Here is a 143,659-nt window from a genome sequence, read left to right on the forward strand (position 1 = left end):
CGCTTGAACTCTGAAGCCCCGCCGTACGCAGGCTGAGGGACGCAGGGAGAAGCTGTGGTGTGGAAGGGTGTCATGACAGGCTGTGCTCTCTTCGGACGCACACAGCTGGCCCTCAGCAGGCCTTGATATTATGGCATGGAAATCCCAAACTTAGCTTGGGGACAGGCAGCCATTGTGCTCAGCGATGCTTGTTGAATGGGCATTAGACTGAACATGGTGGCGGTCTGTAATCTGTTGTGTGTTGGTACACTTGTCTCTGTATAATCTGCTGGTATTGCAAAGAGTATTCTCTGAGACATAGAGGGGGGATGAACCTCACATCAGACCCAGGTATGGTCGCGATCAATGCCCATTATCTAGGAGTCCCGTGAAACACTGCAGGTAATGGTTTATTCCGTGACATTATGAATGTCCTGGGATAAGTACTGCACAACTACCACGGATCACTTTGACTTAAGAGTGCAGTTGTGTCGGTGATCCTGAGGAGGGGAAAGGTGCACGGGGGAGGGTTTATCTTCTTGTGGGGAGCCCAAAGAGGATTACAACAGCAGCGTTTGGTAAGCCATCCATTGATTGATGTGATTGACAACTGATTGAAGTGGCGAATGGCTTCCCTCCCCAGCCGGCTGGAGGGTGACCAGATGCCAGCAGCAAACTCAGAGCCCTGCCCAATCCTGAGCAGGCATGGCTGCTCCACACACTAAGAGGTGCCACATACTGAGCACAGGGAGGAACACACACATACCCTGACACTAAAACACACACACACACACACAACCAAACACACCCACACACACACCCACACCCACACACTTTCTCTCCCAGAGTCTCCCTCTCCCTCTCTCCAACACACACACACTAACTCAATCATTTTAGTGTCGCCCGTGGCTGAAATACAGAACATCAAAACAACCTGGGAGATGATTTGCTGAACTAGCTGACTGGTCAACCTGTTCGCTGACCCTGCAAACAGTGTAAGGTCTCCCTCCTCTCCCACGACACCATCTCTCTCTCTCTCTCCCTCTCTCTCTCTCTCTCTCTCTCTCTCTCTCTCTCTCTCTCTCTCTCGCTCTCTCTGTGAGGTGTCAAGAAGCGATGATGATATCACACTCATTAACATGATTCATGACCTCTCTATGACTATCGCTGCTCCAGATGTATGGTCACACTTTTGATTGTCGTTACACAATGCATGAAGATTCACTAAAGTTCAGTCATTAAGCGACATCGTAGTATTGACTCCTCCTCCCATGCCTCTGAATGTTCTCTCTGTATGAACACAGAACCAACACTAAACCTGAACGAGGGTGGCGGCTGGGAGGGCCTGGTCCTGGCTGCTGTGGTTCCGCTGTGCTACGCTAGCTATGCTACGTTAGCAGAGCGCAGCGTCCATCTGGCCGGGCGGAGGGGTTTAGCCCTAATCCCGGAGCCCCTCGGTAGGGGGGCCCTGGATGCTGATCACAGCCCCCCCGCTGGCCTCCTCAGACCTCCCTCCTCCTCCTCAACACACATGGACATAGAAGCCACAAGTATAAACATGGTCCGGTGGAGGACTGTGGTCCCTGACCACGGAGGCCCTGAACAGGGGTCTGATTTGGTCCAGGACCAGCCAGACTAGTGCAGGTGGATCCTACTAGGTGTATATGTGTCAATATTAGGGGAATCTTTTTTTGCTCATATGCCCAGTAGAGATGTATATTGGGACTCAAGACCATGAATACCAAGCAGACCAAACTACGAGCGACGTGAGGAAATATGACCCAAACAAACAGGGGGAGACGGGGGCTGGGAGGGGCGTCCACACATGCAAAGGGCAGAGGCTTGTGTTCTGTTGTGAGGCAATATGCAGTGACACATCTATCACACACACACAAGTGGAGGCCGAGCAAATATACACACACATAATTACAAAAACATAGACAGATAGGCAAACACACAAAGACAACCCAGAAGCAGTCACCCAGCCCCACTCACACGCACACACATACACCTAACCACTGATAATCCCCCAGACACGGGAACACACACAAACACACACACTCGACAACACACACACCATCATTATGTTTATCACTGCAAACCAGCCCAGCGACACCCATCACTCTAATTCCATTTGTCTGTTTAGATTTGTTTTGCTTTAATCCTTCCTTGTTTGTGCACATCTGCAAGCGCTGCAATAGAACAGAGAGAGACAGGGGGAGCGCCATTAAGGAGAGAGAGAGAGAGAGAGAGAGAGAGAGAGAGAGAGAGAGAGAGAGAGAGAGAGAGAGAGAGAGCGTGAAGGAGAGGGGGAAAGTGAAAGAGCATGAGAGAGAGAAAATTAGTGAAAAAGAGAAAGTGAAGGAGAGCGAGAGAGCGTGAGAGAGGGGGAGAGCGAGTGCGAGAGAGCAAGAGACCGAAAGCCAGCAACAGAGAGAGAAACCCACAGGCTGCACCGTCTCCCCGAGTGCTTGGTCCTTGGCTCCCCGGGCCCCAGCAGACCCGGGAAGACAGACGTACCCCCCAGCCCAGGGAGAAGTCCCTGTCCCAGCCACGTAAGCTCACCGCCAGGCCTGGAGCCCTCCCCCTCCACCACCCCCGTAATCACCACAGACAAGTCAAACGCACACAGTCACACAGAATCAGACGGCAACACACAACATTACAGGCTTTTTACACAGTATTACACCACATCGGCATTATCCCATTCAACTCCCTCTATTAGCTCAATTGGATGGTGGGATTTTCATTTGTAAATTGTTGGGGGGGGGGGGGGGGGGGATTAGCTAGTCTGTGAGTGATGCAATGCCCCCCCCAGACTCGATGTCGTTACCATGTAGGACTCAACGCTACGACAGGGTCACTGCTTATAGCTCTGATGGTGATGGGACAGTGTGGAGGTCAAGCACGGGCTTTAACATGTGCTCAAATTATTAGGACCCAGGGCTGCCTTCATTTCAGCTGTTTTCCATCCCAGGGATCCAACAAATTATTCTTGTCTTTCTTTTTTTTGGTGATAGCGGACACACCTAATGGGAGTCATGTCTAATGGCTGGCGATCATTTCAAAGAGACTTCTTTACTACACCTGAAGAAGCATGTCTGCCTTTTATGTAACCAAGACCGTTCAGGGCGGCTGGGAAATTATGGCGGAGATAAATGTTTGCTGCAACACACACACACACAGACACACACACACACCCCTAACAGCCATATTATGCAGAATCGAATGCTGGTCGACTTAAAGCAGGAAAATGAATTACCCTTCTTCGTTTTCCCCCAGGCCTTCCATTCAGACACGGAGTAGGGGAGAGGGAGAGAGTGAGAGAAAGAGACACCTCGAGCAAGTCGAGAGAGACGCGGCAAATTATGAAAATGTCTCTCTGTGTCCTAAATGGAGGGCGAGCTCTTTAATGTGGCACAAAATTAGAACCTGGGGGGAGGAAGTGTGGCCCGCTTGATTGGTGAAACCCCTCCTGGCCACTACCCTCTCTCCCCCCCCTCTATCTCCCCCTTCTCAAAGCAGAGATATGATCCAGGGCCGGTGGCGCTCTCTTGTGTTGGGAGAAAACAGAGAGAGAGAGAGAGACAGAGAGAGAGCGGGAGAGCGATACAGCGAGAGGGAGCCCAGGGGCGTCCATAAAGGTACCTAATTTGCCAGTTTACTCCTCCATTATTTAAATAGATCTGAGAAGAGTGCACAGAACGGGCCTCATTTCTTCCCCGCTGCCTCTCTGCAATCAAAGCGGAGAGGGACCTTTCCTCCACAGCAGCCCTTTTCAATTGCCGGCCGGGAAACGGCGTCTTTGATAAACACAAGTGGCGAAGCGGAGGGGGCCGCCATCAAATAAACAAATGTGTGTACACAAGATAACGACGGGCACTCAGGGATAATATTCAGCGTGCTGCCAGCAGCTCTGAAAGTTATTTTCATATTGGCCAGCGCATAGATCGGAGAACACATTCTCGATGGACATATTCGGATACGGGGCGGGGAGGGTTTTCTGGAAGCGTGTGCAGGCGATGTGTGAACGTGCAGACCTGCACGCCTCAGAGTGAGCAAGACACGGCCATGTTTGAGTGTGTATTTGAAGAAAAGGTGGTTCATTGACTAATACTCTTTATTCACTTATACATCAACCTATCCCTCAATATACACATAAGATCCATTCAACCAACCACAAGACGCGGGTAAACACCCACTCTCTTCCCCTCTCTCTCTCCATCTCAACCAGCCTCCCAGACGCTGTCCCGTCTCTCCAGCCAACAGCAGCCAGAGCACCAGTATAACCAGCGCTGGCCGTGCCAGCTTCTGGCCAAACATCTCACTGGAGGTATGCACGGCTCGGGGCCAAAGCTTAGCCAACCCTGCTGATTGTTTCCAGGAAATGGAGACGGTTGGATCCCCCCCACTTACCCCCTGACCTCTAATCCTCCCCACCGCCGTATCTGCCGCCATTGTTGGGTTTGGGTTTTAACCAGAGGGGCCGTGTCGTGGAGGATGAGGATGCGGTTGAAGAAGAAAGGGAGCGAGAGCAAAGATGGGGGTCCTCCGAGGGTCCGGAGGTGACTTTATCTTGGCCCAGCGTCTGCCAGGGTTCCTGTGTATGTTTGAATGCTTTGCTCCAAAAGCCGCACGGAGAGGGGACTCTGATCCGAGCGACAACAATTGCCATCTGTAAGCCTCATATCAGCAGCAGCTATACCCACACTAGGTCCATCCGCAGGACAATAGACCCAAGTACGCCCACACAATGGCAAGAGTGCCAAGACAATGGCCCCGCTCCATTAAATAAAAACGTTAAAAACACTTGCAAGCAAAGCCTGGCGCAGCGCGGAGACATTGTGTGTTTCGGCACAATGGGTGCAAACCGAACCGCACCGAGGCAAACATACGCTACAACGCCGAGGGCTGTAAACACCTGGACAAATACGTTCAGTAAACCCGTCAATACGCCCTGCCAACACAGCAGGTACACAAACATGGGCTGCCACACACTTGGATACACTTAGTAAAACTAATAGAGAAGCCTTTTTTGAGTCCAGCCGACCGACACTGAGAGGAGCTTCACACACGGCAGCACGATGCACTGCGGTAAAAGGACGATTTTTTGACAATGGTCGCCTTCACTGACTACGGTAACAATATTGTAACGTTCTGGATTCAGAAAAGTATTTGGACATTTGTGAACGTTGAAAAAGTTAAAAGTCCACAGCTGTCGAAGAGGCGTCGAGATACCGCTGCCAGGGTTTGGGAAACATTTCCAAAGATGGACGCCACCTGGTGAACGTCCTTCAAACAGTTTCCTGCTGCTTAGGAGGAGGATCTGCAGACAAAGTTTTGCAAGAGTGCAAGATTCCGCGAAATCTGTGGCCAGCTCAGTATATCATGCCTCTCACACCCTCTATTCTCGTCCCAAACACACACCCCTCCCTCCCTCCCTCCCACACTCCAAGTCTCCATCCAGCCAGGGAGAGGAGAGGAGATAGGCCCCAGCTAGTAAAGCTGTCTTTTCAGCTCCCTGCTCCGGCTCGCTCTATCTGAGATACACAGCAAGCGGAGGTGTCGCTTTTCCGCTGGCATTTCGGACAGTATCTACTTATAGACGAGGAGGGAAGAGAAAAGGAAAACAGAAGGGGTATTATCAGAGAGGGATGAGAGCAGCAAAGGCATTTTGTCTTTTTATTCCCCTCCTAAGCCGCGGGCTTTGCTCCCAATCCGATTGGTCGATACGGCCAGGGATGTAAATGAAATGCAAAGAGGAATGAGGCTGGCTTCCCATCGCCTGTCCCCCCCCCCCCTTCACACACTTCCATCCGCCCCCCAAGTCTCCCCCCCCCCCCCCCTCTTCCCAGCCCTTTCTCTTGCTGTTTATGGCGTTGTGTTCCTGGTGTCTTCCATTCATAGATTTGCTGCTCTGCCTCGTATCCGTCTCGCCCTCTCCCACCTCGCCCTCTTCCTCCTGGTACCCCCCCCCCCCCCCCCCCCTAACCCAACCCCACCCCCTCCCTCCCTCTCCATGGCTGGGCCTGACTCTCCCTTATCTCCCCACACGCCCCCACATTCCAGCGTTGCCGTGGCTCCCTGCCTGCATCCCTGGTCACGGCGATTCCACGCGTTCCCCCAATCCTCGGCAGCACTGTCGGTTTAGGGGTGGGCAACTGACTCTCTCTCGGAGACACACACGGGGGGAGAGAAGAATGGAGGGGCTGAGAGGGAGGGAAAATGGGGTGAGAGAAAGAGAGAGAGAGATGGGGGCGACGGGAGGGGGGGCGACCAAGAAGAGGGCAAAAAGTAAAGTTAAATATAGGGCAGACGATGATGGACAGGGAAAAGGACAATGTGAAGGGGAGAGAAAGAAGACAAACACCAGAGATCTGAATTTCTGATTTAATTGACTAATACAGTAAGCCACCACCTTCATGTGTTGTGATTCCTCACAGTATTCTGTGCAAGGTAAGCAATCAGACTCAGACCATGAGAGCATTCAGATAAAAACGGCACCCCATTCCCGCCCCCATTAGCTCCCGCTAAAGATGCTTAAGGAGGTAAACAGACTTAAAACAATTGATTAAAACGGCGAGTTTAACACTTTAGTAAAATAGCAAGACAGCAGGTCAGAATGTGCGGTACTTGACCTTCTCAGCCCCCTTCTCGTCGAGGCTAAAGACCTACTTCACCTCAAAGACGCAGAGATCCTCCCAAGGTTATAATCCTATCCTAGAGATCCTATAGGCTTAAACAGCAGGAGGATGCGGTCCTCAGTAAGGACAGCCACACTCCCAGACAGTGTGCGACTGAAGCCTCCCTGTGCTGGGCGGCTCTCTGCGGTACATCACCTGGGTCTCTGGGCCCGTCTCTGCCTCCCTGGGGATGCTTGGCGTCCGGTCTGGTTCAGTCTGCCCCTCCACGTGTGAGGCCACTACCCTAGAACGAGGTTCTGTTTGTTGAGCTGTGTGCATGTGCGTACGTGAACGTGTGTGTGAGGACGCTCGCACGAAAAAAACGCACATCCACGTCATTGTAGCTTCCGCTGTTCTGTTTAAATCCGCAAAGGATTATCGCTGTGCTGTTAGTGGAGAAGAGGGGAGGGAATCCATTCGGTTTCGAAACGTATAAAAGGACCATCTAAGATAGAGTGATGGATGGACGGAGGGAAGAGGGAGGGCTGGGCAGGCAGGGGAAGAAAGGGGACACAGTAGAAAACGCCAGTGAGCAACGGCACCAGTCTGTCCCAGATTAAACAGCAGCACTAATCCCCGTTTTGGCGCTTGGAATTGGGTTTTCCCCTCAATCCCAGCCCAGCTCTTTTTTTTCTCACATTAGCAGCAGGCAAAGGCTGAATAATCATCACATAAACGCTGGTCAGAGTGGAGGGAAAAACACAGGCTGTGAAGATGCAGCCGAGTGAGGCGGGAGTGATTTGATTGGGGTCAACTGGGTTTTCCCAAAGTCCAGGCCTGTCCCGGGAGGACCCGGCGGGTCAGACGGGAAACATCCAGTCCACCAAAGTCCAATCACGTCCACCGTGTCTGCTCGGCTTCTAAACCACGTTGTGGCCGTAGCCTCACTGTGTCGTCTCGTCCCACGGTCCCAGGCGGCCCCCGTAAGGTGCCAGTCCCAAACTCACAAGTCCCATTCAACCCAGTGCAAAGAATCTCACGTAATCAAGAAATCAATCATTGTTTTTTTCAACAAAGTAGTCAGATCAGACCTCCAGCTGGCTCCCAGGAGCCCCCTCTCTCCGCTTCCACCCCGGGGGCGGGCTACGTTAGAGGGGCCCGACGGGGGGCCGGTTCAGGGGCCCTGCACCAGGTTCTGCCGGAGCCGCTCCCGCTCCTGGAGCAGCTGAGCGATGGCCGAGCGTATGGCCGGGGCCTGGGGCTCCTGCCGCTCCTTGGTCAGGTACAGGGAGAAGTGCTTGATGCCGCAGGACAGCAGGCGCTCGGCCACACCGGGCCCCTGGGGGCCCGAGCGGAGCAGCCTCTCGCAGGCCAGGGCCATGTTCCTGTCCCAGTTGGGGGGGTACACTGGGTAGGCCTCCACAATCTCCTTGTAGAGCTACTCCCCGTGACACACACACACACACACACACACACACACACACACACACACACACACACACACACACACACACACACACACACACACACACACACACACACACACACACACACACACACACACACACACGTTTGTTTTGAAGAAATATGCGCGGCGGGAACACAGCCAAATGGTTTCTGAATGTTTCAATATTTATATCAACCTCAGCAACACATCCCCGGTGTAGACACCGATGTACACTTCAACCGGACAACACCCCCCCCCCCCCCCCAACCTGACTAACTCTGACCCTGTGTGGTTGGCCGGGGTGACCCCCCGTGTCCGGCGGTGTAGACTCACGGTGTAGGACAGCTGATAGAGGCGTGCCTTCCCGTCGCCCTCCATGCCCTCTGCGAGGTCGTAGAGGAAGAAAGCCGTCTTCATCCTGAAACAAAGCCAAGGCGCGCGAGGGGGCTAAGTGCGGCATGGACGAGCCGCGGCGCTCTCCGGGACACTGACTTATGTAGATGCCCCCCCGCTCGGCGGGGACGCACATGCAGATGCTCTCGCACACACGGCTGATTTATGGAGATGTCCTGGCACGCCGTGCGGCTCTGGCAGCCTCCTGAGGCTGAGCACGGCGCAGAGAGGATAGGCCAGCCTGTATGAGTCTATATAGGAGATCTACTGGAGACTGTACCTCCACTGGTATCTGTTAGTCTATATAGGAGATCTACTGGGCTCTACTAGGTACTGTACCTCCACTGGTATCTGTTAGTCTACATAGGAGATCTACTGGAGACTGTACCTCCCCTGGTATCTGTTAGTCTACATAGGAGATCTAGTGGTCTCTATTTATCTATATAGGAGATCTAGTGGTCTCTATTTATCTATATAGGAGATCTACTAGTATATATTTAAGCAATAGATCACGCCAGGCTGTGGTATGTGCTCATTATACCACTGTTAAGGGGCGTTGTCCGGCCCCGACGCGCAGCGGAGGGCCGGCGACCCCCTTCACAGTGGTATAATGAGCACATGCCACTGACTGAAGTGATCTATTGCTTTTATACAACGGTTACTGTTATGGCGAAACGAAAGTCATAGACACACTACATTTAAAAAGAAACCAAGAAAGTCAAAGTAGCCGTTTTATTAAAGACTACCAAAAAGTAGTCCCTCCTGGCTGCCGCTATGCATCGACGGTCGCTATGCAACACACTTTAGCGTCCCTCCGATAGAGCGGTTCGCCGGCAATTTATCCTATGGAGCAGTTCACTCGCCGATTTTAGACTTCAGTGAACTGTGCTATTGCTTTTATACAACTGTTAAAATTATGGCAAAATGACTTCACACACACACACACACTAGTAAAAATACGGTTGTATTCTTTGACACTTTCCACTTCAAGGCGCGGAGTGATACTTTCACAAAATGATGGGGCGTCATAGCAGTTATGTATACGCTCATTATACAACAGTTAGGAACCAATCAGATCGCTGGAATCAGGCCCCCCGTTGTATAATAGTCTATATAGGAGATCTACTGGTCTCTATTATATATTGTTCATTTACAGGTATCTATTCGATGTTGTCTACTAGATACTGTACATCTACTTTTATATATTAGTCTATATTGGAGATCTACTGGTATCTATTAGATCTCTACATTTACGGGTATCTATAAGAACATCTTGCATATCTAGTATCTATAGTCTATATTTCATATCTAGTATCTATAGTCTATATTGTATATCTTGGCTCTAAAGTCTTTAGTGTATATCTAGTATCTATAGTCTTTATTGTACATCATAGGAGGATTAGAAGGTATTCCTCACCTGGCCTGCCACATCTCTTCGTTAGCAACATGCTCCCAGGAACCGGGATGGAAACTGTCAAGGAAAACACAAGAAATTCAAATAAGATATATAAAATACTTTGAAGAAAAAGTACCACCGATTTTCTTTTTGTTACTTTGGCAACCATTTAGTTGTTCAACAGGTACATTACTACAAATATGCAAAACCGTAATAAAATATCAGAAAATAAACTTGCACTGGCAATTGTAAATACATAGATACAAGAAAAGGTAAGCTGCATAAACCTTTATTGCTTTTCTATTGGGTACTTTCTTTCATCTCCACTTTGAAGCGAACGCAGGATGCTTTGCTTGGTTCTGCAGTTGTTAACGAAATAATGTGTAATTTGCCAATACGGTAAGAAAGTGTTCTAACTCGAGCTACCAACGTCGATTCAAATCACAAACACAGTCAGTAGTCTATCTGTAAGCTTTAACCTCCTAAGAGGTTAATTATCGACTTGAACCTGACTGATTACTGAACGGCATGTGTCTCAAGAGGTATAGCTGGTAACAGGAAGGTTGCTAGTTCGATCCCAGGCTCCTCCTCGCTGAGTGTCGAGGTGTCCATAAGCAAGAGCCCTAACCCTAACAAAACTGTCTGTCGCCTCGAATAGTTCACACCGCTGTTGGTGTATGAATATGAATGGGTGGATTGTAGGAAATATTGTAAAGCGCTTTGATTGACTACTGGTTAGAAAAGCACTAGATAAATGCTGTCTATTTACTATCTCTATCCCACCCCTCACCTTATTCTGTTGCATCACCAATCAATCATTGACCTCTTCTTCAGAAATACTGTTTTGGCTGTGTACGGCCTAGCGAGAGGGCGGAGTAACATCACAGTGCTCAGAACAGCCGCCCCTATACGAGCGGCGGGCTGCGGGCAGAACGCGCAGCTTTGACTAATTCCACTTTTGACACACTTATTGACAAAAACGCAATGAGGAACTCATTATCTTCCTCACTCGCTCTCACTTGAAATGGCTGAGGGCCTAATGTCTCGCTTTGGTTAAATTAAAAATAAATAAATATCTTAAATATATATATATATATTAAATCAAGAAAGGGGAGCACAGCTGTATTGAGGACCGAGGGACGATCTGGAGCCACTGGTGGAGCCACTGTGAGACCACTGGTGGATGTGTGTGGGTGTTAGGGCTGTCACTTTTTATTCGAAGTTCGAATATTCGTTCGAAGGTGGGGTGAAAAGTTCGAATTCGAAGTGTAATTCTCCATTCGAACTGTAAAAATGCGCTATAAAGAAGAGAGCGGCGAGTGGCTTCTCCTCAATAAAGCGGCCCTCCTGGATCCCCGCTTCTCCCGGTTAGTCCACCTTTCCCCTGCACAGAAACATCTCGTGACTGAAAGCCTCTCACACGAGCTCACTGAAACGGAGACCGACACTGATCGCACACGACAGGGAGAAAAGTCCGCTGCTGCGCTGGGCGCGATGGGCAGCCTGTTTGGGGACTTATACAGCACGGCTGACACAAGCAGCTGCAACGGTAACGGAGAGCTGCGAGACTACTTGTAATTTTCTTTCCGTAAGGAATAAAAAGAGCAGCATGCCGTGTTGGAGGTCGGCCTCACAGATTGTTCGTTTATATAGGCTGTGTGTGCCATGGACGACATGCGCTCCGCATATCGCGCTCCGAGCAGTTATTGTTAATGTGTAAAAGACAGCCGCACTTGTGTGTCAGAGCTTCCTCTTGTTGTGTTTACAAATGTGTTATCAAAGATGTGTTTTTATCCTGTGCTGTTATGAATTCAGTAGGTATACGTGAGGTATACGAGAGCAACATAAAAAATCCAGACTGTTGTCGTGTTCTATGGGGGGGGGGGGTCGTCGAATGTATTCGAATGTATTCGAATTAATTATGGACATTCGAAATTCGTTCGAATTTCATTTTTGGAAAAAGTGACAGCCCTAGTGGGTGTCTCTGTCTGCTGGACACTGTGTGTGTGTGAGTGTGTGTGTGTGTATGTGTGTATACGACGTATGTGGTTATGTGTGTGGGTTGTGTGTGTCTCTCTCTCTGCTGATCACTGTGTGATGGACACTGGACGTTGGATGTCCAGTGTCCATCACACAGTAAGTCTGTGTGTGCGTGTGCGTGCGCGTTTGTGTCTCTCTGATGTGGGTACCTGTTGTGGGGCTGGCTCCACTGGTAGAGGTTGCGGGTGCGGTGAGCCCAGTCCTCAGGGTGGAAGTGTGTGTGGGCTGGGACAAGGTGGTCGCACACGCCCAGGGGCCAACGGGTGAAGCTCCGCTCCCAGCTGGGGTCCCCATCAGTCAGGCCGATGCATGCAAGCACAGGCCTACTGCGCATGCGCATGGGCGCACACACACACACACACACACACACACACACACACACACACACACACACACACACACACACACACACACACACACACACACACACACACACACACACACACACACACACAGGGGTCTAAACCACAGGAGGTACCATACCCATGCCCATTTTTATCTCTGTCTGTCTGTCTGTCTGTCTGTCTGTCTGTCTGTCTGTCTGTCTGTCTGTCTGTCTGTCTGTCTGTCTGTCTGTCTGTCTGTCTGTCTGTCTGTCTGTCTGTCTGTCTGTCTGTCTGTCTGTCTGTCTGTCTGTCTGTCTGTCTGTCTGTCTGTCTGTCTGTCTGTCTGTCCGTCCCTCCCTCCCTCCCTCCCTCCCTCTCCCTAGCTGACCCCAAAGAGGTCAGCATTGCCTCTTCTGAGAACTGGGGGGCACTTGGCCAGGTTAATACTGCCCCCTGGTGGGGCTTGGCCCCAACATGCTCCCCAGCTCAGCTTTCTGTAGTCAGTGGTTCCTCACGATAAGGTGGCAGTGAGCAGTAGTTATTTCTTCTTAAACTGAAACCAGTTCATCGTTACAGAGGCACTTGACTGGAGTTAATATTTTCCTCCTAACCCGGTCAGTTGTTTAAACTAGGGCCCGACCGATTTATCGGCCTGCCGATTTAATCGGCCGATTATAGCCTTTTTGAAAATAATCGGCATCGGCCAAAAAGACGCCGATTACAACCGATTATTATTATTATTATTATTTATAATTTTTTTTTTATCAATGTTATTGCGATTAGTATCCTGCAGATTGCGTTCATACTCGCCTTGCTAACTAACAACTTTAGCTGGAGTAAAAAAGAGGAGATTGAATTTTACCGTACAACATGAAAGCACGCTCGCTCAGGCAGCTGCGCGCTCACCTCACCAATGTACACAAGACGCGTTGTTTGAGCATGTTGTGCCTGTTTTTCTTTAGGTCCCAGGCCATGTTAATTTGTTATACTGTAGACTCTAACGGTGAGACCATACTGCTCAGCACGCACGTGTTAGTCACTGCTCACGAGCGCAGCACATTGGGAGTTAGTTATTTATTTTACATTACACTCATTTTTGACTGTAAATGTATTCTAAAACACTCAAAGGTTCTGCATTCAATTCACATATTCGTCAAAAGTGTTTAAAGTATATTTAAGGTATCAAAAACTACGTTTTATATGTTGTTGTTTTTTTTTGTTTTTTTGTTTTTTTGTTTTTATCGGCCGATTAAATCGTAATCGTAATTTTTCTCTGAAAATAATCGGCATCGGCACTCAAAAATCAATATCGGTCGGGCCCTAGTTTAAACATCATCATCATGAGCCATGGATCATTTCCCTGCCGCCCTCCATCCCTCTAACGTCTCTGTGTCTCACTGTGTGTTGTTGGAGAGGAAGTGCTCCAGGCTGAAGGTTCCTTTCTCCTCCGAGCGCACCGGGTCCCACCAGCGACCAGGGAAGTGGACCCCAGGGTGGTGGCTCCTCAGCTTGGCCACGTACCAGGGGTACGTCATCATCTGTGTGGAGACCCACAGGGTAGAAGGAATATCCAGGCAGAATATGAGATCAGAGTAACAAACAGGCTGCAAATATATAGGGATTTCATACAGGACCTGCACACTTTGATACAGCGTTCACCTAGACTCTGCATAGCCTCCACCCTTACCCTCCCAGCCCCCGCTTGGCACTCGGTTCTATGCACATCCTTACTATACCGACAGCGATATTTTGTTTCTCTTTCTTCTGACAAATGTACTTGTTGTTAGTCGCTTTGGATAAAAGCGTCTGCTAAATGCACTAAATGCACTAAATTATACATACAGAAGCAAAAGAGTGAACCCATCTTCCACAATCATCTCAAAGACATTAAAAGACGTAATTAAGTGCCAACAGTTCCTCTGAAATTATTATTTTTCCCCTTTGTGCTACACTGTCCTGATCAGACGGATACTAACGATGAGTTTGTGTTTCCAACATGCAGTCTTTTTGGCACTTCCAGGTCTGGAGTAGAGATGTTCCGATACCATATTTTTTATCCCGATATCGATTTCTGAACTTGAGCATCGGCCGATACCGAGTATATAACGATACAGCATCTAGCATTGTAACTACTATTATCACAGTTCTTAGTCGGTCGGAGACGACGTGATTCCTATTCCGACTTCCCCCCCCCCCCCCCCAGCACAACACAGCACGTGCTTGTGCCTGTGTAGTAAATGAGCTGCTCATGTGGTGGTATCGGACCGGCTCATAGACTTGTGTACCTGCCGGTACCTGACTGAATTTAAGGATTATCTGAGGATAATCTCTAGTCAGGAGAGTAGAAAGGATCACCGTAGCTGACCTCCTGGTCCACCAGGGTGACGTCGGCCCGCACGCCCTGGCAGTAGTGCAGGTACCGCAGGGTGTTCCCCGGCAGGTCTCCCCGGGTCAGGACGATGGCCTTCCGGGGCATGGAGGCCAGGATCTGCCTCCCGAAGTTCTCCACCACATCGTTGCGGCTCTGATCGCAAGTCCTGGGAGGAGTCGGAAAACGCACGGCATGAGTCAACCGATCACCTGGGTGGTTTATTGACGGGGGTGGGGCTACGTGTGGCTGACTGTGAAGGGCTCGTCTGTGTCTGTGTCTGTGGAGCCTGGGTGTGTGCGTGGGTGTGCGTCGTGTTCCAGGGTTAAGTTGTCAGCGCCCGCCCGCCCTGTTGTCGGGAGGTGGAGGTGGAGAACGGGGAAGACGGGCACTGACAACCCGGGCCCATGCTCGCTCTCCCCTTGATCAAAGCTGCCAGGTGATGGGTGTCAGGCCCTGGCACTCCCTCCCTTCCTGCCTCCCTCCCTTCCTGCCTCCCTCCCTGCCTCCCTCCCTGCCCCCCTCCCTCCCCTGTCGTCACCCTCCTGTAATCTGCCGCTTCCCGGGTGGCTCGCTCTCCTGACGGAGCTCTGCGGATGGAGCTCCGCAGGGGGAGTCTATGTGCTCACCGCGCCGATCTACGGCGCACCCAGACAGCACGGCGGGCACTGTAGGGGGTGTTGGGGGGGGGCGGGGAGAAGGGGGAGAGGGGGGAGAGGGGGTGGCTGACAGGTGGAGTTCAGGCCTCCGGTGTGGAGCTCAGGTGGGAAACAAATCAGGTTGACTCAGGGAAAAAGTGTTGCAAAGGGGATTTTGGGGATGAGAAAAAAAAAAAGGCAGGTTCTGGTTGTTTTTTCAGACCCTCTCTTATTTTCTATTTCTCTGTGTTATTTAAGTGAACTGCAAAGATGTGCCTGACAAAAGGTAAGGGCACGAATTGAATACAGTGGCATCGCTGACATTGAAGAGAAGGGTACGTGTTCGATTTAATTAGACGATTTGGAATGCAATGAAAAGTTAGAAGCAGGACAGGACTAACTGGAGACTTAAGATGCAATTGGTAAGTAGGGCAGGGAGAGAAAGGAACGCGTGTGAGCGCTTGACAGGTTGGCCTGAGCGACATATGCTAGTCGAGTTCAAGTCACTGATGTGTTTCAGCATGAGCCTGCACATCAGCGGCCATAAGGGAAGGGATCCCTCCTCCTCTGGTCACGACGCGTTTCTAACCAGTGGCCACTCACAGTGCTTTACAATACTGCCTAACATTCAACCATTCATGCACACATTCAAACACAGACGACGGTGTCAACCATGCAAGGCGACAGCCAGCTCGTTGAGAGCAGTTAGGGTGAGGTGTGTGGCTCAGGGACCCGTCGACACTCGAGCCGGGGACCCAACTATCCACCTTCCGGTTACCAGCCGACCCGCTCTCCCTCCTGAGCGCCATGCCGTGGTTCTTACCTGTAGTTAGAGTGGGCCATGTGTGCCAGCACCCCCACGGTGACCACCCATCCTGAGGTCCTCCACAGCCCCCGGTAGCCTAGTCTCTTCATCAACCCACCCTTGGGGCCACCCAGAACCAGGCCCGCCAGCACAACGGCGATAGCGTCACTCTGTAGCCAGAAACGCTCCACCTGCAAGGGACCAAACACACACACCTCATGTTTTTTGTTAAAATAATGCTACTGCTTTGATCATTGTCCGGTCTGCCAACCCCCTCCCTGCTCCTTGAGGACATGCACCTGAATGCACCCGTACACTGCTTTAGATAGAGCGCATTGCCAAGCCCCAGTCTACCCCAGCTGCCCCTTTGTCCCAATGGAAAAACACGGGGAGCTGAATGTGAACTAAACTCTAGATGAGAAACATTCATACATTATAAGAGAGACACCCATGCTTACCACACCCAGCAGCAGGGGTTTGCTGATGTCCAGATTGGCCCTCCAAGCGAAGAACAGCATGTAGACGCATAGCATAGTGGTAAACAGCCCGGACACCTTGCCATACCTGCACGGACAACACACACAGTCAACAGACCAGCCACCTGGGCACAGCTGCACGGACACACAGAGCAGGACGACAATAGCTTCCTATGATCATGATCAATGAAATAATGGCGACAACACAACTATATAAACCTGTTTTGTACATGCATGGAATCTAGTTGAAGCATTTCCATTTTGAAGACTTCTAGATTGCAAAGGACTCTGATTGACTGCCTGAGATCAAATGGGAACCCCAGCCAGCTTAGAGGAGTGTGACTGATTTCTGAATGCAGCGTGAGCCATAATAAACCCCTTTGCTGACTCTGACATCGATTGCATCCCAAATGGCTACAATTTCAAAATAAAAGCCAGCTAACAAACAGTACTCATTTTTTGCTGTGGCAGACTCAGGTGCTTTGAGGTGCTGACTGTGATTGAGGGCCACATCAATTAAGTTGATGTAACAGAATAAATAAATTAAATGGCTGTCTTCTCTATTATTCATACTTATGATCGAGACAATTCATTCTCATTCATACTTTTATATACTCATTTAGATATAGTACTCAAATTATACACCGCCCCATATCAAATAACTACAAAACAACGCTTTGTACTTTGTCCCTTTTGATATCCATGATTTGCCCCTCCTCATCATGTGTGTTTGTGAGGTTTCACCAAAGTGATCCCTTGTGGCGGGAGGAGGGGGGGGGGGAGGGGGGGGGGAGAGTGAGGGTGGGCCGTAGCCCTGAGGGGAGACTTCTCTCCTGGATCTCCCTGACCCATCCAGACCCCAGCAGAACGCCAGCAGTAAGCACTCGGTGGATCCCACAGTGCTGCCACACGGGGACACACAGAGCCACTCATTCGCTTGTACACCACGACAAGTATTCTGTTTAAAACAAACGCTCTCTTCGCTTAAATACGGAGAGTTGTGATGGCGTGCCAGCCGGAAAGACACCGGCTCTTTTTTTTCTATTCTCTTCCCGAGATCAGCGTCTGACACTGGTTTTGTTCCGTGTGTTTGACTGCAGGGGATTAGATTTTTTCTTGTGTGGAGGGAAGGACTGGAGTAGTGACAGTGTGAGGCAAGCTCCCGCCGAGAGACTTACCCATTGTAAAAAGCAGGGTAGAAGACCAGGCAGAAGAGAAAGGGATAGTCAGCATACCAGTGGTCCACCTGGGCCCTGGATAAAATGACACACACATGAATACAAAACACAGATACAGACAATAACAAAGATTGAAACCTGTGGACGTTAGTGAGTGAATTCCTCTACCAAAACAAACCCTGGGATTGAACACTGCATTTTAACCGGATTGACACCAGTGGCGCATGCACACATGGCACACACAGACACACACACACACACACGCACACACACACACACACACGCACACACACACACACGGAACTCGCATAGTGCTCGGAGATAGCTCCCTGTCTCTTCCTTAATACCCCATCTCATTTGACAGCTTATTGAGTCTCTGTATCGCTCAGTGTGTGTATGTCAGCACGATGTGTGTGAGCACGGTGTGTGTGTATGTATGCGAGCACGGTGTGTGGGAGTAGTGTGAGTATGTGAGCTCGGTGTGCGTGCACCCAGTGCGAGTACGTTGTGTGTGGTGATGTCAGCTTCTTGAGTGGGTTTACGTCTTCGGTTTGTCGACATGTTGACAGTGTTGCCCCCCACCTCCCCCCACCCTCCTTGAAGGTGTGCCTGTCCGTCAAACAGCAGGAGTGGACGGGTGATCGGGCAGAGGGGGAGGGGGTGCTGATAGTGGGGGGTCTTATGATGTGCACACATTCCACCCCCCCCCCCCCCCCCCCCCCCTCCCCCATCCAACCCCCCAATTCCATCAGTGGGATAGGGATACAAGAAGGCTGGCTGAAGTGTGTGTGTCGATGTGTGTGTCCTTGTTTGCGTGTGTCGATGTGTGTGTCCTTGGGCATGTGTGTGTATGTTCAGATGTGGGTGGCTGGGTGGATGTTGGGGCAACTGACTAGAATATGCGGGGAGGGGGGGGGGGGGGGGGAGGGGGGGGGGGGGGGGGGAGGGGCAGTTATAGAATAGTGTAATAAAAAAAAGAAATAGATAAATAAATATTTGCAACAATTGCAGTGTCTGTCACACTTTAGCCGCCCCCCCGAGCGATGGCCTTGGACCGCCGGAGAGACAGGACGGACCAAACACAGGGACTTCTGGGATGCTGTGATGGAGAGGGATCTTAAACAAGCAGGGGAAAAAAAAAAAAAAAAAACGCGAGAGGAGGGGAGACTAGCGCTCCAGAAGATGATTATGGTGTTCTCCAAAAACCAAGTGGTTTGTCTCTCGCCTAAAGCTGTCGTGTCAGAGGCACAACCCCTGCTTCTGAGGTAGATACCGCAGTCTCCATGCCCTTCCCGTAGCTCCGACCGCTCCTCATTGGGATCAAACCGCCTCATTTTTACTCCTGTGATGAAAAGAAGTAGCCTACTACACTACCGAAGCTGTGTGTCTTCGAAAATGTTTAGGCTGCATTGAAACTCGGCCGCAGCCGAGTCGGATTCAGACCGACGAGTGGATCGACCGATTGAGGGGATTCAGGGGTAAAAAATAAAATGATAAGTTGATAAAAAAGCGGTTCTGCAGCAGCGGTCTCCGGTGGCTCAGATTTGTTCGGGGGGTAACATACGCACTATGAATCGACTGAAATTATACCAGCTTTAAAACAGTACACATGAATATAGATGGAAAGTTATGACATGGCTTCTTAAAAAAAGTGTATGCTTGTTGAGGAAAATACTCACTTCAGCATCGTAGCCACGGTTACAGAGCTCTCCGTCTTAGCCTGAGACGCAGAGGGACCAGGGAACAGTAATCAGACACCATGGATACCGCTGTCAGAGTACTACATTGTGTATCACCAGGTGGCTGTGTGTGTACCAGGCTGAAGGTGCCGTATTCTCTCCTCAGCAGGTGGGTGAGGAAGCCTGAGAGGTCGGTCTGGTCTCCCCAGCTCCAGCGGGCCGTGTTGAGGCTCGAGGAGATGGGCAGGTAGACGTAGGGCACGAGCCCGGTGATGAAACACACTCCCAGGGTCACCAGGAGGCGGAGAGACAGCCCCTGACAGAGTCGATACACATCGAGCAGGGAGGCACATTGATTGATTCTAGTCGATGCAGTCCTAACATACTCTTTGTGAACGGAGCGTTTATTAGTGAAAATGTGTGCAACAATCGTTGTAGTTCATTGTTTGGATCAGAACATACATATGGTACAGGAATACCTTTCACACTTTTTCAATATGATGCTGAAATAATAAAAATAACTTCAATACTGGAAACTTGACCCCTAGTTGGAATTAATAACCTAAGAGTAGATTAAAACCCAAACATGTTTTGTCAATTTACATTTAGCAGACGCTTTATCCAAAGCGACTTGAAAAGGTTCAAACCCATTTATACACCGAAGGCGGGGTCAACCACGCACCGCGACCGCCAGCTCGTCGGGAACACTTAGGGTGTTGCTCAGGGACACCTAGACACTCAGCTAGGAGCCGGCGATCGAGGAACTAGCAACCTTCCGGTTACAAGTCAACCCGCACTACCTCCTAAGCTAAGCCGACTCCCAAATCAGTATAGCATCACTCTTCCCTGCATTTGGTACATGATGGGGCTTCAGTTGGAGGACAGACAAGCTAGACCTACCCCGTCGGAGTGCAGCTGCACTAGGACCCAGAGGGCGGTGGGCACCACAAACAGCACCATGGTGTGCTGGTTACAGAGCCCCAGGCCACAGCACAGCGCCCCCAGGTGGGCAATCTGAATAAACGTACAGACAGACCAAAACAATGATACGTTAACCGAGAGTTAGCTATTGTTTAACAAATGTTGTAACAATACGATCCATTAATTATTCTTACTAAATGGTTGGAGCCCACCTACACCTTTTCCTCACAAGCCATTAATAACGTAACCTCTGTGCCATGTTGGGTACTTCTCCATATTGTCTTTCTAGTTACCTTCCTACGTTTCGAGGCATCTAAGGACCGATTCCTAACGCCCGGATTGTAGAAGCAGGCAATCAGGGAGAAGAGCAGGCCTACAAACAGGTTGTTGAGGCTGAAGACCTCCGCCACGGTGGACCACTGCCAGGTGAGCCTCGTCACGGCGAACGCCCCACCGGCCAGCAGTGCCCCGGGACCCGGACCGGACAGCCTGGAGAGAGGGACCCAAAGGGACACTTAAGTTACATTTAGGGCGCTTTTATCCAAAGCAACTTACAATAAGTTCATTTGTCAGAAGAAAGTTAAACAATATACCGCTGTCGGTACAGTAAGGATGTTCATAAAACCAAGTGCCAAGCACTCACCATCGCTAGAGTAACCCATTCCCCGTACACAAAAAATATAGCCAGGACGTACAACATACAATAAGTGCCTACATTAAATGCCAGGACGTTCAAGGTTCAACTTTATTGTCCCAGTGGGGAAATTTGTCTTGGGCACAGTGCATCATTGCTTTCTTAACATACACAGAGTACAACAGAACAAAAAAACACAACCACAGACACAAACACAACCAGACAAACCAACATTTTAACATCGAGAACATGGACTTAAATTGCCCCTTGCTGTATAACATAGAAATCTACAGTATGGGGATAAAGTGCAAGTGTTTATTGCACTAGAACTTATTGATAGAGTGCCAAGTGCTAAATTGCTTAGTTCTAAAGTGCTATGTGCTAAAGTGCTATGTGCTAAAGTGCTAACCTATTTATTGCACATTATTCTATTGCACATTGTTCCTCAGCTTAATGGAGGCTGGGACAAATTATAATTTAAGGTGGTGAGATTTGCATAGCAGCACACAGAGTCTTCTCCCTGATGACGTAAAACATACACTAAGTGCGTAAGAGGGGTCGGGGGGGGGGGGGGTAAGGGGGCTATGCATAGCTTAGGTGAACTCTGAACAAGCCAGTCTTTAGTGTTCGGCGGAAGCTGGAGAGCGACCCTGCGGTCCTGACCCCGGCAGGGAGCTCGTTCCACCACTGCGGTGCCACAACAGAGAAGAGTTGTGACCTTGATGATCGACCTTTGCTTACTCTTAGCGATGGCGGTACCAGGTGTCCAGCTGAGGTAGCGCTCGAGCTGGGGTGTGTGGTCTGACCAACGCTTCGAGATAGGCAGGGGCAGTCCCATTGACCGCCTTGTAGGCCAGTACAAACATCTTGAATCTGATGCGAGCTACTACAGGGAGCCAATGGAAGTTACGGAAAAGGGGCTGATGGAAAAATACCCCACATGGCACAGAAGCTACGTTATTAATGGCTTACGAATAAAGGGTTTAGATGGGCTACAACCATTTATTAAGAATAATTAATCAATGTATCAATGTTTATTAGACATTTATGTTGTTGTTTAATACCTCCTATTACAAATGGTTACTAAGACGTGTAATATAATATCCTGCCTTATTTATATTGACATATTTTCATATTTTCATATATGATAGTATGGTTTTTCATATACTATTGCACAAATGTTTACGAAACCTTGCTTCAAACATTTAAGACATGTCTTAAAAAAAATATAAAAAAAAAACATCATAAGAACAATTTTAGAAGCAATTTTAATCTTCCTGTGACCCAAGTTTGGTCATTGGACAAGACCTTGAAAAACACCCGCACTGAATTAGGGCAATTCAGCCATAATGAGAATTTCCCTCCCTGGCAGCCCATTGATCTCCAGTAGACCGGCACCCAACCCACCGTGCGGCTGATAGCACTTTATCCTCCGCCTCTTAAATATAATGTGCACAAAAGTTTCCCCCATCCTCTTCTCCTGTACCGTCTCCGTCTCTTTAGCGGGTAATTGAAGCAAACTTGGGATAATCTGTCATACGCTAAGACCCACCACTTACCAAAAAACCAGAGACAGAGGGGGGGAGGAGGAGGGGCAGGCGGGTGAGGCCACAAATGAGGCGGAGGTGGAGGAGGAGGGAGGGGAGAGGAATGATAGGGAGGGAGGGAGAGGGTGTGCAGAGGGGTGAGGATGAGGCGGGGTGGAGGATGAGCAAGAAAAGGGATGGGGGAGGGAGTTGAAAAAGGCCAGAGAAGTAGAAAAGGACTGTAGGAAGAGGAAGAGGAAGAAGAGGAAGAAGAAGAAGAAGAAGAAAAGCTAGCCCGGTGCCTGGCACGCCGGCTCCGAAATACGAACAGGCTCCACAATTAGGGAAGTCAGGCAGTACGGCCCTTTTCCGCCATTGTGTGGAGTGGCTTAGAGTCCTCCTCATCAGCCTATCAGCTAACTGACAGGCAGAGAGCTGCTCTATTCAGCACCGCAGATACAAGCTGCAGGCCAAGCGGCTGCCAGGTCCCTTATGACCCCACAATCCCTTGCCGGTGACAGCTTCAAGCTCCATAGCAAATTAGGCGCGCTCACATTACAATCGCAGAAGACAGATTCCATTAACGGTATCTGAAATTGAGTAGAGAGCAGGCCCGTTATCAGACCTGACTCATAAGCACCGCCATTAATCACGAGGCATGATACCATTTATACATTTCCAGCTCTCTGCCTGCCGCTGTGATAGTCAGCCACAAAGGCCTGATGAGACTTGGGCGAGGGGAACAATGGCGCTTTCTGAGGAAAGAGCGGTAAATCAGAAAAAAATGGGGAGTGAGAGCAAGAAGGGGAGAGAGAGAAAAAAAAAATGCACACACTCGCACGCCGACGACTTTCCCTTTTTTTCCCCTCTTTCTTTTCATGCTCATTTTTCCCACTGTTCGTTTGGTCTCGTGGTAAGGGTACGCATAAGCGCAAGTGTGCGGCAGTGTGTGCGTCTGTGTGTGTGTGTGCGAGTATGAATGGGAGGGGGAGAGAGCGGGAGAGGAAGCAGCGCGGAGGAGACGGTCTTAATAAGAGATAAGGGATGTCTCTCTCGCTGCACGGTTCCAGGAATTAGTTGCAACTTGAAGAGGAGAGATGGAGAAAGGTGGGACAGGGGAGGGTGGGGGGGTTGGGGGTGTGATGACTTTTGTTGAGGTGCTGGGTGGGACTCCCTGCACTCCCACCCCCCTAATTCTACCCCCCTGCTTGACAATTAACTCTCCCCAGCTCATGTGCTCAGCAGGGGGCAGGTTCTGGGTGATGAGCACTAGTGGGGGTCTACGGACCGGGACATTATGCAAACTCTGCCCAGGCTCACCCAGAGACTTTCCAATGCAAGGTGTGTCCGTCTCTGTCACTCTCTTTCAACACACACACACACACACACACACACACACACACACACACACACACACACACACACACACACACACACACACACACACACACACACACACACACACACACACACAGAGCAATTAATCACATTTTAATTGTGAATTCGATTTTTGGGTCGAACGATTTCCAAAATAGTTGAGTTGAAATGTTTTTTTTTTTCCATGTTTTTTTTTTACCTATTTATACATTATTTTCCATTTGAACATTGTGCATTTTTTTTCGAAGCTCAGTTAAAAAGTGTCATGTTTTCGAACTCAAAAATAATCATTTGAATAATCCTGATTTCAATATTGACCAAAATAATCCTGATTATGATTTTTCCATAATCTAGCAGCCCTAACACACACACACACACACACACACACACACACACACACACACACACACACACACACACACACACACACACACACACACACACACACACACACACACACACACACACACACACACACACACACACACACACACAAAACCATGCCCACCTCGGTTGGGGCGTGTCAAATTTTTTAAGTGATCTGTCTACAAGCAGCAGTGTGAATGACCCGTCTATGTCCCTGGAACTACCTGGGTCTAAGCCAGGCCTGTCAGTCTCCCAGGCTCGTTGGCTCTCCAGGGGCCCATAGATAAAGCAGCAGAGACTCTGACACGAGCGCGGACCGTGTTTGCATCTTATCAGGGCTCGTTGCGGGGCAGTGAATGCTATAGTGGTGTACGGTGGACAATGGCTGCCTGAAACGACACACTGCGCCGTCCAGACAATTCAATAGTACACAGTGCCACCCCTCCAGCGGTAATAAATCAGTTAATCAGGTTATACTACCCGATTAAGAGACCAACGTTGAGTAAATAATACCATCAGTGTTTGCCTGTCTTTATATTTGGAAAGTAAAATATCTTGCTGAGGAATAAAAAAAATTGAATTTCTATTTTTAGTGACGTACATATAGGATACTGCTGTGTTTCCTGGGCTGGGAACTCTGCTGAAATGCTCATAACATAAAAAGGCTCAGAACGGAGAAAAAAACAGGAAGAGAAGGAAAAAGAAAGGAAAAGCATCTAACAGAGGAGCTGAAAGGAAAAGGGGGACCAATAAAAGAGAATGATACAGCGGGCTACATTTCCTCTTCAGGGGCGCCCCCGCTTTGAAGTGTCTGCACGGGTCCCGTCTCATTTACCCCTGCCCATCTACCAGCGTCCTGCCAGCGCGACGAGCGCGTGCCCTCTGCACTAAATATCCCACCCGACACCCCCCTGTATGAGCACTATGCGGTGAAGAATGAGGCTTTACGACGAGGCCGACCGGGACGCCCCCGGCCACACGCCCCCCCCCCCCCCCCCCCAAAGGGAAGCGGGCGGAGCCAAGGGCGGAGCCACGTCCTCGCCGCCACCGCGGATCAGCCCGCCGTTGTTCCACGGCCGAGCGGACGTTTTTTTATGGGCAGGCGGGAAACCGGGCCTGGAAAGGAATCACACATTCCTGAAGAGGTTGGGGGCCCTCGGAGGAGGCGGTGGCGCCGGGCTGGGGGCCGGGCTGGGGGCCGGGCTGGGGGCCGGGCTGGGGGCCGGGCTGGGGGCCGGGCCGGGAGGCTTAGGGTTCCAGCTGGCCCGGGCGTACGCCCCAGGGTGTTGGTTTGGCCGGGGCCACGGACGACGAGGATTCAAACACTACAATCACATGACGGGGGTAAGTGCTCTGTGGCAGAGCATCCAGCATCCAGAGCCAGGCGCGGGGGGGGCGGGGGCGGCAGCACGCAGACATAAAGCCCGTTCTGACATAACGCTGATACTGTATCTGACACCAGAAAACAACTCCCAAGATACCCTCCATCCTTATGCGACATTCAAAAGGGCACACATTTCATCTTGGATGTGCCGGGCGCCAAGTCTCGGCTGGGGACGACATGAACTACTGCGCTTCCCTGGCCTTGACTCTGCCTCCAAGCAGAGCGGGAAGCTGACATGTATAGATGCAGAGGGTTCAGAAGGGCCCAAACTCTGCTGCGGCTGCTGCTCAGACCCCCCCCCCCCCCCCCCCCACCATCACCCCTCTCCACCCAGAAGAGTGAACGCAAAATTAATCACCACAATCCTTCTCAAACAATAAGGCCCCTGACACAACAATTTCTCCCAGAATGCCATCTTAATCTCTGCCCCAACAAACATGCAAAAAATAAAAATCACAGGAGCAAAAAAATATAAAAAAATGCAAAACGATTGCTAAAGCAAATTGCTTGAACGATTCACAGAATGCCCATTTTCATTGCCGCCTTTTCAACAAAGTCATTAGGCACACGCCATAAATGTTGCTTGTATAGATTCCATTAACTAATTCCGGGTGAATTGTAATTGCCGAGTCTGATCTGTCTCCATGCTCGCTGCCTTATTAGGACTGCCTGTGGTGGCGGAGGAATGGGATATTGACGTCCGACGACGGCACAATCTCAGGCCCACGGGCGGAAGGGAATATTAAACTGTGGTTGAATTCTGCAGACTATCCAGCCCTCCCTCTCCTTCCCCATCCCACAGCCCAGTAATGAGGACAGAACATCTTCATTAGACATCTGTTTAACTGCGTTTCAGCAGCAGTCCTGAGGGGACATTTGGTCATGCTGGGGTTGGATCGGGGTAAGGGAAGGAGGGGGGGACTGCAGTGAAAGCACTATTAGGAGGTCCGCAAACCTCGGGCTAAACCATTTGATACATATGAACGAATGTGCGATTTGGGTTCAACCAATACAGTCCATCAAACCTTAATTAAGGTTCGAATCAGGATGGTCCATTTCAACAACCATCCCTATTAACAGGGTTTCACATGCGTCATGCTTTTTAAAAAAGAATCGAAAAAAACAAGTCCCTTTACATGCTTTTCATAACGGGATCTTTGTACTGGGAGTTTCCTCCGATACCAACACCCTGTTGGCCCGGGACCAGTACCGCGCGCCTCTTATAGAGTCTTATAAATAACCGTGTTCTAAAGACGACCCGACGGCCCACAGGTAACTTTCCAGAAACCTCCAGGACCATATGGTGGAGGCCCATATAAGGAGCTGGGGCCGCGGTACAGGCCGCCCCCCAGTCCACTGAGGCATCATCTGTGCCCCTCGGGCTGGCCCTTGGCAGGTGAGCCCTGCGCAGGTGTGCGTCCACGGAGGCTGAGCGGGGCGGGGTGGAAGCGGAGCGTTTGTGTGTGTCTAAGCTACACAGTTATGTAATCGTGCAATCGCGCAAAAAAGTGTGGAAAGTGCTGACGACGGAGATGCGGCGGGCCTGCGTTGTGCGTGGCTCGACGGCTGTCAACTAGCTGCCGTGTCTGTTGGTGGTTTCTTTGGATAAGCCTGGGAACGGGGGAGAGAGATTCCTCTCAGGTAGCACAGATTCGGAGCAGCTTTAGCAGATAAACGGTGAGACGAGAGAGCACGGAATAGTCGGCTGTCTGGATAATCCCTCTGTGATAGGAGCACGCGTTCATATTCCTCTATAGACTGCAGGCGTTCAGGTCCCTGGGATTCTAGGGGGCAAACGCTCCTCCTGCAAAGCTTCCAGCGCAATCGATAGAAATTATAATCATGTCGGTCACCATCCTCAAAGGCTTGTCAGGCACCGGTGTGAAAACATAACGAGACATCCAATTTGGCCATCAAACCATGTGATCAAGCCAAGAGGACTGTAACTGACAAATCAAAGGGAGGCTAAGTGCTACATATAAACTTATGCAAGAGTGAAGTGGCTTCCAAGCCTATCAACTTACATTCCCCCACATTAAACACGGCAATCTGGCCGACTAATTTAAATTGATACATCAAAGGCTTGCAATGTTGGGTATATTCCAGATGAATTTTCAAGGTCTGACAATTTACCATTTGAGAAGAACTGCCAACAAGTACCCATTTTAACTTCAATGTAATTCATCATCTGAAAAAAATGTTTCACTCAGAAAAAAATAATCAAGTTTAGTTTTCAGAAGAGGCACTCTGCCAATTAGGAGGTCTGGTTTGGCCTGAACTGGGCAAAAAAGGAAACAAGGGAGGGCATTTTATTCCGTACAAAATAATTAAAAACATAAAAAAAAAACATCTAAAAAAGGACAAAGGAAGTACGAAGGGTCATCTAGTCTTGGCATTTCGTCAGAGGAGCGGCCTGGCCCGGGTTAACCTTCATCAGGCTGTGGCTGTGTCCATTTTCTACTCGCCCACTAATAGCTTGTGGAGCCCTCAATTACCTCCATGGCTGTGGCAGGAAGCAGGTCCTCATTGGTTCAGGACCTGTCCCCTCACCAGCCATCATCACCCCCCCCCCCCCCCCAGACCACACTGGACTGCTGATCTTTGGTGACAGACCTTAACTCTTACCAGAACCAGTGCAGATAACGAATAAAGCCGGTTATGGTGATTTTTACAAATTGAAAACCATAGATTACACGTTCATACTTAAGAGCTTAGAGTGTGTGTGTTTTTTCTGTCTGAGTCCTCCATGTCCGTCAGCCCCATTGGGTCAGAAGGGGTCCTCATAATGACTTTTCACTTAACTCAAATCCAAAATTGGAACAAAATCCTTGGGGATTACCAAACAGGGCTGCATTAAAAACGCACTGGGACTGGCCAAACCAGATGGATGCTCTCTGGCCACATTGAAACGTCTGGCCATCGAGTTTTACACCAAAGGCAACGGGTGGCTGAGTGTGTTGGGCTGCGCAGTGTGTCCCTCTTCCGGACGTCTACGGCCACGTACGCCCCCTCCCCCCCCCCCGTCGCTAACTTCACTGTAGAGGACGCTACTCTGACGCAGGTCTCAGGAGTCATGCGTGTGCTGCCAGTTCCCTTGCAGGAGCAGTGATGCAGGGTGCGGCTCTAGGGCTGCTGCAGTCCGGGCGGAGGGCCAGGCCCCAGGGAAGCACCTCCTCTCCAGTCTATCACGGGCTCCAGACCCGGCACCCTGAAGCACCTCCTCTCCAGCCCTCCCCGGGCTGCAGACCCTGAACGACTCCAGCCCACCTGCCCACCACCCATCAGCTGACACACAAGGAACAGCCACCGGGCCGGCCAACGTGCGCCATTACATCAAAACAAACAAAGCCCTTCTTCTCCCGAGTGCATAACCCGAACCGCAAGGCTTGTATTCACCCGTTGGTAAACAACGTTACACTTCCGACCTGATGGGAGTGTAAATTAAAATAAATAACTGATGTCATGACTGAGGAGTGCACACTGGGCATTAACAGATATACTTATTACAAAATGTAAATTCCCCGCGCTAAGCCGTATGAGATAAAAGGCACAAAAGGAGCGACTCTGCCCACATGCCTCTTACGTGATGCGGTCGGCAGCAGGCAAAAATGGAGGGGAAAACAGGGGGGGGGGGGGAGGGAGAGAGAGAGCGAGAACTCTTCGACCCAGGAGGGAAGGAGAGGGAGGTTTGGTTGGGTGGGGAATTAGAAAAATCGTGCCATGTCAGGATTGAGTGCATGCTGTGCGGCTGGGGGGAGGGCGGGCGATGACGGAGAAAGGAGATAATTGCCGCACACACGCACACACACACACACACACACACACACACACACACACACACACACACACACACACACACACACACACACACACACACACACACACACACACACACACACACACACACACGCTGAAGGGTAAACAGTCCGGGCACACTGGTACAGAGAAGGGGGGCTTGACGGAGCTCGGTCCCTGAATACTGAACAGAGGATCAGGGCTGTGACTGGCCTTCACTCAGCACCACCCAAACCCCATCTTCTCTTCCAGACAATGGCACACCTCCGTCAAAACCACTCGTGTGGTATTTTCTTAAGGAAGACTGCCCGTTTACAGATTCAATAGTTCCAATAACCTCTCAGGCATACTAAATCTAAAAATTCCTCGAATCCAAGTCTGTGTCAACAAGTCGCGACATCCTACGTAAGGAATACACCACAACGCTGCAAAGCAACCTATGCGTCGCCCCCCCTCCCGTTAGGATACACTATGTTCCGAACAGAGGGACCCCCGCAGAGTGTTATATTCTGCATATACGCCACAGTTGAGAACGGTCATTTGTAGCACAGTGTGTTTGCGTTGTCCAAATGTGGTGGATGGTTTGAGCGTTGTTGTTAGTATTGGTGTCTGAACACGCACATGCACTGATAGTCGCACACGCACCCACTGAGACACAAGAAGCGCCACAAAATGTATCATTGACTATTGTTTTAATAGTTTGATGTTGGGTCACTTTTCTTGTGGGTGAGATTTCGGGCACAGCTTCCAACTTTTATGCCTTTTCAATAAATGTACACTATTTATGTTCTGCCAGGCTTGCCATCATTTTTGTTTTTAGTTTGCCTTCCGGTGACCTCCCCACTCTCAAGGCAGAGTGAGACTGTTGGATTGGTTGTGCATCGACCCGGAACTGTCCGAGGTAAAGGTGTCCGGTGATTGATACAGAATGCACAACCCTGGAACGGAATTGACCAATCAGAACCAAGCTGTGGTATAAACAAACAAAAAGAGCCCGCCTTACCTGCAGACGGTGAAACAGAGTGCCCCGCTGGCCAGGGCCCCCAGGAGCCCGCACATCAGGCTGACACTGTGGGCCGGGGAGAGGGAGGGCAACAGCCCCATGGCCAGGCGGGCCAGTAGGGTGAAGGTGGGGTAGCCCGGAGGGTGGGCCACCTGCAGACACAAACGGCCAGACCAACGTTAGCCCTAGAGATTTAATCATTATTTTCCCGATACAATTCAGATTTCTGAACTTGATTATCGGCCGATGCCGAGTATATACCGATACAGCATCTAGTATTATAACTATACTAATAGCCCTTGTTCTGATTGAAGGGTTCTCTTACGATGACAGCAATGTATAGATGTTTCACTTACTGTCGAAAACTTTTCTTTTCTGAACTAGATCATTTATATATATATAATATATAATGATGACACTGTGCTCTTTCTGTCCGACTCTAACCCTGATACCATAAATTCCAAACTGTCATCTGATCTTCAATCTTTGCATAAGTGGTTAAATGACAATCACTTAACCATTAATGTTACAAAAACTAAATGCATGTATTTCCACTCATCCAGAAAGCATCTGTCCTTTACCAGTCCCATCATCTTTTCAAATCAAAATCTTGTCATCGCCAAAGTATCTGGTGTGTTACTTGACTCACGCCTCACTTACCGTGAACACACCTCCAAGTTAACTAAAAAGTTAAATCAGAAACTATATGTATATATCAAGATTAGACGATACTTGTCCTCTAATGTTTCCAAAACCTACATGCATGCGATTGTATTCTCAACCATTTCCTACTGTTTACCAATATGGTCTCTCACCACCAAGGAAGTTACTGAACCCATCGCACGGCTATACAACCGAGCTTTAAAGATCCACAGCAATCTTCCAAAATGGACACACCACTGCACTGCACTTACTAAATCACACGCTCTGTCCTTTCAAAATTGTATTTACAGTCATGCTATCACATTTTATTTTCTACTCCAACACAGCACCTCACAAACACTCATCTCCTTCTTACCAACACATAACATGCCCCAAGTGCGAGTCACTAGATCTGTCTCCATGGCCCTCCACCCAGGGCCCGCATACAATAACGGCTATGGGCAGAGGTCCTTCATCCATACTTTCACCAAAGTCTGGAATGGCATTCCCCATCACATTAGAGTATTACAATCCATCACACAGTTCAAAAAAGCTTATAAACTGTTACTCCTCACCACATACACTTGCGAACACTGACTTATATAGATCATTGTCTGAGCTCAGTCTGCTGTCTATATGATTGTCCTACTGATGTCTGACGTGCTATGTCCGTTATGTGTTGCATGTAAATGTGACGTGTGATGTGCCTTGTCCCTGTTACATGTAATATGTGCTGCAGAACAGGAACCTGCTGGAAATCAGCTATTTTACTGAGACAGGCCCGTTTTAAATTGTAACTTTGTTCCTTTTAATACTTTCCTGTATAATAAATAAAAGAAAAAAGAGAGAATAATCTATAATTATATATTTGCATTCTTGTATTTCAGCGTATTTATTGGTAGCTTGAACGAACGTAGGTCGGAGATAACGCGTTTCCCATTCCGACTTTCGACCTCCGACCATTAACTAACACAGGATAATGTTCTTTGCCCGTGTAGTAAATGAGATACTCATGTGATGGTATCGGATCGGCGCATAGACTTGTGTACTCGCCGATACCCGATACTTCCCGATGCTGGTATCGGTATCAGAACAACTCTAGTTAGCCCTGAAGCTAAACCAGGAGAGCGGTCCATTACAGCCTAGATGCTAACATGGCACGACGGCCTTTCACTGAACTGCAGCTGAACTATGGGAGAATACAAAACCATGGACCGTGAATGGATGATGGGCAAGGACACGGAGGCGAGACAAAAGAGACCATAAATAAAAGGACCGCCCATTTGCATTCGACCCGCTCTGTCCTCGCTGCTGGGTCTGAGAAAATATTGACATTGTTGGTTATAGTGATATCGAAACAACATTAAACTAAATCAATAAAGGTTCCATCTCATCAGATTATCCTAGATGAACTAATGTTATTAAATATTATCAATTCATTATAGATTCAGTGTCTACAACTATTTGATCAGTGGACCGGTGGGTTGTACTGAGGCAGTGATGGAGTGCCAGGCACGGCCGGCAGGAACAGAGTTCTGATTAGCTCCGCTGCTGCCCGGGAAGCCTCCCTCTGCACCACCACCTCTCCACCACTTCTTCCTGCAGCTACTCCTCCTCCTCTACCTACACTTCCCCCTATTCCTCTTCAACCACCTCCACTACTACCTCCTCCACCTCTATCAAACCCTCCTCCTCCTCCTCCTCTGCCGTCACCACCTGCTCCTCCTCCTCCTCCTCCACCTCCACCTCCTCCACCTCCTGCTTCTCCTCCTCCTCACCCTCCACCTCCTCCTCCTCCTCCTCCTCCTCCTCCTCCTCCACCATCTCCTACTTCTCCTTCACCACCTCCTCCAACTCCTACTTCTGCACAACCACCACTACCACAACCATCGCCTCCTTTTCTTCCCAAGGACAGAAGCTGTCCCGGGAGTGGCGTCACGGCGTAGCGTGGCTCGCGGAACGCTGCAGCTCGGTGCGCCTGGGGGAACCCGGCAATCACAGCAATTAGCGGCTAAGTCTCCTCCAGCCTGATAAGGGCTCAGTCATTAAACACAGACTCATTCCCTGGCACTGATAACATGAGCCAGCCAGAGAGGGGCCAGCTCTTCAAACTGAGACTGCCGTGCTGAGATGTGTGCAAGAGGGAAGGAGTGAGAGAAGAAGGGAGAGCCAGCGAGAGAGAGAGCGTGACTGTGCCACCAGTCACCATGGACACCACCAACACACCCTCGCTGTTATTACCCGTGAAACTCCCAGACGAAACCAATCCCAACACCGTCGGGCAGAAAAGAATGGGCAGGTGTAGGAGAGAACAGGAGCCACAGGAGACCCCCCTCAGTGAACCAGATGGTCAGATTAGGTGAGGTTGGGTTGGTAGCACCTCATGGCGGAAAAAATAAAAAAATCTAGGGGACCACTGAGGCCTGGCGCCACTCCGCTAAGGACAACTGAGGGCACAACGGCAGCGGGGGGGGGGGGGGGGGGGGGGGGGGATGAGTACCGGGGAGCTCAGGGGAGCAGAGCGGAGGGCCGCGGCCCGGCGACCGAGGGAGGGCCCCGGAGCCCTGGGGGGGCTGACAGGCAGACAGGCCACACGGACTGCGGCACTAACGCAGGATTACTGGCATAGTGACACCGACACAGCCTCCCTAAAAGGATCACAGCGCCGTAATAAACTTTATTAAATAATAAAACTTATTATAACTGTTAACCCGATTTAGTTCATTCTTCGCAGCTTACACACACACACACAAAAAGAGGGGTGGATATAATAAGCCTTATACCGTACATAAGGCAAATCCTACAAAAGCCATCGCCTTACCATTGACTTTAATTGGATTTGAAAAACGGGTTGCAAATTATAGCATTCTCTACTTGTAACTTAGTAAAATAAGTGTATAGAAAGGGAGGAAAAACCTGTGGACTAAAAGTACAATTAATCTGCTTTCTGCCCATGCTTAATTAAACTTCCTTAATGCGTATGGAGTTAATGAGTGATTTGATTAAACAATACAGCTAATGCTTACCCCCAGTTCACAGGCAGCGGTGATCAGCTCTCCTGTGGAAGGGAAAAGGGGAGGAAATTAATGTAAACCTTATAATTATTATTAAGAGGCAAGTCTGTTGCTGAAGTTTTCCCAAATCAAATACTTGCACTGGGGTTTTGCATTAATTTGCCGGGATCAAAACCTGCAAATCTTCCCAGTGTGATATTTCCTAAGCGCCACGCTCATTTCCCTTCATCTCCCGTCTCTCCTCTGATAGCTCGCTCCCGTCATCACACACACACACGCACACACACACGCACACGCACACGCACACACACACACACACAGAGAAAGAGGTAAACAATAGCTACCGATGGCTACAGGCTAATTTGGGAAAATAATTACATGACCAACTGATTGCATGCGTAAAAGGAAGAGGCCATTTTGAGGTGGTGTGAATATGGCTGGGCGAGGGACCAATTGTTCCAAATTACACTCAGACAGTTTAAATGTAACTGATTTCTCACTCTATGTTTGCACATCCCACTCATGAAATTCAGTTAGTGAGACTCATTATTGTTGTTGTTTATTCAAGCCAGCGACCTCTACTGGTATCTGGAAGATTGGCTGAACACGTTTTTCAAAACATTCAACATTTAAAGCCATTCAAATGGTGGCCATGCCCCAATAAACAGCGACACATTAATGGAAGAGAAAAAATAAATGAAGACATTGTCATTCTTTAGTCAGTATTGATACGTTTATGTTCCAGGGAGTACATAAACAATAAAACCCTCATGAATCAGAAGACGATTATTTATATATTACACGGACAAAGATTTGACTTTTAACGCATTGCTGCTAATGATGCAAAACTGAAGTCGCAAAATACACAGAACACAGCATCCTAGGATGCCCCACTTATTTCCTGCAGCCTTGCCGATACAGGGAATTACGCTGCCTGCATGAGGAGCCCCAGCCTTATCACTCAAATGGACCATGAAGCCAGAATTCCTCCACCTGCACAGCATCAATGTTTTCAAAGCTTCATTTCACTTGGCACAGGCCGGCAGCTACCTGCCATCGCTCTACCCCTCCATCCCGTCTCCTCATTCTCCTCTTCTCCCCCGTTCTGCATTTCGTTCATTTTTAACAGTAGCAGAACACTTTTTTCGTTTTTGCAGCAAAACCAGCAAACTAATACTGGCCAAAACCTCCGCCTCAGTGCCACAGAGATGCAGCTTTGCATCCCTCCCCCATTTTACTAAAAAGGGAGAATATCGAGTCGACGGGGTAGCGGTGCTGGCGCCAACAGCCTTTGTGATAGTGGAGCACGGGCACCCACACCAGTTCTCCCATAATCCCCCCCCCAACCATTTCCACACTCCACATTCCTAGACAACAGCGTTCCCGCGGGGGCTGCGCTATAGCCCTCCGGGGCACATCGCACCTAAAGAGATTAGGACTCAGAGACGGAGACCTGGAGGAAAGGGAAGGGTGTTCAGCTGGCACCATCAGAGCGGGCATCCTGCACCGTCCCTAAACACTGTGGCGAAGGGGCTGGCCGGGGCCTGTGCCTCGCTAGGCTGCCACACAACCAGCAGGGCTACTCAGCTTTCTATCCCGCGACGCTCTCCTCTGCCTGCACCATATCGGCTCGAGCTTTTCACATGCATTCATTCTGCTAAATGTGCATTTACCCAGTGTGCAGCTTTTTAAGCCGAGGCAGGACATCAGAGCGCCGCCGCCGTACACCCAGGCCCGTGTTTACAAGTTAAAAGTGACTTCCGGAGCTATCATTTCTTAACAGCGTTTGTGTTACATTACACAGTGTTACAATATACACCAGTGGCTGTATAGGTGAAAAAATGATTTATTCATGTCATTAGTGTGTAATACATACATAGTAACCGTAGTGAATGGCGAATTGGACATGAGCTACAATCCCAAATGTTCCAATTTGAATTTAAACTCATACCCCTCAATGACTTCATGCTCTCATTAGTTATGGATGCATAGAACAAGCTGTTCAGTATGGTATTAATGCAGATTGATGAAAGTAGCAAAGCATTTAATATCCATTGATGCTACTGGAGTGCAATAGCATAGACATGGTGGAGAAAAGTGCATTATTTTTTTTAAATGATGCAGGAAAATAGACAATGCAAAACACATCAGTGCATCACCTTTATGGACCCGATTCTCTACTATTGCAAGTCTGATATTATGGATACAAACTTAATTTTCTACCTTCTTCTGAACGCTTCTAAATTCAACTTTTTGGAATGATGAACGATGCAGGTAAAATATAATTCGCTGCAGTCATTACAGAATAAAGTCACAAATGTATTATCAACTTCCAATTTACATAGAATGCATAGACAATAAGGTTGTTTGGAAATTGTAGGTTCCCATTAGGTAGCTAAATTATTCTCTAATCTGAAGGCACAAATCTATGAATGTTTAACAATCATGTTCTTCCTATACACACACACACACACACACACACACACACACACACACACACACACACACACACACATAGAAGTAAGAGACACCAATAAGAGACAACAATTAGAGACACCTATAAGAGACAACAATAAGAGACACCTTTAAGAGACACCAATAAGTGACACTATTAAGTGACCCCAATAAGAGACACCAGGAACACCGAAAGCACCTGTATAATTAAGCCATGTGATTGGCTGAGCGGCAGCAACAACAAAGGTACAGGGAGACAGACAGTGGTCTGCCCCATCGGTGTACATCAAGTCCGCTCCAGTCCCGGTACCAACCTGAGTCCCCTCCAGGTACTGTTCTCTGCACAGTAGGAACATAGAGTGCGGCGACACAAGCGACGGTTACGGCCGTCAGCGTCCAGGTCCCTCGGTCCTCCACAACCACTGACATTTTAGCTCAAAATGGCTAGCTAATTCCCGTCACCTCCGATGAAAGGCAAGCGGGTGGCAGTGAATGGGAATCTTTAAAATAGCCGTTTTCTGGTGACTAACTCGAATCTATTCCCATAACGTATGGTCAAACTCTAGTTAGTTTATATTTTTCGCGGTTTTGTGTTTAAGTGAAACGCATTGGCTTCCAGGAAGTGTATGACATAATAGAGAACCCGGATTGGTTAAACACGAAGTCTCGCGATACATTGTGTAGCGGCGCTCAGGTCAATGCAGAGACATTTACAGAGCGCTCTAATTTTAGCATCCTGATATTGTCTTGACAATTTTCTTTAATCCTTTACGCTTTATTCGTTTCTAATATATATAATTTTAGAAAGTTGACGTATATTTAAATGGATATTACTGAAGAAATAAAATGTAAGGCGATAGGATGTACCGAAACCACAATAAAGTCAACGAAAGAAGTAACATGCACGTCTGTTTCGATTGCGAATACAGAACGGATTAACCGGGAATGTCATCATAACGCACATATTTTATTATATTTACCTCTTGCATGCATCATTTGTATTGCCTTAATGTCTTAATAGGAGAATACTGGAAAAACAAGAGGAAAGGGAATTAATCTATAACGCATTCTAATAACCATAAACAACACAAACTGGATTGGTTCGCCTAGCCTAGACCAATCTGAAACTGAAACTGAAACTATCAGTGAGATTTCTTATTCCAATGTTTATGTTTTGAGGTTTTTTTGCTGCTGTTGTTGTTGTTCATTCCAAATAAATAAGCTAAAAGAGACCAAAACCATCTCCGGATAATGTGTTATCTAGAGTGAGAAGTGGTGGAATACATGCATATGCCTGTGCGTCGGCTCTTCTCCGCCTAGTGTCCATCCCTGGTATTTCACTTAACTTCACTCCATTGTACTTGGTTATGTGGGTTACGGGTAGTTGGTCCTTAATGCGTTTGACTTGCTTCACAGCTCAAGCAAAGCCATATCACAGTGAGTGGATGAAGTCTAACGTGTATTTTCACTGGATTCACTCGACTATGTAAGAATTATAGCCGAGGGATGCACAATGCATTTAACCAGTGTTTGCGGTGCAGAGGGGGTAGTGTTGACAAACCAGGTAAACCAAAATTCAAACATAGATGCCCGCCTTATTCCATTACAGCCAAACAGAAACATGCTGCAGTCACCTTAGCTTATTTTTTAAATAAACAAAGGTAAATAATTCTTTATGAATTAGATTTCTTCCGAAAAATTGATTGACGTCTTTGAATCATTATTGATGGAGGACTTATAAGTCAATATCACTTCAGTAATGTATACAAATTGTACTAATCTCTAATAAATCACTGAAACAGATGAAATGCAATTGAACCGCTGTCATTGTAATATTGTGAGCCTAATTGTGAATATACCTGCTCATACAGGCATGCTCTAGAGGGGCAACCCAGGGGTCCAAGGGACACGAGATACAGGCTCCACTTAATGTCTCACAGGTGTCCGTAGTCAGGGGTTGAAGGGTGGCAGTAATGAAGAAAGTGCCCCCATTGAACTGATAATAATCCCGGCCTAGCATAAAGGAGTGTGATCCCTCAGTAAATTGAGCCCTTGGAGAGGTAGAGTGGTGTCAGCACCTTGCCTCCTCCCAGAAGGCTGCTCTCTAATCCCCCCCACCATCCACCCACTCTCACCGCCACCACCACCACCGCCACCATCACCACCATCACCACCACCACCTACTTTGACTCTCTCTCAACGTTGAGAAACGCACACACACACACACACACACACACCCACACACATATACACACAGGCACATGCACATGCACACACACACACACACACACACACACACACACACACACACACACACACACACACACACACACACACACACACACACACACACACAACTCAGTTGTACTCCATACGGCTCAGCCATGCTGTGATGTCACTGTGACGTCACCGTGATGTCACCTGTAATCCAAGTTTGGTTAATCTGCCGTGATTCAGTGGCAGGCAGGGGGGGGGGGGGGATTCATACGGTGGAAGATGGGGCTGGATTTCTTTTTAACCCACCACAAACCCAATGTTCATTAATATACAATCCCAGAAAGTCTTGTGCCTAAGTGCTGCACGGATGCATGCATTTACTGTTAAAAAAACAGACACTGAAATGTACTGCATTGGGTTGCATGTTGTAGCCTCAGGGCACGGGCAGATGGATCATTAGAGAGCAGAGTGGATCAACAAACAAACTATATCCTCCTCTCCTCAATATTCCCCAAGCAAATGCAGTCGTGGTTTCCTTTAATTATTGACAGGTTATCCAAACAGAGTAACCTACACGGGCAAGGCCCTGGTTCCATATGGCGTCGAGCTAACAGTAGTAATAGCAGTGGTGTTAAACACATTACAGTACAGCACGGCTGTGTGCCACGCTTCAGTGCAGCGGCGCTACTCGTCCATGCAGTCATGTGTGCCAGTGTGTGTGATTAGAGAGTTCTTATGTTTCGGCTCTGGGGATTTAGCATGTCTTATTAGGAAAATACGTTAATGGTGATCCGCGGGGGTCCGACGTAGCCGGATCCTCTTAATCATGCTTATTTCTCATTGTAGCTCACAAAACAAAGATTTGTATTCTTTGGCGGTGGGAAGGTGCAACATGGGGACAAAAGACGCACTGTTTCCCCTGATGTGCTCAGCCACTTGACGGAATGCGATCTATTCGATTTGGTATTTTGCTCACTTATCGTATCATATCTGTTTTTAATCTTACCTTAAGCATCCTTGAAATGAGGTGTAATCCAGTTAAGCCCCTTTGAATATGCTTCACAGCCACATTACAGCACTTTATCCCTTCCTAAACAGCCTCCATACCAACCCGCTGCCTACAGGCCAACACTGGCCCCCAGCAGGCAGACAGCACCTCACAAACCTAATATTCCTCTTGGTGTGTATCTAGAAGAAACATACGGGAGTTTGGATTATTCAACAGACGCGGTTCAGTTGAACTCCACTTGAGTGTGTCACTATGTGCTGACTTTAAAGTTTATTATTATGATATTAGTATAAAGCCATCAGTTGTATTTAGGGGCATTGCCAAATAATACAGGTTTCTACTTTGTGCCACCCAGTTCCTGGTCTCATCGGGCTCCAACCGGTTACATCAGGTCTCATTTGGTTCCATCTCGTTTCACCTGGTTCCACCTGATCTCATGCGGTTCCGTCCAATTTCACCTGGTTTCCACTTGGTTCCGCCCGGTTCCTGGTCTCATGTGGTTCCGTCCAGTTCCGCCCTGTTCCATCCGACTCCACCCGGTTCCGTCTGGTTTCTCCTGTCTGAGGACCGTCCATGTTGTTTAGAAGCAGCGGGCTGCTGGCAGTAGTCACTGTTAAACAGCCTATTTCCTAATGTGACATTAATCCAAAACATTTCTAGGAGATGTGAGCGGTGGTGGTGGGGTGGGGTTGGGGGGAGACTGTGATGGCGTCGGCGACTTTGTTGTTGTGCGGTGGTTGAATCTAGAATGGGGAGCGTGGCGCTAGCCATGCGGGAACGAATCCACTTAACTGAACTGATGAAGATTTAATTAGCAAGACTCTAGCAATTACTGCGTAATTAAAGTCATTTGTCCCCCTTGTTTGGATCAGTGGGCTGTGCGGCATCACATACGGGCTTGCTGGGAGCAGCAAGGAGAAGGGCAGGTTCCGGGGAAGGTTCACCTGCTTCTGGGGCCCTATTCTGTTGTTTTGGTTTGAATGTTTCCGAAGGAAAATAAATATATGTTCAAGAGACACAATTTCGTCTGTTTATTTGCATGTTATTTGACAAGTCATTTGTTATTCATTGAGAAAGTAATAAGATGAGTAGGCTGAGCAGAAACTGTCATCGAGAGCCACACAAAATAGTAAATAGGCACTGATACAATCATAATCCTTTTCAAACTGCACGCCATACTGCCTGGCTTGTGTAATTGTGCTGGTGCAAAGCTGCTGTCAGCAGACGCGAAACAAGCAAAAAGTGTTTTTTTTGTTTGACATTTTGAAATAGTTTGCATTAAATTGGCCGGTTGGATTTCTCTTATCTCTCCTGCTGCATTTCCAAGGGCTTGACAAGCGAGGCGCCGTGAAACCAGGTGGACACCGCTTAGACCTGGTGCTGTGGTTGTTGTTGTTTATGTGAATACTTTGTAAGGGCTTTTTCTTCCATCGTGTCCCTAGCATTTGTCTCTATTTTGTAAGACGCTGACCCTCCTCACAGAGGACCTGAAAGGAGATGTGCCCTGCTCAGATTTCTGTTTCAATGCAAAGTTAAGGAGGGGTTTTACGAAAACAAACTTATAGTAAAGGCAGAGACTTCTGAGGGACTGTTTTTTCCCTCTTGAGATTTGTCTTCCATATGTCGAGTGTCAACACACATTAACTGCTGACTGGCTTTTGATGAAACCAAAAAACGGAGTGGTTTCTCTGGCCATCAAAACTAAAAGGACAGTTTAGTATATCTTTCCGTTTCCTTTTCCCATTATTCTTTCCATTTGCATGTAGCTTTGATCTCCCTGGATGGGTCTTGTGTTGGCATCCAGTCTGCGGCTGTCATGAGCCTGAAAATCGCACACTCGTCTGTTTTTTTTCCCTCCCCTTCCTCTCTCTCCTGCTCGTTTGCAGCACGGCCTTGATGAATGTCAGACAGAGAAGCTTCAACAATGTGGCAGTAAACCCCTCACAGAAACCAAAGCGGCGCTGGAACTGACAGAAAGCTTGTTTTGTAAGTTAACGGTTGCGAATGAGAACTTGCCCAGCATCCAATGGTTGGCATATAAAGTGAACATGTGTGCTATTAGAACTCAAGTTACCATCATTACAGCTGATTATTCGCTGATTGATGGCCCCATCATTGGGTCATCATTGGTTGTCGGTTGTTCCAACATATCGCGTCGGTCACTTCTTCGTTCTTCCTCATTTCAGCGGGCTGGCTCCGGGGGGCCAGGAAAACGTGTGTGTTTTAGAATTTGACATTTTGCATCCCCATGCCCTGCTTAGGAACGCAGAGCCAACCAGCAATCACCAAATTAGCATGCTGTCACCTTCAGTGTCTCCTCTGTCATTCAGAAACACGGACTAATGTGCAGGCACATGAACCCATCTCCACGCACCGTAGAAATGTTAATTGGGAAGCGTAGCCCCCCGCTGCTCCTCCCCCCCCCCCCTCCGATGCCCGACTGTCATGTTAGTATTTAAATCCTTTTTATATGTCCTCAGTTTAGAGAAGCCTCATGAATGATAGAAACATCGCCGCCATAGATATTAAAACAAAGACTAAATGCATTGCACACATATGTGCCCATTTTGTGTTCATGTCTTTCATAGGGTAATTACTTTTTATAGATTAAATGTGGTTACAACCTTGTAATAGGATATCATGAAAAGAACGAGCGGGTTTTTAAAAAAAAACAGCGGCTTCAGATAGGCTACACAAGAAGGATCATGTTTAAGAAACAATGTTTTAGGTTATGGTTATTCAACAAAACCAGCGCCAATATATAAAGGCATATGCAGCAAAAAGAACTACACCAATAGGCTGCTCGAAAGCGAAAAGAGCAATTAAGCAAATTACATCTCCAAACTTTTGCAAAACTCTGCACTGACACTTAATTTGGCTCACTACAATAGTGTATTATTGTGAGTTCTTGCAACAAGGCTGATTGTGAGACATTTATGAGCATGTTAATTCAGTTAGGCTTAATTCAATTTGTGACAATGTGTCATTGAAGTCTTCCCAATTATGTCTGTTTTAGATTTTTTAACAACCGTGTTCGGTTTTATATATCGGCAGCTGGTGGTTGATAGCCCAAAGACCCTAACGAAGCGGGCCAATGTCTCCATTGATGATTAAATACTGCCCTCCTGTGGCCGAAGATCAAAACTACATCAACACACCATATAAAAGATAAATGTTGCTGATGCGGTACTGAATGAAAATGAGGTTGATAAGGCATACCATGTAGCCATCACTAAAATAGACATCAAGAGACTCCCTCCCTTATCTCAAACAAATGCTGTTCTAAAGAGTTATCAATATTTTAAAATAAAAATAGATTGGAAGTAACAATGATGAAATGTGTGTGCAACATGAGTGATTTAACAGCTGATTACTGTTCAACTACTAGACCCTAAATTCTCTTACAGAGTTGCCGTACAGAAAGCAGCCCTCTCATTGGACACTGGGAAATGTACTGCAAATCGCCCCTAACCTCGTTCCCACAGCTTCATCAATGGCAATTGCATTTCACCAACGGATCCGTGAAGGCGCCTTTAACTGATCATTCACACGTCAACAGACGTGATAATAACACAATCCACACGATACGCTTATTTTTTTTTTTCAAAAACAAAAACTTTATTCTTTGCAAGGTATGCATCGGGCTGTTCCATGACCCGTGTGCAGAGTCCCTGCACAGGAACCTTGCAGGTACACAGAACGAGCCCTGCGGTCTACTGAGGGCCCCACCCGTGTTTACCAAGGAGGAATGTTATTACTGCAGCTACGGCGCAGCTGTTAACGCTGGGTCGACAGCAACGGGCAGTGCTGTTTAGCTCAAGTGTTAGAAGGAGGAATGCTATACTTTCCCTCCTTGACCTGCATGCCTCGTGTTGAGACATAAAAAGGACATCTGGTGAACGCTCTGCAGGTATCAATCTGGGCAGAGGTCGCAACACACTGCGAGCCACGTTTCATGGGAAAGACAAAGGATGTATCTTTTCGTATTCTCAGCAGCCCACCTTTAAGATCATATCTTTTTTTATTGGTCTACATTTATAAGACCCATATGTGGAGGTTTTCTTCTTCAAAACATAGCTCTGCTAGTCCCGCGTTCGTTTCATCTCAGAATACCGTATTACGGTATTCTAGTCTATAAACTACTGGATCTCTGCATACGGGCACCGTACGACCGCTCTCCAGCTCCAATACATTTGCACTTTGGCCAACTTTGATTGCACACAGCAGGAGGTTAACATATTTGGTATTGGGTGAGCTGCTGCCAACGTCATCTTTAATCGGCTGAGCCGGCGAGTTCAACCATGCAGCCCTTTAACGTCAACGTGTCATCGTAGCAGCGTCTGGATGAAGGATCACGTTTACGCCCAATGCTCTGTATCCAACAAAGAGGTCGGAGCTTCTTAGCTTGGGGAGAACACACCGTTTCTAGGTTTTGGTATAATCTTTTGGTGCTGCTGAGATTTTGCTCCTTGAAATCGATCGCATAAAAAAAACCAATAAGGTAATTGGATGCCCCCCCTGGAGACTAAAGCTAGAGCAGGCGAGTGTTAGTGTTAGTGAGTCATGCCAAGAGAGGATGCATGTGCATTATCCATTCAAGATGGAGTCTTCATTCTGGGCGACATCAACAATGTGCATCTGTACAGTTGGGAGAGGGGTTTCATGACATACGGTAATAAAGCACTGTTGGTAAGATCGTTAATGTAATTGAATTACATTCATTGTCCAAACCACCAAAAGATAGATTTGGATTTTGTGATCGCTTTGTTTGGTGTTGGTTGGAGAAGTAAGGTCTGGAAAGTTTGGGTGGGTTTGGTGTTTGGATGTGTTGGTTTGGGTGGTGGTGGTAATGTGAGGTGGATGAATTTCGCTGGTTTTTTACTTTTTGGGGGCACTTGGATCCTAGAAACAGCCACAGGGGTTATAAGGTCAAAGGGCAGGGTTAGCAAGCTCCCACAGCAATAGACATACGTACATATATACACGCAAAACTTAGGCGAGAGAAAAATATATTAACATTTTCATTACAAAACAGTACAACGGCCTCAGTGTAGTAAAATATCTCTTCTGACTGACAAAAAAAAAAAAAAAAACATATGGAAGGAAACTCATTTGATTTACATGTCTGTAATCTATCAAAATCTAGCACTCCCTTTGCCAAAAGCAAGAGAGCTTTCCTCACCTTGAAAAAAAGCAAAATCGATTTCCGTAGTTGAACCGAATGTGAGGCACTGGAATATATCTCTGCCCTCCCAACAGAAGCGGCCTCATCTTTATTAAAAGCAGTCCGTTGCCTTCGCTGGATCAGGATCACCTCTCTAGGGGCCAGGGTCTGGATGTCATTAGGACCGCGGGAAAGTGCGGTCTCGACTGGCCCCCTTCCCAGCCAACAGTCCAGCTGTCTGGCTCCGTGTCTCCGGCCGCCACGGGGGTCCCCCCCTCCCGGACCCTCGTCCACACCTGCCTCTGTGTCATGTGCATGAGTCAGTTCTGTTAGAGCACAGGGTAAAACAGGGTTCACCTCCCATGACCCGACCGGAGCTCAGTCCACCATGGGCTCGGAGTAGAGGCGTGTCCACTTAACGCATTCAGGAGGTGAGGGGGTGTCTCTGATCTGCTGGGCCGAACCTCTCTGTAGGCCGGGGGGGAGCAAAGGAACCCAAAGGAGGCTCCGAAACCCCCCGTAGGGTCCGACCCACGGTCCATGAAGACCTTCAAAAACATCTCACTCCTTTCTAAAGTCTGGGTTTAAAATCTGTCGAATCAAAAAAATAACGGAACAAAATAAAGTAAATCCTAATGCAGTATAATAAGAACAGCTTCACAGCATGGTGCCACTCTGGGAGCATCTCGGTACCGACGGCCGGGGCCCTCGCGCTCAGTCGATGGGGCCCTGGAAGATGAGCTTGGCGCACCCCTGGGAGAGGCCCAGCTGGGTGGCGCAGAAGGGGCAGGCCGCGTGGAAGGCGTGCGTCCCGTGGGGCAGGGGGATCTCTGACCAGTACTTGACGGACTTCTCTGAGCACACGTGTCCACACGGCACGAAGGCGTGCGTGGGCGCGCCCGTGTCCACGTAGAAGGCGGGCTCGCAGCCCAGCCACAGCGGCACGTAGGGGCCCACCGCGCGGCACATGGGGCACTCACGCTGGGCGTTGGGCTCCTGCTCCGAGCGGTGGCCCCAGTTGTGGTAGCCGTGCACGTGGCCGCACGCCAGGTAGACCCAGGGCTGCTTCTCCTCCAGGGAGGAGAGGGCGCGGCTCCTCTGCATGCTGGGGAAGGCCAGCGTGTTGAGGCCCACGGGGCACTGGGGCCGCGCCGCATTGATCTCCTGCCGCAGGGCCTCCAGGTGCTTCTGCGTGGGCGTGTGGAAGAGGCCGTCGGCCGTGCGCCACAGCAGGGTGGCCCCGCACAGGTCCACCAGCGAGCCGTCCTGCAGCACGTTGCTCTCGTGCTCCACCTGTGGGGAGAGGCACCGCCGTCAGGCTCCACGAGAAGCACAGAACCAGCAAGAGCCTATGAAGGGTTGAACCAAGAACCATCTACACAAGAGCCTATGAAGGGTTGAACCAAGAACCATCTACACAAGAGCCTATGAAGGGTTGAACCACAGAACCATCTACACAAGAGTCTATGAAGGGTGGAACCACAGAACCATCTACACAAGAGCCTTTGAAGGGTTGAACCAAGAACCATCTACACTAGCACTGTTGTGCGGTTCAACCAAGAACCACAGAGCCGTCTACACCAGAGCTGATGATGAGCGGTTCAACCAAGAACCACAGAGCCGTCTACACTAGAGCTGAGGAACTGTTCAACCAAGAACCACAGAGCCGTCTACACCAGAGCTGAGGAACTGTTCAACCAAGAACCATCTACACTAGCACTGATGAGCGGTTCAACCAGGAACCACAGATCTTCAGAGGGATCAGTGATGACATGGTGCCGGCGTGCTTTCTGTAGAGATACTAAGGGGAAGCTTGGTGCGAGGGTTGCATCAGATATAAACTCATAACACAGAACGCCGCGTCATGATGCCGCCTGCGAGCTGAACCATCGATTCAACCGGATTGCTTATAATTAGGTTGATCCGCTAGCGGATAATGGCTTTATTCTGAAATATTGGGGTGCTTTAATTGGTTTCAGATTATAACATGAACAAGTTTCTCTTGGCTGCTCGTCATACACACTTTAATAGCCCAGATAAAATCACAGATTGATGAAGGCCACGATGAAAACACGTCCTTGCTGCAACCCCTTATTTGAAGAGTCTGTGTGTGGGTGTCTATGTGTTTGTGTGTAGGTGTCTGTGTGTCTGTATGTGTTTGTGTGCGCACGCGCGTGTGTGTTTGTGCACGCGTGTGTGTGTGTTGGGTCTCTGTGTGTGTGTACACGTCTGTGTGTGTTTGTGCGCTAACCAGTTTGCCCCGGGTCTGGGCCGAGCGGGTCTCTCTCAGCGTGTACACGTCGCCGCACACCGAGATCTCCCTCCAGACGCCGGGCTTTGACTCCTCCGTGAACCCGCCCCTGGGGTGCATCACCAGCACGCCATTGGTCGTCAGCCCGTCCATGTGACCGTCCGGGTTCTTCCACTTGGCGGCTTTCTCCTGTGGAGGAGGGGGGGGGGCTTTAATGCAGGATGACCAGCCATGAGTAACGCAGGCTGACCAGCCAGGAGAAACACAGGCTGACCGGCGTGAACCTGTTCCCCCTTAAAGGGGCTGTAGGTTAAGATTGAAGAGCTTTCATTCAAGTGTAATTTGTTACCAACACCACAGCCGCCAATCAGCCATCAGCGAGCAAAAGGCGCTGTGAGCATATTCGTTTTGAGTCGACTGTCGTATTTTAGACCGCTCCAGGGCCATTCCTAGCCAATCAGGGCATCTCTTCCCTGATTGGTTTGGAGAGTTCCTCTTGCATGCCACAACAGGTGCGTGGAATGCAGCCCTTCTCAACGTAAGGAGAGAGGGAGGGGCTGTTCTTAGTTCTCTATCTTTAAAGCTCTCAAATCATACCTACAGCCCCTTTAACAACGGCGCCCTGACAGGCTGCGTGCGTTAGTGTAGCGTAGCGAAAAGGGGGCGAGGCAGCAGGCGTTGTGCGTGGCTGTGGGGGTAAGCGTAGAGGCCAGACTCACGCTCACCCCCAGGAAGATGTTCTTGGAGGAGTCGAAGCCGGCGGCGTAGATGCGGGCGGTGAAGGGCGGGCCGCGCTGGCAGACCACGCGGCAGGCGAAGCGGGAGATGGTGCTCTGGGTGATGGGCGTGTCCTCGCCCTCCTGGGCCCCCGACACCGTGTCCGTCACCACGAAGTCGATGGGGCTCTCCGTGGAGCGGCCGATCTGCAGGGCAGGGGGGAGAGATGAGGGAGAGGGGTAAGAGAGAGGAGAGGGGAAGGGAAAGAGAGAGGAGAGAGAGAGTGCGATGGTGAGGGGAAAATATAGGGGGGGGGGGGGGGGGAGAGGGGGTAGGTAGACAGTCGAGCTTGGATGAGCGTCTTGGATGGAATTCAAGTGGCTAATTATAGTGATTATTAAATTATTAGTCTCTGGAGGAAGCAGTGAAACAAATACAGGACGCCCCTCCCCTACCATGTTACTTTTATTTAAAATGCTTCAGTCGATCCCAAGAGATAGCGCTTCAGTTCCAGAACAAATATATAACTCTTAACAATCCATCCCTAAAATGGTCTTGCTCCGCAAACCAACGCAAAAAAAAAACCCTCTCCACCATCCACTTCCTCATGTGTATTGTCCTCCGCTCTGACGTCTCTGCGAGTGTTTTTCCCTCATTTGTTTTCCGTGCCGCCCGTCCTGTCCACTTGTGTCTACATGCATGTTGACTCAGCGCGGCTCAGAGACCCACGGACGCCATACGGAGAGAGGCTTCGGTGCACGCGCGTGTGCGCTGAGCAAACCTCACCCTGGCGTCTTTGTTTTACGTCTAGATTAATGCCGCGGGGCGAAGCTGTTGACATGTTCCACTGGGAACATGAACGCTTCGCGCCAGGAGCTAAGGGCCACAACGTTGAGATAGAAAGCTTACCAGACCGGCTTGTGAGACTAGACGAACGCGTACATATAGGAAGATCTATATACATCGATATGCGTCACACATGTACAAACACATTCAAGACTAAATTGTTCAGAGTTCACCTACACTCGAGACACTATCTCCCTTACACACCTCAAACCCCTCCCACATGCATATTGTATGTACTTTATCTTTATCTAAAAATTGTATTCAGCATTGTGTAGTATCTCAACATAGCTATCATTGTTGTATACCGTGAATGGGTTAACCTAGCGATTGTTAGTGACTGCACTTGGTTCTATGAACATCCTCACTGTGCTGGCAGCGATATATTGTTGTTTCTCCTTTTTCTGACAAAACAATTTATTGTAAGTCGCTTTGGATAAAAGCGTCAATGTAAATGTTAACGCACGTATACATTTGTGTGCGCTTATCAAAAAAACGTTCAAATAATCCAGAGATCCTCTGAACATGGCGGTTTACCTGGAACATGTCTGTGTCTTTGTCATGGCAGTACTCCACCACCACGGTCTGGTTCCGAGACAGCGTGTAAGAGATACTGTGCTGGCCTTTGCAGTTCACAGCCTGATTAAAAAAAAAAAAAAGGGGAGAGAGAGAGAACAAATTAGTCATAGTGCATCTTCATCACGGGCCACACGGAGGCAGCCATTAATTCCCAGAGAGGCGCCGGAGCACTTCATCAGCAGCTACAGCAACGGTAACGACAACAACGCAGTGCTCTGTTCATTGTTGTGTGCGGTGGTGAAATCAGGAGGAAATCCTGTGACTGCTAGGGTTGTTTCTTCGGCCCCTTGATACCAGAGCAACCAGGGTTCAGAGGGGTGATCAACGGGAACTCGTTCAACTGCTCTCGAATGCAATCTAGGGCAGAGATGCAGAACGTAGAGAGAGCGAGACAATACTTCCATCTCCATACCTCCTCATCGCCAATTGGGCGGAGATCCACGCACATCGTGGCCAGCCCTGTAGTTTGCTTGGTACCTTAATTTAGGTTACGATCAGAACAGGAACCCGGTAATGTTACTGTCACAGATGAGCTCGAGACGAAAGCTATCAAGCGGTGGTGTCACTCCTATGTACAGCTCATAGTGTATTAAGAGTTGCTCGGCACTCCTACACACTCAGAAGGCCTCTTTGGCGCACTTAAAAAGCCCTGGCTGCAGCACAAAAGCTCCCAGGCAGGAATTCCTGGAATGGGTGGCGAGGAGAGCATTATGTTCCTGTGAAGTAGCACTCCTACGACAGTGACCATAAACGGGCCGGGGCTCTCCGTCAACACACGCTGCGCTATCGTCACAACTCAAACGCAACAGTTGTGTGCGTACGAGTGTGTGTAGGCCAAACCAGCTATTTTCCACACGCCCCCCCCCCCCCCCAGCTGTAATAATCCAGCCTCTCTCTCTCTCTCTCTCTCTCTCTCTCTCTCTCTCTCTCTCTCTCTCTCTCTCTCTCTCTCTCTCTCTCTCTCTCTCTCTCTCTCTCTCTCTCTCTCTCTCTCTCTCTCTCTCTCTCTCTCTCTCTCTCTCTCTCTCTCTCTCTCTCTCTCTCTCTCTCTCTCTCTCTCTCTCTCTCATGTGGCGAGGGGAGGCCGACGGAGACAAAGTGGGTCATCATCACCGTCGCTGCCAGTGACAAACACACACGTTGCTGCTTCTTGCGATCTACTGCTGGTGCAGCAGTGGTGCCGGTTGTGGGGTTGCCTTGTCAGCGTTAGGCCACAGCGCCGCTCTGGTTTTCTCGCTTCGTCGGAGCTGGGGAGGGAGAACCTGTTCAGTCGGGGTCGCTGGCTGCTCGGCCTTTGACTTACTTTTCTAATATAAGCGCTGTGTAGACAGTGTAGGGCTTTTTGTTGGCCACAAACGACTCAAGAGAGTCCTACTACTGTGAAACCCTAAAGCAATGTAAATATACCGAAAACACGTTGTTTACAAAGTCTCATACGAGAAAGGCTGTGGCCGTTCTTCCGATCATGAACATTTTATTTCACGATAAGTGACTAAGAAAAGCCCAAAACAATGTTACTACCGACACAAAAACAGACAAAATGGAGGCCGTCATTGCGTGGTGAACATTGTGATGCAACAGCCCTACAGAGAGGTTATGTGTTCACTCTAAACAAGTCGCAACACTTAAGGTGACGTAGACGTCAACGTTGATGGCTCAAGAGGAGCCAGAGGCTGGGTGTAAAACCTGAAGGACAGCAGCTCACACCGCTCCAGTGTGAAACACAGGCCTCTAAAGAGGGCTGCACCAGTGAGCCTGCAGGCTCTGTTTGGAGCTTTCTGATAGGAAACCAGAGGATGGAATGCAAGGAGACAGACGTGTTGTTCAGGACAGCCTTCTTTCTGCTGAACACCCAGTAAAACAAACAGGGGCGGGCTCCCTCCACAGAGCCGACTGAGCCGGGATCACGAGCACCACCCTGCAAGCACTCACAGCCATGCGTACAAACCTTTATGCGTTTGTTAATGCCCTTTGTCCTGCTTCATAAACCATTGTGCTTTTGGACTTTACCCATTGCTAAAGCCATTCCAAATTAATGGCCGGGCTTAGGTGTGTGCCGGCCATATTTCTACCTGGTAGAAATTGACATAGTACCTAGTTATTGGTAAAGGGAGGTTTAATTTAATCTGAATTGGCGTCTGCAACTATGTTTCATATGGGAAAGACAAATGAGTCTCATATGCTCATACTTAGTCATGTTAATAAGTAATCAACCAGCACTAAAACAGTGCACGACTGCCACGTGTTGAGGACGTGCACAGTGCTTTACCTTGCTAGCCTGTGGCGTGTTGAGGATGTGCACGGTGCTGGGCTTAACCCCGTTGGCCTTGGTCCTCCGGTAGAGAGCAAATCTGCTTTTCCTCCGACCTCGATCTCCGTTTGGCAGAGACCCATTGTACCTGACACACACACAGACACACACACAGACACAGACACACACACACACGGAGACAGAGGGACAGAGAGAGAGAGAGAGAGAATTATGGCAGGGTCATTATGCTTTTCTTTCTCTTGTAACACTGATTTGACTCCAGGCTAAAGAACTAAAACACAAGAAAACAGAAATGATGGCCCGCATTTGGGAGAAGATTTGCCACCCGTTGCCTCTCGACAGATCCACCCCATTTACAATCTTATGCCGCTTTTCCACCGCACATGTTGCTCGACTCGACACGACACGACTCGACACGGTAGCAGCGCGGGTCCTTTTCCACCGCAAATAGTACCTCCGGGACGTGGGCGGGGTCGGCTGCGCGAAAGGGCCGTGACGTATTTTTGTACGCGACGCAAACAACACCTACGTAACCCACACATGGACAGAACCCACATAACAACAATGGAGGACATCGATGCGATGGTATTCGTGTTCGTATTATTAGCTGGCATGTTGAAGAAGTGGAATATGTTGGCTGCGGCGCTGCTATGGCTGTTACCAGCATGGTTGCCATGTCGCTCTCGTGACTTCGTCACACTCTGGCCAATCAGTGGCCGGCCGTCTGCCGACGTCACCTTTTAGCATCGGCTCAGCCGCTTGGAACCTAGAGCGAGGCGGTACTAGAAAAAGCAGCCACTTCAGGTACCAGATACCATGTTTTCGCGGTGGAAACGCAAAAAAGGCGAGCTGAGTCGAGCTGAGTCGTGTCGAGCTGGTACCATGCAGTGGAAAAGCGGCATAAGCATCACATTGCATAACACACGCTGCAGCTTAATGTGATAAGCCCTTTCTGAATAAAACGACATGTCCCTTGGGCTCCGGGAGGCCATTCTAGGAGGAACTACAGGTTCTGCCAACCACTGCTGAGCTACCCAGTCTGGGTGGAGCACCCACTCAAAAACACAGCGCCTGGTTGCTTTTACAGGGGATCGTGGGAAACTTCAATGACTCATTTCCAAGAGAACCAAGCCCTGATCCGGGAGCACTTTAACACAGGCTTTCATTTGATTCCTGCCCCAACCTATCCCACCGCTCCCGTCTGCCTCTCGCTCTGCCCCGAAGGAGAGGCACCTTCCGGCGGGGCTGGGTCCCTCTCCCCCCCAACCACCAGCTGCCTACTACAGCTGAGACACCCCAGGCACCGCTCCCCGTCCAACACACAGTCCTTCTGTCAAACACACACACACACACGCAGGACCACAGGAGCATAGAAGCAGAGACAAAGTTTGTATCCAGAGTAAAAACTGAGACGGCCGGTAAACATGGGCCTTAAGAGCTTCTGCTCCTTCACTGGGAACATAAACAAACGGGAGAGCGCTGCTTGATCCAAATTGGCTCCTAGTATTCTCAGCAGAACCTCAACAGTGGAGGAGACCCACAACCTCCTCCCTCTCCCTCCCCCCCTCTCCTTCTCTCTTGGCCACCTGTCCCCTGTCTCCACACGACCGGGCAGGCGGGGAAACACATGGTCCCAGTCAGCATAGAGCACAGATCTGGCCTGTATGACAAGCCCCCCACCGAGAGGCTGATCAGACAGGGCCCGAAGCAGGACCACAGAGAAGACATCATGATACACAGTGCAACCAAATATAGGGCAGTCCAAAGGCTAGTCATAGCTTCTCCAAACAAGCTGAACATGAATGAGACATTATTCGTTGGAAAACCCTTGTCCTTAAAAAAAAAGAAAAAGGCTCAATACAGAAATATTTTCCTGCTGACTCTACTTAACTATGTTGGACATATTTGACCATTTTCTCACAAGTCTTAACAATTCAGTACAGTATTTGCATTACGGCCTACACATATTTTCCCATTTCAATCTTCAAACCACATTGAGTTGGCCTACATTGGAGGGCATTTCTTCTCATTACAACTATTACTGTAGAAACATTAATATCTTACCCTAATGGCTATCAAGACAAGTTGATGACCTCACTTTATTAAAATGCATTATCAAGGTGAAACTGAATTGTCCCCGTTTAAACTATAGCCAATCCAACATGAGTGCACTCACTGTGGACGCATGAGATTCTGCCCATGACAGTAAACCTGGCTGGGAGTACGCAGACACAACACTAATGCCTTCTATTATAATTCTCTCCAGACAGGTAACCCCTGACTGCCACCATGCTAGTGTAGCCCGGCGAGTGATCAGTGCTGCGCTCCCATTAATTGTAATACCATTACCGGGTGACCCCATCCAGACAGTTGGCGGGGTTTATCTTCTGATACTCTGCAGAGGGGATTAAGGACTACAGAGGAGCACCATATCCCCTCCCTGTCTGTCTACACAGACAACAGCCCCACCGCTTCAAATCATACATTAGGCAAGCAGAAGGTAGGCATTCATTATATCTGCGTAACAACCTGAATAATATAACTCAATAGGTGAGGTCATCAAACAAACACACAACATAAAAACAAGACCGTTGTGACACTAGGACCGGCCAGAGGTTTTGAGTGTAGCTAACCATATGCTCCAACCTATTTCTAAAACAAAAAAAGTCTGGGAGTAAGACAACTTCCTACTAAGATGTCCATCTGCATTCTCATTTTAAAGGCAGACAACACATAGCAGTTACAACGCATGTTGGAAGTCGACAAACTTGACTAGCAAGTTACTCCAACCATCGCCTGATATGCGATGCAGCTTTATGGCTTTCATTATGTCACCCTACTGAATGTGTCGGAGCCCAAACTGTCAAAGTACCTAAAACAGGATAAATTTTGAAATTAAATGTCTTCCAACACTAAACATGGTCTATTGTCGCTAATAGCAACCACTGGTTAACAGTACAAAATAAAAACTATACTGTGCCCTGACATGAATTGATGCTGGCAACATCTTCACATTGAATCTATGAAGTATTCTCTTGTAGTCTCCACTGATTTGTAAGACATCACATGATCCAGACACCAGTGCTTTACATCAAAGTGCTTCTGGAGCTCAATTTAAGTGGGGCCAGCTACTCACTTCAATTACCGCAAAGATTGTCAGTGGAGCTCATCCCCAATAAAGGTGAAGATGATTCATTCACATCATATTTAACAACAGACAACATTGGTCTGTGTCTGTGATGGACGCAGGACCCATTAAGTGACCATTAGAGTGCAGCCTAGAACATAAAAGCTACGGCTAACTGCACGCCATCTGTCTGGAACAACTTGTACCAGAGATGTGCCCTCATCGAGCCTATACACCTCCCCTAGCCAACGCTTCTTCTGAAAGGAGGAGTGTACAGAGTTCAATCAATGGGATCAGTCTCTCCGGCACAAAGCACAGAGGGAGCTAAGGAGAGGGTAGCCTTTCATTCCCCAGTGTACCCACACTACCGGCCCGCGCAGTGGGCAGCGCCGGAGCCGAGGCTGCCAGGCAGAGCCAGGGAGTCAGCCGTGTGAGCACAAAAGCTACCTTCAGCCATGGAAACGAGTGGCAGAGAGGGGGGCTACTCAAACAGGCTTTGTTTCCGTGATGCTGTGGGCTATCTCGTCTAGCATCGGTGTTGTCCAGAGGATGTGAGGTCACGAAAACGATTTACACCCGTCGCTCTGGATCAAAGCACACACGCTTTGTCTTGTCCCTGCGACAAAGACAGGGTGAAACGATCAACTTTCAACACGCCACACTGCCAGTCTTTTAAAATGAGCACTCAGCACTTTTGGCCTCTTCAATGAGCAGTGAGTGTGACTGTGGCCCTTTGTGTTTTGGGTGGGTGTGGTTGGTTGGATAATGAGGAGGTAATTGTAATTCAAATGTATGCTTAGACCCAAAACAAACATTATAGATCTAGCCGTATGTTTGCATTGGAAGCTGATCTCAGATATGTTGGCTGATACCGTCAATGACATTAGAAGATAAGCTAAACTTGTATTAGAGGGAATCCAGAGAGTACCTAGCTAAAACAAAGATTGTGATTGTTGCAAGGTAATGAATGACACACATTCACAAATACATGTGCAAGAAAGCAACTATCATGTCATGTCATTGTTTAGGATCCTTTATTGTGATCAAGCCTCTTATAAACAATATTCAACCCCATAGGAGGTAATGATATTCAACTGAAAAATTGTATAAATAACAGAATACCTGCTAGGTTTGTAATTCAGCCACATCTGAAAATGGACCCAAACATTGACACATATATCAGTGCTGTGCAATTTAGACATAGTGCACAATACAATCTGAACCGTTCCCCTGAGTCTCATATGCCTCTACAGACAGCCTGAAAAGCAACAAGGGGGTTTGTGTTGAGGTGCAGGGCGATGTGTTGAGGATGAGGTACAGTGAGATGTGTTGAGGTTGAGGTGGTGAGATGTGTTCAGGTTGAGGTACGGTGAGATGTGTTGAGGTACAGGGCGATGTGTTGAGGTTGAGGTAAGGTGAGATGTGTTGAGGTGCGGGGCAATGTGTCGAGTTTGAGGTACGGGGCGACGTCTAGAGGTTGAGGTACGGGGAGACGTGTAGAGGTTGAGGTACGGGGAGACGTGTAGAGGTACGGGGAGACGTGCTGAGGTTGAGTTACGGGGCGACGTGTTGCACGGAGACGCTTCTGGGCTCCAGAAGCCCCTGAGAAAACTCCAGGTCTGGGGGAGGGGGTTCATCGCCACTTCCGAATTCCTCAACTTCACGGACCCAGTATGGTGGGGAGGTACGCCATGTCGTGAGAGGTTGGTGGACACTATTTCCACATACAACGGTTATAAACGTGTTGCAACCGCCCGACAACTAGTGGCTCGTGGACGTTGTCTTCCCTCCAGAGTAATGAAATAACCAAAACCCTCATAGTCAAGTTGAGATCCAAACATACACGTGTTACCTTTTTTGATTAACATGAGCGTTAATCTATTCTATTAATCAGAAGGACTTTTTTATTGGTGGGTTTTCCCAGTATAACCATATCTTTGTAAACGACGACCGGTATAGGACCAGTAAGGCGGCGTACATCATAAAACTTGCGTTTAATTTGAAAGAAACCCTCCATGTGGCCTACCGTAAAACTTCCTGATCTCCGACCAGCCTTTGTTTACCAGCGCTGTGATCGCCGGAAAGTACCGAAGTAACGTGTGAATCTCGATATGACGATTACTTAAACTTCACTTACCCCAGGACCACCAGCTCCCCGTACTTGACAGGGTCTTTGGACGGGGCGCAGGTCTCCTCTTGGCCGGTGGAAAACATGAGGCTCCTGGTTTACGGTGTGATTCCTCTCCGCTCAAACACTGCGTGCTGGCTTTCAGAAAGAGCTAAATGATTCATAAATCAGATAATCACTCATTTCTGTTTTACACCGAGCTACGTCGAGGTCAATTTTAATTTTTCACGTTTTCTTTTAGTTTTAAAGAGGACAGAATTACAGCGTAGGTCACCACATCGGCGACTTGCTAAAACGCAACTTGGCGGATCTCTCCGCCTCGGAAGAGAACACAAAAACAGCGAGGAGCGGGTGGGCCGTACCATTTAGTTGTTCTGGACTTTAGAAGGGGGTGGCGTTTGGCGCAATACGACTAAAACTCTTATATAGACTAAATTCAACGAAAGTATGATTACATTTAATGTCATTAAAAAAATATTCATTACAATCACTATTCAATGATTTTGGTCGCCTCTTATGAGTCTATTTGTATTATTTTAAAAGTATGTTCATTTCCTCAACCACCTCACTTGGTAAATACATCGCGCCTTGTATTATGTAAACAAAGAGTACAATCTGTGAATTCTTAGAGGATCCTTGATTCCTTGCACCACACACCAAGCCCACTAAAACATTTGTATCGTTACTATGTCGAACGAATTTTTTTAAAATGTATAAATATACTTACAACTGTGCGCTTTATTTTTTTTTTATACTAGGCTACTTTATTTATAATTGCATAAATAACATTCAGGCTACCTTAGACTTTAGAAAAACAGACAACTCGCATCGTCTGTCATATTATGCATTAGTTAAGTCAATGTATTGCATTCCTGACGAATACACGGCAAATATCTGTTAAGATAAGACGAATCGATTAGAGTAAGCGTTACAGACTACTTAAAGTTACCCAAATGTCGACACCTCCGGGGAGAATGTAAGGTTTGACCTTTACCAGCCCCCTCCCCATGCCATTCTCCCTATGTATCACATGTCCTGTTGTTCTCACGCCTTCCTGATGAATGTGCCACTTCCACACTCCTGTCTGGCAACCCCATCAACATTTCACCTTTTCGGGTTTGTTTTCACAACGAGCCGCCTAGCTGGAAGCGGCCATGGAGCGCCCAGCCTCTTCAGTTCTCCTCGGCCTTTACGGCCTTCTGTTTGAACTGGTGTTCAGTTTCAGAGTGCAATAACACTTAACACAAAAACAAAAGCCGAGCGCGGAGGCACTTGGCTAATGGCGGTACACCTCTCTCTTTACCGACGTGGGGGATACTCCATTATTAAAACGCTAGATTACATTACACAAGTAAAAGATAAAAAAAAAAAGTTGTTGACCTCTCGTCCTTCTGTCGTGTCAGGCTCCTGAGCTATCTTGAAACGTGTGAGTAACAGAACTCAGATCAAGCCTGGGTATTTGTGCTGTTATGTTCACACCTCTACAAGGGCTCCATTAATAGTACAAACGGGCAGACCTCAGCGACGTCAGCAGTTGCTGGTCGGGGATCGCTCTACGTTTCACCTTTAGCTCAATGGACTGCAGGCTGGCCTCCAAGCCACAGCCAGAACGAGTATTTACTGCATGCTTCTCGGCACTGGCTATTGCACTAAGCATACGACCTTCCCTCTCCCTTTCGGACTAGTTCACTTGTAAGCCCCAGACACAGACTGGAGTTTTGGGGGATCAAAGGCTGTCTTACGCATACCACACTGATGGGGAGCAGATGAAGGGAGTAGGCGATTTGGCTGGGGTTGATCTGCTGCAGGGTGTATGTGTGTAAACCCTGGTCCAGTGTTAGGAGAAGTCAGGGTAACTAACAGAAGCCTGCTGTAAGAAAATAAATAGACCAAGTGGGGGTGTGCGTGTGCGCATACACACACACGTAATTTGGCTTCAGTGAATTCTGACATGTCGTTAAGGAGCAGGTAGGAGTTAGGCTACGGACATTGGAGACGGAACCCTGTAACTTTCCGCTGGGAACCCCAACCATTACACCAACCTGACCCCACGGACAAATGACCCAAGCAGAAGTTAGGTGGAAGGTAACACGTGAAGTTCCGTACACTGGTAACATATTTTGATGGCCACAATAAAGGGAACATGGGGGCAGCTGTGTAAACACACTGACTGTGTCAAAGGAGAAAAGTTGTTTAGCTGTAAAAAAATACCAATGACAACTATGAAATAACACATTTCCCCTTTAAACATAACATTTAGCCTAGTCGTTACTGTCTAATTTAAATGTCAGTGTCTTTTTTCCACTTTAGCTCCCTAGAAAAAAGGTCATGTCCCAAGTCACAGAACATGAAGAGGAAGGAATTGCGTCTGTAAACGTGCGTTGTTCTGCAGCAACAACACTCTCACGTGTTCCATCACAAGCAGGACTTCAGGCAGTGGAATCTATTGCGCAACTAATGGTGCCGTTGACTTTAATAGCAGGGATCTGGTTGTGTTTGTCCGTGACTCGGCGCTAAGCAACAGGCTGGGCCCATACGGCTGTGGAGGGGAGGTTATGATACATACGTCTCTGGCTGAGGCGCGAGTAAGGCCCAAACAGGCCGCCGGTGATCCAGGGAGAAAAAAAAGAGAAGCAGAACTGTGGCGTCGCTGGTGGTTGGGGCCAGAGGTTTCCATGCAGGCGCCCGCCCGGCCAACCAGCTGACTGCTGCGTGACGTTGGGGAGGGAATGCCAGGAATGTGCTGCCTGAACTGGGGTCACCAGCACCCCTCATCTGACCCTCCGCGAGAAACACACACACACACACACAATGTTGCCGTGGAAACCTGACGTTGCCATGATGGGCGGAGCCATCAGCAGGAACAGACTACAAAACAGTTGGATGCGACCATGAGGGTGGGCTGGAGCTCTGCTGCTATGGGGATGTTTTATGCCTCCTTATGGACGGGTGACCTTCGTAGATTCTCCCAGTCCTGAAGGAGCCCGGCAGCCACTTCAAAACAGACCCTCAACAAAGGAATCGTTTTGTCTTCAGCCGAATCTCCGTAAAGGGCAGTTTTGGGGAAAAGTAAATATAACTCCCTTCACATGGAATTCTTTTGACTTTTTATTCCCTTGGTCTGTAACTCAAAGGCTCAACAAGCATGCACCCAACTGCCATTGATGTCATGCCAGAGAAAAGGGATGAATTGGTGAAGGTCCAACATGATAGCAGAGAGAGTACTTTGTCCTTGGTAATCACTCTTCTGTTGTTCAACTTCCCCGATGCAGTCACTTCCCTGCAATGTTCCAGACCTCATATCAGTTTACACAACATCACCATGAGCAAAGAACTACGCAGAGAATCACTTCCAGTTATTAAGGGGAAATTATGTCTTGTACATGATGAGAAACTAGTCATATCCTAAAAACTGAATAATTAATAATAATAATAAACCAAATTGATTTGCTTCATCCGTCAAAGAGTTATACACGGGTATACCCGAGACACCATAAGATGAGCAGCTTCTTTGTTTGGAACAGGACTGCTATTAGGGCCCAGCAGCGGATAGGAGGTAAGGAGACTCGCAAAGGGAACTGGAATTAGTAAATACACTGGCTCAGTAATGCCCCCTCGTGGTGCAATGAAGGAAACACAGGAAGGGCAGCACGTCAGAAACACAGGAGGCCGGGGCAGATTTACCAAGCATCCCTTTTATTAACTGTCACCTGTTACAAAAAGAAGAAAATATTCAGTGTTAATGAATTTAGCGACAGTATATAGCGAGTGGTGGTTACAGACGATATGGGACGCCTATTCCTAGAGTCGTTACAGTAGGATTACAAATCGACCAACACTCTCCGCCCAGACTGGGGCGCGGATCCCCCCATTTCTTTGGAGCTGCGGTACACTGAACAGTACACACACGCACACGCACAGACACACACTCATCCACGCGTCTCCCCCGTTTAGCGCTGGGAGTGACGCTCTGAACGTGCCGCCTTGATCCCTCCTGATCACCCCCACCCCAGCCTCCCACCTCCACCCAGCACCAGATGAAGGGGTCCTGGATGAACGACGATGCTGGGACGATAGGGGTTCGGACGGGAGACAAACAACGGCGAAAGACTTAGGTTCAGGGGGTCCTAACTGGTAAAACACTTAAACACATTATTAAACCCAGAAGGTAAGGACTTGAGAACTCAACGTTTGTTCGATAAGGTTCTCCTGTTCACAAAAAGGTTTTTGTTGTGATAACTGTGTTCTAAACATAGAGGGGGTTTCCACACAGATTAAAGGAGGCCCGGTGTCGGGGACAAAGGGGGGGGGGGCACTGGAGTAGAGGAATGTAGTGAGAGAGCGCAGTGGCAGAAAGGTGTGTTACGGCGCTTATACGGATGGTAAACACGAGCCACAGGGTTCACTGGCGTCGAGTGATCTGGGTGACATATGGTCCGGTGAGCCCGGGACACTGGGTCAGAGTCCACCTGCAGCGCCGGTGTGCAGAGGTGAGGGTGGAAGGGTGGTGGTGACGGGGCTGTGTTTGTGGTGGTGGTGACGGGGTTGTGTTTGTGGTGGTGTTGGACAGGGTGTGTGGGGGGGGTAGAGGACTAGAGTGGTCTCTCTGTAGTGAGGTCAGGCTGGCTGCTGGAGGAAGGGGAGGGGGGTGGGGGAGGGCAGCCTCCGCTGCCTATACTTCAGGCAAGTCTTTGTCAGCCTCCTGAAACAGAGGAAACACAAAACAAAAGAGGTGTTTTGAGCTTGACTCCCAGCAAGCGCATCCAATAGACAAAGCATCAATACAACAGCCAGTAAGAACCCCAAGGAAACCGGGCCTCACCGCATCCTGTCCCTTGGTTAGTTGCCGGTTGACGTCTTGTATGAGCTGCTGCAGCTCCCTCACGGTTTGGTTCAGCCCTGCAGTCATCTTCACCTTCCTGTCAATCTCCTCCTTTAACAGATTAACAGGCTGGCTTGAATCACATGTAGCCTCACAAAACAGCCGTTTAGTACAGCGCCCTGATTGGCCTATCACCCTTACCGTCTGAGACATACTGTTCTCTATGAGGTCTGCGTTGCCCGTCTCCTTGGAAAGCTCTTCCTGGATCAGGTCCAGAGACTGCTGGGCCTGGTGGGGGTGGGGGGAGACCGGATCAGTCATGACCACGCTCTGCCAACATGCTCAATCTTGGATGGAGGTTTCGTACGGGGAGGGGGGGGCAGGGATCCTACCTTGTAAAGGTCACCAGCCACTTTCTGTCGTTCGCTCTCCTCCGTCTGCAGTTTGGACACTGTCCGAGTCAGCTGGGTCTTCAGCTGGAACAAAAAACAAAAAACAGACACATGAGACATGTGATTGGGCTGAGACATGAGACGGGCTGAGACACGACAGTGGGCTGAGGCCGGGACATGATATTGAGACTAAAGATCGAGCCGAGTCCCCGGAGCGTTCCTTGCAACGTCTTTGTGCCATTTGTTTTTCTGCAGCAAGGGTCCTACCAGCAGGCATCTTAGTAGTGCAACAAGTCAAATAAACCCCATCGCTTTTTATTGTTGTAGTTTTAAATGGCTAATCCCTGACATCTGCATTAGCAGATGTTGGATAAGAGTGTTAGTCAACTACATTGATCGATTTACTGTCCAAACACACAAACACAGAAGGCTAGGAGGCGTTTGGAGGCTGATGAAAAGGTAGTGTTAGGTGTAAAGAGGCTTCCAGATGGCGGCCAACATACGGCGGGAGAGCCTGTCATGTTGTTAGAGGAACGCTGAGTAAAAGCAGAGTCAAGCAGGAAGCCTGTGTTATTCTGCTGAAGAGTAGGTCATCATTCACTACCTCCAACAACAACCACCCAATCTGAGGTCACACACGCAGAGAATGTACTAGGACTGCACAATTCTGCCCAGAGGTTGGACCTCACTCATTCGTTCTGAGAGCAGCAGCGTGGCGTGGCGACATCAAGCGGCCAGGCTTTGCGACTCTGAAGCTCGAGCGAGGGGCGGCGAAGCCCGCTTACCACGATCAGCTGCTCGTTCTGCCGGACGGCCTCAGTGTATGAGCCGTCCAGTTTGCTCTGCAGCTCAGTCAAGAGATCTTTGAGCTGAAATACAGTTTTGAGACGGTGGTGTGTTTAATGTTTCGGTGGCGTTGGAGCTTGCTCCAGAGACGCTCCGAATAGACACGGGCAAAGGGCGTTAGCGTGTGTGACAGGCTACCGAGGGTGTGAGGGGAGCCCGAGGACCAGGATGCTATTTAAGAATCGAGATGAGTGGCTGTCCTCCAGCCCCGATGAGGTCATCGTAACACAAAGTCAAGGCTTTCCATGCTCAGCAGTCCGGTCACGCGATGACAGTAAAAAGCCCAGTGCGGTTTGAATGCAAACTCCTTTACACAATACAATTCTGTTAGGCTGCCAAGGGTTAATTTTTGGACCAGGATCACGCTGCCAGATTAGGATATTCCATAACAGATTAGGACATACCAGAATCAAATGACGCTAATGACGCGTCAATGCTTAGACACAGAAAAGAAGCATGATTCACATGCACATAGACAATCAGACAGACAGCACACTCATGCTTTGGCTGGATCATCACTGAGAAGGACGTTCGGTCACATTACCTCTTTGACCTCCGTGACATAGGTAGCGCTCTCTCGCTCTGCCCTGTCCAGCTCGGCTTCCAACTGCTGCTTCTCTCGTCTCAACTACGGAGCGACACAACAGACGTTGACGGCATGAAAACTGAGAAGAACGCAGAAGAACTGTCATCTTAGGGACAGGAATTTAGAATTGCAATTGCTAGGGGTGTTTAAAGGCGTTGATTATACAGGCTGGTAGGGAGGATCAACTGCAAACGATGCCAATCACACAGATCAAAAAGGTGACTCACATTTTCCAACTCGGCGCCGTCACTTAGTCTCTCGATCTCCTGCTCTAACGCCGCGACTTTCACATTCATCTGTAACAGCAGGGGGCAACAAAATCTAATTCAGTCGTGTTAACGATACGATGATCTAATAGTGGCTCCATGTGCTGACTCGGTGCGCCGCTGTGGTCCACAGCTCAACGGCCAACGGCTAAAAGCGTACCTCTCCGAGCTCTCCCTGAGACACTTCCAGTTTCAACTTCCAGCGAGACTCTTCGCTCTCCACGCTGCTCTGCAGCCTCTGCAGGATGCCCTCCTGTGGACACAGCGGTCATTGCAGGCGAGTCATCTTTAAAAACGTATCCCCCTCTACATCCCCCAGATGTCTTTGCGACACTGAAACGAGCGGCCCCGTCTCACCGTCTCGGCCAACACCTTCTTGTACGTCTCGCAGTCCTTCTGCATAACCTTCTGGGCTTCTTCTGTCTCCTTCAGCTTCTCCTGCAGCCCCTGTTGGAAACACATCTCCAAACATGAGGGCCTTTCGAGGGGGGGCAAAACCCACAGAAGGGCCTCTTGGGCCAACGTACATCGCCTAAGTAGCACAAGAAGTACCTCTAGCTCCCCTGATGCAGGGGCACAATTGGACTGGGCAGCGGAGCTCTCAGCAGCGGCCTGCTCGAACCTGTTCAGCCACTCCCCGTGGTTCTGGTGGGGAGTTCAACACATTCAGTTATTCTAAATATGAGCCATGCATCTTTTACACCCACACACAGACCCACCCCCCAGGGGATTTGAGCAGCAGAACCCTTGAACCCCTACCTGTCCGCTGGGCAGGGCCACGTGGGGCAGCAGTCTGTGCAGCGCGTCGCGACACTCAGCCTGGGTGGAGTCCAGCGCTGTCTGGCTCTCCTGCGGGACAAAAGGGCCGGAGGCGCACAAAGAAAAACACAGCGAGGGGGGGGATGAGAACAGACACGCCACAGCAGCATCGCTGTCCTGTCACTGGAAGGCAATGTGTGCAGTGGTGATCCTCCTCTCAGGACACCGGCGGGGCCACCCACATGACCACGCAGTCCCCTTCAATGAGAAGGACGACTGCGAAGACCACAGCAGCCTTTGCAGTGGATCTCAGCCTTGATCCACGTATGAGAGCTTAAACTGGAGTCAGCCAAACAACCGCCATGCTCAGAGCCAACGGCCTCTCCCCAGCCACGCAGAATCCCGTTTCATGATCACCGCAGGAATGTAAACGTGCCCCATCATTGAAACATAACAAAAAATGCAAATCACGGAAGACATCAACCCCCTGTGACTGTCGCTCTGAGGCCTGATGGGACATGGAGTGCAGAGGGCGCCAGCTGGCACGCGGGCCACTAGTCGCATTAGCGTAGCGAGTGGGAGGGGAGCCCCGGGACACGCGTAGGGGAGTCCTGTACGAGCAGCATGCACCCTTCAGATGGCAGACGACAACAGGTGCCACCCCTTGGCACCTGGGGGGAGGGAGGGGTTCTACTGTACTCTGACGGAGTGGGGCAGCTGGGCGCAGACAGGGTGGCTCGTACACGCCGTTCCCGAGCAGCCAGAAATACGAGCCCCTCATAGTGATGACTTCCCTTAAAAGCCATCGATGCAACCTCGAGAACAATCCGGTGACTCAGCGAAACGCCGACTGGATACGAGTCTTTATGAATCAAGTGCAACGTTGGAAAATCATGAACAGTAAATCGTGTTTCCTCCATTGAGATTCCAGTGGATCCCGTGATCTGCGGATGGATTCGACAAGCTTAACTTAACGGCGACGGAGCGAGCATCGTAGGTTAGGAAGAGAGAGCACATGCTGGATGTGAGTCAACGGATGGGGGAGGGGGGGGGGCGGGTGAATAATGAATACGATGATGATGTCCTCAGTGACACCGAGTGTAATCATGTCCAGGACACTGCACACTCATTTCAAAGCACCAGCCTCTGAGCAAAGGGGACGTTTGATGTTGACAAGTGTTTAACCTTTGTTGTTTTTCAAAAAGCGCACAGAAGCGGCATCATTGCATAAACAGCACAAAAATATATTGTCATTTGGAAGACCAAAACTATTAGAACGTCATGCAGAGGGTAATTAAGTAAAATGAGTATGCAGTGCGTTTTGCATGGATGATTGTAAAACAAAAATCTGGCGTTTCGGTGGGGGTGGGATGGGGTGCATTAGATTTAGATCTAGCGTGAAGCAGACAGGAAGTGGGGTGTCGAACCTTGACTGCCTTGCTGAGCTTCCCCTGAAGCAGGGCCTCGGTGGCTGACAGAGCCTCCATTACACTCCAGTTTTTCTCCCGTAGCTCCTGGTCAGGAGTCCAGAGAAACACTGCTTTCAGTTCACTGGCAGGGGTTAAAGCATTCCAACCCTTCCCATGTGAAAGAGGTTTCTTCACTGTGCTCAATAGAGCGCTACGGCCATTCAGACGACGGATGACAGAATGGCACAATGAGGGCCAATACTACAAACAAATCCGAATGACACTCAAAATAACCTAATCCTTGACCTCTGATATTAAACGGCCTGCATTTAAAAGTAAAAAGCTACTAACCAAAACCACATGGCTTTGACAAATGTAAAAAATAAAATCTAAAGAGACGATGGGGTAATGTTAATGTTAATGTGCACCACCGACAAGCACAGACATGCTCCCAGGAGAGGCAGCCATTGCCGACAGCAAGCAGTGCAGCAGCTGAAACCGCCGTGTGTGCTGATGCGTGCTGGCACTGTGCAGCAAAAACAAAACTTCAGCCGTCTCCACTTCGGAGTTCCAAAACTACCAGCGTGGAGCCTAGATAAGAGGCAGGGAGGGAGAGGCCTGGAAACAGAGGTGGAGGGCGAGAGTCCGGGGGCATGCTCGGGACTTGGTTAGCTGTGAGGGGACCACGTTTCAGCACCACACCGGAGAGACGTAGGGGGAGCTCCCTGTAGGAGAGAGGAGCAGCACTGGGGAGTTAAGTCAGCCGGGTGGGGGGAGGTCGAGAAACCTACGTTGTTTTTCTTCCTGTGAAGCTCCACAGAGTCTCTGAGCTCAGACAGCTCGACCTGCAGGTCAGACACCTGCCTGTCCTTCTCAGACAACCTGGTGGGACAGAGCACACAGAGCGTTGGGCCTCCAGTCATACACATGGCACAGCTTTAAAGGTGTCTTTATGAGAGAGGAGGGAGAAGATCTAAATAGTTCAGAAAGTAGTCCTATGATGGCACTCACGCTGCAAGGAGTTCTGGGCTTGGTGTCACACTTTGGGACTGCTGGATCAAAACAAATACATAACAAATAATAAATACAAAAAGATGATGAATAAATGATAAGACAAACAAGTGCATGCAGAAGAGGACGGCCCTAACCGGGGGGGCCGTGGGCTTCGCTCACCTGCTGCTGCAGCTGCTCCACCTGCTGGCTCACCTCCCTGGTCCGGGCCTCCAGCTCACCCTGCAGAGCGTGGAGCTCCTCGTCCTTCGAGCACAGCCTGAGGGGACAAAGGTCAGAGGTCAGTGCTCTGAGCAATGGCCGACGATGCGTATTTGACGTGAAGTGTGTATTTACATTCAGTAGTTGCGTTTATGCAAAGCGACTCACAGCGGTTCATACACACACAGACCGCCGAGTCAACCATGCAGAGCGACAGCTGGACTGAAGCGTTAGGGTGAGGTGTCTTGCTCAGGGACACCTCGACACTCGGCTAGGAGAAGCACCCCCCCCCCAGTGTAGTGGTGTCTTACTTGGCCTGGAGGTCTAGCACCTGGGCACCGGCATCTGCACTGCTCTGCACCGTCTCCGCCTGCAGGCATTCGATCTCCCGCTCCAGCACCTGAGGACACACACACACACACACACACACACACACACACACACACACACACACACACACACACACACACACACACACACACACACACACACACACACACACACACACACACACACACACACACACACACACACACCTTTAGCCTCAGACTGTGGTTGATGTGGAGCATTTAAGCAGAAACGGTATTGATCTGAAACGGTGAAAGGCGGAGGTCTAGACAGCTCACCGCGACGGTCTGCTCGGTGGCTGAGCTGCAGCCCAGCGACGCCTGTAGACGTTCGTCCATGGAGAGGAGCTCCCCGTCCTTCTGCTGAAGCCTACGCAGCAGCAGGGATACACTCAACATCAGGGTGGTAACAAATGACGAGGAACCATAGGTAAAAGCCAGACCAAAATAAGGCTTCCTTTAAAAGTGTCCAAAGCAGTGGAGTCTCTCAGACCCTGAAGCAGAGCCCAGAGAGCATGGCTACAGAGAGCATGGCTACAGAGGAACGATCTACAGATGACAGAGCTACAGAGTCTAAAGCTGACTCCCCATACGCTCATGTAGAAACCCCAGGGACAGCTAGGAGCTGCAGAGGATCTGAGAGATCTGCTATGTATGCATCTACAAAGCCATCCATTTACATTGACATTCAGGGCTTTAGGCAGACGTTTCTATTCAAAGTGTTTCAATAAGTACACATGTCAGAAGAAAAATAAACTACTGTTTATAGCCGTCAGTACAGTGTGGCTACAGTGGTACAGTGATTTAAAAACTAGTAAGAGAATCTTATAAACGATTCTAAAACTGATGGGTAACCACTGCAATAACTTAAAAAAGGTGTTATGTGCGCTCTCTCTGTTACGATTAGGTTCTTTGAAAAACACCTACTGGGATTTCAGTTCCTCAACCGTTGTCTCCGATGTAATCTGAAAGTAGAAAAAAAAAGGGACATGGTGTACTACTGTAAGTAACGCATTGAAAGATAGAAATGGCGTGTGCGTGTGCTTTGTGATGTTCCACGCTTTTGAATCACCTGCTCCGAGGCCTGCTGCCTCAGGGCCTCCACGTCCCTCTTCAGGGCCTGGTTCTCCTCCCTCACGGCCTGCAGCGGGACAACGCAGTGGCTTAGGACATTATCAACAGGAACGATCACAACACGCCACAGTAAACTGCACTGTCACTCGGGACCAGCGCCACACTGATGTTAGTGAAGCGAAAGCGAAGGTTTTACGGCCCGTCTATTGGCCTGCTGGTGGTTTCCGGTTCACGGCTGCCATGCTATAATCCTGCCTATTCCTGAGGGCTTTACCATCGAGGGCAGCCGGGCTCAGTGGATCACACACACGCACCTGGAGCTCCTCCTCCTTGTTGGCCACCTCGATGAGGCCGGTCTTCAGCAGGTCCTCCACCGTCTTGATGTTATCTTCCCGTTCCTGAACGCTGAGGAGACAAACGGAGACTCCGGGATGAGGAAAAATCTAAACCCTGTTACAGGGGTTTCAACATATGCATGAGCAGACTAGAGGAGGACTTTCCCGTGGCATATTCCCCCAGTTACCTGCCATCCATCTTCAAATAGACACAGATGAATACATAATCATTATACATAATAATACATAATAAATTCTCACAAACCTCATCTGGATCTGGTCCAGTGCTAGCCGAGAGTCATTCTGGAATGGTGGGGGAAGTCACAAGAAGTGAGTGTCACATAGTCGCACATTTTTACATATTACACACATAACCATGGTGTTGGGCCACTGACCTGTTCAGAAATCTGAGTCTTCAGTTTCAGAAGCTCTGCTATCAGGCCCATGCTCTCATTGTGAATGGCCTGGGGGGGTGGGGGGGAAGAGGAGAGAAATGTCAGAGTCTGTTACACCGCATGAGGAGGAATACAGGATAGACTGGAACTGTTCTCATCCAACTGTTCATTGATATGCAACGGCTGTCAATCACAACGTTGGCTAACATGATAATGTGACAATTTGAAAAATGAGAATTAGAAGGTGGCAGTTATTAGGAGGTATACCAACGTCACCAAGCAACAGGAGCTAAACTATACTGATTAATTTAGCACTACCTCAACGATCAAATGTCTTCAGTAAAAAGTAATGGCGGCATTTCAACACAGGCTCAATAACACCCTGCTGGCCCCCCCTGAACACCACTCTTACGAACTTATTGTATGTTGTACGTCCTGGCACTTAATGTACACATTTATTGTATGTTGTACTTTCTAGTACCTAATGTAAACACTATTTGCACGTTGTACGTACTTGCACTTAAAAATGGCATTTTGCAGCATCTTATCCGAGCCATCTTTGTTGTATACGGGAAATGGGTTAACCTAGCGATTGTTAGTGCTTAGCCCTTGGTTCTATGAACATCCTTACTATACCGACACTGATGTATGGTTGTTTCTCTTTCTCCTGACAAATGTACTTATTGTAAGGTGCAGTGGATAAACGACTGCTAAAGGCCCACGATGTAAAATGTAAATGTGACCGTACCTGCATGTTGGTCTCTCGGACGGCCCCACTGCTCCGCTCCGCGTTCAGAGAGTCTTCTAGGCTCTTCCTCTGCAGCTCCTTCTCTGCCAGCCTGGAAAAGAACAACCACTCATCAAAAAGGAGCTCACACCGCCAAACGGGCTGACAGCCACCATCTGGTCCACAGTGCACAGTAGAAGACAGCGGCATCAGAGTGCATGTTTAAATGAGGATGAGTGAGTTTCTCTTACAGCTTCTGCAGCTCCTCAAAGTGGGAGATGTGGGTTGCCTGAAGGAGGGAGGAAACAGAGCATTAGCTTATGTTACACACGTTAGGGGCACTAGTCTCAGTGAGGGCTAGGCAATAGTTCAACCTCAGTCTTCGAATGGTATTGTATAGTCATGAAGATATCGACTCCCACAAATAAAATGATGAAATATGACGTTTTTAGCTGAGGCTTACTGATAAAAAACATCCTATACCTGGGAAGACATCTGGGCCTGAAGGTTCTCGTTCTGGTGTTGTTGGGACTCAATCTGCACCTGAAGACCTTTGTTCTCGTTCAGGAGTTCCTGTGGGAAGAAAAGGAAAACACTTTGAAACCACCACTTAATAAATATTCCTCCTTCTTAAAATCAAACACAGCACACCAATAGCAACAATGTTCATGACATTCCATACCAAGTATTATTTGACAAACAGAAAACTGTGAACACAGAATCCTTAGATAGTGGTTATACTTTGTTAACACAACTGTGTTCATGCAAGAACTACCTGCTTATTTTGTGGTTCAAGAACATAAACTCAAAGCGCTTTACAATATTGCCAAACATTCACCCATCATTCACACATTCACACACAAACGGCGGTGACAACCATGCAAGGCGACAGCCAGCTCGTTGGGAGCCGTTAGGGTGAGGGGTCTTGCTCAGAGACACCTCGACACTCTTTGAGGAGCCGGGGATCGAACCAGAAACCCTCCGGTTACCAGCCAACCCGCACTACCTCCTGAGCCCCTTGCCGCTGGAGGACTTGTGGACCGTATGGTGCCCTGCGATGCATTACCTGGACCTGGGCCTGCAGGGTCTCATCAGGCATGCTGTGCTGGGTGACCTCCAGCAGCTGGCGCACCCTCTGCTCCACGCGGTCTTTGGACACGATGGCCTCCTGCAGGCTGCCGTGGAGGTTCTGGATCTCGTTGTTCTTGCTGTTCATCTCAGTCTCCACAGAGAGCAGCTGGTTCTGCAGCTCTGGAGAACCATAAAGACAGACAGAGGGCTCACTTTGTTCTAGTAGTATCTGTTGGAAGATGACTGTTCAAAAATAAATGGAAAGGATAGGTATCCCAGAGGAGAGTTTGACTCACCTTGTTTGGCTGCTTGGAGTTTCTCCCGCTCAGCGTTGACTTTGTAGTGGTAGTTCTGGAGCTCTTCCCAGTGTCTCTTGGTGTCCTGCAGCTGAGCCTGGGCATCAACAGACAACACACTCGTCATCCCCTCCTCTCAAAGACAATGAGTACGCCTTTCTGATTCGGTCGACCCCATTCTCAGATCCCCTGGTGGGACTAGCTAGTGATTTCTGCCCTGCATCTACTAAAGAAACAAACCCTGATTACATTAACCAGGCGAGACACCACTCTCAAGTGAGGCCTGGTCAACCAGGTTGTGTTCACCAGACAATCTCAGCGACTAATACACACAATACAACCTCCCGTACATTTTTCAGCGTTGGATCACGGCCTTTAAAATACCGGGATAAACATACAACCCAGGTGGGAGGAGAATGACTGTGTTCTTTACAGAGTGAAGTTCTCAACCCCCCCCCCCCCCCCCCCCCCCCCCCAGCCTGCTTCCCGGACCAACACAATCCTCCACTTCCAGGGTCTATTCAACTTGTCCCTTCCCACGAGCATGTTATGACTTCCTGCAGGGCGTGGACACATGAATTCGGATCACGAGGAGAGGCTCTTTTGAAACTAGGCCACCTCAGCCCTCAAACCCACCCGACATTCCCTCCCCCCCTCAAAGCAGGGCAGGACCGCACACCAAACGTGCACACTAAAACAATGCTTGGGGGCGGCCATTTTGTGTGCGTGCGTGCGTGGCCGTCTGTGTGGCTGAGCGCACCTCCAGCTGGGACACGTTCTGCTTGTAGCCGACCTCCAGCCCCTTCCTCTGGTGCTCCTCCTGCTGCAGCTTGCCGTTGGTCTCCGTCAGCTCCTTCATCAGCCCCGAGTACTCGGAGCGCAGCTTGTTCAGCTCGGCAGAGTTCCTACGTCGGCACAGACGCACAGACAGACAGACCGACACAGAGAGAGAGAGAGAGAGAGAAACAATGCGTTATTGGACTGCGTAACATACAGGTTTGGGAATAATTAATAATGCATGACAACAACTTTGCGTGTAATTCCTTGTTGATTAATTCCCTTTGATAACACACTTTGTATAGAAGAGGAAGGTATTACAATTTTTTCCCCTCACCCTGACTCTTAATAGAAACACCAGACTCTGGAAGCTGTGCATGTCTGATTTGGGCGGCATGCGGCTCAGAAGGTAGAGTGGGTTGGCTGGAAACCGGGAGGTTGCTAGATAGAGTGTCGAGGTGTCCCTGAGCAAAACCCCTCACCCTAACTGCTCCCGACCAGCTGGCTGTCGCCTTGCATGGCTAACACCGCCATCAGTGTGTGAATGTGTGCATGAAGGGGTGAATGTTAGGAAATATTATAATGCGCTTTTGTAAAGCGCTTTGAGTGGCCACTGGTTAGAAAAAATGTATAAATGCAGTCAATTCATTTGGGAGGCGGGTCCCAGATCAGTCCCAGGCCCTTATTGTGTGTATGTGGTGGGTGGAGGTACTGACTTGCTCTCCATCTGGTTGGCAGCGGAGCTGACGGCGTCCCTCAGGATGCTGTTCTCCTGCTTGAGACGACTGATCTGGCCCTCCAGCTGCTCCCTCATCTGCACACACACAATTTCAAAATCAGGTCAAATCACACATAAAGCTATTGCTGAGATTACACAGATTGGTTACTCTCCAAATCAACAATTGTGTTACAACTCTGATTGTTTTGAACTGATTATAGGAGTTTCAAATTGTAGCTCTATGGAGTTCGAATTATTCACACCATTCACGTTTGACTTGAGAAAAATATTCAGGGTAATTTCCTCATTGTCTATTTATTAATACAAAGTAGGGAACCGGTGACTCACTTTAATCTGCATGGCCTGAAGCTCCTGGTAGCCGCTCTGGGTTTTAGCCTGCATACCTCCCAGCTCCTTCTGCATGACCGCGTGCTGCTCCCTCAGCATAGACTCCGCCCGGCCGGTCTTCAACTTCTCCACCTGCAGCTCCTGAAACACCATCAGGACCCAAAAGGACACATGAGAGGTCAGCCTTGGTGGACTGGCTACACACACACAAACTGTTTTTTAACATCACAGGCGGTTTATTGTGCGAGACCTGGCTGAGCTGCTTCACTTTGTCCTTGGCAATGGAGGCCTCCTCCATCAGGGTGATGAAGAGTCTCTCCCTCTCCTGGGCTTCTGGGTCAGCCTTCGCAGCAGACTGGAGGAGATTAAACATCAATAAGCAGGGAGCGGGGAGCGCACTCGTGGCCAGGTACATCAGGAACACTGTGGAGCTCGTGGTTGTTGGTGCCACTCACCTTGTGCCAGGTTTCAAGCGCGTGGGGGCTCTTGTCACAGAGGAGGGCCATCACGCTCACGACCTCGGCCTCAGTCAGAGCCATGCTTGACAGGCCACCAATAAGCTCCTTCAGCTTCATCTCCGCGTTCTCCACTTTACACGCAGACATTAGAAAACAAGGGTCAAGGAGGGTTTAGGATGACAGGACCAAGGAGGGAACACGAGGGCGGCGTCATTGATGAGGTGATGCGCTGCTAGTACCTTTGTCTGTTTCGTTCTTCTGCTTCTTGCCACTCCCCTTGGAGGGAGCGCTGTTGTCGTTGGGAGCCACCTGGTGGTTTGCTGGAGCGGCGGACTCGACCAGCACGTGGGGCTCGTCCACTGAGTGGGGAAAGAGTGAGTCCCTTTATTTTCATTCATTGTATGCAAAAACCGACGTGCACGGGCTACAGCGGGATCGTTTGTCAGCGTCACTGGTCAAATTTGTTTTTGCATTTGCATTTCAATGGTATTCAAAAACAGTCGATCAGCGCTTACCAGACTCAGCCTTCTGCTTCTTGGCAGAGTTCTTCTTCTTGCCGCCGGTGGTGGCAGGAGGCAAGCTGGTCTCTGACATCAGGTGAACCTCTTTCTTGACTGGAGTCGGAGCTGCGACCTGCTCGACTTTAATCTCCTGCTGCTGGTCCTCAACTGCACAGGAACACACAGTAGGGAGAGAACCGGATAGGATATTTGACTCCCAGCCGAAAGGCCTCCTCGATTTAGGTGACTAATCCCTGCCTGGTCATTCATTTCCATGCATCCCAAGAAATTCCCTGCAGGTGACTTTGGGTAAAAGCATCTAAATCACAAAATACTAAATTATCTACTTATAACGATATGTCAGCTTATTGGGTAACTTTGAGTGACTGACTTTTCTTTAATAACATATGATAATGGAGGCACGCAAGCATGAAGTATGCAACATGCAAATTATCACGTAAACCACTTCCGGACTCAAACTCAAAACCCAAAACGTACATCCTACCCGCTGCACTTTTGCGAACGGCCAACCCACCTGCTTCAACTTTCTGCTTCTTCTTGTCCTTCTTCTTCCCAGAGGTCAGAGGAGGTGTCTGCACCTGGGCCAGGACCTGGGCCACGACCGGGGCCTGGACGTCAGGCTTGGGAGAGGCCGAGCCGGGCCGCTTGCTCACCGACAGAGGCGCCTCTGACTTACGGCTAGCGGGCCGGGAGCCGTTCATCGCTGGTTCCTCAGTAGGAGTGGGAGTGGGAGTAGGAGGAGCTGCTGCGGCGGCTGCTGCGGCGGCTGCTGCTGCTGCTGCGGCGGCTGCGACTGCTTTGGCTGCTTTCTTCTCCTTCTTCTTCCTCTCTCTCAAACCAGCTGGGGCCTCCACCGGCGTGGCCACAAACACGGGAGCAGCGGCGGGTAGGATTGCTTGCTCGGGCTCATCCTCCAGCTCAGGAGAGGAGCTGCTGGCGGCGTCAGTCAGGTCAAAGTCCCTCTGATCCTCCTCCGACTCCCCTCCTCCTCCGGCGACACCGCCACCTCCGCCTCCGGCGTTCTCCTTCTTTTTGCTCTTCTTCTTGTCCCCCTTCTTGCGGACGTCAGCCCTGAACAGGGGCAGCTTGAGGTCTCGCTTCTGCTTGGCGAGCACTTCATCATAGGAGGTCTCCTTCATGAAGAGCCAGAAGAAGAGGAACATGAGGGCGATGACGAGGGATGGGGCCAGGATGAGAAGGTACTGAGAGTCGTAGATATCCACCGCCATGCTGCACCGAACAAAAAGAAGGATTGGTTACTTGATCGGTGCAAACTCAACCTGGATTTGAGGCAATTTCATGGCGGTGGGCCTATTCCAAAATAGTGGAATAATAGTATTAGTGTAATTAATAACTTCTTTGTTTCCCAGGTTTTGTCTCACAGCACCAGCTGCAACGGTGTAATTATTGGTCTAACATTACCAGCATGCAATGTTGTGAACTATGAACCTCCTTCAACTGTCTGTCTTTAAATTGCTGCCAAAAGTTGTCTCATGCCCTCACAGACGACATAGCAGGGATAGTGTTCGTGAATGAATCACTTCCCCTGAGTAAAGAAATGATTTGCTGCTTGGCCCTTGGAAGCAGTTATGTGACTCGCAAGACGGTTGAGCAACATTAAATGTCGATGGAGGCCGTTGGATCGGTTATGTATCACAAAATAAAAGTTCAACAAGATTGGAATTCTTGGAAAGGAAAACAAGTGGTCCCCCCAATAACATAAATAAATAAATAAATAAAACAAGAATTACATCAAGTATCTCAGCAGGAAGTTATAGCCTGCAGCATAGATATTACTTCCTTAATTGTAGTCTAAGACACAGGACCATATCAGCCCCTGGAACTGAGGCACAGTTATGTTGTGAGAGCAGCTATAGTATTAAAACTGGGGCTGGGGGAGATTAGGCTATACTCTACCTTCTCTTGATCATCAACCCTCCCCCCTCCTTTGTTACAGTGCTGTGATCCTATTAGACAAAGCATGCTACTATGGCACATTCTAACGCCCTGTGAAAACAAAAGTAGGGCGGAGTACCTTTCCACCATCAGCTATGATTGATGAGAGCCGCTTAAAAAAAAAGCACATCCAAAGCACATCCATCCGATACGAAAAGACGGCTGGCAGGCCTCAGGAAATCACATTCTGCCCCCGCTGTGTCACTCCCTCCGGCTCCCTCTCTCAAACATGATATTCTAAACTTAAAGAGGGAGGCTTTGCGAAGGGGCAAAAATACACACATGCGTAAATGTCAGGCACCCAGGCCTCCTGCAGCTGCAGCCTGGACCCTGCCTGCTCATAACCCAAGGAGAGGATGCGGCCGGTCCGGATGCATATGCCGAGACAGATGGGAGTCCTTGTTAAACCTCGCCGACAAATGCACAGATCAATGTGCTGTGGTGTATGAGAGCCTCTGAGGTGTCTACTGACTATGATCATTGAAACATATTTATCTTGAGCCAAAGTATTACTATTAAATCAGAAATAATGATGTTCAGACCCGGGGCTGCGTCAGACAAGTAAGGGTCCTCATCCGAAACCACCAATGGACATTTTTGCATTGATTTTTTTTAAGATTGTCAAATATGTTGTATAACAGCCAGAAAATGCCCAAATTGCCACTTGAATGGTGACAATTTGAAAAGAACCCCCCTGAGATGTGTTGGAGCTGAAGATTCACAGCATGAAAGTGCAATGGTCAAATCTGCAGCAATTGTGCGATGCCATCATTTAATGGACCAAAATCTTTAAGGAATGTTTCCAGCACTTTTGTGAACATCATGTCAAATCCAAGCTTTTCTGGCAATAAACTGGCCAACGATTGAAGGCTGCGGTTTACCTGTAGTCATCCTGCCTCCTAAACACTATGGTTGGTTGGGAGTAAAATAGCATAGGGGTAAGCTGTGTCTATAGTTCCCCTATACAGAGCCTCTTAGGTAATTTGGATTAAGCGGCTTAACCAGTATAATACACTGAAGTCTAACTTTCCACTGCAACATTTCCTCTGGCCTCACAGGCTACGATCAGCCTGTTTGATCAAGCCCTCCAGAACCTCAGGCTTGCATAGTTCTTTACAGTAACATAATTTATGCGTAAAAAAAGGTCCCTTGACTCACCTGTTCCTCATTCCTTTCCCTGAACACCAAGCGTCTCCAAGCAGAAACACATGAAAGAACCTGTCATCTTTAAGGCGCTCTGATAGGCAGTAAAAACATATAAGATTTCCCATTAAGGGGAACACTTTGCAAACAACACACATTGTAGGTGGAGGAATTCCTGCTCAGATAGAGACACAGACATTTGGCAATCATAACATTATTCAAGGGGCCCATGAGGATTGGTTGGAAAAACAAAGTTTTTCTATTTTAAGTTGCCGCACATAGTGTTACAGAGCATTTGTTGACCTGGGTGCCATTCTTGTGCTTCACAGTAATCTTATCCCGGACCTCACGATACTGAAAAGACAAAATGTACTTCCAGGAGAACTTACCGAATTCTCAGAGTATTTGGTAAGCGTGTAAGACAAGCTTAATTTAGACCACTAAATCACACATTCTCTATGTTAGGACAGCAAGCTAATGTGTCCGGCCTACTCACTGACTCTCAAACATATATTTCCCAGAGAGTTGAAGGTGCCCACATTTCCTATCGCTTTCATAGCCAGGCCCCAGCATTGAAAACAGCCCTCAGGACAAAGCTCTCTCGGGCCATTGCCTTTGCGGAATCTAGCCACTTGACCGTCCAGACTGCCTACTTTGGCTGGGATCATGACATCAATAAATCTCTTGATAACCATCAGTTATCATACTGAACCAGGAGATGGAACATTCCTCACACCTGTCCATTAGGAATAACTGCAATTCACACAAACCAATTAAGATAATCCTTTGTGATTCTAGCCAAACCATTTGTTCTAGCCAACTGGTGCAACAGGTATCATTTGGTATTTATTGTACCATAACAATATAATTGTGAAACGCACACACCCCAACGCCAGGAAGAGATACACCATAATGAAGCTGGCCAGCACCATGAGAAAAGTTAATACATTCAAATAATCAGTATGGTATGGTCAAAGAGCGATATCAAATTCCAAATGGACAAAGACTAGATTAGATAACAAGGGGTGGAGACTTATTTGAGTATATTTAAAAATGGAAAATAAATAGTTTGAGGAAAGCAGCTTCAGTGACTTTAAAACTTGTAGGCCTACATAGATATTACTGCAAACCCCACCATTTATACAAACAACCAAAATGTTAGATTTCAGGTTTTATCTAACGACAGAAAAGGGGCGAATGCTTTTAAAATTAAAACATTAGGATTTTGCTGCGGTTCATGATGGTAACTGTACAGATGGGCCACGATGAAACAAGGCCATGCTCCAGCAGAGGAAGGGAACCCAATGTTCCCCTGTGCCATGCCCGGTCCGTCTGACAGGCTCGACGTGTCAACTTAGACCAGACACTTAGCTTATGTGGTGGTTGTTCTGATAAAACCAATTCACACCACCAAGAAGACCGACTGAACTGGCTATATTCAATACAGCTAACACATGCTAGCTGCCAAGTCACACATGCAACAGCTAGAAGCGAGTGAACCTTGAGAGCAAAGGAGGGGCACACGAGCCGGGAGCTCAGCGCTCCCTGACCGGCGTGTTTTACGACCAGGGCTTGGTGGAACCCAACCGAGAGACCCGGTCCGGATGTGATAAGACGCCCTTTAACAGCCAACCCAAACCGAGACAAACACAATGTACAAACCTCCTTAACGAGTCATGTAAAGCACTATCCCTAGTGCTATGAATGAGCTAATGTTAGCAAAGAAATGGACGTAAGTTGCCGGTAAACGCAAACAACACGATGGCAAAGCGTCTAAGCAGTAGAGTGAAACGCACAATTAATAGTTAGTAACACAATCATAAACAGTTTATTTCAATTTAACAAATAAAAGCACTGCCTGTCCATAAGTGTGAAGACAAGCCCCGGCAGGCCTTGCCTAGCTGGTGACCCAGCCTCCTTCTATCCTGAAATCTCTGACCCACTCCTGCATCCCAATTTCGTTATTAGGAGGGCTATTCTGGGCCTGGGCGAACCGCCTCAGCCCGCACGGATCTAGTAGTGCCCATCGCAAAGCACAGCGAGTCGGCGCGCATACGACTGTTCACGGTAACATACCTGAGAGTAGGTGCGCAGTCCCTTGACCAACGTAGTTAAATGCTGAAATGGCGTTGTTCCGCGTTGACTACAGCGGACTCTACTTCCCAGGGCAGTACCTACCTAAACCTCCTGCGCTGTCGGGCTGCTCAGAGCCGTTTCCCAACGCGGGGGCGGGTCAGACGCAGGCTGACGAGGCGCGCATGTTTTGCTACTCGGGACCGACCGAAGAGAATGGATTTTTCCTCAGTCTGGACGACTCACTGAAAAACCTCGCCCTTACATGTAGCATTCCATTGTCATAGAAGAAGGTGGGGTTTCCCAACTGAATAATTTATCAACATAAATATATTCATAACAACATTTTCATCATTCTGAAACGCCTCTATCCCTCTTAGAGTTATATGTGACCCCAAAGGACAATCAAACCACTTATTCTTCCTCTACATCCCCTGCCTGCATTGTTGCCTGTATAGATGCCTCATAGTTCTTCTTCAGGCCTTTCAGATAGATTCTCAGGCTGTCTTGGTCCAGTTTAGAGTTCCTAGCAGTCTGCAAGAGGCGAGTGGCCAGGTGGTGCACTGCTCTCTGCTGTTGTGTTTCTGGATCACTCTGCTGTTTGGCCTAGTCAAGGGGGGGAGGGGGAGTATAATATAAAGTAAGATGTCCATAAAGTTAGATGTCATAAAGTTAGATGTCCGCAGATATGTGATAATACAATGGCTCAAAGTAGGGACACTTTTATATCATTCAACATTAGGGGTCTGCAATGTGCCACTGAATGGCTCCAGGAATAGTGTCACTGCTTAACTTAAGTTGTATGATTCACATCTTGCACACAGTGCATTTTTAATATAAATAATAAAATATAAATACATGATACAAAGTATTTTCATGGTATGTGTACACCATGACGCCACAGGAAGCCTACCAAAAGATGCTGGCTGACCCTTGAGGAAATGGCCTTTGCATTTTGGATAATGCTTTGTGGCAGGGCAGTCATCTCTGCTGCTCTCAAACCTAGCAGAGCAAAAACCACAAAACCATTTGTTCAACCACTGGACTCTACAGCGGAGAACAATGCCATGCCCAGGATCCAGCACCGTATTGTCTTTCCTCCGAGCGTCCTCGACACAGCACGTGGGTAAAGACCACTGTCTCTGCGCCGGCCTCCCCGCGCGAGTGTTGCACCTCCATGTGCTGGTTCTCCACGTTGGGATAGAGAGCCTCTAGCTGGCAGAGCTCCAGGAAGTGTGTTGCAAACAAAGTGAATGCCTGAGAACAAGAAGTTTGACAGCAATCCTGTTCATTATTAAACAATTATCACAACACATTGTGACACACCACCCTACCCATTAACCTTTGTATTCTATATAAAATTGGTTTACTTGTTAGGCCTGTAGAGAAGGCATTGATGGGCGATACAGGTTCTGCATGAGTCAGAATAGGGAGTGGATATGCAGTTTTGGGATGGCATGCGGCCTACCTTTTGGCTCAGAAGGAACTCGCACACCGAGTGGCAGATGCCAATACCCTCCTCTGCACTGGTGCCACGCCCCAACTCATCGATGATGATTAAAGATCTACTGCTTACATTGTGGATTATATAGGAGACCTAAGGGATGCAATAATAACATGATATGCTTTTAAAAAAAGCCCACAATAACCAGCAAAAGCAAGCAAACACGATGAACCAAATGTACCTCCTTCATTTCCACCATAAAGGTGGAAGAGTTGGTCTCAAAATCATCATCCACCCCGATTCTGGTGAATATCTGATCAGCGATGCGGAACGAGGCATATTCTGCAGGAACGAAGGAGCCTGGAAAACGGTTCAATGTTTGTTTACAAGTCCATACGTCTAAGTCCTCACATTATACCATGTGGAAGGAAGTATTTCACAATTCATAGGATACAGACTGTTCCTCACCTATCTGAGCCATGATCTGACACAGCGCCACCTGTTTGAGGTAAGTGGATTTTCCACTCATGTTGGGTCCAGTGACAATGACAAAGTTGGCTCCGTCTGAGATGTAGCTGTTGTTGGACACGGGCTGCCGGCCGGCGATGCGCTCCAGAATGGGATGGCGGCCCTGTTTGATGGCCAGTGTGTCTGTAAACTCTGGACGCACTACCGTACACAAGAAACCAATGTATTGTTATTCATGCATTGTATACTGATACTTTTTAATATATTTATATCGTGTAATTGTGAGTAATGTTTAAACAGTTTTATACTTTTATACATTCATAGCAGTAAGTTCTTTAAAATCCACATGCAAAGGATGCATTTGGTCTTTAGGCTTGCAAATATCAACTTGGCATTCATACCGATCAATACTTAATAGGTTATGGGTACAATTTGGCTCTGGAAAAAGTTATCAAAGAGAGAAAGAGTTTTGGTTTTGCTAGAAGAAAACAACATAAATGTTTGAGGGAGTTGTGTGTGCTCAGTGAGCCGAGCCAGCTCGGTAGATATGGGTCTGGTTAAATACTGTGGAGAGCTTATGTAACAAGTGTAATCTGAGTGCAAGCTGGCTGACATGGAAGGGGCGGTGCAGTCAGCAAGCGGCTATACAGAGATGCGTTGAGACAGCTGAGGGGTTGTTCTTGCTGCCCATGTGGTGGATAGGGCTGATGCTAACGCAGGCACTTCCCACACACAACTAAATTGAGACCAGCTGCAAATTTAGCATAGCAACGTGGGGCTGCAATGCGTGGTAGGGAACAGGCTGACTGTTACACATTATAGGCACTCATACTTATATGCTAATTTGTTGTAATTATCAATAATGATGATTGAGGTAACTGAGACTAAAATGACATAAATAATGTTTCTTTCTTCAGACTTACCATAGTCTGACATTGTGCATGCATTAGCAAGCGACACCAACATGTCCAACATTGAGACCGCTTCTGAGAGCTTGTAGAGGCAGTGGATGTGCTCATGGACAATACTCAGCAGTTGGCATATTACCCTGCAGGGATATATTGGTTGTGGGTCATGAATGCGAGCAAAATATAATTTGACAAATAGCACCCTCTCCTGGGCAACAACAAAATAATACATTTCTTCTGCTAGTTATCAAAATAGTTATATTATTTTTCCCCTTCACATAAATCATGCAAAAAACGTTTTTGCATTTAAGTGCCAACATATACATTTTCCTGCAGTAAAGTAAGAACTTATTGGATCGTTGTTCATTCGGATAAGACGTATTATTCGTAGCTGATTACACATAGGACATGTGGAAGATCTCCCTCAGGGCCTCATCACAGCGGTAGTTCATCTTCATCAGATCTGCAGTAGTGAAGCTGTAGCTGTTCTTCTGCTTGGTTACCTGGGTGGAGAGTTGGGGAGACTAATGCATCACATCAATCCACAACGTAAGGAATACAAAGGCATCACGGAAAGACCTTAAGCCCACAGAGGGCTCATTGTCACCTTGAGGAACTCGGCTGGGAGCTTTCCGTCTGGAAAGGCCGCCCCTTCAAACTTCATCTGGATAAAGAAACCTCTGGCCGTGCTGAAGCTGGTACGCATGGGCAGGCCATGCCTCTCCCCCAGCTGGTCAACCAGCCCTGGTGATCACCAAATGGTTTGTTAAGTCATTGTGTTACAATGCAAGCAACATTGGAAGACAGAGCGTAATATCGGCCCATCCAGGAAAAGTACCGGCAATGTCATCCACTATCTCGGTGTACGCCCGTCGGGCAATGTCCAGGAACTGGTTGATGTTGGGCCGCACAGCGTAGCACTTTTGAGTGCGCATGCTGAGGCTGCCCTTCATGTAGGTGGTGTCATCGTTAATTACTGTCTTGATCTGCTCCAGGATTGTGTCAAACCTTAACGTGTGAGAAGGTACAGGACACAGGAATCAGCTCAAGGGTCAAACTATTCATAGCCAGTCCAGTAAACGACAACGAGCAGAGTCAAATGGAGAGTATTTACCATGAGAGCGTAACAGTACTGTGTTTACCTGTTATCCTCTAGCGAGGTGCTGTAAGCCTTCAGCAGAGCAGTGGTGCACTTCTTTAACACCATCTGTTGAAATACAATGATTTTAATGTTTTATGCTACATACATTTGTTAAGTTCATTTAAAATATTGCATACTAACAAAGACATACCCTTAGGGATGGCACTAAATCCAGTGTGTGTTTCAACTGAATGGCGTGTGTGATTTTGGCCTCAGCAACTTGTACCTTCAGACATAGAGTAAACAGTATCAAGTCAGAGCAGGGTGCACTTTAGATTACAGCAGTAGCATTTAAATTATATATAATATATACTTGATTCAAACCACTGAATGCTGATGATCCCTTTTATATTACTGTGTATGAATGTTTTTTTACTGTATTTACAATGTTTTGACTGAAAAATTCATAATTGAATTTTAAAACTTTATTTTAAATATTAAATATTTAATGATTACTCCAATAAAGCCAATATTAATATTTGATAAACCGTGCACAACTTGGGATTGTACAGTCATCCTATCTTGAATTATTATCATTTAAAAGACACAGATAAAATAATATAACTAAAAGCAATGTATCCACCCCACACACCGTTTCCTGCTTTGGAATCTGGACAAGGACCGAGAGCAGTTGATCTATGTCGAGGAAATGACCTATTGCTAGAAGAAAATACAAGTCAAACTTTAGGCCATCGTACAAAATCTCTGTACAATACAGATGATCCTGTAACCCAAAGCGGCGCTTTATTAAAGGGGACCTATTATGCTTTTCGACTTTTATGACCTATAAACGTTGTTATAATGATTGATAGTCATGTTTAACCATACACAAAAAACGATGTAGATTTTCGGGAAACTCTTCCTCTCATCTTGGCGCTTTCAGCCTTCTTTGTCAACGCTCCGTTTCGTCCTTCTCCGCCCCCTCGCCCCCCTCCTGCCAACCCAACTCCGTTGTGATTGGTTACCTTGGAGCGCGCGCACGGCCAGATTTGACCAGGCATATGGGGGCGTGGCAGGAGTACGTCTACGTAGATGTTTCCCGGAAATGTGAACAAGTGAATCGCAATCGTTGTCCCGAGTGTTTAGCGCTCTGCACAGCCACCCCAGACTGTCAGCAGGGAATACGTCGAAATGCATGTACGTCATCATTTGACACTTTAGTATGGTTAAACATGACGATCAACAACGTTTATAGGTCATAAAAGTCGAAAAAGCATAATAGGTCCCCTTTAACCTGACCATTTCTCAGGCCGTAGAACAGCTCCTCCTCCTGCAGCAGCTCCTGTATGGCGTCCAGGCGGAGGCTGATGGTATCCACATCAAGCAGCGGCTCCAGGATGTTGGAGCGCAGCCTTCGACCACCACCCATAGTCTTTGTATAGTTGAGCACTCCAAAAAGAGTGTGTTCGCTCCTAGGTACACGCATCAGACAGATACACCAAACACTCTAGCAGGACTCCCGCCGAGAAATGCATTCAACAGAGATAGTATGGAACCCTGACTTATTGTTACTCATTGGCAATGCATTTAGTGCAGGAAGGTTTGCATATAGTCTACATATATTTTTTAGGCAAACATAACATTTTTATCAATACATGATTATTGTATTTGTGCCATGTGGTAGACCTAGCTGCAGGGCCATCGTAATGGTAGGGAGTAGAACATTATATCTGTTAAGAAGATTGTATGATTGCCTTATACCTGCGGTCCCTGTTGTTCACCACCAACTCCAAGTTAGTGGCAGACGCTGAGTCGATCATGGCGGTCTGTTCACTCCCTTTAAAGATGACTTTAAGCGACTTTGGAGCATAAATGGAGTTCTGGATGAACTCTAAGTATTTCAGCAATGAGGCCGCAGCCGCCAAGCAATAATACCTAACAAAAAGGACACGTGGGAAAGTAGATTTACATTTACATTCAGGGCATATAGCAGACGCTATTATCCAAAGCGACCTAGATTAACACCTTCCCCTGTATACAACAAAGCTAGCTAGGATAAATCCTACACAATGTTGAGCACTATTTTTTAAGTGCAAGGACGTACACAACATACAATAAGTGCGGACATTAAATGGCAGGATTTACAGCATACAATAAGTGTGCAACAGGGGTGTGGGGGGTTGGCGATGCAGAGTCTTGGTAAACGCTGAACATGAGCTCCCATGCGTGAACTTTCCTGTTTTGTTTCGTGCGTATTTACAATATCTGCCGCTTAGCTCCAAAACAACGCAGCGTACTTAGCCTGCACTTCCATGACGACTGTCCCAAACTCTGGAGCGCACAGCTGTTGAAGGTACTCCAGTCCCTTCCTCTCGTTGAAGTACTTCCTTTGGATTGCAGTAAAAGCAACCGTCTGACAGGAACACATAACCAACGGGTAAAACAAGGCCCCGGTTTGGAGTTTGTTATTTCTGGTGAATATGATATTTCTGATGGCAGGGTTCTGTGTTGCACTAGCACCTGGAAGTTCTCTGTGATGAGGCTGAACAGCTTGGTCCCTTTACCCTTCTCGCTGGCTGTGTCTGGCATCAGTATCTCCAACGGCACCAGGATATGAAGCTTGGTGATTACCTTCAAATGAACAGCATTAGTACTCCGGATTCACACACCCCTATAAACCTGGAATGTAGACGAGTGCGCCGACATTTATAAGTTGTGACTGTGTTACCTTAGCATAGGTCCCTGTGTCTGCAAACTGAGAGAGGACAAGCTCGGGGCATTTCAAGTTGAGGCTGGCCATACCGATCTCTCCCCTGGCCAAACCCCGGCCTTCCACCACAGCAACAATCACCGAGGCACAGCTGGTGGAGGCAGCAGAAGAGCAGGTCGTTCCTACACCATCGGAGAAGTTAGAATGAGAACATTGATGGGATAGTTGTGTCTTATGTTGTACATCCTGGCACAAATGTTGTACGTCCTGGCACTTAATGTACACTTATTGTATGTTGTACGTCCTTGCACTAAAAAATAGTTCTTTGTATAGCTATCTTCCTAGCTATCTTTGTACTTTATGGGGAAGAGGATAACTTAACAATTGTTAGTGCTTGGCAATTTGTTCTATGAATATCCTTACTGTACCGACAGCGCTATAGTTTCACTTTCTTCTGACAAATTAACTAATTGTAAGTCGCTTTGGATTAAAGCATCTGCTAAATGTCCTTAATGTAAATGTAACTGTGTCTGTCGCTTTAATAGACCAGGATTTAGTGCTGTAGTGTACCGGTATGCTCAGTAAGCGGGGTTCGTGCAGAATGGGCCCCTGGGCCACCAGAACCTGGGGTCTTCCTGAATCGTGGGGTTCCCCTGAAAGAGCTGCCAGTGGTAGATGGAGGGATGAAGTGACCAGCCTGACCCAATCTAAAAAGATGCTGAGATGGACCTGTATCAAATCAAGGTGAGGGGAAGCCATTTCAGAATTGTAATTCAGTCCAAAATAACTGTGAACATTAGCATTAAGACTTTCCTCACTGTATTGCCTCTTGAGGTTGTTTGTTCATTGGCATGTATAAATATAATTATTCTCAATCTGGAATGTTCAACAGTTAATGCAGGCCTATTTATTATCATGGCAGTCACCATCACATACCGGACGCAGGTGATGAAGCGCGGCGAGAACTTGTGTTTGGCGCCCCTGAACTCTGGCGTGATGAGGATGAGGATGACCCGGGGTCCATGGAGACCGGCACATCATGCCTACCTCGACCCAACGGAGACACGCCAGAGCTTTGTCCTGATTCAGGTGTGCCTCCGCCGCCCGTGGTCACCTCCTCCGTGCTGCTTTGAAACATATTCAATTCTTGATAGCTAACTAGATGTTTTTGCCGTTAGCGAAAACTAAGAAAACCGCCATAAACTTGTCACGAGAAGCGCGTGCGCGCGTATGTATTGTACAAAGTGCTGCTCTCGCGCGTTTCGTAACACACGCGTAATGTTTGCATTAATATTGGATTTTACATATAATATAACTATAAAGTCCCATCCCGCTTTTTAACCAACTTTTATGAAAAAAATATTTTACATTAAACGGTTTTAAACCATCCAGTAGTCTATAACCGAGCATAAGTCCTTTGTTTTGTAATTTAAGAATCTAGTCCAAAATTATACTTTTGAGAATTGATAGTGATATTAAAATATTTGAACACAATTATATATACTGACTATATAAAAAATATTTTATAAAGAAGGACTTGGCTGTCAGCCGAGGAGGAACTTGACGAAGAGGAACATGACGAAGAGGAACATGACGAAGAGGAACCTTCAGTCAGGGAGGAAGAATGTGGGGAAGATTATCAGCGCGGACTCTTAAGTCTTAAGTATGGCGGCAGAAAAAGAAAGTAGCTATTTTGTGAGAGAAATCGAGAAAAATGATGGGTGTGTTCTCAAATTAAAACAATGCCACAAAGGAGACGTTGGTTGTGTGGTTTGGGATGCAGCGATCGTGCTGGCAAAATATCTGGAAACGAGAAGCTTTAAGGACCCGGCTACCGGAGGGAACAGATGGGCTGGCCAACATGTACTGGAGTTGGGAGCAGGCACTGGAGTTGTTGGGCTGATGGCTGCATCATTAGGGTAACTTGGTATTCAGATACATTTAGTCTCAACCTGTCATGATTAGTGCTGTCACGTTATAGGTAACGTTTTACTTTGAATGTGTTGAAATAATTAATTGTATTAATCGTAACAGAGCTCACGTCACCGTGACAGACTTGGAGGATTTGCAGACACTCCTGCAAGTAAATATCGTAGAAAACAAGGGGGTTATTAGCTGTGGATCCATCACTGCCAAGGTACTTAAATGGTTTGTACTTATTTTCTGTTTTACATCTGTGCCTGTTTTGGAGTTCCTTATAAACTCGACCTAGCCGACCTAATTGAATTCCTAAGAGCTTTCCAAAATGTTGAATGTAATTGATTATCCGTTTTAAAGGGGTGAAGATGTTTCGGACTTCCTCCCACCTCCAGACTATGTGTTGATGGCGGATTGTATCTATTATGAACAGGTAATGTATCTATTAGGGCTATTATGAACAGATGATTTCATCATTTTCAGAATCAAAGTATTCCTCTAAAATAAAGCAAACTAATAAATGAATAATAATAAATAAACATTGTGATAGAAATTCATATATTGCAGATTTGCAACATGTCTCATTAAGCCTATATGATTTAGTCTGTTGTGCCATTGGTGGAAAGCTTGAAGAAACTTTCCGGACCCTCAACTTGCATCATTTGCTGCTATGAGCACAGAACTGTTGGCATTAACCCAAGAGTCGAAGCACAGTTCTTCGAGGTAAGAAAATAATGTATATTGTTATCTATCCCTTATCTTCCAGTGAACAAATCATTATTTTGTATTTTTTGAATTGCATGTATGCTTGATTATTGCTTCTTTTTTTAAGTTGCTGCGGAAAGACTTCAACTGGGAGGCAGTTCCTTTAGAACAGCAAGACCCAGAATTCAGCAGTCCGGACATCCGAATACTGAATATAAAACGGAATATCTGAATTATTATTTATAACATTTGCCTTTCCTGAGTGAGGCAGAAGAATATTTGTTAATAATTTGTCCTTCTGTTTTGAAGAAGTGTGTGAATTTTTTTTGTGACTTTCATCCGGTAATTGTTAATTCACTAAGTTTTAGTGACTTTACGTGTTTTTCTCTTAAAACAAATGAATTGAAAGGAACAACAGATATCCTCCCTACAATCAAATAAACCTTTCTACCTTGTTAATTGTATGACATCAGTGATTCAGTTAAACCTTTTTTATCTGAATTTTTTTTTAATATTTTTTTTTTAATAATTTTAATAATACTAAATCCTAAGAGAAACCATAAGCCTACATGTGTGTTCTCTTTATATTCCTTTCGCTGTGTACTTGAATTTTGAGTGAGCTTTTTGGCAGTTTACAAGCTGTATTCTATCTGCACCGTGTTGTTAAATCGAGTTGTGGGTGTCCTCAACAAAAGGCCTGGCGCTTGCCCCTTCCTCGTTCAGCCAGCGCCTTAATCTTATGCCAAGGCAGTCTAATGTCCAATTAGTCCTATAAAGTTGGGGGGATTATAGACTATTATTAGTATTAGTCATCAGACAGCTTAGATAATGTATGCAAGGTTGCTGTGAGTGGATGTGCCGTATCTTTTTATTACGGATGATACTTTGAATCATCCTCTGATTTCTGTCTGGGGTTCATTTCAACCAACACTCTGACATTTAGCATTTACAATACACACTCCGCTCAGGGCTATTTGATTGAACCATTGGTTATGGAGGCCTCTCATTTTTTAGTGCCCTTCTATGATGTTTTCTAACTGGCCATGTCTCAGATTTATTTGATTCTAGTAATAAGGATTTATCCTTTTCAACAATGTATAATAAGTAATAGCATACATTCAGATAATTGGTGGATTATGCCACAAACACTAGGGGGCATCAATTGTTCAAATTGAATTACTTGAATTACTGAAGATTATCTCTACACTAAAGATAATCTAATCTTTACTAGTCCACCCCCAAGATTATCTAAAGAGCCAGGTAGGCAAAATGAGAAGATTATATTATTGTAAATCTGAGATATTACATCATAGCACAAGGAATATAAAAGATAGATACAATGCATTGCTAATACATCAAAGTTGAGGGAAAGAGGTAGATAAACACTAGGTTAAATGCCTGTAATTTCAGAGCTGAAACTGCACTGGCTGCCTGTCAGACACCCTGAACGGCACTGCCCACCATGCGAGAGGAATGCCTTTTAAAAGCCCCAGATTAGCTGGAAGATTATGGCCCTTATTTCAGGCATAAACCATGCAGCATGCCCCGTACGTCCACAGGCATGCAGTGGCCCCACTACCTTTCATCCCACCTCCCCCCTGTTTACATAGTGGGGGTTGTATGCATTGGGAACGGCGGCCTTCAACTCTTGAGTTCACCAGGATAATAAGTAAAATGTTCTAGGCCGTAGGCCCACTAATAACAAGTAGCGTTTGTTCCAAGGCTGAGACTAGTGAGGTAATTGTAAGGAGGTGGATAAGAGCAAGGATAAACTGCTGGCCAAGAATCTGCTCAGAATGTAACCGGACTATCTGCGATGGCACAGGACCTTGCATTCATTTAGTGACTGGATTTTGTACTTGCAAAAAAGTGATCTGCATTTCTCCACAGTATTTATTTTCTGAATTCAAATAAGTTGATTGTAGATTGATACATAGGTTAAGCTTTGGATATATATATCCCTGGAAATGGATGGTAAATTATGTCTACAGACATAGCCTAAACGTAAGTGCTATGTTTCTGAGAAATGACGGTTTAACACTGGAGTCCTTTAGGCTTTTGTGTATTATTCTGCTCCCAGAAATTACTGTAAGCGCAGCTGTAGCAGTTGAACAGTGAAATAATGGCTAGTCAGGGATGTGCTATGCATAGCCTTCTGCTTTGAGTTCATTTTTCCCACCCCTGCACTGACACTTTGACTTGGCCCATCTGGCCCATGGGATATTTAGAAAACCAATCCCCATAGTCCCTTCTTTGACCTTGGTCAGAGTACATGAGGGCTAATTCCTTTTCTCTGAGTTGGTACCGAATTCTGGCTCCCCAGTAACTGTTGAAACCAATTATTATACCTTGCAGCTTAAGCATCCCCTTTTGAAATTGAATGGAATTTCAAGTGTGGTGGTATGGAAGATCCTCACACTGAACGAGTACAGCAAAGCCATAATGTGGTCATTTCCCACCAACAGATGGTGCTAAAAATGGCAATGACTCACCTGTGTAATGAGAGAGCAATAAGAGAGTTAACGACTATCAAAGGTACTCATTAAAGTTCACAGGTTGACAATTCTGTCCATTATGACAGCGCAGAGGTACATCTCTGCTCTGTTATATTTGAGGCATCCCTGTTAACGGCATTAAACCTAATAAAACACCATCACCATCTGCCATTTAAGTATTTTCTCATAGTTTTTAACAGCAGAATTGAGAGAAACATCAGCAGGATGGGTGGAGGAGGCATGGAGCGTGACTCAAAAGGCTGTGTGCTGTTTTTTTTTTACTTTGCTGCATCACAGCCAAGCGACACAGTGGGGCCTTTGTGGCATCGTCATCATCACACTGCCAGGAGCCAGGGGACACTGTTCCAGTATAGAAGCCTAATTTTCTCACCAGTTAGCAGGGAGTGGCTCAAGAATAGACACCAAACTGGGCTAATTAAAAATAGACGAGGGAGACAGAAAGTGAGTCTTCTGATTGTGCAGCTTTCCCTTTTTTCCATACTCATACAGGACCAATGCTCACTAGCACAACTCTGATTTATAGATACAACGGGTAAATAGACTCCGCCCACTTTGACACAGTCTCAACGGTTGCACCCTGACCCCCCCACCAGCAGGGATTCTGTTAGGACAGCTGGGCAGCAGTTATAGGATATCAGCATGGAAGAGCATGTTGGATGCACTGACCTCACTATTCCACTCTTCATTATTTACCATTAGTATTGGCCTACACAAACATTGTTAGGACAGTCATATTACTAAATTATAGATGCATAAGAGTCCTGTACTTGAAGTATGCATTTAAAACGAGGAAACAACTCCCTGCTCAATAGGACAAATGTGTGATAGTGAGAATTGTTTCTGAATAAGAGCCAATGAATCGATCCAGTGTTTGTCTTAAACATATGGCATAACACTGTGCTGTTCCTCTGGAGCAGGAGGAAGAGAGGGAGGGGGTGGTGTGTGTGTGTGTGTGTGTGTGTGGTGTGGTGTCCATGTCTGTTTTCCTGAGTCATTACCCCTTTGTAGTCCCGGCCCCATTGTATAGGAGCAATGGGGCCGGGCTTGGTACGGATGTACGGGTTTCTCCGGGCACAGACTGTTGGCTGATGTGTGGCATACTGTCACTGTAAGCAAACACTGACTTCTGTGCAATTACAGCAATCTTGTTAGATGCGGTAGATACGGCCCAGCCGGGGCGCTTCTCCGTGCAGCGGGGTGCAGTCCTCTGAAGGGAGCCATTGGAACGTGGGGAGTGTCCATCATATTGTCGCTGATGTGTTTCAGTCTTTAAGCAGGAAAGAGGAAACAGCTACTGAAGGTTGATATTGGAAGCTGAATCACACCTGTTCCTTTTAATCTGGTTAAAACCGCACTCCAGTACTATGATGACTGTTGGAGCGACTTTTGTGTAAAGAGCTAGGGTTTGTCTTGTCTGTCTAACGTGACTATCACTGGTGGAAATTAGTATATCTAGGACAATTCAAACTAATTCTGACTGGTTTTCAGCTTTACAAAGATTGTTTGTAACAATACCTTAACCCCCCACCCTCCGAAAACAGAGTGTTCCCATCCTCCTGTAATATTCTCCTTGGGGCATATTTAACAACTCACAGTGTGAGGCGATTCACAGTGATGTCCTCACTGAGATCAACTTGAAAAAACACAGCTGGAGGAGTTCAGACACAGCTGTAAACATTAATTACATTAAAACAGCTGTGATAGAAACATTACCTTTCCCAAGAGGATAGAGCCACAGGGGTAATGCATGCATAGATACAGCTCTATGCTTCAACTGGAAAGTTACGATTATATTTTAGATTCATATTAAAATGGAACGTCATGATTGTTTCAATGACCATGATAAAAAGGTTGTAATCCACCACGATTTTCCCCCCAAATGAAAGTGACCTTGAGCCACAGATATGAATGGAATGCAACTTGGATTAAAGCCCAGAGCGCAGTGCGCCATAGCACTGCTCACCAAAACCTTCAAATGGTGTCAATTATAATTCTTCAAGTAAAAGACTATATAAAAACACTAAAGATATCAACCATAGACTAGTCAAGCTCATAGTAGAAGCCAGAGTGCATCTTTGTATGCTTATTCGTTTCACAAGGCAGGAAGAGGCATGCTTTCAGTAGTCTGAGAACGACAGAAAGAAAACCCCAAACTTAACCACTTCCGACCTAGCATCAAACCGTGTGGGTGTTCTCTATTAACGGGGAACCATCCATCAGACACAGCATGAGTGCAGGGATTAGGGTAAGAAAGTGGTTCCCTCCCCAAAGGGGTTAATGCATGTTTATCCTTGATGATAATAGTCAGTGGGCAGAGCTGTGTGCTTCTCCACTCAACTATTTGGAATACTTAAAATAATCGGCCTTAATAGGCATGTATGTTCAATCGTGCACAGGTATACACATGAGTAGAAAGAAAATAAAGGTAGGACAACAATCCCCTTGGGTGTGGCTTTGGTAACATATGCCAAATGGTGTTTGCATACAGACCAATGAAATCCTGGGTGAAGCTCATTTCCCCAACTAGGGTCGAGATAAACCAGGGTCCACTAAAACCATTAAACCAAGTCTCCAAAAACAGGCAACTTATGGTATGTTTGTGGGCTTGTCGTTAAAGGCTTTTATACCAATTCAAAGGCTCTTGTGAAATGTTGCTAAACATTAGCATGTGAAGGGCAGAATAAAGTGTTCCTCTATTTGCAGTATAGAGGAACTATATCAGGAACTGAAGACTGGGTCAGTTCTGATACCAAAACCAGGAGCCAAGCCATATTTAAGAATCGCTATAGGAACAGCCCCAACAAACACGACCTTCTGGCTGCCCGAGGTGATTTTGTCATCCGGATTATTGGGCTCGCTGTACAAAGTAGGTGGGGAATTTTGCAGTAGGTGGGGAAATGTACTGAACCCAGCTTCATTTGTTTTCTGTTGGACTCATTGGTGAATAAGATTAAATGAAATTTCTCCCTCAAATCTGTAGCCGCCAGGAAAGGAGACATCTGTCTCACAATATTCAGCAATACCTAGAAGATATTACAGTGCCTTTCTTAAAACATTTCTAACTGGAATTCCAGCCAAACCCAGAGGGTTCACAAAAGGGCTAGGAAGTCTCATCGTAACCAAGGACAGCTCATAAAACCTGAGCCCGTCTCAGCCCTCACCCCGGGGTGGGTGGGGCCACCGTGTCATCTTTAACGTCTGTGGAAATCATATGGTTGTAATGAAGAGGCCACTGTGGCCATTACAGACCAATTAAACTGCCATCGGTGTCTAATCAAGGCTTCTGACTGGGCCCTGGCCCAAAGTATGTGTTTAGCAGCCACATCAGTCTCCCCAAGCCCAGTTGCCTGTTCAAAGAGAGGAAAGTGCAAGTGCATGGGTTTTTATCCTTTCCTTCCACCATCATATGCAGGTTTTATTCTCTCCATCCGCTCTCACGCGTGAATTATGCGCGTTACCTGACCTGTCCGACAGAAACCTTAGCAACGCGAAAGCAAACATCCTCCTGAGGCATAGCGTGTCTGGCAGACGTTTGTGAATGTACACACAAAGAACGATTTGGTTTAACAGCAGGATAATCAATAATGTCTGCTTGTCCTTGGTTTTAGCCAGACCCCACTCAACTTTCAGGCATAATGGAGTAAGAGGCATATTCTGAGTGTCATACATAAACATAATGCTTTTCCTTGTTTATTTCACAGAAAATGTCAGGAAATCTATTAATCAAATTAACAAATATGGATAATGGATGAAAATGACAGAGTCCAATTAATGAGTGAGAAATTTGGCATGGTTAAGTATCCCTGCAGATATGCTCAGTAGATTTAATGTTACTTCAGAATAGGCATAATACAAGGTATGTAGATGACATAAACACCCCATCAAACTAAGCAGCTGTTGCATAGCCTGATGCATAACATATCAAAATATTAAATGATATACTACTGCCTCTGATAATATATTTTCCTTTCTCAATGTTGGCAAGCCGCAACAATACCCATGACTATACTTGTAACGCAAATGCATTTTTGCTGTTTAATTTGTGCAGTTATGGCCAACAATATTTGCTGCATGTTGCAGCCTTAGTGTGACCCTACCCCACACACCACGTGACCATTGCAGTTCATTGAAGACCAGCAGTTCCACTTCCTGTTTTGTCCATTTTCTCATTCACTGGCAAATTTGTCAGTGAAAGGGGGGCCTACTGAGGTCAACCACACAAAGGCAGATTTTGCACTCTACACTTTATCAATACTATGTGTAAAGTCGGTTTTATCAGTCTCCTGTCTAAATGTATTCCTTCACCCAAATCAAAAATATTCTAGTGGCTGTAAATATACCGGCATACAAACATTCAAAGCTACTGCAAGCCGTAAGGCTGTGATTCATGGTATAGAACAGGGGTCGGCAACCCAAGGCACGCGTGCCACCACTGGCACGTGGCAGCATAATCATTGGTACACTTGAGAAAATAAAAACAATGCGGCAGTGTAATCATTACTACCGATTATTTTTTTGCACTCAATTGTTTTGGGGCATTTCCTCCCAGTGCAAATGTTTAAATGAGTTACTGAAAGCAGTGTTCTGAAATGGGATCAATTAATAGTATGTAGCCTAAACCTATGTTGTGAGTAATAGAGAACAAAATATTTAAAATATTGTTGCAAGTGGCCTGTATGCATGCCTTCACATGGTTTTGCAAAGCTGTACATGTCTTAAAGATATGTGGATGGTTCCATTCTCATATATTCTCGTTTTTTTAGATTTCTAACATTGTAAATATGTTTTTAAATAAGTTTCTGAAAGGGATGTTTTAAGATGGGACATGTAATTATAATTTGTAATCCCATGTTGCAAATATAACAAAAAAAACATACAATTCCAGGTCTTCTGGAAATGTTTTTGGTCGCTGTGTCATAATTCAGCTTAATGTTTAATATATAGTTGCTTAAGGCACACTCATTAACGAGAAAATGTCAAACTGGCACTGCATGTTGAAAAGGTTGCTGACCCTGGTATAGAAGAAAGACACGAGGCCTGTAAAATTATTTTTTTTTTTAATAAGACATTACAATGACATTGTTCTGTACATGGTTCTCCACCCAGTCAAAATTGGAGTAAGAGCTGCACCACCGGTCACCAACACATCACCAACAAGTGGTTCCCTCTGACTGCTGAAGAAATGGATTCTGATAGGGTTACTGTACTTTTGTACTCATGCTACAGATATAGGCTTATCTTATAGTGGGCCCGATCCAGAGACGTATCAAATGGGGTAGCAGACTGCGAGAGCTCAGAGCAGAATGGGATTCCTTTGGAGTTAACCGGACTACATGACGAATGTTAACCGTAACTTAAGATGCATCCTGACAAGCATGTTAAGAGTTAGTGGAGCCTATCAAGTAATTAGCACAATTAAGTATTAGGACGCGACACAATGGGCCAATTGATAACTAGATAGACCCGAGAATGGGGTCTCTGGGAAGGGGGGAACAAACATGTCAGAAGTCACACTTTTTTCCATCTTTTAGTCCTGAATGATGACAGTGAAATGTAAGCAATGTCAAGGGATTCCTTTTTTCTTGCTACGGTCAATACCAATGAGAAGAAATACTCTGCATCACATTAAGGATTGAAAGTCCCTTATGAGCTACTTGACATGGAAAATGTCACTATTGAAAAAAAACCATACATGACTCTTGTGAATGGAAACCCCCGGCCATCTAAGAACCATGACACCAGCTTGACTCCAAAATGAACGATAAAAACTCCAGCTCCTACATTAGAAAATATCAAAAGGAAAAAAAAAAGAATAGGCAAAGGCGGTGATCTGTGGCTTTAACAGTAGGACCAATTAGTTTGATATTCATCAAGCAAGCCCCGAAGATAACAAATGTGATATAGGCCTGTGACTGCATACAAGCAAACTTTAAGCCAGCAAACCCAGTAAAAGATAAATTAGTTGTGGGGTAAACGTAGTATTAAAAATAAATGGAAGATAATTGACTTTTTCTTTACCATATGAGAAGTTATTTGTAACTTGCAACATAATTTCATTATAGTTTTGACCTAAAACAGTCATCACTCATCATTAAGATTTGTAATTTGATGTTAACCATGTCAACCCCTCATACAGTCCATCGCCTGTGGTCGCACAGGAGGGTTGAACATACCAATTTCTATCTCTGATGCGGGTCAAGCCGAGTTTCTCTTGGATTTCATGTGGCTTCATTGCGTCCGGAAGGTCTTGCTTATTTGCGAATATCAAGATGATGGCATCCCTCATCTCTCGGTCATTAATGATGCGGTGAAGTTCCTGCCTTGCCTCGTCGATGCGATCTCTGTCCGCGCAATCCACAACGAAAATTAACCCTTGAGTGCCCGTATAGTAGTGTCGCCACAAAGGACGGATCTTGTCTTGCCCTCCAACATCCCAGACGTTGAACTTGACATTTTTGTAGGTCACAGTCTCCACGTTAAAACCAACTGTGGGAATAGTGGTGACTGACTGTCCAAGTTTAAGTTTGTAGAGAATTGTCGTCTTGCCAGCCGCATCCAGTCCAAGCATCAATATTCTCATTTCCTTGTTGCCAAAGATCTTTGATAGCACTTTCCCCATTTTCTACTCCGCATACAATAAATCTTCCAATAATAAAAATTGACAGCCGCCGAACTAACGTGTCTCACTACTTACTACAATCGGATTATATATTCACTTGCAATCGCATGACTCAATGACAGGCATGTGGGTGCTGTCAGAAATAGACGTGCATGTCAGGAATAAAGTCACACCGCAGGCTTTTCTGTGATTCTGGGTCTTGAGAAAGGGGAGCGGATAAGGTAGACGGGCATGGGGGCTCAGCACAGTACCATGTCGGTAGGGCCTACACGGAGCATGGCGCGGTGATGGACCCACTAAGCAACAGCTGGGGCACAACGTTCATATTATTCACCCAAAAATAAAAATAAAGCCTCAATGGGAGTCTGCAGCTGGGGACAAACGCGGAGTAGGTCTGCGGGTGGTGTCTCACATGAGGCCCTACCCAGGCTGCTCTACTTAGGGGAGATTCTGGCGGTCCTCCTTACCGGGCGCGTCCTTGTTCTTTCAGCACCACCGGGGGAGAAAAGCGGTTTTCCGGGGCTATTCCATCAAAGGTCGGACAAGGCAACGTGATCCACTTGCACAGTTGAGCGTTGAGAGATATAGCACGGGATTCAGCGATGCGTGTGTCCACCGTGCATCTAATCCACGTCTTGTCACCCTACGAAGAGATTGGAGAGGAGTGTCAGACACATTTCCAATGGGCTAATGCTAACGACGGCTAACAGCTAGCTGGTCGCCTAGCGGGCTTCTCGTAGCCAAGTTGCTAACCTTAATATGTGTTGTTGGCAATGGATCACCAGCAGATAAGATCAATTATAGTGGGAACATAATGGTGCATCGGGTCATTCTGAGTCAATCCGCACATTAACATACGCGCCATTTACCTTCTGTAGCCCCCCTTCGTTCTCGGTTATCTCCACCTAGCTTTCTCCTTTCAACCGGATCGCTGAGCTGCTTCACCGGAAAGGTGTGGAACTGCAACAACCGCCACTTCCTGTCTTCTCGCTCTTTCGGCCGCCTGTAGGCTTGTGCAGCACAGTGCAGCTCACTCTTTCTGAGGCAGATCACACATTGATTCAGCTACAACACAAAACAGTTAGAATCCCTCCACACTTTTGCACCCTTTTATAAGTTATCAGTTTGTGTAAATCCTGTCATCATTTCATTGATTGGTAACGTCAACGTCAGTTGGAAGAATATGAGCCGTTTCTGGCTGTGTGATTCAAGGGAGATCAGGGACATTAAGTTCACAGTGGACCAACATCTCCGTAGGGACATTGGTGTGTCCTGGTCTCCTGCTGAACAGAGGTAATAGGCAGAACAACCCTATCAGCCTCAGGTAAAGCACTGTTGTGTTTGGATTTTAGATGGTCATACGTTCTGTGATACAGTCGCTGCTGCTGTTCAGTGCAGTTCATCATTGGATAATCAAGTAATTATGTTCCCGCTCCAGGCTATGAAGCTTGAGCGCATACTGAGGGACTTGGTACCTGCTTGGGCCATGCATTGAGCAGTGATGTATCCCTCGCATAGCTGTAGTAGCTATGTGACACATATAACACATGGAAAGATACTTTATTTCAATTAGGTTGCCAATTGGGATGTCAACTCAATAAATGAATGGATAATCTAATAAATGTAAAGCAATTTTCGATTCATGAAAAAAAACAGGCCCCTGGTTGAGTTTCCAAAAATAATACTATAAATTAAATGCAGTGAAGTCGACATGCGTTTTGCGTCTGTGACGCAATCGGATCCGAATGGACGCACTATCGACGCGCCCCTGGGACTGATGTTGTATAATTGACCCATTTAAAGATGGCTTTATTCAGAACACATTGAACCATAATCAATTGCTTTTTTTTATGCCGCATTCAATCAAACAGAAAAGGGATTCAAATATTAAAGACACTTCAAATAATACTTTTATAGTTAGTTAAAATAGACATTTTAAAAACTCATGGTTAATGAGTCAATTCATTATGTATTTTTTTAAAACTCTTAGTTTCACTATATTGCTACACTACTACTATACTACAGAATTTAGCAAAGCTTTATTTTTCTAAGAAAGAAAACCGAATGTGAACAATAAATGAATTAATTGTGGTCTTTCATCAAGCGGATGACCTCTAGTGGCCGTATTGGGTAGTTTGAATGGGTGAATTTACAATCCCCCCAGGACGTAATTTACTGCAAGAGACCCGGTGAGAAGAACACCCTTTATCTATCACAAACTTAAGTTAGTTCAAGTCTTTTAAACGTTGTTCTTTAAATATATACATTTTTAAATAAAGGAATGAATAAATAGGCCTACATTAATAAATAAGTAAATAAAACAAAAATAATAAATATAAAATAATAGATACAATGAATATAACTTAGAAATAATTAACGCTGTGTCATTTCAATTGTGTGAACAATAAGTCAATATAAATAAAGAAAACAAAACAGACAAACCACACTTAAGGGCAAAACTAAAATGCACTCACCAGTCGATTGACCTCAAAAGTGATTTGCTTTTGCTAAGGGCAAACTAAAATGACCTATTGTCACATTGAAGCCAAAAGGTGTGAGAGAAGTTTTAATGTGTTCAGACATGTTCCTTTTCCGCCGTAGTCGATGAGAAGCACATCCGTCCCACGCAACAGATACTCTGTTTCGGCAAAAAAAGAAATTCATGATATGAATGCAGATTGATTTCTGAAACAACACTGTTACGTCTTCTTCACTAAATGGCTGTTTTAAAGTCTCAAGCTTGATAGTAAAGAAGTTAAAATCATTCTATACCCCTGTAAAAAGCAATAATACGTTTAAAGTTGCTTTGTTGTTTTGAATAACAATGCAATAAACAAAGAATGCCTACAATGATCATTTATCAAAGCTCAAATCTGACCAAATGTTTGCTTTCCAGTCTCTAAAGCAGGGGTCACCAACCTTTTTGAACCTGAGAGCTACTTCATGGGTATAAGTCATACGAAGGGCACCCAGTTTGATAAACTCTTCTGAAATAACAAATTTGCTCAGCGTGCCTTTAGTAATATATTGTTAATATTGATTAATGATACTCATCTATGTGAAGACACTGATCATGTTAATGATTTCTCGCAATAATTATCAACAATGACTTAAAAAAGGTGGGAAAGAGTTGTTCAAGAATGAGCTGTGCTATTTTCAGAACCGGCCTGCGGGCCCCTCGTCCTTGCGGGCGCCCTGGTGCCCGCAAGGACGAGTGCCCGCAAGGGGCACTGTGTTGGTGACCCCTGCTCTAAAGAGACTCTCGAGTAAGTCCAGTCTCTCAGCAGGGAGTCCTATAGTCTCTCAGCAGGGAGTCCTATAGTCTCTCAGCAGGGAGTCCTACACAAGTCTCTTAACAGGGAGTCCTAGTCGGGTCTGTAAGCAGGGACACACGCACACGCGCACACACACACACACACACACACACACACACACACACACACACACACACACACACACACACACACACACACACACACACACACACACACACACACACACACACTAGGTCTTGTTAACTCTCAAAACCAGTAGCTCCCAATAGGTGTGGTCTTGGAAAAGTTGAGCACGCAAGTCGACGCACCACAAGAGTCCTGAAGAGCCACACTGCATCCAACGTCTGTCTGTCTGATTCTCTCTATATCTTTCTCTCTGTCTGCCTGTCTGTCCCTCTTTATCGTAAGATATTTTGTCCTTCTACGTTATTGATGTAGATAGCGACTAAAGAAAGTGGCGGAAAACGTCATATGCAATAGTAGGCTACTCACCAATACTTACTCTTCATGCAGCCCTTCGTCCAAGCGATCTAATGTCGCTCTGCAGATCAGGCTGGCTCCAAAGCTGTAATGCCGATTCAAGAATCCCAGAGTAAAAGTAAGCTTAGTTTATGATAGCCTACTGCGTAAATTGCTCTCCGTAGCCACAGAACGATGGAGACCGCGGCCGGGCTGTCATTGGTCAGCTAAAGTCTCATTCTCGCAGCCCCTAATGTTCCAGCGGTGAAATGCAATACCATTTTGAAAACTGCAACGCAGAACTTCGAAAGGCTCACGACTCCGTTGAAGCGTCTGCGTGGTCACAGAGTTGGATATGCAGAGTACTATAACGGAACCCTAAGATTTACGCATAAATCCAAATTGACCTGATATTTAGCATGTGTTGCAAGATGCAATATTAGATACCTCAGATATGGAAGAGGTCCACTATAATACCATCAGCAAAAAATCACAAAGAGCTAAAAGACTTCAGACCAGTAGCACTTGCATCCTTGGTAATGAAAAAATGTGAGAAAATTATTAAGGATGAAATATGTCTCTGTTCAGTGGTAAACTTGACCCATTGCAGTTTGCTTATCAAACTGGGAAAAGTGTAGATGATGCAAAACTCTTCATTTTTGATACAATGTATAAACATTTTAAAAAGCCTGGATCTCATGTTGGACGGTTATTTGCTGACTTGTTTTCTGCTTTCACTAAGATGCAGCCACATATTTTAATTAAGAGACTAGCTGCTGAGTTTGAGTTACCCCATCAGATACTGTTGTTGCTTTTAATTTTCTTAACAGACAGAACTCAAAGGGTCTCTTTAAATGCACACTTGTCCCAGGCCATTACTTCGAATACTGGTTCACCCCAAGGGTGAGTGAGTACCCTCACCCCTGTTGTTCATTATGCACACAGATGTAGGTCCTCTGAACAGGGAATTTTTTTTATTTGAACAGCTCCAGTTAGAAATGTGCCTTTTATTGTCATCTGTGTTCAGTGATTGTATATGATGTTTATTTGGTCAATTGAACTGCTCGTGGTGTTTTTTCGTGCTTATTTGGGGTTATTGATGACTATAATCAGGGTAGGCTATATCAGGGGCGTTTCTAGGTTTATGAAACATCAGGGGCTTAGCCTAGAGGGCGGCATTTTATTTTGTAATGCTTTATAGTTCATTCACATTTTTTCATAATGCTTTACCTAAATAAACAAAATGTTCAGTTTATTATAGCTTTAAATAGCTAACTGATAGCTGGGCTGCTTATCTCCAAACCCAAGTGGGTGCTACATATTGGTGGTGGTTAGTGAGGTCCCCCCTTCACTTTAGGCGTCTTTGAGTGTTATTAATTATTATTATTATTCATGTTTAACCTCTGTTTTCCTTTTATTCCTAGTCTGTTTTACAAAGTTTTGAATGATGACTATATGCTCTGTAAGGTGACCTTGGGTGTCTTGAAAGGCGCCTCTAAATTAAATGTATTATTATTATTATTATTATCTAAAGTTCAATTCAAGTTATTTCAGAGTAAAATGAATACAAGTGAGACAAACCTTACATATATACATATATATATATATTAGTGCTGTCAAGCGATTAAAATATTTAATCGCGATTAATCGCAATAATGTCATCATTAACTCGCGATTAATCACACATTTTTTTCTATTCTAAATATCCCTTGAACTTTCGAACAAAACACTTGCCCAGCAAAGAAGGGAAATACTATAAAATGTATTATTTAAACCAATATGAATATTCCTACCGTACAGGCCTATACGAGTCATCCGAACCTATGAAAATTATGCTCATACATCTGGGTAATAAAAGGTACTGTGACATACAATAAACAAAACAAAAACTGAACCTAAAGAAAGACAAAGTTTGTTATTGGTTGACTAATGTTTTTTTAACCAATTACAATAAAGACCATTTCCTAATTAACCTTATTGTTTTTTCGGAAGTACCGTATTGGTCCGAATATAAGACGACCCTGATTATAAGACGACCCCCCGTTTTTAAACACAAACATTTAGAAAAAAAGATTTGCAGACCAGATTTGCAGAACAAAGAAAACACAGTGAATTAAACACTTGTTATATTAATCACAATAATAATAATGCCAGTAAAGGCCAAGGCACTTTAAAGGCAAAATATGTACAGTATGATTCAAAATTAATATCAAGCAATAATCAAGCAACATTGTGAACATTTTTAAATAACAGAGAAAATACAGGCGACATATTTAACTAAACTTAACAAAAATTCGCCAAACTTCGACTTCGATGTCTCTCTATCTCTCACACACGTCCTCTGCCCCGCTGTGTTCGCCCTCGCTGTCATTGCTCCCCAGCTGCTCCGCTTCCACCTGCTCCTCCCAAAGCGCGTTTTCTCTGACGTATTCAAAAACTCTCCGGTCAACCTCACTGAAACGACCACTTTGAGGAACACGGTAGGATTTGCGCTGACTGTTGGCATCTTTGAGACGTTGGTTTGGTTCTCTCCATCTTCTTACGTTACACTCCGTGACCCCGAACTTCTTGGCAGCTTGGCAGTTGTAACTTGACTCTGCCTCCTCCGCTGTTGTTGATTGACCCGACCCACTTTTGAGCCACTTGTCCCAGCCTGTCTTTAAACACCGGTAACGGTCTGGTTGTTAAAGGTCCCATGACATGAAAATCTCACTTTATGAGGTTTTCTAACATAAATATGAGTTCCACTAGCCTGCCTATGGTCCCCCAATGGCTAAAACTTGCGTTTGGTGTAAAACGAGCACTAGCTGTTCTGCTCGCCTTTGAAACGGAGGCTCAAGTGCGCTGATTTGGAATGTCTGTATTTATGACGTCACCAAGAATCTCAGCTCCTCCCCTTACTCTACCTGGCCCGCCCAGAGACTTTGGCCCGCCAATGAGACTCGACCGTGCCAGCGCCACATGTGTGTGTGTGTGTGTGTGTGTGTGTGTGTGTGTGTGTGTGTGTGTGTGTGTGTGTGTGTGTGAATACACACACTGTAACGCAAGTGTTTCTGGTCGGTTCTTTGATGTTTCCACAACGAGACTGTTGTGGGGGTTATCTGAGCCATGGTTGAGAAGGAATTGGGGGAAAGGAACTTTGGCTTTGACTCGCTGAAGTACATGAACTGCGACATGCCGCCAGTTGCCGCGAGGCACCATCGCCCGACAGCGGGCAGCCGGCAGCAGGCAGCGCCCGGTTCAGTCGACTTCAGGTTGATGTGAAAGTGGAAGAACCAGAGACGTCGCAGAACCCGACAAAGTCATTTGTGATTCATAATATCGTCTGGAGGCGCACACAGCTTTTGGCCGTGATAATATGTATTAAATTATATAGATTTCTATGTATTATATGATATTATTTAGATATAGAGCTCCAGGACTGAAACGCAAGTGTTGTACACTTCCTTATTATTTGGATAACCGTTCTGCTTTTGGTGTTATGGCGCATAACACGTCGGACTCTCGTCTCTGGTATTTCTACAACGAGACTCGTATTGGGGGTTATCTCAGCCAAGGTTGAGAATGAATTGGGGGGAAGGAACTTTGGCTTTGACTCCCTCAAGAACATGAACCACGACATGGAGGAGAAAGGGATTGTTGGCGGCGAATGTCCCGCTGTATGCGTGTCTATTGAGACCCGCTGAGGGACCACCGCCGGAGGCGGAGGTGCCTAAGCGCTGCCCGGCAACGATCCCTTTCTCCTCCTTGTCGCGGTTCAGTCTACTTCACATTGATGAGGACGTTGAAGAACCAGGAACGTTGGAGAACCCAACGCGGTCGTTTGAGATTCATAATATCGGCTCACACAGCTTTTGGCCGTGATAATATATATTATATGATATAGATATCTATGTAGGCTATATGATAATATTTAGATATAGAGCTCCAGGACTCCCGTGTGTTCTAGAATATTTACAGAACACGGCTAAAGGCTATGCGCCTCGCCATTGCGATACATCCACTGTAAACAGAGCGCATGGTATCGTGGCTGCAAGCTGCTCAGGGCCACACCCCCACCCTCCTCCTTGACCCGCCTCGCTCCTTCTCATTTGCATTATAGCTACAGACACCAAAACAGCGCATTTGGGGGAAGCTCAATGTGCGACTGGCTCGGAGTGGCTGTAACTCTGCACCACGGCTGAATTTCGGGAACGTCTTTGAATACTGTGTTAGTTGCCCACTAATACCTATATTAAAGAATACATAAAATAGCATGTCATGGGACCTTTAAGGACGCTGGACTACTTCTTCCCGGAACCAATTTCTGGCGCCACCTGCGGGCCCGAATGTGTATTGACATGTAAAGGGAGAGGCGAAGAAGTGAAGCTGCACTCTGAATACTAGACCCCGAATATAAGACAACCCGACTTTTTAGGACCTATTTCGCGGGGGAAAAAGGCTGTCTTATATTCAGACCAATACGGTATGCTTTCAGTACCCCCTTGTGTATTCCACCAGGGGAGAAACCTCCCTTATCTCGGTGGCCCTGACACACACGAGAAGACAGGCTCACATACACACGTGGTTCTTGCCTCTTCCATCTTTTTTATTTTTTTTTAGACTGCGGTAAAGTCCTGAAAGACCATTTGTTGCATATTTCTCCTGCAATCTCCTAAATTCTTCTGCTAGCTGGTCTTGCTAGTACTGTTGGGCCAGTTTGGGGCACTCTCTGACCCAATGTCCTGGTTGCTTCCAATAAAAACATCCCTTGGTGGCTGCTCGTGGCCCTCCTCGGCCTCCTCCTCCCCTAGGCACCTCTATAGTTGTACGGGGTACATGGGCGTGACCGGTGGGGGTGGACCCTGGTGGGGATCCTGAAGCTGGTATTACTGGATGGAAACTCAGTTTGGTCATCGCGGAGTGGTAAGAGGGGCAATCCTTGATCCAATGACCTTGTAGCTTGCACACCCCTGTGTGTTTCGTTGCGGCGCTCCGCCTCTTCCTCCTCTTCCTCTGTATCCCTGGTTCTGGTATTGTTTCTGCTGATATTGTTGCTGCTGGTATTGTTGCTGCAGGGCAGCCATCACATACCCACGGTATTCGCTGGGTTGGTATCCCGGCTGTAGCCATTCAGGTAACGGGACCCTGAGACACTGGCGCCATTGGTTGGGTAATCAAAGACATCATGGCCAGGGGTTCCTGGATGTCTATCTTTTTTACGCAGCTGGATCTTCTCCATTTCCTTCTTTATCTGCAACCTTTTGAGTTGTTTCTCCATGTCTTCTAAATCTTCTTCCTTGCCTAACCGCCTCTCTCCATCAAGATTGAAGTGGTGAATGAGGTGTTCTACCCACTCCGCCCATGGTTTGGTGGACAGCCCTACCACTTTGCTTTGTCTTTAGCCCCTTCTGGACCCCAAGTGGCAATCCCTTTAGGATTGCCTGCTGGAAAACCTTGATCGCTCGGGCGCTGCCGTGTGGGTGACAGTCATTTTTGTCCGCCCACAGCCCTTCGGCCCTCTCTACATACGCAAAGATGGAATCTCTGAGTGCGATGGTCAGGCCGGCGATTCACACTTTGCTTTTGTCAGGTGGGTATAGTTTCTTGAGGCTCCTCCAGAAGAGGTTCCGATATGTATCGAGGAAGGTTCTGTCAGGCAGTTCCTCAGTTCGGGTCAATCTCTCCCGTTCAATAGCTTTTGTGGGGCCGTGCGCCCTGCCGATGATGGCTCCAGATGTCTCCATCTCAAACGACCTGGTCCAGGCCCCCCGCTGGGAGCAGTGGCAAGCGGTTGGCCAGAGCGGCCATGTCCCAGTGGCCCCATGGTGTATAGGTTTCTCTCCCCTCTGCGTCTGTCAGCAGAGGTGCCAAAAAGTTTGGCTGGGGGGAACGGGACCCGCTCTGGTTTGGCCGGGGGCTACTGGTGTTGTTCGGGCACTGGTCTGGTATTTTTGGGCACTGGGGACTAGGATCTTTCGACCTGGTCCTCATGGCATGGGGCCCCCCTTTAGTTGGGGGCTGTTTGTTGCAACCGGGGCCGGGTTGAGGGGCCGACGGTCGCCCCTTTTCCTGGCTTCCCTGGAGTTTGTTCTCCCTGTCTTCCCTGTATCCTCCCGTTTCCTTATCGTCTCTGCTGTCGTGCGTTGATCCGCGTTGGGTCGGACTGTGGGAGTCTTGTCTTGACTCAGGTCCAGTGGCTCTTCTCTGGGTGTTATGTTTCTTCTGTTTGGTCCCAGTCCCTCTTTCAGACTCCTCCTTTTGTTCCTTCCTTCGTCCTCGTATCCTTGGACTCCTCTCCAGGTTTCGTTCTTCATGGGGTCATCTGCTCTTTCTTGTGTTTTCAACTCTTGGTTTTCCGTGTTTGTAGTAGATTTCTTGGCTCCTCTGGTGTTCTTCTCTTTCTGTATCACAGTTCCCCTTTTGGTGGTGGGGTGTTTCATCTCCTCTCCTCGATGGTTCTCCATAGTAGTTATCCGCATATTTCCCTCCGTTCTCTCTGTGCCTCTCAGCGGGCCGGTCCATGCTCTCTGGCCTCCTGTCCTGGTACCTTCTGCTCGAGATCAGCGGGGAGCAGGCTTCTTCTTCACTCTGCTTCTTTCTTTCTGATCCTCCCAATCCAGGGCCTTTCTTGTCCCCTTTGAGGATTCTTTCTTGTCATCACCGTAGCAAGTATTGATTAGACAGCGATCTATTAGAAACCTAATAAACCGTTGGAACACGCAAGTATATATATATATTCGATATATATAATATTCGAATATATTCGAATATTAATATTAATAAACAAACAAACTTTGAATATGATTTTTGGACAAAAGTCAAAGCCCTAGTGTCCATATCAATTGCCACATTGTAGGCATTGAGCAGGGTGAAGGTGTACCTCTCTCTTTTCTTCCTTCTTTCGAGTTAGTCCTTTTTCTGCTTCTTCCTTGCGTTCACACGTTTGATCGCAGCCCTTTTGCTCTCTTGTAGGGTGTAGTTCCAGGCGTCTGTGGTTAGGTTGGTGTCGACCTTCACCCCCGCAGCCCATACTCCCCTCTACTTCCCATTCTCTTCTATACTTCTAGCCCAGACTCTTTGCTCTCTAGAGGACAGCGGTTTGCTTTCTTGGGCGTTTTCTGCCAAGTGCATGGCTAGCTTAGCTCTCAGTGGGCCGGGGTGTCTGGTTTGGGTCTCGCCTTCCCTAGACCCACAGGTCGAGTGTGTCCATTACGTCCAGAAGCACACGTACTCTGGGGGCTGGGTGTTGGGAAAACCAGTGGTAATTCACTTCTTGACCAGCAGGGGGTGTCGTTGAGGTGAAATCTATAGTAATTCTCTCTTTGGCCAGCAGGGGGGGGGGGTTGTTTAGGTAGGACTGGTGGTATTTCCTCTTCTCTGCCAGCAGGGGGAGTCACTGAGGTAGAACTGGTGATAATTCTTCTTCTTGGTCAGCACGGGGAGACGTTGAGGCAGAACTGATGCCAGTTCCCTTCTTGGCCAGCAGGGAGAGACGTTGAGGGAGAACTGGGGATAGTTCTCTTCTTGGTCAGCAGGGGATTCGCTGAGCTAGAACTGGGGATAGTTCTCTTCTCAGCCAGCAGGGGGAGACGTTAGGTCGGACTTTAGCTACAGAGACTGCCAAGAACTCCAAATATGGTGGTGGGGAAACTACAAATTTATCAATGCCAAAAAGCTCCACAGAGCCCTTATCTGTACTGCTGGAATATGTGGTATTTTATGGCATAGGCCGGGGCACCTCTCACTCACAGTAGAACACACTCTCTATCTGTCTCCTCTTTGCTGTGTGTGTGTATGTATATATATATATATATATATATATATATATATATATATATATATTAGAGCTGTCAAGCGATTAAAATATTTAATCGTGATTAATCGCATTAATGTCATAGTTAACTCACGATTTAATCGTGATTAATCGCAAATTATTTTTCTATGCTAAATATCCCTTGATTTTTTTGTCCCATAATTCTTCTCATTTTAATTCTCTTATCAACATGGTGAAGTGCATCGGCTTGTCTTGTGCAAATTATTTTTTATTGATAACAACATTGGCATATACTGATCAAAACAGGACGATACAAAAAAAGAGCCTATAGTGCAATTAAACGACTGCTTTGAACAAATATCATTTGAACATAGCAGTCAGGCTACTGCTTCTTTGTTTTGAGCCAAAGAAAAAAAAAAAAAAGATTATTATTATTTTTTTTTTTGTAAATAAAATATTTGCGTTAATCGCGCGATAATTTTTTAACGCCGTTAAAATTGGTTTGCGTTAACGCCGTTAATAACGCGTTTAACTGACAGCTCTAATATTTATTAATATTTCTTACTGTATTCTATTTATTTATTTATTTTAAAAAAAAAGCACTGAACAAGATCTGCACCTTAATTTCGTTGTGTAAATACTTTGTATTTAACCCAATGACAAATAAAGATTATATTCATATATATATGTGCATGCGTGTATGCGTGTCTATATCTGTGTTGCTCACTAATATTGTTTAATATAGTGTAAGCTCAGATATTGTCTCTCTGTACTCCTCTCTATCAGTCTCTCTGTCTTTGTCCCTAAATTCTTCTTGAAACTCTAATGGAAGGGGCTATTCCTTGTTTTAAGACCTGCTTCCTGTGTACTATCCCCTCTATCTCTGTCTACACAGTACCATCTGTTTTTTGGAATGTTGACCTTCTCTCTTCGACAAAGAGTCATTAGGACTCTTCACCCAGGAGGAAAAAACAGCAACCAAGCGCACATATGGGTTATTCACAAAAAGTGTTATGATACATGCAAGTTGGCTTAACTCCACACCATTAGAAATATATATTGCATTCGTAGTCAACATCTTACAACAATTACAAATAACTTTACTGGTCCCCCCAGACTTCTATACGCACAGTTGTATAACCTGTGTCTGTTCGCCCTTGCCAAGCAAGGCTGGCTACCGAAATGAATCCAGGCCTTCACAGGCCGACTCTGAAATGATTCTGTACTGGTCCCCCCAGATTTCTATATGCACAGTTTTAAAACTTGCATCTGTACTATGTCCAATGTTTCCCATACATAGACCAATGTGTGGCGCAGTGCCACAGAATACAACACCAAGCGCCACAAATTGATTCTGCCTATTATTATTTTTCTTTACCAAGGGTGCACTCACACTAGGCCATTTGGCCGTCGCAACTGTGGCCTGGCCGCGGTCGGTTCTTGTACATACGTCATCACGTCGTAATACGTCATCACCAAGCGTCCGCTGCGCGGACCATAATAAAGTCTGCCGCCGGTCAGAGTTTTAACAACAATGGACAACAACACAGAGAACACAGTTCGCACTTTGCTGAGTCTGTTGCTTATTTGGATATATGTTTACCGTTTAATGGGAAAGAAGGCTCGTCGCCTTTATTATGTCCATGGTCGTCGCATGGACTATACGTCATCCAGCTCAGGTTGCGTAGCCGTGCGTGTGCGCGTGTCGGCTCATTAGCATCTGTACCGTAGCGGCCCGTACCGTAGCAGCACACCTCTCCCAAGTGGCCAAATTGACCTGGCTGGGCCAGACTGGCCACACTCACACTGGCAGATTTGAGATCGGTTAGGTATGAAAACGGCCACGGCCACGGCCAGATGGCCTAGTGTGAGTGCACCCCGATTTTGAAATATCGTTCCGTTCATTCATCTCCGCATAGCACTCTTTCTCCTTGTCATTCTCGTTCACAAACGCACACAGAGACAAGCGCGCATGCATGCCAATGGTGCGCGGGTAAACTACCACTTAACGGATAAACCCGCGTATCATACATGCATATGCACTGAAGGTGGATTCGCCCGGTCATTATCGGGAAAATAAGCCCCGACAGGGCGAACAGGACACCAACGCTGCGTGTCGGTGTCCTGTTCGCCAGGCTTGCCAAAATGAAAAAAATATAGTTTCTTTTTACAGTTTATTTGTTACCAGCATTCGTAGTGTTGATCAGCAGAGAAAGTCTGCCAAAGACGTTGGCCAAATCCCATTTCTACCCCGTAGGCCCCATCCCATTTCTACCCCTTACCCCTTACCCTTACCCCTTCAAAACAAGATGGAGGGGTAAGGGGAAGGGGTAAAGGGTAGAAATGGGATTGGGCCATTGACGTCGCTTAGCAACCAAAGACGCTGGGGTTGACAAGTTACCGGTACTTGCGGAGTGATACCAAAGTCATTAGAGGAAAAAATCCTTTGTTTTCCTTGACAGCGGTCAATTATACTATGATTATAGGCTACTTAGCAATGGTGAATTATCAATAATACAACGGGTGGCTTGAATCCAGCGATCTGATTGGTTCCTAACTGTTGTATAATGAGCGTATACATAACTGCTATGACGCCCAATCATTTTGTGAAAGTTTGCATATCACTCCGCGCCTGGAAGTAGAAACAGTTACAAAGTAAAAAATATGTTGAACGATGGAGAGGGTGTAAATGTTGTTACTCCGGGAGTGAGCAAGGCGATGGAGAGAATAACGAAAGCTTAGGCACACGGCGAGTGAACTGCTCCATAGGATAAATGCCGGCGAACCGCTCTAGCCGAGCCTTCTCTCGGAGCCGGAGGGACGCTAAAGTATGTTGCATAGCAACCGTCGTGCATTTTGAAGGCAGCCAGGAGGGACTAACTTTTTGTATTCTTTAATAAAACGGCTACTTTGACTTTCTTGGTTTCTTTTAAAAGGTAGTGTGTCTATGACTTTCGTTTTGCCATAATAGTAACCGTTGTATAAAAGCAATAGATCACTTCAGTCAGTGGTATGTGTTCATTATACCACTGTGAAGTGGGTCGCCGGCCCTCCGCTGCGCGTCGGGCCGAACAACACCCCTTAAAAGTGGTATAATGAGCACATACCACAGCCTGTCATGATCTATTGCTTAATTATACAACGGGTGGCTTAAATCCAGCGATCTGATTGTTGTATAATGAGCGTATACATAACTGCTATGACGCCCAATCATTTTGTGAAAGTTTGTATATCACTCCGCGCCTGGAAGTAGAAACAGTTACAAAGTAAAAAATATGTTGAATGATTGGAGAGGGTGTAAATGTTGTTACTCCGGGAGTGAGCAAGGCGATGGAGAGAATAACGAAAGCTTAGGCACACGTCGAGTGAACTGCTCCATAGGATAAATTGCCGGCGAACCGCTCTAGCCGAGCCTTCTCTCGGAGGGACGCTAAAGTGTGTTGCATAGCGACCGCCGACCATCGTGCATTTTGAAGGCAGCCAGGAGGGACTACTTTTTTGTATTCTTTAATAAAACAACTACTTTGACTTTCTTGGTTTCTTTTTAAATGTAGTGTGTCTATGACTTTCGTTTTGCCATAATAGTAACCGTTGTATAAAAGCAATAGATCACTTCAGTCAGTGGTATGCGCTCATTATACCACTGTGAAGGGGGTCGCCGGCCGAACAACGCCCCAGTGGTATAATGAGCACATACGCTTAATTATACTACGGTTGGCTTAAATCCAGCGATCTGATTGGTTCCTAACTGTTGTATAATGAACGTATACATAACTGCTATGACGCCCAATCATTTTGTGAAAGTTTGCATATCACTCCGCGCCTGGAAGTAGAAACGAACAAAATTTTAACAGTTGTATTAAAGCAATAGCACAGTTCACAAATATAAGTCACCGCCGGGAGTTGTGGAGGCCCCATGCAAGTGAACGGAACGTTCCAAGGCATTGAGAAGACCCGTGTAATAATTACGATTACGACGGCAACAATCACTTTCTACTACATGCTGCGATTCACTCTGAACTGCAGGGAACGGTTGGCCGGTTAAACGCTGATTGGCTGTTACGTTAGGTCACTCAGTAAGTGAACGCTGATTGGCTGTCATCACGGGAATGTCGGGGCAAAGTTCAAATATTTAAACTTGAGCGAAAGTTTCACGCTGCAAATCCTCTTGAACGCGCTCAAACGTGACAGGGCGTTCATGCCGCGCATCGAGTCAAATCTTGCTGCAGGTTTTTCTAGCGACAAATGTCACCTGATTCGCGTCGCTGCATTGACTTTCTATGGAGTCGTGTCGCTCCGCCACGTTTGGTGTGAACGCACAGTAGCTACTTCAGCTTCTACTACTATTTCAGTTACTACTACTACTTCAGCTACTAATACTACTACTACTACAGCTTCTACTACTACTTCAGCTGCTACTACTACTACTTCATCTTCTTACTTCAGCTTCTACTACTGCTTCAGCTACTACTACTAATACTTCAGCTGCTACTACTACTACTACTTTCAGATTCTTCAGGTCAATTCATTTTACATTTCCTGATTCCGACAGTCCAAACCATATCATTCTTGGACTAAAACTAGCAAATAACAACTTAAGAAGAAACTTCCCCTTTGCTTTTAACAACCAGAAATACAATGTTTTTTTGTTTTTTTTGGTCCACAAAGTTTAATCTGATCTCATAAAACCACTATCAACAGATAATCCAGTGACCAAATTCTGCAACTAAACATGGTGTCTGCAATCACTGACTAAGAGAAGGTTTCTTAGGAAAAGGGTAATTTGCCTTCAATCGGAACACATGTTCTTCAAGGCAATCTAGTGGTCATATGTGTATTTGCGAATGTTTGGCTTGGTGTCATTCGATTATATTTGCCCTGAACTTTAAATAGAGGTGTCAAGCGTCAAAATGGTAAGATATCTACCTGTTTGTGTCTCATAGTACGACAGTGCTTCCAACTGATAATGATCAACTGATAATTATTTCAGGTGGAAATGTAATCTTCCACTTATGCCGTGTTCCAGCTTTATTCACTTTAACCAAGTAGTATCCACATTGAATATTCCACTTGCACAACAATCCTTATATTGGCATAAATATATCATATTATAGCCCTTGCAGTTTTGGAGATATTCTCTATTTACTTTGGGTACGTTCTTTTCTGAAAAAAACTGTTTTTACCCCTGGTATCGAAAATGGTATAGAATTACCATATTTTTCCAGGTATAGTATCGAAGTTAGAAAATCCAGTATCGTACAACACTACTATAAACGTGATTGTGATTATTCAGTTAGATCTACAAGAAACGTAAGAGTTAAAAAATACATATCTTTGCTACTACCTTGGACATTTAGTAGTGCACATTTGCATAAAATCAAGATTAAAGCATGCAGGTCTACATATAACTGGGCGACAGCTTTAATAGGTTGCAACGGTGGACTGAAATCACTTCATGGCACGATGTGACCAGTCGGTAAATAAGTAAAAGTAAAGTAAAGAAGTTTGTTATTTTTTAAACACGTACATGTGTGGAAGCTGATATTTGGCTTCAGTCTGAGCTTCATTTTTCCGCAATGATTTGCACTTTTCTTTCAGCTGTCGGCATTCAGACATATTTTCTGCACGAAATGCAGTTTCTATTTTAGCATGAAGTGAAATGAAATACAATTGGGAAACAACTTATTTGGAAATCATACTCCAAGGCTCTTAGTTCAGTTCAGTTTTATTTGTCATTGTCACAGAATAACAACGAAATGTTGTTAGAGCAGAACACAGACAGGCGTATAGTTTTAGTTGTCAACCAATTTATACATTTATACTAGTGCTGTCAAGCTAGAATGAACAAACGAACGAGTTTCCGGTAGCACTAACTCCACTGAGTCTGACTGACTCAGCTGAGAACCGTGCAATGGCGTGCATTCCATGATGCGATTTACCGCTACCGGAAACCAGGCTGAACGAACAAACGATTCGCGAACGACTCCTCCCAGTTCAGTCGAGTTTCCGGTAGCACTGAGTCTGACTGACTCAGCTGAGAACCGTGCAATGGCGTGCATTCCATGATGCTACCGGAAACTAGGCTGATTCGCGAACGACTCCTCCCAGCTCAGTCGAGTTTCCGGTGAATCGATTCACCGGAAACTCGACTGAGCTGGGAGGAGTCGTTCGCGAATCGTTTGTTAGTTCAGCCTGGTTTCCGGTAGCGGTAAATCGCATCATGGAATGCCCCCCCACTCCCCATTAGACTTCTCCTTTTGTGGCCTTTCAGATTTTCCACTTCTTCATTTTTCCGCAATGATTTGCACTTTTCTCTCAGCTGTCAGCATCCAGACACATTTTCTGCACGAAATGCAGTTTCTATTTTAGCATGAAGTGAAATGAAATACAAATGGGAAACAACTTATTTGGAAATCATACTCCAAGGCTCTTAGTTCAGTTCAGTTTTATTTGTCATTGTCACAGAATAACAACGAAATGTTGTTAGAGCAGAACACAGACAGGCGTATAGTTTTAGTTGTCAACCAATTTATACATTTATACTAGTGCTGTCAAGCGATTAAAATATTTAATCGCATTAATGACATAGTTAACTCACGATTAATCGCGAGTAATCCTGATTAATCGCAAATCTTTTTTCTATGCTAAACATCCCTTGATTTCTTTGTCCAATTAATTCTTCTCATTTTAATGCTCTTATGGAGAAGTGCATCGACTTGCCTTGTGCAAATGTTTTTTTATTGATAACAACATTGGCATATACTGATCAAAACAGGACGATACAAAGAAAAAGCCTATAGTGCAATTAAACGATGAACATACAATCATACTGCCTTGAACATAACAGTCAGGCTACTGCCTCGTTGTTTTGAGCCCAAAAAAAATAAAAAATAAAAAAAAATTAAAAATAATAAATTGTGTTTATCGCGCAATAAAAAAATTAACGCCGTTAAAATTGGTTTGCGTTAACGCCGTTAATAACGTGTTTAACTGACAGCACTAATTTATACATAATTGAATCTACATGAATCAATCGCACTTTACACAAAATAACTACTCATGAATCTCATAAATACCCCATAGATTCCCCATAACCAGTAACCAAGTGCTTAGTGCAATAAATAAATAAATAGATAGATACATCTGCCGGGGTTTGGGTTGTTGAGTATTTTGCAGCAATGCAAAGTCCAGGTCACAGTTATGGAGGTGTATGGGAGGCAATTATGTTAACTATGTCATTAATGCGATTAAATATTCTAATCGCTTGACAGCACTAGTATAAATGTATAAATTGGTTGACAACTAAAACTATATGCCTGTCTGTGTTCTGCTCTAACGACATTTCGTTGTTATTCTGTGACAATGACAAATAAAACTGAACTGAACTAAGAGCCTTGGAGTATGATTTCCAAATAAGTTGTTTCCCATTTGTATTTCATTTCACTTCATGCTAAAATAGAAACTGCATTTCGTGCAGAAAATGTGTCTGGATGCTGACAGCTGAGAGAAAAGTGCAAATCATTGCGGAAAAATGAAGAAGTGGAAAATCTGAAAGGCCACAAAAGGAGAAGTCTAATGGGGAGTGGGGGGGCATTCCATGATGCGATTTACCGCTACCGGAAACCAGGCTGAACTAACAAACGATTCGCGAACGACTCCTCCCAGCTCAGTCGAGTTTCCGGTGAATCGATTCACCGGAAACTCGACTGAGCTGGGAGGTGTTGGGAAAAACGGTCTGTCTAGCTACTGGACCAGATAAAATGAGACGGAGAGGTAATAAAGTCTATCGGCACGAGGACCTTGGATTTATTAAGTAAAGTGGCAACGGTTATACAGAGTCATAAAGCGTGAGAAATCGAATATGTCTAAGTCCCTAATCAGCGCTGATGGTTCGTCTGGAGCTTCGCCTCCGTGGAAGGTCTGCTTCAGAAGAAGGTGAAGAGTCCCTGTGTGATGCAGTCTTATGCTGTATCCTCCTCTCGATGAGGTGTGTGCGTTTGAGGTGTGTGCGGTTCTGTGTGTTTTGGCTCCCAGGCCCTGAGAGAGCTTCGTAACGGGGAGAGTTCCTCGTGTCTCTGGTGTGATAAATTAAAACGGGGGAGTGCCCCCCCGAAGTGTCTCGTGTGTGATAATTTAATGTGGCTCTCAGGCCCCTAGTATGGGCAGAGGTATCTCTTGGTTCCTCCTAACGGGGAAGAGCTCTCAAAATGTCTCCTGTGTGATAAATTAATGTGGCTCTCCCGTTCTGGAGATGATACTGGTGCATTGTCTGAGTGTCCACCATCTGCCTGCCTGGGAGATGGGGCCTTCAGCTCCGGCCTTGACCTGACTATATATTATCATGTTTGTGTTATGTGTTCGTTGGGTTTAGAGCAAGAGTCGACTATATTATAATGTGTCCATGTGATGTGCTCATCAGGCTAGGGTAGGAGTTAGCTATATTTATAATGTACATGTGATGTACTCAGCAGGTTATTTTTCCCAACATATCCCCCTCAAGTCGTCGCAAGACGACTTTTACTCATTAGGGGTACGAGGGATAGGACTCCAGCACGGGACTACCATTATAACACCATTAGAAATAACAGAAAGAAGGCAAAATGACCATAAAAACAAACAACCATGAGCATGGGACTAAAACAACTCGCTGGACCGGGCGTATGGGGAACCACGTGGGAGAAACGCTACCCATGCTTCAGACATGGGTATGCCATACACACCCCACCTAGGGGGTGGCATCCACCCCGGCCTTACATCGCGAGCAGACAATACCAACAATACTGGCAGCAGATGATACACAACAAAACCAACACCAAACCATAACAACAACAACAAAATGCAACAACAAAACTAACAGTAAACAATAATGATATAAACAAAATGCAACAATCACACAAACACTACACAATAACAATCACAGGAAAGAAATGCAACCCTGAAACGTGTCCCTAAATAATAATAATAATATCAGAAAGATATGAGGTACACAACGAATGGCAATCCCCCTCAACCCATCCCTAGATGACCACACACTAAGGATGTGAGGAGGAGTTAGCTGGTCGTGTAACAATAAGCAATCACACGCATGGGGTATTCGGGGTAGGCCCGTGGCACGGGAACAACTGAAACCACGGAATAGTCCTGAGCGTCATCACGGGCAGGTGGACGCAAGGCGCCACCTGAGCATTAGACCCTTTTATTCAACTGCGCTCAGGACCTCATCTGATAAACGGGCAATCAAGGCCCCTGGAATCTCGCCCGTGTGTATCCCCGAGCTCCATCTTGTTCTCCAGCCGGATCAGGTCGGGCCCCTCTGGCGGTCCCTCGTCCAAACTCTCCGGTGTATACTCGATCCCCAGGTAAGCTTGGATGGCACCTGCTGCACCTGTAGCGCCCATCGCTCATTGGGCTCTCCATCCATCCTGTGAAGGGGTCATTAATGCCGGAGCTCTCTGCCAACTCTAATCTGAGGGACTGTAACCCTGCCAGCACCCTGGCCACCGACCCATCCGGTGCTGTGTTATTGGGGATAAAAGTACAACATGTCGTCTTCATCATCCCACACACCCCTCCGTGCTCTGCCAATAGCATATCTATATCTATATAGTCCCTTGACCTTATCCGTGGAAAAATTGACAAAACGTTGCTGATTATAGTATATATTATTTATCCAATCAACATTTTTGTTAATAGTGGACCACCAAAACAGGACTGATTCAAACCCTGCCAAAATTTGATTGCATCATTCTTGGGTAGTTCGTCGGCTCCGGGCGTGTCTGCATCTGGCTCCTCCTCTGGCCCTGGAACTTTGTGTTTCTCTTGCTGGAATTACAAACTTATGTACAACAGTTAGATGTTCAAACATATTTTCCTTAATTCTATTTCTAATTACTCTAATGGAAGTCCCTTTTGGGACCCTCAAATGTTAAGTGAAGGCATGGGTCGACCCTTAAGCATTTCATGCGGGGTTAGATGCGTCGTTCTGTTAGTTTTCATGCGATAACTCATTAGTGTCAGTCGTAGTGCATTAGTCCTTTAATTTAGTACTCTAATTTAACTTTGTTAATCTTTGTCTCAAGCGTCCCATTCCTCTCTCCACCATACCTTGTGGTTGAGGATTGGGGCGTAATCTAGTCTTTATTTGACATGCAAATGTTGAATCACTTGTTTGAGTGTTCTCTGAATAAACGTTTTGTCTGAGCTTATTTCTGACGGAATTCCAAACCTTGTCATGACTGCTCTAGTCCAAAACTTGATTACTGTAGCCGCACTTTGGTCTTTTGATGGGACTGCTTCTACCCATCTGTTGAACACTGTGTTTTTTTTTGTTTGTTTGCAAGTATGGTGAAGAAAAAACCTCAATACCTCCCCCCTTGCGCAATTGGTGCAACCAACGTCGAAACGTCTAACCTTAACCATCAGCAAACTAAATCCAATCTTTTGGGAAGGGAAATCGAAACCAGTATGTCCAAAACCAAAGCCCAATATGGGTGGGTTTACCATCAGCCGCCGGAGACCACGCTGTTCCAAAGTCATGCACTAAACCGAAAAACGTACATGCGTTAGTGGCCTTCTATACCACAAAGGTAAAATAAAATAAAATAAAACGCGACATGCCCCGTTCCAAGACCACCTCTGCTGCCAGAGCTGACATATCTGACTCCTGTTCCTCCTCCACCCTACACCCCAGACGGGACTTCCCATGATTGTTGCAGCTCGTCACTTCATGATCAAGTGAGCCAGTGCCCACAGCGACTCTGCCAAGTAATCGTGACTGTGCCTGCCTTAGGTCGTCCCGGGTGTCAAGGTGGGATCTTACCCGTCGTTGGCTAACCAGCCTTCCATACTGGCTCGCTGCAGGATGCCATACTTGGGATACAATCAATCCCCACCTATATGGTGGTATAGATCGCAAAGTGGAGGGATGGAGACAGAGTCTTCAGCCCCATCTGCCCTATGCAGCCAAGTGTGTGTGCGTAATGAATACACCTCAGGGAAACTATAAAACAAAAAGTCATTTATCAGAGTTAAAATTATTAAAGTGTTGCAGCAGCAGTAGTGGCATTTGAAAGGTAAACCCACTACTTCCGAATCCAAATTGACAACATAGCATGTAGGACCCCTTCCCAGCAGATGTGGCTTCAATCCACCTGTCATCCTTGACCAAAGAGATACACCCCATATTTTAATAGGTGTAGTCCTACTTGTACAGTTTATCAAGATTACTTTATTTTATTTTATTATTATACTCCTTCTTTATCATATCCATATTTATTCAATTATTCTTTCCTGTGTGAAAATAATATGAATCACTTAGTTAATAGCAACACCTTCTTTAGTCCAATTGCATTAGATTATCATCACTGTTGTCCTATTAAAGTATCAACGTCATTGTCCTTATAACCTCCTCATGAACTTTGATGTTCTTCATCCTGAATAAAAAACAAAACTAAAACTAAACTTAAAGAAAAACAAATTAGCCATAATGTGAATATCCGCTGCGTGTCTCCCTGTGACTCTCTCCCTCCTTCGGGAGAACACGCTCTCTTTCCCTCCTCAGTACGGGGTGCTGTTTGGTGCAAGACAACAGATAAGGGTGGAATGTGGCTTCTCTCTCTCTCTGCGTGTCTCCCTCCCACGTTGGGTGCGGCCATAACGCCTTGAAAGCGAGCGTGCTCTGGGGGCTGGGTGTGAGAGAAACCATGGGTAGTTCCTTTTCTCGGCTAGCAGAGGGGTTGTTCAGGTGAAACCTATGGACAGAGACTACAAGGAACTTCAAACATGGCAGACAGGGAACTACAAATTTATCAAAGCCTGAAAACTCAACAGAGCTCTACCTGCATTCCTTGGATATGTGGTATTTTATGGCGTATGGCCACCACACGCTTTCAGTTGAACACACTCTATATCCTTTCTCTGTACTGTGTGTTAGTGTGTGTCTCTGTACTGCCTGAATGGTGTAGCTCGACAAATGGGGGGGGAAATGTGTTCTCTCTCTCTCACCCTTCCTCACTCCCCTTAGGGTCAAGCAGCAGCTAGGACCGTCAACAGATAAGCCTGGAATGCAACATCCTCAACTCTCCATCATGGAACAAGGCCTAATAACTATCTCTCACACACAAAAAGATCCATCTGTCCCTTCATTCACAAATAACTTTTCACTTTATTATATATAACTTAATACTGCTCCCCCTTTCCAAATTTCTATATACACAAAACTAGAAGCTGACCACCGAAATTGGTACAGGCCTCGTCAGGCCGAACCAAAACACCCTCACAGGTTCTAACTTCCATACAATTTTAGGGAGGGGAACTACAACATGAGGTGGAGTAGAGGACTTCAAATATGGTGGACGGGGACCTCAAATGGGAGGACTACACATATGGGAAAGGGGATTACACTCTGGGCCTGAAAACCATACAGAGCCCCTTCTCGTGGTCCTGAAACAACCGTTCATTGTTAGAAAAACACGCACTCTATCGCTACTCAACTGTCTAGAGGGAAAATGGTCCCTCTCGATCGTCCTTCGACTTTAGCTCTCCTTGCTATCTCTCCTTGCTATCTCTCTCGCTCCCTCTCACACAAACACACACACACACACACACACACCTAAACAGACCTTTCTCATTCTGTCTCCTCCAAACGCACACACAGAAACATCACCTCTTGCGTACACGCGCACAGAGACGCACACAGCTTTTCTCACTCTGTCTCCTCTAAACGCACACACAGAAACATCACCTCTTGCGTACACGCGCACAGAGACGCACACAGCCTTTCTCACTCTGTCTCCTCTAAACGCACACAAAGAGACATATCAACAGACTTTTCTCATTCTGTCTCCCGCAGACGCACACAGAAACATATCAACAGACCTCTCGTTCTGTCTCTCTTTCACCCATGCTCTCCTATTCTTCCACCCATGCTGACTCTCGTTCTCGACTCCATACACACGCACTTGCTCTCTGGTCGTGAAGGTGGGGGTGAGAGGTCTCTGCTATCCCTAGTCTGCGTCAGTTCAGGTGTCTGTCCGTCAGTCCCCGCATATGCAATGAATATATGGCCAAGAAATTGTTGTGCTTCTTCGGGCACCTCAGATTCACTTATCAAGGGCGGCGAGCCTTAGGCCTCGAGGGTGTTCTTTCACCACGCAACAAGCCTAGTTTATCTTATTCTCTCTGTGTGTCACTCATGCCCGAGGCATACCGTTTCCTCCGCAAAGGGACTCTAACCTTCTTACCACATAGAATTATTTAATACACAAACGCCGGTGGGGATCACAACCCTCTTTAAAACGCCGGTGGGGATACTAAACCCTCTTTTAACACGCCGGTGGGGATACTAAACCCTCTTTAACACGCCGGTGGGGATCCTAAACCCTCTTTCACAAGCCGGTGGGGATACTAAACCCTCTTTAACACGCCGGTGGGGATACAAACTTCTTCAAAACGCCGGTGGGGATACTAAACCCTCTTTAACACGCCGGTGGGGATCCTAAACCCTCTTTCACAAGCCGGTGGGGATACTAAACCCTCTTTAACACGCCGGTGGGGATCACAACCTTCTTTAAAACGCCGGTGGGGATACTAAACCCTCTTTAACACGCCGGTGGGGATCCTAAACCCTCTTTCACAAGCCGGTGGGGATACTAAACCCTCTTTAACACGCCGGTGGGGATCTCATACACATCCATTACTTGGCCATCGGTAGTCTTGTATCACTATGCCCGATTCTTATAGGCCCTATGGTCTCGTGGGTATTCTTTCACCATGCAACGAGCCGATATTCGATGTGTCACGCGTTCAGGGTCAATCGGGTTTATGGGGAAATGCTGGGATACAGTCCTATTCGTCCCCACGAGATATCCCGTAGCGAACCGCTCCCACAGTCTCACCTCCTAATGTGGTTCCTATATAACTATGCAGAGTTTGGATTTTATCAACAGGTTCTGCCTACCTTTTGTTGGGCGATCGCGAGGTGAGACTGCAGGAATCGGTCCGGTGCTCCGGGGTCTCGAGGTCGTGCCGCTCTCCGTCTCTCGTTTCCCAGTTGCGGTTCAATTTCTGAAAAAATACCACCGTCGGGGTCACCAAATTGTTGGGAAAAACGGTCTGTCTAGCTACTGGACCAGATAAAATGAGACGGAGAGGTAATAAAGTCTATCGGCACGAGGACCTTGGATTTATTAAGTAAAGTGGCAACGGTTATACAGAGTCATAAAGCGTGAGAAATCGAATATGTCTAAGTCCCTAATCAGCGCTGATGGTTCGTCTGGAGCTTCGCCTCCGTGGAAGGTCTGCTTCAGAAGAAGGTGAAGAGTCCCTGTGTGATGCAGTCTTATGCTGTATCCTCCTCTCGATGAGGTGTGTGCGTTTGAGGTGTGTGCGGTTCTGTGTGTTTTGGCTCCCAGGCCCTGAGAGAGCTTCGTAACGGGGAGAGTTCCTCGTGTCTCTGGTGTGATAAATTAAAACGGGGGAGTGCCCCCCCGAAGTGTCTCGTGTGTGATAATTTAATGTGGCTCTCAGGCCCCTAGTATGGGCAGAGGTATCTCTTGGTTCCTCCTAACGGGGAAGAGCTCTCAAAATGTCTCCTGTGTGATAAATTAATGTGGCTCTCCCGTTCTGGAGATGATACTGGTGCATTGTCTGAGTGTCCACCATCTGCCTGCCTGGGAGATGGGGCCTTCAGCTCCGGCCTTGACCTGACTATATATTATCATGTTTGTGTTATGTGTTCGTTGGGTTTAGAGCAAGAGTCGACTATATTATAATGTGTCCATGTGATGTGCTCATCAGGCTAGGGTAGGAGTTAGCTATATTTATAATGTACATGTGATGTACTCAGCAGGTTATTTTTCCCAACAGAGGAGTCGTTCGCGAATCAGCCTAGTTTCCGGTAGCATCATGGAATGCACGCCATTGCACGGTTCTCAGCTGAGTCAGTCAGACTCAGTGCTACCGGAAACTCGACTGAACTGGGAGGAGTCGTTCGCGAATCGTTTGTTCGTTCAGCCTGGTTTCCGGTAGCGGTAAATCGCATCATGGAATGCACGCCATTGCACGGTTCTCAGCTGAGTCAGTCAGACTCAGTGGAGTTAGTGCTACCGGAAACTCGTTCGTTTGTTCATTCTAGTTTCCGGTGAATCGAATGGTGAATGAGAGAAACGAACCGGTTTGGTTTGTTCGTCCTAAAGACTCGTTCATTGGAACCAGTTCGCGAACGAGCCAACACTACTTGTCATGCCGCTTGACTGGACGCTGAGCCTCCTCTCTGCCCGCTCGCCTCTCCATTATCAGGCACGACAAACGCCTCCCGTGTGAAAAGCCCTTCATGGCACCTAAAGCAGAGTCCTGCACTAGTTCGGGTGACCCGCACAATTTGGATGAAGCGAGTCGGGTTGGAAGCCTGAACAGCGCGGGTCGGTCGCAGGTTTTGTGATTGCGAGCAAGACTTCTCCGGTGCTGGATGTGTTAATCAGGAGCGGAGGAGTCAACTAAAACCATCAACAGTGGATGATGTGCTTTTTTTGCACAGCAATCTAAAGCACCTCGCCAAACAGCAGATAGTGTAATTCCCCGGTGTTCCATCTAATGTTTCTAATTCTCCATCGGGTGCGGGTCGGGGTTCGATATCAATTTATAGCGGGTCTGGTCGGGTGCGGAATGTCATTCTCGCTACTGTCAGAACAAGGGTCGGATGCGGTTTGAAGTATTGCGGGTACAGGCGGGTGCGGGGTTTGTAAATTAAGTCCCGTGCAGGACTGACTTTCACTGGCACACTAGCCGAAGGTCGGAAGAACGAGTAAATAGTTTGCTTGCTCATTGTAAACGCACGTAGCAGGTTGTGTAATCTTTCTCCTTCGCACAGACGTTTACGCACGCTCAATAATCTCTAGGACCCTCCCCCCCCACACATTTGCCACTGTAGCCATTCCCTATCCTTCTTACATTCATTCGCAGCTGTTTACAATCAATGACTAAGAGAAGGTTTCTTAGGAAATAGGTAAATTGCCATCAATCAGAACACATGTTCTTCAGCGCAAGCTAGTGGCCATATGTGTATTTGAGAATCTTTGGCTTGGTGTCATTCGATTATATTTGCCCTGAACTTGGTGACAAGTGTCAAAATGGTAAGATATCTACCTGTTTGTGTCTCATAGTATGACAGTGTTACCAACTGATAATGACCAACTGATAATTCTTTAAGGTGGAAATGTAATTTTCCACTTATGCCATGTTCCAGCTTTATTGACTTTAACCAAGTAGTATCCAAATTGAATATTTCACTTGCACAACAATCTTTCTATTGGCACCAAGATGTCATATTATAGCCCGTGCAGTTTCGGAGATATACTCTATTTACTTTGGGTACGTTCTTTTCTGAAAAAAACTGTTTTCCCCTGGTTTAGAAAATCGATATTTTTCCAGGTATAGTATCAAAGTTAGAAAATCCAGTATCGTACAACACTACTATAAACGCAATTGTGATCATTCAGTTAGACCTACAAGAAACGTGAATGTTAAAAAATACATATCTTTGCTACTACCTTGGACCTTTAGTTATGCACATTTGCATAACATCCAGATTAAAGCATGCAGGTCAGTGGCGTCCCTACGCTGTTTTATTCAGGGCTAAAACCCTGGATATTATTTAATTAGCCCAGAATAAAAAAAATTGGTAAAGAAAAAAATATCTATATTTACTGGTAACTATGGAATGCATTAATCCAATTCAGTCTAGAAGAGATTAAATGATTCTAGTCATTAATGGTAGGTATTTATTTAGTAATTAACATGGGGATTCCAGGAGCATCTTAAAATAAAGTGAGGTGCTCCTGGAATCCTGGAATGTGTACTTATACTCATACTGAGCCAGTATCCTGTGTACTTATACTCACACTGAGCTAGTATCCTGTGTACTTATACCTTTACTGAGCCAGTATCCTGTGTACTTATACTCATACTGAGCCAGTATCCTGTGTACTTATACTGAGTAAAGATTGAGCTGCTGGACAGATTGATTGAGGAAAAAGACTTTAAACAACAGCGAACTACGTGTAAAGCCTTTATGATGAGGTCCGGGCTGGGCTTCAACTAGCACACACACCTTTTCAAGTGATAAAATAAGAAGGAGCAAAGGTTTGATGAAGTCCCTATAAAGCTATAAACCACCAGGTCACGATGTTGGAGGTTAAAACAGTGGAACTAAAGTGACTTCAAGGCTATAAAGTTCTGCTTTCCAAGTCCTTCTAGAGATAGTCCTTCTGAAAGAGAATAAACAGTTTTAAAACATAACCAGACTGTTTACAACCTCAATTGAATTAACCTATCTTATCCCCAGTCAGATCCATATATATGTCTGCCAGTACCTGTACCTGTGATCGCATATCCAATGCAGAGGTGTGTGTTTGTGTGTGTGTGAAAATAAATAGTAGTAGTTTAGTTTAAAAAGTCACTTTAACTGAGTAACTAATATATTATTTATCTTTCTAGGCATATAGCATAGGTTTGCATACCTGAATTTAAATGTGTATATTGAATTGTACGTCATGAGCGACTTGAGCGACAAAAGCGAAGAAAAATATTCGCAGCGATTTTTTATGAGCGACCAAACCGTCTTTGCAGCGCAATTCGCTTTTGGCGTGAACGCACAGTTAACACGCACATCTCTGGCAAAGGCTATCGTATTTAAAATAGCATGCATATGTAACGGAGTGAATAAAATGAGTATGTAAATAATTAAATCCTGTATCATTTGGTCAAGACTTTTATTTTGATATGTCGGTAGTGTTGCATCCTGGGTATCCTGCAGCAGAAAATACGGTATCTGCTGCAGGCTTAATAGGTCCATGGCTGCAGGTATGTTGAGCATGAAACGTGTCCGCATGAAATATCTGTAAGTCATGTTATCATTGTCACTTATCGGTGACAACTAGACGGTTGTTTAATACATTCTTCGGATATTTGGCATTGTATTGTTTATTTTATTTTCTATTTTCGTTTGCACGCGAGCTGCCTTTATTTAACAACGACACACAACACACAGCGCACAGCACACCCGACCAACATGCGTGTAATTCTCGGTAACGGTGGCGGCAACACTACACACAAGTAAACACTCCAAAACACACAACTACACCCTACCGACCACACACCCCGAACCCGTTAACCACAACACAAAAAGACAATAGAACCCCTTTTCCCCAACCGGCATCACGGATCCCCAGAATCCCCGGCGCGACCCCCGTAGGAGTCGCCACACAGCCCCCACCTTAGGGGTCAGACGTCCCGACGTCCCGACGACCCCAACACCCAATGCACAGTCCTGAGTGTTCAGGGTGCCGGCGCCGCCGCCTTGGCCCCTGCCAGTGGCGGCCCCGTTGCAGCGCAGCCTTCCTCCCTGGTTGGGACGCCCGTCTCCAACTGTCCGCAGAGGACCTGGGGGTGTGGTCGGGGACCACCTCTATCGGGGCCCCCACCAGTTTCTGCCGTAGGGGGGCGCTGGAGGTTCGGAGATTCGGACCTTAAAGTGTAATTCCGGCGCAAATTGAACCCAGGATCTTTGTTTTGGCATGAAAACCCATCAAATAAGCCTTCGAGATACCTTTTTAATTGAAAATCGAGTATTATAGTTTGCCGGACGCAATGTTTGGCATCCATGTTGTTGGCTTGGGGCATTGAGTTTCGCTTCTAAATCTGCATTTTTTAACCACTAATATTGTTAAAAAATAGCACCAAACTTCTGCAGTAGCATGACTAGGGTCCCTATGCATAACAGGAAGTACAAACAACTTAGTTTGCAAACCCGGAGTTTATTTAAAAAGACAGTTTAACAAGCATTACCGGTAGGTCCGTGTTTACAGGAAGTCCACACAAGTCGATTGCCGAATGCGCCAGAGTTCAGTTCAAGGAGGAAAGTTTTTGAATTTATAATTTATATAATTTATATTTATAAATAATATATAGCAAGTGTTGACACGTAAATTAAAGGAATTGCATATGTAAGTTACAGTTACAAAATAATTGTTTGCTACAATCACGCATGGCACGTTGTTGACGGAAGACTCACTGCACACGTGATTGACGCATAGAGTGAAGGACAGCTCAATCACCGGAGAAGACGACCCATCTACAGCTTGAAGTCAAGGGAGAGATGGTTTGTGTTTGTGTTTTCCCTGGCTGCTGAAAAAAATGAAAAGTTACACTCCAGAAACTTTCCATAGACTGCCATTGCTAGCCTACCTGGACAACTCACAAGATCATCTTTCACTTCCTCGAATGAAGTTAGGGCTTATAACTTTGTTTCGTGATGCATCCTCCCCCACACCAATTGAGAAAAATCATATATAACACGAAAAATAAGCAAACAACATTACCTCAAGTCTATCCGTAGCCACTTGCCGCACTCGAGGGTTTGCATTCCTCTTCAATGAAACTCCTTTTGGGTTCTTTGGGTCAGCAGCTCTTTTGGGAATGATGAAGTCGTCCTTACCAAAATGAGCATTGCAGACACGGGGATCCTTCTGCATTAGCGTCTTGATTGGCGTCAATGTCCATATTCAGAACAATAAGCCACTGGTCTACCAGAGATCGGTCATTGTACCGCAATGGTAGTCTATGGAAAGTTTCTGGAGTGTAACTTTTCATTTTTTTTTCGCAGCCGGGGAAAACACAAACATGAACCATCTCTCCCTTGACTTCAAGCTGTAGATGGGTCGTCTTCTCCGGTGATTGAGCTGTCCTTCATGCGTCTTCCGTTAACAACGGCCATGCTTGATTGTAGCGAACAATTATTTTGTAACTGTAACTTACTTATGCAATTCCTTTAATTTACGTGTCAACACTTGCTATATATTATTTTTAAATATAAATTATACAAATTATAAATTCAAAAACTTTCCTCCTTGAACTGAACTCCGGCGCATTCGGCAATCGACTTGTGTGGACTTCCTGTAAACACGGACCTACCGGTAATGCTTGTTAAACTGTCTTTTTAAATAAACTCCGGGTTTGCAAACTAAGTTGTTTGTGCTTCGTTTTATGTGTAGGGACCCTAGTCATGCTACTGCAGAGGTTTGGTGCTATTTTTAACGATATTAGTGGTTCAAAAATGCAGATTTAGAAGTGAAACTCAATGCCCCAAGCCAACAACATGGACGCCAATCATTGCGCCCGGCAAACTATAATACTCGATTTTCAATTAAAAAGGTATCTGGAAGGCTTATTTGATGGGTTTTCATGCCAAAACAAAGATCCTGGATTCAATTTGCACCGGAATTACACTTTAAGCTCGGAGGAAAGTGCTATGAACTTTAGTTTTGTGCAGAAGTATAGCTACCCGAGTCCTCCGAGATCATGTCACAACTATGGCTGCCCATTTCATTGATAGACTGAAGTGAACATGCAGCAAGCACTAAGAGGCAAACTTAACATCCATTCGAACATTTGCATCAAGATACATTATAGCTTACAATAGTATTTTTTTTGTTCCATTTCCTCCAACGCCTGTACTAAGTCGCCGGATCCCCCTCTGCGTTCCGGGACCTCCCACTTTGCAAATTAAGCACTGCCGCCGAAGCTTGATCCTCTGTTCTCTTAACTCTGCAAACTCTGGTTTATTTCCCCCCTAAATGTGAAGAAAATAAACCGCTTAGGCCGAGGGCCACTTTATTGGAGGCCTTTTTATCACAGAGAAACTATGCGTCAGATAAACGATCATACCCGACAGGGCCTATAAAATCCTAATCAAATGAATCCTATAGACCTGGAAATTCCCTAGTTAATCATTAGATCACTAGAGACCTTCAACCTAGCTGATTTACGTTAACGCAGGAGCGCGAGGACGTTCAGCAGTGTTGCCAGATTGGACGGTTTTCCCGACCTATTGGGCTACTTTTAGTCATGCACCGGCTACACTATTCTCTTAAAGAAAATACCATTACTACGATTACTAATACTACCATTAGTACTACAAATTCAGCTACTACTACTACTTCAGTTATTACTACTACTACTTCAGCTACTACTACTACTAATACTTCATCTACTACAACTACTACTTCAGCTACTACTTCTACTACTTCAGCTACTACTATTACTACTTCAGCTACTACTACTACTACTTCATCTTCTACTACTACTTCAGCTAAATGTAAATGTAAATGGATTGCATTTATATGGCGCTTTTCTAACCATTGGCCACCCAAAGCACTTTACAATATTGCCTCACATTCACTATTCATGCACCGAGGCTGAGTCAGCCATGCAAGACGACAGCCAGCACATCGGGAGCAGTTAGGGACAGTGTTGGGCAAGTTACTTCCAAAATGTAATATATTTCATATTACTAGTTACTTGCATTTGAAAGTAATAAGTTTCTTTACAATATTACCTTCTGTGTAGAGTAATAAGTAATAAGTTACTTATTACTTTCACCAAAATAAACATTCAGGACAAGGCGGAGGGGGGGGGCAACATTTCAGTCCCAGAGACTTTACAAGGAACTTATGCTTAGAGCCTATTAATGTTTTGGTTAGGACCAAACAACAAAGTCTTAATAGACAAAATATACAGCCAAATAAGGGCTGGAGTCTGTGTGGCTCGGATTGTAACCAAGCCCCCAGGAACACTGCATACTTCCGCAATCCACCAGTGCTCAGCGGCCACACCTGGTATTGCAGCTGTTTAAGCGGGCTGTGGACGGGTCCCTCAAATCATGGGACCCAGAAGTAGATATCTCCGTTCACTCCAATACAAGTGGGGAACAGGAATGTGTCTCCGCAAAAAATGTCTGGATATCAATCAAAGGCTAATAATTACCTTCATGCCATGTCCTCAAAACGCCACCTCAAGCGTTTTATTAGCCCTTATCTCGCTGGGGAAGAGGGGTGTGCAGCTGAAAGGAGTCGTAGTGAAACAAATGGCATCCGAGAGGGCCTAGTTCAGTGCTCCGTTAACGTGTCCGATTTTTGGACTGGTTCATCTGCTGCTCAATAACTCTCACGGTCCTCTGCTTGCGATCATTGTGATTCATCATGTATTGATCCATTTATTCAAAAGATCCAAAGACAAAGAACAGGTGCACGGTATCATTTTATATTGTTGTTGGACCGGAGTGGTGGGATGGGCACGCATACGTTCTATATTTCTGCATCCGGTACGTCACGGACTAGGCCACGTGTCTTGGCCATAGGTCTTGGCCCCATAACGCGGAAGCAAATCGCTCCTGTATGTTACCCCATGTGTAGTCTCGCAAAGCCAGACCAAACTACAGCAAGTAGAATGGTCTGGAGCCACGCTACCTCGAGCCGTCTATCCGTGGGGAAACTGGGCGGGCCTGTTTTTATTTCTTTAAACCAATCACAATCGTCTAGGGCGGGGCTAAGCCCGGGAAGCAGCAGTTGTGTCCATGCAAAATAGTGCCGGGGGGGAAATTATTTTGACGGAACTTCTTGACGTTCAGAGGCTGTCAGAAATGGCTCAATCCCAAACGCCACAAAAAAACATTAACGATGTATGTCGCCTATGTGGAGATAATTTTATAGATAAAAAGAACAAACATCGTTTGATTCTTTGTCACGATGATTTCAAGCCACCATACACTTTGGCCCTTGAGGAGCTCACGGGACCTATAAAAACGAACGACGTTTTAACATTTATATGTGGTTCTTGTAGAACACTACTAAAGAAATACCGTAGGAGCTATTGTGAAGTGGAACGGATCGGTTCATTGGTTAAATCCATGTCAAACGCTCATGCCGCTGTCAGAGTGAAACGATGCGCCAAATCCACACCAACCGGCGATAATCGTGACCGCAAACGCATCGTCCCCGGGGAGAATCCTGCCAGACGGAGTCTCCAAGGTAATGTCAAAATAGGCTATGTTGTGGTCCTACCATTGTAATGAAATCAGAGTCAGTAATCAGTAATTACATTATATTAAAATTAAACAAGATTGGATGTCTAGTTCCACAAACAATTTCGAAAACTTGTCTGTAGGCCTATAGCCATTTACCACCAACTGCTATTCATGTGTCTCTTTGGAAAACAATGTTATACTGTCCAGAGATGTGTCCGGTGAAAGACCGTGGTGAAGTTGGTTTGAAGTTGGATATTCGACAGATATTCGGCCATTCATTTCCTACTGGAAATTGCTTTTTGCTCAATAGCTTCCGAGTTATAGGACCCAGTGGCCCCAGACCAATGTTGACCTGTCCTACTATGTGGTACTAACAACACACACCTCACTAAAAATTAATATTTGGCTCCTCCTATTTTATTTAAATATTTTAAGAATCCCATTCATTTCCTATGGGAAATTGCTTTTTGCTCAATAGCTTCCGAGTTATAGGACCCAGTGGCCCCAGACCAATGTTGACCTGTCCTACTATGTGGTACTAACAACACACACCTCACTAAAAATTAATATTTGGCTCCTCCTATTTTATTTAAATATTTTAAGAATCCCATTCATTTCCTATCCTCTCCTCTGTGTTGTTACCTTGCCGTGGTGGGGAGGCTTGTGTACTTCCGTGACCCTGGAGGCTATACCGGCGGGGGTAATACCCCTGGCAGGTCTTACCAAGCCGGGCAGGTTTTAGGGTAGAGGTCCGACTAAAGGCAACACCTGGTCCTCCAGGTTGGGGGTTAGGCGTGGGGCTAACAACCCCACCCCATAAAACAATACCTGTTACAGAAACGCAAACAAGAGTAAACCAAGATATCCCGCCCCGGAGTGAAGATGGACCTTCGTCAGAAGGATTTATGACGCAGGGTGGTGAAAGCCAGAAGCACCTGGAAGCCACTCTGCCGAAAACCATCCTCTCAACCGGTGTTACAACCACCATCGGTACATGGAACGTAAGGACCATGTTCGAAGCTGGAAAGACCGCACAAGTTGCCACCGAGATGAACAAGTACAACCTTGCCATACTCGGAATTAGTGAATCAAGATGGACGGGTTCTGGACGGAAGAGGCTTACCACAGGAGAGCTGCTGCTGTACTCAGGCCATGAGGAGGACAATGCACACCACACCCAGGGAGTCGCTTTGATGCTGTCCAAGGCTGCTCAGAGAGCACTCATGGGATGGGAGGCACATGGCTCGAGAGCAATAGCAGCTACATTCAAAACAAAGAAGGAAAGAATTAACATGAACATCATTCAATGCTATGCCCCAACCAACGATAGTGACGAAGAGAGCAAGGACGAATTCTATAGCAGAATACAGACCATCATCCAGAGATACTCAGAAAGAGATATTACCATCTTAATGGGAGACCTTAATGCAAAAATAGGAAGTAACAACAGAGGCTATGAGAGGATAATGGGGCAGCATGGTCTAGGCGAGATGAACGAAAATGGAGAGAGATTCGCAGAACTATGTGCAAATAACAACCTTGTCATCGGAGGAAGTGTCTTCCCCCACAGGCGAGTACACAAAGCCACATGGGTATCACCGGACCTCTCCACTGAGAACCAAATAGACCATGTATGTGTCACCAAAAAGTTTAGGAGGTCCCTCTTAGATGTACGAGTCAGAAGAGGAGCTGACGTAGCATCAGACCATCATCTTCTCGTTGCCAAAGTCCAATTAAAGTTGAGGAGAAACTGGACAGGTGAGAAGAACCAGAGAAAGAAATTCAACACAGCACTTTTAAGAGATCCAGCAGCAGCAGAAAAATTCAAGATCGAGCTAAAGAACAAGTTTCATGCCCTGCAAGAGCTAGATAAAGAAGGTGAGGAAAGAAACATAGATGGGATGTGGAAGGTGGTAAAGGAAACGGTAATTACAACCTGCAATGTAGCACTGGGACCACAGAAAGATAACCACAAGGCTTGGATATCAGCAGAGTCAATAAAGAAGGTGAAGGAGAGGAAAGAAAAGAAGGCAGCTCTTAACAGCAGTCGTACAAGAGCAGAGAAAGTAAAGGCACAAACAGAGTACAGGGAAGCAAATAAGAACGTGAAAAAAAGCTTGAAGACCGACAAGAGGAACTACATAGAGGCCCTTGCATTAGAAGCAGAAGAAGCAGCTAGACATGGGAATCTGAAGGACCTGTATGACACCACCAAAAAGCTGGCAGGAAAGACCAGTAAACCTCAAAGACCAGTAAAGGACAAAGAGGGAAAGCCAATAATGGGGGAGGAAGGACAGAAGAAAAGATGGTTGGAACATTTTGAGGAACTTCTCAACAGACCAGCCCCACAAGACACACCACACATCCAACAAGCAGACAGGGATCTGCCAATAGACCTCAGTGTACCAAGAAGGGAGGAGATCAGGAAAGCCATTAAAAAACTTAGAAACGGCAAGGCTGCAGGACCAGATAGCATCCCGGCCGAGGCACTGAAGACGGACGCAGAGACCATGGGAGAGATGCTCCACCCTCTCTTTAAGAAGATGTGGGAAGAGGAAAACATCCCATGCGAATGGAAGGAGGGCTATCTTGTGAAGATGCCAAAGAAAGGGGACCTGAGCAACTGTGGAAATTATAGGGGGATCATGCTACTCTCCATCCCAGGAAAGGTCTTCTACAGGATCTTACTGGACAGGATGAAAGATGTGATCGACCCCCAGCTTAGAGACCAGCAGGCTGGCTTCCGCAAAGACAGATCGTGTACAGACCAGATTGCTACACTGCGCATCATCCTGGAACAGTCACTCGAGTGGAATTCACCGCTATTCATCAACTTCATCGACTACGAGAAGGCCTTCGATAGTGTGGACAGGGAGACCCTCTGGAAGCTTCTCAGGCACTACGGAGTGCCAGAGAAATTAACTAACATCATCAGAAACACCTATGAGGGAATGACCTGCAGAGTGATCCACGAGGGACAACCTACCGGTGCTTTCAGTGTACAAACTGGAGTGAGACAGGGGTGCCTACTATCGCCATTCTTGTTCCTGCTGGCAATGGATTGGGTAATGAAGCAATCCACAGCAGGAAGGAAAAACGGCATACAGTGGACAATGTGGGCGCAGCTCGAAGACCTGGACTTTGCAGATGACTTGGCCCTTCTCTCTCATACCCAGCAGCAGATGCAAGAAAAGACCAGCACCATCGCAACCAACTCTGCTCGCCTCGGTCTCAACATCCACAGAGGGAAGAGCAAAGTCATGAGAGTCAACTCTGCCAACACTGCACCCATCATGCTGGAAGGCGAAGCTCTGGAGGAGATTGAGGAGTTCACCTACCTTGGCAGCATTGTCAACAAGCAGGGTGGAACAGATGCAGATGTGAGAGTCAGGATTGGCAAGGCCAGAGTTGCGTACCTCCAACTAAAAAACATCTGGAGCGCAAAAGACCTGGCCATCACAACAAAGATCAAGATCTTTAACAGCAATGTGAAGTCAGTCCTACTCTACGGTGCTGAGACATGGAGGACTACGGTGAATACAACAAACAAAATCCAGTCATTCATCAATTCCTGCCTGCGACGAATCCTCCAGATCCACTGGCCTAACACCATCAGCAACAAAGAACTGTGGGAACGTACCAGCCAAAAGCCAGCGGACGAAGAGATCCTCCAACGACGTTGGAGATGGATAGGCCATACTCTCCGTAAACCAGCCACAAACACCACAAGACAGTCCCTCAAGTGGAATCCCCAAGGGAAAAGAAAGAGAGGTCGGCCGCGAAACACCTGGCGTAGAGACTTGGAGGCGGACGCCAAGAAAATGGGCTACACTTGGGGACAGCTTGAGATGTTGGCCCAGGACTGGGATGCATGGAGAACTCTTGTTTGCGGCCTAAGCCCCAGAAGGGGTAGTAGGCGATGATGATGATGATTCATTTCCTATGGGAAATTGCTTTTTGCTCAATAGCTTCCGAGTTATAGGACCCAGTGGCCCCAGACCAATGTTGACCTGTCCTACTATGTGGTACTAACAACACACACCTCACTAAAAATTAATATTTGGCTCCTCCTATTTTATTTAAATATTTTAAGAATCCCATTCATTTCCTATGGGAAATTGCTTTTTGCTCAATAGCTTCCGAGTTATAGGACCCAGTGGCCCCAGACCAATGTTGACCTGTCCTACTATGTGGTACTAACAACACACACCTCACTAAAAATTAATATTTGGCTCCTCCTATTTTATTTAAATATTTTAAGTATCCCATTCATTTCCTATGGGAAATTGCTTTTTGCTCAATAGCTTCCGAGTTATAGGACCCAGTGGCCCCAGACCAATGTTGACCTGTCCTACTATGTGGTACTAACAATACACACCTCACTAAAAATTAATATTTTGCTCCTCCTATTTTATTTAAATATTTTAAGAATCCCATTCATTTCCTATGGAAGACGGCTTTTTGCTCAATAGCTTCTGAGTTATGGGACCATGAGGCCCCAGACCAATTTAGACCTGTTCTACTATATGGTACTAACAACACACACCTCACTAAAAATAAATATTTTGCCCCTCCTATTTTATTTGAGGTTTTTAAAAATCCCATTCATTTCCTATGGAAGACGGCTTTTTGCTCAATAGCTTCCGAGTTATGGGACCCAGAGGCCCCAGACCAATTTAGACCTGTTCTACTATGTGGTACTAAAAACACACCTCACTAAAAAATAATATTTTGCTCCTCCTATTTTATTTAAATATTTTAAGAATCCCATTCATTTCCTATGGAAAATTACTTTTTGCTCAATAGCTTCCGAGTTATAGGACCCAGAGGCCCCAGACCAATGTTGACCTGTCCTACTATGTGGTACTAACAACACACACCTCACTAAAAATTAATATTTGGCTCCTCCTATTTTATTTAAATATTTTAAGAATCCCATTCATTTCCTATGGAAAATTACTTTTTGCTCAATAGCTTCCGACTTATAGGACCCAGAGGCCCCAGACCAATGTTGACCTGTCCTACTATGTGGTACTAACAACACACACCTCACTAAAAAATTAATGTTTGGCTCCTCCTATTTTATTTAAATATTTTAAGTATCCCATTAATTTCCTATGGGAAATTGCTTTTTGCTCAATAGCTTCCGAGTTATAGGACCCAGTGGCCCCAGACCAATGTTGACCTGTCCTACTATGTGGTACTAACAACACACACCTCACTAAAAATTAATATTTGGCTCCTCCTATTTTATTTAAATATTTTAAGTATCCCATTCATTTCCTATGGGAAATTGCTTTTTGCTCAATAGCTTCCGAGTTATAGGACCCAGTGGCCCCAGACCAATGTTGACCTGTCCTACTATGTGGTACTAACAACACACACCTCACTAAAAATTAATATTTGGCTCCTCCTATTTTATTTAAATATTTTAAGAATCCCATTCATTTCCTATGGGAAATTGCTTTTTGCTCAATAGCTTCCGAGTTATAGGACCCAGTGGCCCCAGACCAATGTTGACCTGTCCTACTATGTGGTACTAACAACACACACCTCACTAAAAATTAATATTTGGCTCCTCCTATTTTATTTAAATATTTTAAGAATCCCATTCATTTCCTATGGAAAATTACTTTTTGCTCAATAGCTTCCGACTTATAGGACCCAGAGGCCCCAGACCAATGTTGACCTGTCCTACTATGTGGTACTAACAACACACACCTCACTAAAAAATTAATGTTTGGCTCCTCCTATTTTATTTAAATATTTTAAGTATCCCATTAATTTCCTATGGGAAATTGCTTTTTGCTCAATAGCTTCCGAGTTATAGGACCCAGTGGCCCCAGACCAATGTTGACCTGTCCTACTATGTGGTACTAACAACACACACCTCACTAAAAATTAATATTTGGCTCCTCCTATTTTATTTAAATATTTTAAGTATCCCATTCATTTCCTATGGGAAATTGCTTTTTGCTCAATAGCTTCCGAGTTATAGGACCCAGTGGCCCCAGACCAATGTTGACCTGTCCTAATATGTGGTACTAACAACACACACCTCACTAAAAATTTATATTTTGCTCCTCCTATTTTATTTAAATATTTTAAGAATCCCATTCATTTCCTATGGAAGACGGCTTTTGAGCAAAAAGCAATTTCCCATAGGAAATGAATGGGATTCTTAAAATATTTAAATAAAATAGGAGGAGCCAAATATAAATTTTTAGTGAGGTGTGTGTTGTTAGTACCACATAGTAGGACAGGTCAACATTGGTCTGGGGCCTCTGGGTCCTATAACTCGGAAGCTATTGAGCAAAAAGCAATTTCCCATAGGAAATTAATGGGATTCTTAAAATATTTAAATAAAATAGGAGGAGCCAAATATTAATTTTTAGTGAGGTGTGTGTTGTTAGTACCACATAGTAGGACAGGTCAACATTGGTCTGGGGCCACTGGGTCCTATAACTCGGAAGCTATTGAACAAAAAGCAATTTCCCATAGGAAATGAATGGGATACTTAAAATATTTAAATAAAATAGGAGGAGCCAAATATTAATTTTTAGTGAGGTGTGTGTTGTTAGTACCACATAGTAGGACAGGTCAACATTGGTCTGGGGCCTCTGGGTCCTATAACTCGGAAGCTATTGAGCAAAAAGTAATTTTCCATAGGAAATTAATGGCCGAATATCCGTCGAATATCCAACTTCAAACTAACTTCACCACGGTCACGGAAAGAGCCAAACATGCCAACTTTACAGCGCCGTCAAAGTCCTCTTCAAAACTCGCCATACTGCCTAGTTTTCGAGTTTGAGGGGGAGCACAATACTGTAACGTCAGCAACCGGAAGGGGAGGAGTCTCGGCCGCTAAGCAATAGACGCTGTCCACTTCCGTTCAGCCAGACTACCCTTACCCTGCGCCACTGAGCAGTTTGTATAGGAATGAATCAATGGGCGGCCACTTTCCAGTCCGTGGTCCATCCTTTATTATGTCCATGATTGTAACGCGTTACCGGACTCAGTAACTGTTAATAATATTACCGAAATATAGTTAGTAACGCGTTATACTACTCCGTTACTGCCTAAATGTAATATATTACGGTAACACGTTACTTTTGTAACGCGTTACGCCCAACACTGGTTAGGGATAGGTGCCCTTCAAGGACACCTCGACATTCAGCTAGGAGGAGCCGAACCAGTAACCTTTAGGTTACCAGCAAACCCGCTCCTCCTGAGCTACTACTAATACTTCAGCTGCTACTACTGCTATACTTTCAGATTCTTCAGATCAATTCATTTTACATTTCTGCATTTTCAGCAATGCTTTACACTTTTCATTCAGCCGTCAGCATTTTAGTATGAAGTTTCTCTGAAATACAATTGGGAAAAAGCTTCGGCGGCAGTCCGGCCGCTCCGGCGGGTGTACTGCGGGAGCTGGGCAGTCTGGCAGCTCAGGACTGCCGGCGAAGCTTTGGCGGCAGTTCAGCTCTTGAAGTACACCCGCCGGAGCTGCTGGACTGCCGCCGAAGCCACGACTGTCGCCGAACAGTGGTTAATTTGAGCTGGATCCGGCCGGAACAAGATCCGGCACCTCTTAATTTTGGCCTCCCTGTGTTGCTCCCCTCAGAGCGCTGCCCCCCGAGCGAGGAAAAACAGCTCCTCGAGAGCATTACCTCGTTGCAAGCGAGAGCGGGAAATAACTTCGGTCGCACAAAACAGCCTCAGACTCTCGTGAATGATGTTCTGCTCTCGCGTGCGAATTTAGTTTTGGCACTATGGGGAGGGAAACAAGGCAGGGCGGGCTTTCCTATGATTGGCCGTTTCTGAAGCGTGATATTTGATTGACAGCCCTCCTCAGATTCAATTCTGAATTGTACAGTATAGGCGCAGCCTTTTAAGGCTATCGCTATTGGGTTATCCCTAGGCGTGAGCCGTAGCACTGAAAAATTTGTAATCCCGCCCATCAACAGCGTGGGCCTCAATTACGTCCGCGTGCGGCGTGCCTCAACGACGTCCGCATTTCACAGATATACTCGGCTGCCGGCGGACGTTCTGCTCCCAATAAACAGCTTTTCTTCAGCTATTTAAAGGACAATGAGGCCGACACTTAAAAGGCTGCGCCTATACTCATAGAATCTAGAGTTACAATACGTATATCGTTTCAGCCATTTACTGTACAATTCAGAATTGAATGAGAGGAGGGCTGTCAATCAAATATCGCGCTTCAGAAACGGCCAATCATAGGAAAGCCCGCCCTGCCTTGGTTCCCTCCCAATAGTGCCAAAACTAAATTCGCGCGCGATAGCAGAACATCATTCGCGAGAGGCTGAGGCTGTTTTGTGCGACCGAAGTTTTGTCCCGCTCTCGCTTGCAACAAGGTAATGCTCTCGAGGAGCTGTTTTCCTCGCTCGGGGAGCAGCGCTGTGAGTGCGCGCAGAGATAATTTGCGCGCTCGCAATTAATATCTACGTATATTTATATAATACGCCCGAATGCATGTTTTATCACATGAGTGCTTTATGGCACTAATGTGTCGCCATAGCAGAGAGGAAAAAAAGGGTTACCATGCATTAGCCTACCACATGCGTGTGCGCCACACACAAGTTAAAGGGGACATATTATACCACCAGGTGTGAGTGTGATTAGCCTTACAAGCCGTTTTGAAAATCAGCCCCATATGACATCACGAGTGGGCGTGTCCTCCTAGATCTGTGCTGGATAGATGAGTAACGTTTACTTCAGTCAACTGGGTAGGCTGGTAGACTGATCTATCCAGCACAGATCTAGGAGGACACGCCCACTCGTGATATGGGGCTGATTTTCGAAACGGCTTGTAAGGCTAATCACACTCACACCTGGTGGTATAATATGTCCCCTTTAATATAAATTATGATAAATTAAATATCACACAGCAAGATTGTGAACGTTTACAATATCTCATGTCAATTTACAATCGGCTAAATGGGTCAGCGTTGGCCGACTAACTCTTTTTAATTAGGATATTGATCCAGCGCTGCTCTTTGCAGGTAATATTCAAATGTGAAATGTGAAAAATCATGTGAGGATCACTGACTTTTTCCAAGTTTGTTGTTTTCATAATATTTCCCCTATGGCTCTTACTGTAATGTATGGCGTGGTAACGCACCGCTAAGGATTAGGAGGCTGGCTTGACTTGATTTCACAACATAGATCATCCGTAATTTGGTAATTACCCCTTTAAGACTCCACTGTTCTGGTCGATATAAAGCTAGGGCCAGAACCGAAAGCGGTTTAAATCCCGGCAGAATATAAGACGTCTACATCGAATCCTCCCTCGATCTCTGTAAACATGACTGCACTCGGTCAAGCTTTGTCTAATCTCAAACCCATCATGCGAAACTGCACGATGCATGGCAGTAGGAATGAGGTTTCGGTACTGGTCATCAACACCGGAGGAACAATCGGAATGAAGAGTCATGGCGACGGTAACTATTTATCCATGTTCTCGGATGAGCCGGGAGAGAGTATCACATTCATAGGGAATCATCTGATGGACTATCTATTTGGACATTTAGGATGTAGATAACGCTGTGTCAAGTGATCGATAAAGAAATAAAATAAAAAGCAGCTTCGCAAAGCTTTGATCAATCCAAGCTGAGGGCTGAAGTTGGCTCATAACATGCAAGCAGATGAGAGATTATGTTGGTCCTAAACCATAAACAATATTTGTTAAACACACACACTGGAATGTTAAGACAAATTCCTATTATGTTTTGCATAAATGGCAATAAAAATAATAAAAATAATTACCATACAGTTTAGTCCTTACACCAAGATTTAGGAACCTGGTTTTAGTCCATGTTCAGTGGTGCTTCAGACGTATTGGAAGGCCAATACTGTGATTGGAAGGAAGGATTTCTTTGATTTCGTGTGAAGTCGAGGGGATGCATCTCAGGATGAATTCATATGTGCTATGCTACCAATCCTTTTGTGATATGTGATGTTTTTTAAACAATTTGCCTGTTTCTTTGGAGCGTTCAAACCTAGTAGTAGTAGTAACAACAAAGTGCGCTGAAAGGTTACTCAACAACTGTGTCATAATAACAGCAACTAGTGATGGATTGACGAGACATTCAAATATTTTATTATTCTGGCATGACACAGAAAATACAAAGACATGCATTTACCATTTCACTGATATTGAATCGTATTATCGTACGCTCGCTCGCTAAGCCTGTTCCCTCTGAACCACTCAAAGTCTTTGAACGAACAGCGAGTCAGCGACTCTGCGACAGCGGGTAAAAGTTAGCAGCAGGTTGGATATTCGCCGGATATTCAGTTTTGCAATCGGATTAATCCAGCATTAGGCTTAATCAACACAATTGCACTATATTACGGGTGTAGTATGTTGAGGACAGTATAGGACAGCGTATTGACAAAAAATCACACCGAAATTAGTTGTTGCTATCGATATCTGTGCAAGAACAGCACTGTAATCTACGGTCCGGCTGCCATCTGTTTTAGGGACCGTCCACAAATTACACCCCACGGACTGGTGACATAGACGTTACCATGGAATTGTTTCAGGAAAGAAATCACCAATAATCAATAAAAACACATATTCTCATTCTGATTGCTGTAGTACTTGCCAGTGGGGGGCTTTTATTTACTACGGGTCAGTATTTGTTCATATTTTACATAATAGTGAAACAGGATGCAATTAATAGTTTTAAATATTCACCAAAAATCAATAAAACTAATTTTTTGCATTCTGATTGCTGTAGTACTTGCAAATGGTGGGCTTTTACTTACTACAGGTCATTATTTGTTGAAATGTTGCATTATAGTGAATGAGGATGCAATTAATAGTTTCAAATATTCACCAAAAATCAATGGAAATACATTTTTGCATTCTGATTGCTGTAGTAGTTGCAAATGGTGGGCTTTTACTTACTACGGGTCATTATTTGTTGAAATTCTGCATTATAGCGAATGAGGATGCAATTAATAGTTTCAAATATTCACCAAAAATCAATAAAACTAATTTTTTTCAATCTGATTGATGTAGTACTTGCCAATGGTTGGCTTTTACTTACTACGGGTCATTATTTGTTGAAATTCTGCATTATAGCGAATGAGGATGTAATTAATCGTTTCAAATATTCACCAAAAATCAATGGAAATACGTTTTCGCATTCTGATTGCTGTAGTACTTGCAAATGGTGGGCTTTTACTTACTACGGGTCATTATTTGTTGAAATTGTGCAATATAGCGAATGAGGATGTAATTAATAGTTTCAAATATTCACCAAAAATCAATGGAAATACGTTTTCGCATTCTGATTGCTGTAGTAGGCCTACTTGCAAATGGTGGGCTTTTACTTACTACGGGTCATTATTTGTTGAAATTTTGCAATATAGCGAATGAGGATGGAATTAATAGTTTCAAATATTCACCAAAAATCAACAAATATTGACCCGTAGTAAGTAAAAGCCCACCATTTGCAAGTACTACAGCAATCAGAATGCGAAAATGTATTTCCATTGATTTTTGGTGAATATTTGAAACTATTAATTACATCCTCATTCGCTATAATGCAAAATTTCAACAAATAATGACCCGTAGTAAGTAAAAGCCCACCATTTGCAAGTACTACAGCAATCA

General features: G+C 46.4%; 7 protein-coding genes across 13 annotated transcripts in view; 2 read left to right on the forward strand and 5 right to left on the reverse strand.

Moving 5' to 3' along the window:
- Positions 1 to 6,357: 6,357 nt before the first annotated feature.
- Positions 6,358 to 38,572, reverse strand: tmem260 (transmembrane protein 260). Of its 2 annotated transcripts, none has more exons than XM_060052332.1 (16): positions 36,779 to 38,572; positions 34,023 to 34,054; positions 30,355 to 30,506; positions 20,563 to 20,758; positions 20,249 to 20,362; positions 19,485 to 19,664; positions 19,349 to 19,389; positions 17,670 to 17,744; positions 16,474 to 16,579; positions 16,034 to 16,206; positions 14,570 to 14,741; positions 13,603 to 13,742; positions 12,028 to 12,201; positions 9,860 to 9,913; positions 8,383 to 8,467; positions 6,358 to 8,040 (listed from the first exon to the last, which is right to left on the reverse strand). In XM_060052332.1, the coding sequence occupies exons 1-16, from the start codon at positions 36,891 to 36,893 to the stop codon at positions 7,777 to 7,779; spliced, it is 2,073 nt and encodes a 690-aa protein (XP_059908315.1). In that variant the 5' UTR covers positions 36,894 to 38,572; the 3' UTR covers positions 6,358 to 7,776. The 2 variants fall into 2 exon arrangements, with proteins under 2 accessions (XP_059908315.1, XP_059908313.1); XM_060052330.1 differs by having other exon boundaries at positions 12,028 to 12,204; positions 36,779 to 38,571.
- Positions 38,573 to 40,697: 2,125 nt separating this feature from the next.
- peli2 (pellino E3 ubiquitin protein ligase family member 2) lies at positions 40,698 to 57,296 on the reverse strand. Of its 2 annotated transcripts, none has more exons than XM_060052339.1 (6): positions 56,781 to 57,296; positions 51,514 to 51,643; positions 49,203 to 49,304; positions 47,825 to 48,028; positions 47,106 to 47,294; positions 40,698 to 46,147 (listed from the first exon to the last, which is right to left on the reverse strand). In XM_060052339.1, exons 1-6 carry the CDS (start codon positions 56,855 to 56,857, stop codon positions 45,569 to 45,571), a joined length of 1,281 nt encoding a protein of 426 aa, XP_059908322.1. In that variant the 5' UTR covers positions 56,858 to 57,296; the 3' UTR covers positions 40,698 to 45,568. The 2 variants fall into 2 exon arrangements, with proteins under 2 accessions (XP_059908322.1, XP_059908323.1); XM_060052340.1 differs by having other exon boundaries at positions 47,831 to 48,028; positions 56,781 to 57,283.
- A 3,150-nt stretch (positions 57,297 to 60,446) lies between these two features.
- On the reverse strand, positions 60,447 to 79,460 carry ktn1 (kinectin 1). Of its 5 annotated transcripts, none has more exons than XM_060052334.1 (36): positions 79,306 to 79,460; positions 74,645 to 75,360; positions 74,125 to 74,277; positions 73,849 to 73,968; positions 73,607 to 73,740; positions 73,402 to 73,506; positions 73,152 to 73,292; positions 72,802 to 72,899; positions 72,069 to 72,213; positions 71,309 to 71,405; positions 71,008 to 71,192; positions 70,425 to 70,514; positions 70,193 to 70,230; positions 69,963 to 70,053; positions 69,215 to 69,283; positions 69,085 to 69,122; positions 68,799 to 68,889; positions 68,483 to 68,551; positions 68,338 to 68,375; positions 67,690 to 67,780; positions 67,375 to 67,463; positions 67,025 to 67,121; positions 66,863 to 66,900; positions 66,643 to 66,733; positions 65,870 to 65,956; positions 64,443 to 64,532; positions 64,236 to 64,328; positions 64,041 to 64,130; positions 63,844 to 63,936; positions 63,645 to 63,713; positions 63,376 to 63,459; positions 62,771 to 62,854; positions 61,986 to 62,069; positions 61,795 to 61,881; positions 61,594 to 61,704; positions 60,447 to 61,473 (listed from the first exon to the last, which is right to left on the reverse strand). In XM_060052334.1, exons 2-36 carry the CDS (start codon positions 75,357 to 75,359, stop codon positions 61,444 to 61,446), a joined length of 3,825 nt encoding a protein of 1,274 aa, XP_059908317.1. In that variant the 5' UTR covers position 75,360; positions 79,306 to 79,460; the 3' UTR covers positions 60,447 to 61,443. The 5 variants fall into 5 exon arrangements, with proteins under 5 accessions (XP_059908317.1, XP_059908316.1, XP_059908319.1 ...); XM_060052333.1 differs by having other exon boundaries at positions 66,863 to 66,903; XM_060052336.1 differs by lacking the exon at positions 65,870 to 65,956 and having other exon boundaries at positions 66,863 to 66,903.
- A 194-nt stretch (positions 79,461 to 79,654) lies between these two features.
- Positions 79,655 to 87,499, reverse strand: msh4 (mutS homolog 4). Its single transcript, XM_060052338.1, has 20 exons — positions 86,850 to 87,499; positions 86,484 to 86,642; positions 85,932 to 86,095; positions 85,724 to 85,834; positions 85,501 to 85,616; positions 84,965 to 85,138; positions 84,503 to 84,675; positions 83,856 to 83,923; positions 83,415 to 83,489; positions 83,265 to 83,329; positions 82,961 to 83,130; positions 82,730 to 82,866; positions 82,522 to 82,625; positions 82,138 to 82,262; positions 81,215 to 81,415; positions 80,988 to 81,106; positions 80,771 to 80,899; positions 80,388 to 80,559; positions 80,216 to 80,304; positions 79,655 to 79,908 (listed from the first exon to the last, which is right to left on the reverse strand). The coding sequence occupies exons 1-20, from the start codon at positions 87,049 to 87,051 to the stop codon at positions 79,717 to 79,719; spliced, it is 2,745 nt and encodes a 914-aa protein (XP_059908321.1). The 5' UTR covers positions 87,052 to 87,499; the 3' UTR covers positions 79,655 to 79,716.
- A 31-nt stretch (positions 87,500 to 87,530) lies between these two features.
- vcpkmt (valosin containing protein lysine (K) methyltransferase) lies at positions 87,531 to 88,994 on the forward strand. The gene is made up of 5 exons (XM_060052341.1): positions 87,531 to 87,832; positions 87,948 to 88,061; positions 88,191 to 88,263; positions 88,434 to 88,553; positions 88,663 to 88,994. Exons 1-5 carry the CDS (start codon positions 87,579 to 87,581, stop codon positions 88,765 to 88,767), a joined length of 666 nt encoding a protein of 221 aa, XP_059908324.1. The 5' UTR covers positions 87,531 to 87,578; the 3' UTR covers positions 88,768 to 88,994.
- An 8,008-nt stretch (positions 88,995 to 97,002) lies between these two features.
- On the reverse strand, positions 97,003 to 97,809 carry arf6b (ADP-ribosylation factor 6b). Its single transcript, XM_060052342.1, has one exon. It carries the CDS (start codon positions 97,668 to 97,670, stop codon positions 97,143 to 97,145), a length of 528 nt encoding a protein of 175 aa, XP_059908325.1. The 5' UTR covers positions 97,671 to 97,809; the 3' UTR covers positions 97,003 to 97,142.
- Positions 97,810 to 141,225: 43,416 nt separating this feature from the next.
- aspg (asparaginase homolog (S. cerevisiae)) overlaps positions 141,226 to 143,659 on the forward strand; it is an 18,751-nt gene continuing 16,317 nt past the window's right edge. Inside the window, exon 1 of the mRNA XM_060052349.1 lies at positions 141,226 to 141,479. Within this exon, the coding sequence (XP_059908332.1) occupies positions 141,344 to 141,479 (136 nt within the window). The 5' untranslated portion in view covers positions 141,226 to 141,343. The remainder of the gene's footprint in view (positions 141,480 to 143,659) is intronic.

This window comes from Gadus macrocephalus, chromosome 5, assembly GCF_031168955.1.
Source record: "Gadus macrocephalus chromosome 5, ASM3116895v1".
NCBI classification, from domain to species: domain Eukaryota; kingdom Metazoa; phylum Chordata; class Actinopteri; order Gadiformes; family Gadidae; genus Gadus; species Gadus macrocephalus.

Excerpts from the sequence above, each read along its gene's own strand:
- arf6b (XM_060052342.1), bottom strand. The coding sequence starts at position 97,670 with ATGGGGAAAGTGCTATCAAAGATCTTTGGCAACAAGGAAATGAGAATA.
- msh4 (XM_060052338.1), bottom strand. The coding sequence starts at position 87,051 with ATGTTTCAAAGCAGCACGGAGGAGGTGACCACGGGCGGCGGAGGCACA. Across the intron at positions 83,490-83,855 it reads AGATTCCAAAGCAGGAAACG|GTACAAGTTGCTGAGGCCAA; the intron begins GTGTGTGGGGTG and ends CTATGTCTGAAG. Across the intron at positions 82,867-82,960 it reads GATAGTGGATGACATTGCCG|GGCTGGTTGACCAGCTGGGG; the intron begins GTACTTTTCCTG and ends GGTGATCACCAG.
- ktn1 (XM_060052333.1), bottom strand. The coding sequence starts at position 75,359 with ATGGCGGTGGATATCTACGACTCTCAGTACCTTCTCATCCTGGCCCCA. Across the intron at positions 74,278-74,644 it reads GAAGCAGAAAGTTGAAGCAG|TTGAGGACCAGCAGCAGGAG; the intron begins GTGGGTTGGCCG and ends GTTCCTGTGCAG. Across the intron at positions 66,904-67,024 it reads TGGAGCAGCTGCAGCAGCAG|CAGTCCCAAAGTGTGACACC; the intron begins GTGAGCGAAGCC and ends GTTTTGATCCAG.
- vcpkmt (XM_060052341.1), top strand. The coding sequence starts at position 87,579 with ATGGCGGCAGAAAAAGAAAGTAGCTATTTTGTGAGAGAAATCGAGAAA. Across the intron at positions 88,062-88,190 it reads ACTGCCAAGGTACTTAAATG|GGGTGAAGATGTTTCGGACT; the intron begins GTTTGTACTTAT and ends TCCGTTTTAAAG. Across the intron at positions 88,264-88,433 it reads ATTGTATCTATTATGAACAG|TCTGTTGTGCCATTGGTGGA; the intron begins GTAATGTATCTA and ends TATATGATTTAG.
- peli2 (XM_060052339.1), bottom strand. The coding sequence starts at position 56,857 with ATGTTTTCCACCGGCCAAGAGGAGACCTGCGCCCCGTCCAAAGACCCT. Across the intron at positions 51,644-56,780 it reads GGGGAGCTGGTGGTCCTGGG|GTACAATGGGTCTCTGCCAA; the intron begins GTAAGTGAAGTT and ends TGTGTGTGTCAG. Across the intron at positions 46,148-47,105 it reads CCCAGACCCGGGGCAAACTG|GTGGAGCACGAGAGCAACGT; the intron begins GTTAGCGCACAA and ends CTCTCCCCACAG.
- tmem260 (XM_060052330.1), bottom strand. The coding sequence starts at position 36,893 with ATGTCAGTGGTTGTGGAGGACCGAGGGACCTGGACGCTGACGGCCGTA. Across the intron at positions 30,507-34,022 it reads CCGCTGCCTGTGAACTGGGG|GTGGCCCACCCTCCGGGCTA; the intron begins GTAAGCATTAGC and ends TTGTGTCTGCAG. Across the intron at positions 8,041-8,382 it reads TCTATCAGCTGTCCTACACC|CTCTACAAGGAGATTGTGGA; the intron begins GTGAGTCTACAC and ends CACGGGGAGTAG.